Source organism: Bidens hawaiensis, unplaced genomic scaffold (genome assembly GCF_021521415.1).
Source record: "Bidens hawaiensis isolate Kalapana, Puna unplaced genomic scaffold, B.hawaiensis_p1.1 tig00007515_1, whole genome shotgun sequence".
Lineage (NCBI taxonomy): Eukaryota > Viridiplantae > Streptophyta > Magnoliopsida > Asterales > Asteraceae > Bidens > Bidens hawaiensis.
In genome coordinates this window covers 251,520-395,698 of record NW_027491526.1, presented here as the reverse complement: position 1 = coordinate 395,698, position 144,179 = coordinate 251,520, and the positions used below count along the sequence as shown (strand labels likewise).

The 144,179-nt window shown below is 37.0% G+C and overlaps 10 protein-coding genes and 6 pseudogenes across 14 annotated transcripts; 3 read left to right on the top strand and 13 right to left on the bottom strand.

Moving 5' to 3' along the window:
- Nucleotides 1–37,470: 37,470 nt before the first annotated feature.
- On the top strand, nucleotides 37,471–46,391 carry LOC143635429 (gibberellin 2-beta-dioxygenase 8-like; annotated as a pseudogene).
- Nucleotides 46,392–49,494: 3,103 nt separating this feature from the next.
- Nucleotides 49,495–51,862, top strand: LOC143635481 (putative pyruvate, phosphate dikinase regulatory protein, chloroplastic). The gene is made up of 3 exons (XM_077103304.1): nucleotides 49,495–49,932; nucleotides 50,933–51,572; nucleotides 51,671–51,862. The coding sequence occupies exons 1-3, from the start codon at nucleotides 49,495–49,497 to the stop codon at nucleotides 51,772–51,774; spliced, it is 1,182 nt and encodes a 393-aa protein (XP_076959419.1). The 3' UTR covers nucleotides 51,775–51,862.
- Nucleotides 51,863–51,986: 124 nt separating this feature from the next.
- On the bottom strand, nucleotides 51,987–54,737 carry LOC143635428 (putative UDP-3-O-acylglucosamine N-acyltransferase 2, mitochondrial). Its single transcript, XM_077103268.1, has 10 exons — nucleotides 54,480–54,737; nucleotides 53,485–53,692; nucleotides 53,295–53,371; nucleotides 53,100–53,149; nucleotides 52,947–53,011; nucleotides 52,806–52,857; nucleotides 52,650–52,720; nucleotides 52,468–52,534; nucleotides 52,284–52,355; nucleotides 51,987–52,203 (listed from the first exon to the last, which is right to left on the bottom strand). The coding sequence occupies exons 1-10, from the start codon at nucleotides 54,649–54,651 to the stop codon at nucleotides 52,147–52,149; spliced, it is 891 nt and encodes a 296-aa protein (XP_076959383.1). The 5' UTR covers nucleotides 54,652–54,737; the 3' UTR covers nucleotides 51,987–52,146.
- Nucleotides 54,738–61,751: 7,014 nt separating this feature from the next.
- On the bottom strand, nucleotides 61,752–62,546 carry LOC143635453 (cysteine-rich repeat secretory protein 1-like). Its single transcript, XM_077103285.1, has one exon. The coding sequence runs from the start codon at nucleotides 62,544–62,546 to the stop codon at nucleotides 61,752–61,754; it is 795 nt and encodes a 264-aa protein (XP_076959400.1).
- Nucleotides 62,547–66,384: 3,838 nt separating this feature from the next.
- On the bottom strand, nucleotides 66,385–67,188 carry LOC143635452 (cysteine-rich repeat secretory protein 1-like). The gene is made up of 2 exons (XM_077103283.1): nucleotides 67,090–67,188; nucleotides 66,385–66,981 (listed from the first exon to the last, which is right to left on the bottom strand). The coding sequence occupies exons 1-2, from the start codon at nucleotides 67,186–67,188 to the stop codon at nucleotides 66,385–66,387; spliced, it is 696 nt and encodes a 231-aa protein (XP_076959398.1).
- Nucleotides 67,189–68,060: 872 nt separating this feature from the next.
- On the bottom strand, nucleotides 68,061–73,194 carry LOC143635427 (cysteine-rich receptor-like protein kinase 15; annotated as a pseudogene). The gene is made up of 7 exons (XR_013154055.1): nucleotides 72,390–73,194; nucleotides 70,149–70,385; nucleotides 69,601–69,710; nucleotides 69,241–69,451; nucleotides 68,924–69,161; nucleotides 68,627–68,777; nucleotides 68,061–68,512 (listed from the first exon to the last, which is right to left on the bottom strand). The product of XR_013154055.1 is annotated as a cysteine-rich receptor-like protein kinase 15 (transcript).
- Nucleotides 73,195–74,946: 1,752 nt separating this feature from the next.
- On the bottom strand, nucleotides 74,947–79,001 carry LOC143635426 (cysteine-rich receptor-like protein kinase 19). Its single transcript, XM_077103267.1, has 7 exons — nucleotides 78,137–79,001; nucleotides 76,990–77,193; nucleotides 76,711–76,838; nucleotides 76,060–76,270; nucleotides 75,742–75,979; nucleotides 75,358–75,508; nucleotides 74,947–75,252 (listed from the first exon to the last, which is right to left on the bottom strand). Exons 1-7 carry the CDS (start codon nucleotides 78,948–78,950, stop codon nucleotides 74,947–74,949), a joined length of 2,052 nt encoding a protein of 683 aa, XP_076959382.1. The 5' UTR covers nucleotides 78,951–79,001.
- A 2,404-nt stretch (nucleotides 79,002–81,405) lies between these two features.
- LOC143635451 (cysteine-rich receptor-like protein kinase 15) lies at nucleotides 81,406–84,775 on the bottom strand (annotated as a pseudogene).
- Nucleotides 84,776–89,610: 4,835 nt separating this feature from the next.
- Nucleotides 89,611–92,968, top strand: LOC143635469 (cysteine-rich receptor-like protein kinase 25). Its single transcript, XM_077103294.1, has 7 exons — nucleotides 89,611–90,444; nucleotides 91,239–91,382; nucleotides 91,480–91,604; nucleotides 91,714–91,924; nucleotides 92,012–92,249; nucleotides 92,410–92,557; nucleotides 92,657–92,968. Exons 1-7 carry the CDS (start codon nucleotides 89,640–89,642, stop codon nucleotides 92,966–92,968), a joined length of 1,983 nt encoding a protein of 660 aa, XP_076959409.1. The 5' UTR covers nucleotides 89,611–89,639.
- A 1,469-nt stretch (nucleotides 92,969–94,437) lies between these two features.
- Nucleotides 94,438–97,687, bottom strand: LOC143635450 (cysteine-rich receptor-like protein kinase 10; annotated as a pseudogene). Its single transcript, XR_013154057.1, has 6 exons — nucleotides 96,996–97,687; nucleotides 95,905–96,100; nucleotides 95,609–95,819; nucleotides 95,290–95,526; nucleotides 94,870–95,020; nucleotides 94,438–94,781 (listed from the first exon to the last, which is right to left on the bottom strand). The product of XR_013154057.1 is annotated as a cysteine-rich receptor-like protein kinase 10 (transcript).
- Nucleotides 97,688–103,373: 5,686 nt separating this feature from the next.
- On the bottom strand, nucleotides 103,374–106,561 carry LOC143635448 (putative cysteine-rich receptor-like protein kinase 20). The gene is made up of 7 exons (XM_077103282.1): nucleotides 105,814–106,561; nucleotides 105,581–105,706; nucleotides 105,219–105,403; nucleotides 104,931–105,141; nucleotides 104,536–104,773; nucleotides 104,042–104,192; nucleotides 103,374–103,938 (listed from the first exon to the last, which is right to left on the bottom strand). The coding sequence occupies exons 1-7, from the start codon at nucleotides 106,559–106,561 to the stop codon at nucleotides 103,633–103,635; spliced, it is 1,965 nt and encodes a 654-aa protein (XP_076959397.1). The 3' UTR covers nucleotides 103,374–103,632.
- A 352-nt stretch (nucleotides 106,562–106,913) lies between these two features.
- LOC143635447 (cysteine-rich receptor-like protein kinase 10) lies at nucleotides 106,914–115,239 on the bottom strand (annotated as a pseudogene). Its single transcript, XR_013154056.1, has 9 exons — nucleotides 114,308–115,239; nucleotides 114,157–114,226; nucleotides 109,595–110,240; nucleotides 109,076–109,186; nucleotides 108,824–109,002; nucleotides 108,515–108,725; nucleotides 108,186–108,423; nucleotides 107,839–107,989; nucleotides 106,914–107,744 (listed from the first exon to the last, which is right to left on the bottom strand). The product of XR_013154056.1 is annotated as a cysteine-rich receptor-like protein kinase 10 (transcript).
- A 1,530-nt stretch (nucleotides 115,240–116,769) lies between these two features.
- On the bottom strand, nucleotides 116,770–122,265 carry LOC143635446 (transcription factor ILR3-like). The gene is made up of 6 exons (XM_077103281.1): nucleotides 122,158–122,265; nucleotides 122,050–122,060; nucleotides 121,040–121,093; nucleotides 120,899–120,970; nucleotides 120,628–120,799; nucleotides 116,770–117,340 (listed from the first exon to the last, which is right to left on the bottom strand). The coding sequence occupies exons 1-6, from the start codon at nucleotides 122,263–122,265 to the stop codon at nucleotides 117,062–117,064; spliced, it is 696 nt and encodes a 231-aa protein (XP_076959396.1). The 3' UTR covers nucleotides 116,770–117,061.
- Nucleotides 122,266–124,686: 2,421 nt separating this feature from the next.
- On the bottom strand, nucleotides 124,687–127,796 carry LOC143635475 (transcription factor ILR3-like). The gene is made up of 5 exons (XM_077103300.1): nucleotides 127,186–127,796; nucleotides 125,650–125,703; nucleotides 125,502–125,573; nucleotides 125,230–125,392; nucleotides 124,687–125,018 (listed from the first exon to the last, which is right to left on the bottom strand). Exons 1-5 carry the CDS (start codon nucleotides 127,332–127,334, stop codon nucleotides 124,740–124,742), a joined length of 717 nt encoding a protein of 238 aa, XP_076959415.1. The 5' UTR covers nucleotides 127,335–127,796; the 3' UTR covers nucleotides 124,687–124,739.
- A 1,016-nt stretch (nucleotides 127,797–128,812) lies between these two features.
- On the bottom strand, nucleotides 128,813–131,510 carry LOC143635479 (thioredoxin-like protein CXXS1). Its single transcript, XM_077103303.1, has 3 exons — nucleotides 131,369–131,510; nucleotides 130,143–130,265; nucleotides 128,813–129,095 (listed from the first exon to the last, which is right to left on the bottom strand). The coding sequence occupies exons 1-3, from the start codon at nucleotides 131,468–131,470 to the stop codon at nucleotides 128,943–128,945; spliced, it is 378 nt and encodes a 125-aa protein (XP_076959418.1). The 5' UTR covers nucleotides 131,471–131,510; the 3' UTR covers nucleotides 128,813–128,942.
- A 1,245-nt stretch (nucleotides 131,511–132,755) lies between these two features.
- Nucleotides 132,756–138,493, bottom strand: LOC143635468 (kinesin-like protein KIN-14C; annotated as a pseudogene). Its single transcript, XR_013154062.1, has 16 exons — nucleotides 138,209–138,493; nucleotides 136,641–136,892; nucleotides 136,425–136,569; nucleotides 136,236–136,345; nucleotides 136,028–136,147; nucleotides 135,748–135,951; nucleotides 135,102–135,311; nucleotides 134,943–135,017; nucleotides 134,709–134,855; nucleotides 134,495–134,630; nucleotides 134,307–134,416; nucleotides 133,730–134,097; nucleotides 133,500–133,581; nucleotides 133,315–133,419; nucleotides 133,136–133,240; nucleotides 132,756–132,946 (listed from the first exon to the last, which is right to left on the bottom strand). The product of XR_013154062.1 is annotated as a kinesin-like protein KIN-14C (transcript).
- Nucleotides 138,494–144,179: the final 5,686 nt, after the last annotated feature.

Genomic DNA, 144,179 nt, shown 5'->3' with positions numbered 1-144,179 from the left:
GCTAGTTACTATTCCAGCGCCGAATTCCTGCCAACCCGATTTTCCGGCGAGCCTATTCCGGTCGCCGTATACCCACATCAACCACCACCGGTCCTTCTTCAACCACCACAAGCACCACCGCAGCTCCTTCGAGCGCCGGTGCTGTCAAAATCCCTCACCCAACCTTTTCCGGCGGTCTGGTTCTTTTTCCGGCGAACACGTTTTTCCGGCGAACCTTTTTTGGTGACCTGGTGCTGCTGTTGTGTTGTTGCGGTGTTGCTGTCTGCTGTCCTAGCTACCATCTACTGCTGTACTATCTCCTGTCCACCGCTGTCCAACCACATAAGCCGCCGGAATCCGCCATCACCGCCGCTAGCCGCCGCCGTTGCCGGATTTGCTTGGTTTTTGTTGATTGTGTCATCTAGCTCATCTCTTTATCCCTTGGTGTCTTCCCGGTTTCGATAACCGAGGTATATCGACAAACTAATCTATGGTTGTTTATTATTGTTTAAATCGTACTCGTATATAGTTGTAATCGGATCCGGGTTTTGGGTTTTGGGTTTTCGGTTATGGTTCGTGTTAATCGTTTATTTATCTGTTGCGTTTCTTGTTCGTTTATGTGTATATATGTTAATATTGATTAAATATATATGAAACGAACCTTTTATATAAAACGGGTTAAAAATATATTGACCGTATTCGTTCCGAACCACCGTTGAAACCCAACAGTGACAACTCAGCAGTGGTGTCCATCATGCCCCAATCAAAACTTGTTGAATGGTTCTTTTGTAGTAGTAGTAGTGTATACCATCATGCCCCAATCAAAACTTGTTGAATGCTAATCTCATATATATGTAAAGTTTCTTATTTAGTTTATTAGGAGGTGAGCATTGATTAATCAATAAATAAATTCTAGTAAATGGGTGTCTTTTAATTAGAACGGTGTACACAATGAAGATGACTCAATTTTAGATCACTAAAATATATATAATCAAATGAAACATCTTTATAAATCAAACACTCGAGTATTTTACATTCGTGAAACTTCAAAATAAATAAATATTTTATTTAAAACAAAGCCTTCCGTCAAAATAAACCCGCAAACTCTAATATATTAACAAAACACATACACATTGTTGGTCACACGCCTAGGCGCCATGGAGCCGGGTGTGACATGGGCTCCCTTTGTGCCTTTTGGACCCTGTTAGTGCCTTTTGGGATATGTTTGTGTCTTTTGGGCTTCTTTTGTGTCTTTCAAGTACCTTTGTGTCTTTTGAGCTTTATTTATGCATTTTGGGCTCCCTTTGAGCCTTTTAAGTTTTTTTATGCCTTTTAAGCTCTACTTGTGCCTTTGGACTTTGTTTGTGCCTTTTGGACTCTGTTTGTGCCTTTTAAGCTTGGGTTATGCCATTTAAGCTTTGTTTGTGCATTTAAACTCCGTTTATGCCTTTGGGGCTACGTTTATGCCTAACTTTGTATCTTTTAAGCTTCGTTTGTGCCTTTTGTGCACCGTTTGTGCCTTTTAAGCTCGTTTGTGCCTTTAGGATCCCTTTGTGACTTTTAGACTCTGTTTGTGCCCTTCGGGCTCCGTAAGTGTCTTTTGGGTTCCGTTAGTGTCTTTTGTGTTCATTCAAATGCAGCAGGTTTATAATGTCAAATTTCATGCCAATGAATAAAAAAGAACATTATAAAGCTTAATTAGTCGTTCTTGGTAATGCTCAAAAAGTTGGGATCGATTATAGCGAAACATTCTCGTTGTTGCAAAATTGACCATGATTCGAAGCTTAATGGCTAGTATAGTCAAATTGAGTTGGCTATTATACTAATTCGACCAATGACTTTTTACACGGTGATGTTGATGAGGATGTCAACACGACCCCTCCCCTTGCTATGAGTTTTGTTAATCCAACTCAATTTTAGAATTGTCCTATTAGGGGCACCCCACACCCCCTATACGTATCGTATAGCCCTATATGAGTCATATTGGTGGATATTTATTGTAAAAGGGGGCGGTGTTCCTAGAAAACCACCTTTAGAATTATAAATATCTTTTGGCTAAAAACATGCTTAGATAATGGTATTGCAGGCTTTTCAGTGCTCTTAATTAAAAGAGTTATATACAATGATTAGCATTTGATATATCTAATGAAAAATACAAGGCATTCGGTTAGTGTTGGATTCGAAGCCTGCTGGATAAAGGTGGACAACCAAACCTTAGGATTAGTTACGTGACTCTACCAACCGTCAGGACCAGTTGGTAAGAATTTATCATTTAATAGTTAAAAGAATTCAATGTCCTCTTCACACAATAGAAAAAGGCTTATATACCATATGTTTTGAAGCATACTCTAATTCTACCGGTAGATCAGTAATATTACCGGCTTTTCTCCCAATTCTTTCCATATATCCCGTGTCACCTGTCCTCTGCCTATCCCGATCTTCTCCTCCACTTCTTCCCTGGCTGGTTGTTGCACCATCACCTCTCCAACCGATAAGAACCTAGTGGAGACTAGCACCACCAGTCCCATCAAAGAGCACAAAGTAGAAACTAGCAGCACTTCCTTATCCACTTATAAAACATGGGTCTCAAATAGTGTGAGAACCACGTGGGTGTCACAAGATATCACATGGCCTCTTATTGTTTGGCCTTTGATGGACACGTGCGGTTATGGCCCAGTTGTCCAAGTATGTTGGAGCAATCACATGCACTGTCTTTGATTAATTTTTGTCAAACTTATGAGACGTGGATGCTTTGGTTGCTAGCCATATGGAATTTTGTGACCTTCGAAAATAAAAGGTTATACCAAAATGTTATTTGTGGGTCAAACATAAATTAATAGTTATACGAACATGTGAAACTCACGTGGGTGTCACATGAGATTCAATGGCATAGCTGTAGGTTTAGGTCTATATCATGACACGTCAGCAGTGGTGTCCAGGTATGTTGGACACTTGGATCAATGCACATGCAACTTTTGAGTAGTCCAAATATAGATGACGTGGATTATTGCACGTGAGTTCTATAATGGATTTGTATGGATATTTTGATAAACGTATGTGTTTTGTAATATTAATCTCCTTTGTATCTCAGTTTTAGGCGAGGAAAAATCTTTATGGCCATTAGATATTTATCAGGTGTGGATATCATTTCACTTCCACTTTATAGTGTAACGTCAACGCCATATAATACCCCGTTTCATTCCACTATTTTTATAATACTATAGAAATTATCACTATTTCATAAATTTTTCATTTCCCTTCATTTTCAAATAAAATAATAATATTGATATAACAAAAATTAAAAGTAAACTAAAAATCAAGTTATATTCATTGAAAAATAACAGAACTAAAAGTTATTTAATTTAAAACCTAAAATAAAAGTATAAGTAAACATATTTGTCGGCGAGTAACATTTGTATGTCCTTTACAACGCACCAAAACGAAAAGTGAGAAAAACTTGTTCCCTCAATGCTTGAGTATTTCTCTTGTGCTTTTGTCATAATGCCCATTGGAATGGCGGAACTTGAACCCAAAAAGGCGGCTTGAACCCCAATAGATAAACAACATTTCCAAACGGGTTTTGTGAGTTGTTTGGATTCATTATAGGTAATTTGTTTGAAAAATGGTTTGAGTTGAGAGATAATTTTAAACTTTTTAAAGATAAAAATGAGAAAACATGTGTTTGATTTATTAAAATAGTTTGAAATGTCCCGTTGGGCTAAAGATCATTATGAATAAAGAATAGTTTTTTTTGGAAATTGTAAATCTCAACGGTGATGTTAGCGGCACTTTCTCCACAATATTGACACTGCCCAACAGCCCCATTATGAAGGGGGTGGTGCACACCACCGATGCAATTGCCACATGTACAAAGCCAGCGGCAAATCAAGGAACACATGACCTAACCGTCTTAGAAATAAAATAAATCAATAGTTCGATTTTTGTTATCATCATTTTGATATTTGGCACATATATCCGAACTCAAATTTTATTTTGAAATCTTAGTACTTTATGTAACATGCAATATCTATATAAACATTATACATTTTTACAAAATTGCCATGGTCTATACAAACATTATTCGTATTTACAAAACAACCACTTTAATGTCTGTCTAAAGGGTGGTTTGACAATATCTACACCAATAAGTGCTGAGTCAGTAAGAGGTCCGAATGCATAGTTAAGAGACTCTGAGCAAGTGAGTGTTGAGTCAGTATTGAGTACAGCGATGTGGTGGTGGAGGAGGCGGTGGTGGGTTGAGGATGCGGCGTGCGAGTGACAGTTATGAAAACATGTGAATGGACAAAGGGGTAAAATTTTCATTCAACGTATGTCATTTTGAAACTTAATCGGTAATATGTTTGCTGACCTATTTAAATGTGTTTTTTCTATTGTACCAAATACACTTAATGCTAATTCATAGGTAGCCTCTTAATTAAATATTTAAGAGGCTACCAAACAACCTCAAAGCTTATACTATGGTAAATTGGATTTTCTTCTACAAACATGAATCCGAGCAGTGTTTTTATATATCATGATTGATAAAAGAAATATTTAATAAAGGGAAAATCATCAAAATAGACATGCAATCACAATTGTTTGCTTAAATAACTGTTGAGTTTAAAGTGACATGTGGAGGAGTTGGATTATCGACGTGCGCGCTGTGAAGGATCCGAATTATAGATGCGTGGGCTGTGAAAGAGCTAAATTATTGGTGGACTTTGAGTGCAGTGGCGTAGTCAGAAATTTTTTCCTACGGGTTTGAAAATTTTTAGGGACAGAAGACCGATTGTTTATCACTTAGATTTGGGTTTTCTACGGGTTCGATGTTGAAATTTCTACGGGTTCGATGTCAAAATACACTAATATATAACACTAAAACAAAATTTTGTACGGGTTCGGCCGAACCCATTCCCCTAAAGCTAGCTACGCCCCTGTTGGAGTGTGGTTATGAAGGAGCCGGATTGCATAGACTTTTACATTTGTTAAAGTGAAATATGGAGGAGTCGCATTATCGGTGGGTTGTGAAGGAGCCAAATAAGAATGTAGATCAATCATCAATAAGTATTGCCTAGAGAGCACACTTACATTCATTGCCATGTTGAATTAAGGGTGAGCAAGCTATGAAGAAACTTAGCTATTGAAGTGTGGGTTGTGAAGGAGCCATCCCTATTTATTTATCCCCTCTGATTGGTTGATTCGGATTGCTTATTGTAACAAATGTGAAAGTTTCTATTTGTGCCAAAACTGTGATCAACATGTATATTTTGATGATTTTCTATTCAATAAATCATACAAAGTTCTCTATAAAATTTTCATTGAATTAATAGATAAAGTACAAATTGTTATTTCATAATTATCGTTCTCAGTTACTATACATATACTATTTTTCAAACTCAAGATTTTACTAATACGTTTCAAGATATCACGATTTTTCCTCATTTGAAAGGGTTACATTAAATCATCTATGAATTGATTAAGATAAGCATTCGTTATACGTTTATGATGAGAGAATCATGACTTCACACACACTAGATATCTCCCATTAGAAGTATTGTACATTGTTTCTCCTATACCGACAAGAATACTTCAATCATGATAATATTAACAATATTGTATCTAGTTTTGTGTATGCAAATTCAACACGATACACGCTTTGTTATCACACAAATGGCCAACTTATGGACCATACATAACCCTAAGGGCTTTTCACCATTGCCGACACAAACAACAAATATCTCAGTTGTAATAGTCTAAATGTTGTCTAGTTTTGTTTTGTGTATATGAATTCATTACGATTCTCTCTTACCCAATCACATAATATTCAACTCTAGGGACCCATAATCATAACCATATTTTAACATTGTCACAACTCTCCCATAATCATAAACATATTTTAACATTGTCACAATTTCTCATTTACTAAATTTGATATAATATTTGAATAAAACTTTATAGTGCCTCAAAAAAATGTCAACATTAAAGCGTATATATAGCTGAAATTTGGAAACTATAAAGTTTTATGGTCAATATATGGATGATTCATTGATTGAACGTGAATCCAATCGTGAATGTTTCCTTTTTTCTTTTTGGTCGATACATTCATAGATACATGTATATGTGTGTATGTATGTATATCATTTCCCGTACAAAGTGTAAAATGTGTCTAAAGTGCACGAATGACCTAGGGTATGGCAATTATTTTAAGCCACGTTATATGTGTCTATTAAATTAACTACAAGTAATATTTAGATGTATCCTTGTAGTGGTTTTTAGCCAACATTTCGTTTAGGCATGCAACTTACACGTACCATGTAAATGGTTTAAACACAACATTGTAATGTTTGATCCGTTGCTGTAATGTAAGATCAGACAACTATTCTAAATAGTTTAAGTGCATCATTATAATAGTATAATATAAGAGTACAATGTATACTATTTTATAAAACAATGTACATATAGATTACTATACTCAAATTAAATAGCACAACATTTTAAATATTATAGTATATTGCTTTTTAAAAAATAATGATTTAGTACACATTTATTATAGATATATCTAGTAATAATAAATGATAATGGTCATATTGGATTACATTGACTTTATTGTTTTTCTTGATCGAGAAACCTTGCCTGCCTCAAACTTAGAAAGAGTCAACAAATTAACATGAATGTTTGACTTACATGCATGGCATGCATGTTGATTACCTTATACTTTTAAGTTAAGGTTTCTCTTACAGCAGGTACTTGAAAAAATGCATTGCTATTCGAAAGTTTCGAAGATTTTTTATTTTTGGTTTTTTGTTTTGTTTTATGGAGATTGACTGATTGAGTGTGCATAGGAAAAATGTTATATATGGGTCATGCATATACCAACAAATGTTATATATGGGTCATGCATATACCAACAAGAGTACAAATAATATAATTGTACAAACCCGTGCAAAGCACGTGGGTTCGAAGAGACAGTTGTAATTCGGCCTATCAATCCATCTCTCAGAATTAATTAAATAAAATGTTGTAGGGTTCTGTTGGGTTTCAACGGTGGTTCGAGACAAAACGGATAAACTATTTCAACCCGTTTTATATATAATATTTCGTTTCGATAGTTATTAATCAAGTTAATAAGAAACCGAACTCAAAAACGCAGCGGATATAACAAGTTAAAAACGAACCAAAAACCGAAACCCGAACCCGGATCCGATTACAAACGATACGAGTACGAGTAAACGATAATAAACAACCATAGGGGGTTTGTCAATATACCTCGGTTACGAGAACCGGGAAGACACCGAGAGTAAACGAGAAACGCTAGAGATCGAACACAATCAACACCCAACTGTTCCGGTAGGCGAACGGCGGCGACGGCGGTTGACAGCGGCGGTGGACGGCGGCTGTGCAACAGGCGGCGGCGGCGGACGGCGGAGGACAGCCGAGACAGCGGCAGACGGTAGCTAGGACGGTCAAGGCAGCAACACCTCAACAATAACAGCAGCAGCAAGGTCACCGGACTGGTTCACCGGAGTTGCAGGTTCGCCGGAACTGCAACTTCGCCGGAAAACCGTGTAACGTGTTTTGATAGCACCGGAGCTAGGTAGGAGCTGCGATGTAGCTTGTGGTGACTGAAGGAAGCTTGGTGGTGGCTGTGAGATGTGTACGGCAGCCGGAATTAGCTCGCCGGAAAACCGGGTTAGCCGGAATTCGGCGTCAGAATCCGGTGGCGGCTGGATTAGAGTATATGATAGGTTAGGGTTTTTAAAAGTTACCATAAATAGATAAATCCTTATGTATTTATAGTGAATGTATTTAGGGTTTAACTATTAAACCAATTTGGGCTTAAGCTCAATTAACCAAATAATGCCTTTTAACCAATACCCAATCCACCCAATATATTGTGTCGGGCCTAATTATAACATAAGTAGGCCCATCTCTCGTTACCCCCGGTGAAACTCTCCGGGTCACGTTCGGGTCGGTCACGTTGACTTGACCCGAAACGTCCATAAAATCCAACAGTCTCCCACTTGGAAGTATTTGGGTCAAGTATCACAACGCTGACAGCTAGAGGCATTCTAGCTACACATAGTTGTCCCCAACCGAATATGACATTTTTAAATCCATAACCAAAGTATCTTGGAATACCTTATTGCAAGATAATGAACTTATAGTAATCGTTGTCATCTATCCTTTTGTATAAGACATTAATTGAACAATGAGACATGGATCAAATCAATCTCATATAGTGTTCAATTATTGTAATTCTCGATATATAGTCAAAGTGGTCCAATCAAACACACAGTTAGTTTGGGCGAGGCCTCACACTTTACCAGTTTGAATCAACGAGGGCGCCAATATGTCTAACTGTTACATTTAAATGTAAGAGTATAGAATCTCATCTTGACTACATACAACTCCCACTGAACTCCAGAACATTCCCAACCAATGCCTTTATTGCTGGCAGTTACGCAACAGCGGTTGACATGATCAAAGAATATCCCTCGGTAAACGAAAGTTCTAATATGTATCTCAGGTCTAAGGATACTAAATGAGCATACTATTATCAAAACATCTTATGATCAAGATCCATGAAGATGATTTGATGCGAGTTACATCCAACGTCATTCATGATGAGGTCTGTGAGTTTGGAAGTCAACTGCTTGAGTCCAAAGTCAGAATAGTCTTAATTCAGAATCGCTCCCATGAGTCTGACCGACTACGGAGAGTTTAGAATATAATATTCATGGATTAAACGTATTAAAAGGAACACAGTTGTATCATTCAACGTTTGCATTAAATCAAAGGTGAACTGTAAAGTACAACTGTTTGAATGTTCATACATCCAAATACTAAATCAAAATAAATCACTAGCAAATCTAAGCCTGATAGCATTTCTATGCTTGTCCCGAGTCATCGGCTTAGTGAACGGGTCAGCTAGATTTTGATCTGTGTCTACTTTGCTTATTATGATGTCACCTCGTTCTAGTATTTCTCGTATATATTGGAACTAAAAATGTGCTTAGCCATGTGATGATAATTGGCTCTCTGGCTTAAGCAATAGCACCTGTGTTATCACATATTACGTCGATCATTTTCCTAAAGTAGGAACCAGATCGAGGTTGGCTATGAATTTCTTCATCCAAGCAGATTATGAGCGAGAAACATCTCGGTCATTCTGGAAGTTAGCCTCATTGTAACACCTTACAATGAGCTCCTCTTCCACTCCTCCAAACACGCTTACGAGACATCAAGTCTAGTGCATAATAAAGCATGCATGACAGAGCCAATCGCTGAAGCATATGGAATTGCTTGCATGTGCTTTGTCTCAATGCCCATTGCCGGAGATTGCGATTTGCTAAGACGGTTCTTTTAGCAATGAAACAGCTCTTATCTTGGAGTTGTCCATTGAGAACTGTGTCATGACTTTGCTTATGTATGTACTATGACTTAGCCCTAGAAGTCACTTAGATCTATCTCGGTAGATCTTCTATTCCCATAATATATGTGGCTTCTCCAAGATCTTTCATTGCAAAACAAGGTTCCAACCAGTGCTTAACTCCCTTAAGCATAGGAATGTTGTTTCCAATGATCAGTATATCATCCACATACAAGATGAGGAATGATACAATGCTCCCACTAGCCTTTATGTAAAAAAAGGCTCATCTTCATTGTTGATAAAACCAAACTCTTTGATTTTCTCATCAAGTGAAGATTTCAGCTTCTAGATGCTTGCTTAAAATTCACTTGCTCCCTATTGCCCGACCTTCGGGGGGTAGCTCAATCAATTTCTAGACTTGATTTTTAAGAATAGATTGCATCTCGGCGTTCATGGCATCTCGCCGTTTCTCGGATTCCGGATCCAAGGTTGCAGATATGTACTTAGTAGCTTCGTCGCCAAACTCGGCTACTAATAAGACTTACGGACCATCCAGATGCTATAGGTATCTAGGATTGGGTACGAGAGTCTTAGTACTTCTGCGAACGCTCGTATTCATGTCTGATGTATCAGCAACAACAACTTGTTGATCAGACACTCCAACGTCCTTAGCAGATGTTTGTGGTTCTTGAATTTCTTCAAGATCGACAATGTAATCTCCAGTTCCTCGATTGAAAAATTCTTTCTCGAGGAAGTGGTCTTTCCTTTTGATAGAAATCATATTTGTATCAGGATGAAAGAAGTAATAACCGCTTTGGTTGTAGTATTTGACGAATGCGGGAGGCGGTCATAAGGGTGAAACTCCAAAGGGAGTGAGGCAAGTTAGTTCTACACATCATCGATCAAACCATGTTTAGCAGAGTTTGATTCCTCCTCTCGCTCACGCCATTATGTTGGGGTGTGCCAGGTGGAGTAAGCTGTGAAACAATTCCACACTCTTTTAGATGATTGATGAACTCTGAGCTGAGGTAGTTTCCACCTCGATCTGATCGAAGTATCTTAATGGTTTTACCAAGTTGGTTTTCCATTTCGTTTTGAAACTCTTTGAACATTTCAAAAGTTTCATGCTTGTGTTTCATAAGATACACATAAGCATATCAACTATAATCGTCGATAAAACAAACGAAGTATTTTTCATGGTTTCTAGACACGGTTCTGAAAGGTCCACATACATCAGTGTGTATGAGTCCTAACAGATCTCTTGCTCATTCGCTTTTATGAGTGAAGGAGTCTTTGGCGAGTTTGCCAACTAAGCAAGATTTATAATCGTCAAAAGAGTCCGGTCTTGTGGATTCAAGAATCCCTTTGGATTGGAGTCTTTAACTCTTGCCTTGCTTATGTGGCCAAGTCGGCAATGCCATAGAAATGTATCATTGATGCCAGATCTGATACGTTTTGAAAGATTATATATACGTTATTATTAGTTTGAACATCAATCTTATATATATCATTTCGAGGTTTAGCCTCAAAATAAAAGATATCATTTAAGTAAGCAGAAATAGCCATGCCATTAAAACATGTACTTAAAACTTGTTCAAACAGTAAAGAAACTGAAACGATGTTGCTGGTCCAACCAGGAGCATACAAATAATTATTCAAATGAAAAACTAGGCTAGATGGACAAGTAAAATAAAATACTCCAGTTGCCAGAACTGGTACTCTCTTCTCATCTCCAACGATGAGTTCCATGCTGCCTTTATTCAGTTTCCTCCACTTCTCAGGCTCCTGCAAGACATTAACGATGTGGTAACCACATCCGGTATCAAATACCCATGTGTTGCTAGAGACAGTGAAGAGTTCAATAACGTATATGAAATACCTCCAGAAGAGCCTTCACCATTGGCTCTCTTCTTCTTGATCTCAGAAAGGTACTCGGGACATTTTCGCATCCAGTGTCCCATCTGGTTGCATCGGTGGCACTGGCGCTCCTCACGGGGCGGTGATGGCATCTTTGGAACCCCTTTTTAGCATTGGTGGCACGAGGGGCAGCAATGGTAACATTCTTCTTGCCTTTACCCTTATAACCCCGTTTCTTGGGATTAGGCTTCTTGACACCAGCAGATCGAATGGTCAGAACTTGATTGGTCCTTGAAGGAATGTTCATCTCAGCCGTCTTGAGCATGTTATGAAGCTCCGGCACTGTCTTCACCCAACCATTCATGTTGAAATTCATTACGAACTGGTCGTATGAGTTGGGGAGAGAGTTGAGAATGAATCCGATGCCATTTCATCGGGCATGGGATAATCAAGTTTCTTGAGTTGATTGATGTTCCCCTTCATCTTAAGAACATGAGCACTGACGGGAGACCCCTCTGTCATCTTGCAACTGATGAGTTGTTTCATGGTGTCGAAACGTTCTTGACGGGCTTGTTTCTGGAACATGCCCTTGAGTTGCTCAAGCATCTCATAGGCACCAAAGTCTTCCAAGCCTTTAGCAAGCTCAGAAGTCATGGTGGCTAGCATAATACAGGAGACCTCAGCCGAGTCATCCTCATGCTTGTCAAGAATCTTTCGTGCAGCGGCTGTGTTGTTTTCATGCTCGTTTGTGTGACACCCGGTAAATTTCTCAATCCTATAAACTAAGTAATCAACCTAATAATTAGGTGATTGTAAATATCGAGCGCGCCATGTTAGTCAGCGCGTGCATTTGTTATGTGCGCCCTGCGCGAGCGCGCCATGTTAGTCAGCGCGTGCATTTGTTATGTGCGCCCTGCGCGAGCGCGCCATGTTAAGAACCAGCGTGAGCATATGTTATATGTGCCATGCGCGAATGTTTTGGCTTTATGTTTTCATGTACCTTAACGTTATGATGTCTAATGGGTTGACCGTCACGCATAATGCTAAGGCGGGTGCACCCTAAATCGTTTATGCGCGTGCGGAAGGGAACTAACCTCCCCGCATGGCGGGAACATTGAGAGCTAGTTTGTCTGAAGCTCCAAGATGGAATTGACTTCAACATAACTGATCACTATGTTGAAATACCAAGACCACCTGGAGAATCTACAAATGAAACTCAATGTCCCTGACTGCGAGAAGGTCACGCACCTACCCGCAGCAAAGAAATGTCCTTCACGCAGAAAGCTATGCGCACAAAGTAATACGCGCAGAACACTTAGTCTATTCTCCAGTTGTAAGGAGATTACTCCCGCCCAAAAAGAAACGGTAGCGTGTTTCAGAGATTTTCCACTTTTTACTGTACACTGACAAAGTACCTGAAAAAGCACACTGTAACATGAAAAGTCAACTGTCAGCCACCCTACTCCCACCAACCACAGACCTGCATGTCCTGACCAAATCAAAATCAAAATCTTTTATCCACTACTCCACTTTTAAATAAATAATAATAATTTCCATACTTTATCATCATTACCCCTAGATATGAAAAGATTACAATCCCCTGGAGCAAGGGATTGTGTTCCCTTGAGTTTGCCTATAAATATGTAACCTAAATTATCATCACCAAAACACACTTCAAACTTCTCTCTTAAGAACTGCAACTTGCACTAATCATCTCCCAAGCATCCGTTGTTTTCGTTTCCGATCCTGTTACCAGGTAAGCCTAGAATATAACCTTGAGATCTGCTTTCCAACCCTTATATTCTCCTAATTCTTGATCTTAATATATATACTTGTTATTTAATCGTATTCTAGACCTTCGATTCCGAGGCCAACACCAAGAAAACCCGAATCTCGATTAATCCCTTAACAAGAACCACAGGTGAGTCTCACAGCCCCTATTCTCGCTGTTTTCACTGTTTTTAAACTGTTTTCGGGGCGAGGGACACGTACTAAAATAATGTTTTATCATGGTATACTTACAAGCTATGCAAGCGATTATGTGTTTAAATTATATTTCATGATGAGCAATGCGAACGGTTATCTAAGGTTTTCGATGTGTGTGCGCTAGAACTCGAGTAAGTGATCACTTTACCATTGGAACTCTAAGGGTAGGGACTGCTGGTTTGATCCACCCACTCGTAGGGGTCGCACCTCTTTGCATGGACGAGTGCCTAGTATGGTCATGGGGCAGTACTATGGGTTTGAGCCCGCTCGTAGGGGTCGCGCCTCTTTGCATGGACGAGCGCCTTGTTTTCCGGCACAACGTCCGCGCGTAACCCGCGGGACGGAATTATTGATTAGCTCGTAGTGGCAGCGCCACTTTGCATGGACGAGCACATTTTCCTGAAACGTTCGCGCGTAACCCGCGGGACGGTAATACTTATTTTAGCTCGTAGTGGCAGCGCCACTTTGCATAGACGAGCACAGTTCCCAGAAATGTTCGCGCGTAACCCGCGGAACGATTTTATCAGAATATGTTGATAGAACCATGTTTTACCAAGCATGTGTTTTAATGATGCTATCAGAATTATGTTTCAGAATGATTTGTATCAAGATTATGATGCAATACGATTTATCAAGTTACTAAAACTTGTGAACTCACTCAGTTTATACTGATTCAAATGTTTTTACGTGTCTTTCAGGAGATAATTAGGTAGCGCATGGAGTCACACTTAGAGCACCTCACGCTGAACATCTAAAACTAGCTTTTTGGAAGATTTTAGTTCTATCCCTTCGATGCGCGTGGTTGTTCCCGCCGCGCAAGGGGATATGGCATGGAAATCTTCAACAGTTTTTATACTTGGATGTTTTTATGTAATTTTTAAACAATGTAATGTATTTGTATTAAACATTTCATGCGCAATGAAAATCTTTGAATGTTTGCAATGGCCCGTGCTTAATTATCAATCCCCACTCGCGCGCGCCCGGCTGTTTCCGCCGCTCAGGGCCGGGTGTGACAGTTTGGAACAGGTCCATTGAGAACATACAGGCGCTTTGCCATGGTTAGAACAAGTCTTAAGTTGCGGTGCCATTCAATGAAGTTGGTACCGTTCAGTTTATCATTCTCAAGGATAGTCTTAAGGGCGAAAGGAGAGATTTCGTTTGACGACATCTGATTAATTAAGCAAAAGTAAGTTTAATTAGTATTTTCGATGTTGTAGTCCTATTATTAATGACCCAATAACATTAATTAATTAGAAGTATGAGAATCTGGCTTCCAGTTATTAAAGGCAGCTTTAGCACACAACATTAATAAGTGGTTAGGCAGACCGACAACGATTGTCAATTTTGAATAGAGCACAACTCTCAGTTATGAGGCCTATAGAGACAACGATTGTCTGTATCGATACGTTTAGCTTCATCTTTGCCCACTTTAAGTCTCCAGACAGCTGTAGCACGTAACAGGAGAGTAAAGTAATAGTTGTCCTAGTACAGTGACGTGTGAAAGGGCCGGATGTGTCAACAAAACGCTTTCACCTTGATGGGATAGGCTAGAAAATAAGTGCGGTGCTGTAGCTCCAAACACTCGAAATTTCGCAGTACGCCTCAAGTGTGACTTGTAGTAGGATTGGCATAAACTATTGGTTTTAAATTGGGATTAATTTTAAAATTACCAAATAGAGTAAAAGTCAAATTTTACTGTATTTATTATCGGGACGAATAGATGAACCCTTTCATCTCTCAGGACACTTAGTTTTAAATAACCTATTTAAAAACTAAGTTTGTCGCGATATGACTAACCAATTTTAAGTTAACAGAAATCTATTAAGTTATTAGATTTGGAAATCAAAACGCTTTTAATTTGCAAAACATAATTGGTTAATAAAATGTTTATTTTCAAATTTATTTGGTATTAGGTCGGTGATATTATAATCCTATTATAATCAATCCAAGCAACCACAAATATCAAATAACAATAATATGTAAATCCTTATGGCCAAAAGGTGATCGGTCTCGCTAGAGCCAATTAGAGAGACCGATCGGGTCAAGGGGTTCACAACACAAACAACCACAAGGATGGACTTCTCCGTGCATCCCGTCGTCTTGTCCGAACTCCCACTAACTCCAAAAAGGTCCTCGAGCTCGTCCTCGGTTATCTTCGCGTTTTCTTAATTACAAATTTATAAACTAACAATAATATGTCCTATTATAAATTTGAACCATTTTTATGGCCAAAAGAAAACCGAAAATTAAATAATAACCTTTTTACAACTTTTGAACCAACCATATGGCCAAAACAAGCTCAAACACCAAACACAACCAAACAAACACATAGGTCGGGGCCGGATTTACATATTCACAATAAATAAAATTTTGGGTCGTTTTGACTTGGTCAAATAAAATAAACAAAACTTTGACCAACTCAAAATCACCCGAAAATAATTCTAGATCTATAAACTTTAAACGATTTAAAGTTTAAGATGTAGATCCGGTTTTAAACGAACCGGTATCGACTCGTACGTTGTAACCTCGGCTCTGATACCACTGTTGGGTTTCAACGGTGGTTCGAGACAAAACGGATAAACTATTTCAACCCGTTTTATATATAATATTTCGTTTCGATAGTTATTAATCAAGTTAATAAGAAACCGAACTCAAAAACGCAGCGGATATAACAAGTTAAAAACGAACAAAAAACCGAAACCCGAACCCGGATCCGATTACAAACGATACGAGTACGAGTAAACGATAATAAACAACCATAGAGGGTTTGTCAATATACCTCGGTTACGAGAACCGGGAAGACACCGAGAGTAAACGAGAAACGCTAGAGATCGAACACAATCAACACCCAACTGTTCCGGTAGGCGAACGACGGCGACGACGTTTGACAGCGGCGGCTGTGCAACAGGCGGCGGCGGCGGACGGCGGCTGTGCAACAGGCGGCGGCGGCGGACGGCGGAGGACAGCCGAGACAGCGGCAGACGGTAGCTAGGACGGTCAAGGCAGCAACACCTCAACAATAACAGCAGCAGCAAGGTCACCGGACTGGTTCACCGGAGTTGCAGGTTCGCCGGAACTGCAACTTCGCCGGAAAACCGTGTAACGTGTTTTGATAGCACCGGAGCTAGGTAGGAGCTGCGATGTAGCTTGTGGTGACTGAAGGAAGCTTGGTGGTGGCTGTGAGATGTGTACGGCAGCCGGAATTAGCTCGCCGGAAAACCGGGTTAGCCGGAATTCGGCGTCAGAATCCGGTGGCGGCTGGATTAGAGTATATGATAGGTTAGGGTTTTTAAAAGTTACCATAAATAGATAAATCCTTATGTATTTATAGTGAATGTATTTAGGGTTTAACTATTAAACCAATTTGGGCTTAAGCTCAATTAACCAAATAATGCCTTTTAACCAATACCCAATCCACCCAATATATTGTGTCGGGCCTAATTATAACATAAGTAGGCCCATCTCTCGTTACCCCCGGTGAAACTCTCCGGGTCACGTTCGGGTCGGTCACGTTGACTTGACCCGAAACGTCCATAAAATCCAACAGGTTCAACACCAAAGCGCGCCAATTCGAAGTTAATTTGGTCACAAAAGAAAAACATTTTTGTTGCAATTTCGCTCCCATAAAACATTCTGATCACAAAACATTCAGCTCACAGTTTCAATTTTCAAACACAAGGTCCATGTGTTATTTTGGTCGTAAAATATTCAAGTTGTGATGTTGGTCACTAATCTTAAGATAAAAATTTTGGTCGCTAAAGTCAGTTGTGAAAGAAACTCTATGAATTAATTAGCTAGAACGTACAGCCACAGACTTATTTGAGACAATTTTATGACTAGTTGCAAAAAACACCAGGGCTCAAGTCTTAATAACTAATATAGCCAAATTGAGTTGGCCTTATACTAATTCGATGTCAGTAACGCCTTTTTACACGTTGATTCTGTTATAGATCGATGTGTACATGACCCCTCCCCTTGGTGTAAGTTTTGGTAATACAACTCAAGTTTTAAAATTGCCAAAATCTTTATATATATGGCTTAAAGCATGCCTTAGGACAATGGTATGACAAACTTGTGATGCTCTTAAATCCAAGGATTATATTCATTCTCCAAATGATTACTCTTTGTTTTCTAAAACCATGGGTGTTTCTATAGTTCATGTTGTTGTCTATATTGATGATATACTTGTTGTCGGGAATAATGAGGAAGAGATGATCTCTTTAAAGTCATTTTTGATACTCCTTTCAAATTTAAGATATTAGTTCCCTCAATTAATTTTATTGGCATTGAAGTTTTTAGCTAGGGATTCTAATGGCATCATAATTACAAGAGGAAAGAGTTTAAAAGGAATTAGCATATGATATTTCTAATGAAAAATATAAGGCGTTTGGTTAGTACCGTTGGATCCAAAACTTGCAGCCGTTGAATATGGATTAATAGAAACAACTTGGGATGAAAAAGGACATCTAAGGATTAGTATCGTGACCCTACCAACTGTTGGGACCGGTCGATAAAATAATAATAATTATTTATTAGTTGAGAGAATTCAATGCCCTCCTCGCACAAGAGTGAAGACTTATATATGATCATTTATTGCATTACACTGATGGTATCCACGTGCCCCGTATTAACCTATTTAAAATGATATGTTCTTCCGGATAAAGGTATTTGATCTCTGATGATAACCGCCATCAGAAGACTTTCCAGTTGTCACGATCTTAAGCGTCTAATGCTTAAGAAGGCTGTTTGCCTTAATTGTTTGAAAAGTTTGAATTAAAATTTAAAGTCATTTATCTAATTACATTTAGTCAAAGGGTCTTTGTTAATATGTAACAGTACTGTTAGGTAGTTATTGTAGTTACGCTTGTAACACCATTAGCTGGTTGGTTAAACAGCCACCATGTAATTATATAACCACTAAGTAGCTAGTTATACAGTTGCTAGGTAGTTAAATAACCACTATTTTTGTTGTGTATAAATAGGGATGTCGATGTAAATAGAAAGAGTGTGTTTCTGATTCGATTCATACAAATTCATGCTTAGGATTAATGCCTCATTCTTCTTCTTCTTCTTCTTCTTCTTCTTCTTCTTCTTCTTCTTCTTCTTCTTCTTCTTCTTCTTCTTCTTCTTCTTCTTCTTCTTCTTCTTCTTCTTCATTGAATTTTGTTACAACGAAAATGATCAGCTAGGACTTATAAAGACACCTCGTATCGGTTCCATGTTTCAAAGCATACCTTCTACTGGTAATATCGGGTACTGGCTTATTTCCTAATTCTTCACTTCTTCGCCCGGGTATGGATTATAATGGCCCGAACCCTAATCTCCCGAACCATCACCTCTCAACAACCGATAAGAACCTAGTGGAGACTAGCTCTACCAGTCCTACCGCCAGTCCCATCGAAGAGAACAGAACAAAGCAGAAACTAGCGACACTTCCTTATCAATTTATAAAATATGGGTCTCAAAGTGAAAACCACGTGGGTGTCACAAGAAATCAAATGGCTTCTTATTGCTTGGCCCTTGATGAACACGTGCGGTTATGGCCCAATTGTCCAAGTATGTTGGAGCAATCACATGCACTTTCTTTGACTAATATTTGTCAAACTTATGATGATACGTGAATGCTTTAGTTGCTAGCCACCTGAATTTTGTGACCTTAGAAAATAAAATATTATACCAAAATGTTATTTGTGGGTCACACATATCCTTATAGAAGTATTAAAAATAAATAAATAGTTGTACACACATGTGAAAATCACGTGGTGTCATGTGAAATTCAATGGCACGTCAGCAGCAGTGGTAGCCAAGTATGTTAGACACTTGGATCAATGCACATGCTTGCTATTTGACACAAAATTTTGAGTAATCCAAATATAGATGACGTGATTTTTACACGTTTATACAATATATATCTAATAGTATAGAATTTGTAGGGACATGCTGATAGTGTGTTTCGTAATATTAATCTTCTTTGTATCTCAGTTTTAGTTGACAAAAATCTTTATGATCATTAGAAATCTAATAAACTGGTAGTTCGATTTTTGTTATCATCATTTGGATAAGTGTGTTTCATCCAAACTCAAGTTATATTTCTAAATCTTAGAACTTTACGTAATTTGCCAATGCCGGCCATATCTATACAAAATTACAAACATTATACATGTTTACAAAAGTGTCATTATTAATACGAATGTAATTCATATTTACAAATTGCTACTTTAATGTCCAAGGAGTTGTTTGACAATCTCTACGTTAGTAAATGCTGAGCTAGTAAGAGGTTAGAATGGTTAAAAGACTCTAAACAAGTAAGTGCTAAGTACACCTATTTGGTGGTGGTGGAGGTGATGGTGCGTTGAGGAGGTGGTGAGCGAATTATGGGTGAGTAGGCTATGAAGGAACCTGGTTATTGAAGTGTGAGTTGTGAAGGAGCCATCCTTACTTATTTTTCTCCTCTGATTGGTTGATTGGATTGCTTATTGGAACAAATGTAAAAGTCAATGTGTACGTAATAACTGTGATCAACATCTATATTTTGATGATTCTCCATTCAATAAATCATACAAAGTTCTCTATAAAAATTCCATTGAAATTAGTAGATAAAGTACAAATTGTTATTACATAATTATCATTCTCAGTTACTATACATACACTATTTTTCAAAATCGATCAAGATTTTACAAATACGTTTCAAGATATCACGATTTTTCCTCATTTGAAGGGATTACATTAAATCATTCATGAATTGATTAAAATAAGCATTCGCTATACGTTTATGATGAGAGAATCATGACTTCACACACACTAAATATATACCATTAAAAATATTGTACATTGTTTCTCCTATACCAACAAGAATACTTCAATCATTATAACATTAACAATATATCTAGTTTTGTGTATGCAAATTCAACACGATACACGCTTTGTTATCACATAAATGGCCAACTTATGGACCATACATAACCCTAAGGGCTTTCCACCATTATCGACACCGACAACAAATATCTCAATTGTAATAGTCTAAATGTTTTCTAGCTTTGTTTTGTGTATATGAATTCAACACAATTCTTTCTTACACAATCACATAATTTTCATCTACATGGACCCATAATCATAAACATATTATAACATTGGCACAATTTCCCATATACTAAATTTGATATAATATTTGAATAAAAATTTTATTGTGTCAAAAACAATTGTCGATACAGTTGAATTAGAATACTATAAAATTAGATGGTCAACATATGTATGATTCATTGATTAAATGTGAATCTAATCGTGAATGTTTCTATTTTTGCCGATACAAACATACATACATACATACACACATACATGTGTGTGTTTGTATGTATGTGTGTATATATATGTGTGTGTGTTTTTGTATGTATGTCATTTCCGATAAAAAATATGTAATGTGTCTAAAGTGGACGAATGACCTAGAATACTACATTTATTTTTGGCCACATTATACATGTCTATTAAATTACAAGTAATCTTTAGATGTACAGATGTAGTGGTTTTTAGATACCATTTTGGTGGTGATCATCTTTAGGATTTAATTAGGTCCATTTAGTCAACGAAAATATTCAATAATAATTTTTTGTTCATAAATATCCAGTTCTTCAGTAGGTTATTGCATGCTTCAAAATCCATTTTTCAATACTTAATGCTGCTTAGGCTTCATGTATTATAGTGAGTTCACACAATCATTACTACTCCAAACCCTCATATGTGATTCTAGACAAAAAAAAACTCACATTTCATATTGCCTACATGGAGGAACACGTATATGGTGATATGTGTTTTCTCATAAATGACAAAACCACAAGTTACAAACAGCCGTTTCCCTAGGTAAGCAAGCATCTTGTTTTCTCACAAGAAGACCTAAACATGTGGCAGTTACAAAATCAAATAATTTTCAAATTTTGTTTTGTTTGATTATGTTTTAAGAAAAAACCCGACTTGTATTAACTTACTATTATGGTATTTGATATCAAATAAACTGGATTCTTAAATAAACATAATTAACATATATCTGTCTAATTCGCTTTAGTTACTTCATAGAGGAGGTGCATAGTTATTTTTGAGTTAATAATTTGTGCTTTCTTACTAACTCAATTTTGAAACTCGTTCTTTGTAACTTTTTTTTTTCACATTCAGTTAATTCTTTATATCTTAAACTAGTAAATTTAACTCGTGTGTTGTTTGTGGAAATGTGCCAATGTGTAATCAAACATAAAACCATATTTATCCTGAAATAGTCGGGGCATTTCTTAACGGGATGACAATAATAAATTAATAATAATAATAATATGTGATTGACTTATAGTAATAGTAATGACATGACAACACATCGACAATGACAATTAACATTAACTATAGTAATAGTATTAACAATATTGCCGAACATATTTAGTAAAAATACGTTATATGGTAAATTCACTAGAATGTCGAAATCGTAAATTAGTAAATTCACAAACCGAATAGTACCATTACGATTATGACTAACCAGTTCAATAAGGGTAGTGCAAGTAATTGACTAGTTAATAATGACTTCGAGTTAAGTTTTATCTAGCATTTATTTGTAATAGTCTAACAACAATGCATACAAAATTTATGTAGATACGAATGTCAATTTCTATGCCTGATTACATGACAGTGATAGTACATTCATTGATGCCAATTACTAAAATGATGGTCATCTAATTTTATGATTTTCACTAGCTAATGAACTTGCTGTACTTGTAGAGTTGTAGGAACCCTAGAAATTTAAACAAGAAGATACATGCATAATGACATGAAAACGTAAATTGAAACAAGAATAACATCAAATTCAAAATGAAAATTAGTTCTAAAAATAAGATGATTTAGGCATTAGGCAATTCACTTTGGCCACTTATCTTTTGATCTCCACCATAACCGTTCTTAAAATACCACTTTTTTTTCCATTAATTATTCTGGTCCTTTAAGTTAATTGGTATTGCATTAAGTTTCACACTCTCTTGCAATACCAACTTTCGTTGTCCCTCCAATATTTTTCACACATTGTACTATTAGCTTGATTCTTGGATTCGATTCTATCACATTACCTGACGGGTTTTTCCTTGTTACAACTAAGCTAGTTTCGAGATTACTGTTATTTGGAACAACATTCCCTGGTTTCGGATGGGAATTATGACCAACTATCATGGTAATTCTTTCATCTACACTTGATGCATGCGCCCTATCGAACTCAGCCCATGGGGATTCATTTAGATCACCTAATTTTTGCATGAACCTCATAACTCCAACATCAAAGTTGTTGCTTTGTTGATCTTCATCTGTTTCTACTCAATCATGACAACCCATACCATGAGATGGAGATGCCTCTTCGTGCACTTCATCCAACAAGGTTACTCTCTTATTTAGTTCGGTTACGGTCAGATCTAAACCATATGTATTATATACTTCAACCATGATTTCCTCATAATCTAGCTTCAGATTCGCGACTTGTCCACCAACATGAGCCTACATCAAACCATCCATCATACAAGTTCGATTTAATTCGGTGACGGCTAACTTTTTTTTTCTCTAAACTCATCATATTAGCCTCCACATTCCACAATTCTTCTTCTCTAACACAACGTTATTACCCCTGGCAATCGGCAGTCTTTGGCCATATACCTTGTTCGTCCACGATTGTGGCACCTATATGGAAATCTATTCAGTTGGTACGTTGATTCTTTTTCTCATTTCATTTCGTTCAATGAATATTCTTTATATTTGTAATCCAAACCCTTTCAGTTATGTTCCTTCTTCCTGGGTCAATCTCACTTCTCCCCATACTTACCCTTGTCTTTCTTATCGATACCAAGGCTAATTGTTTTTCCAAGGCTTCTTGTCCAGCAAAGACATTCTCGAAGTCGGTTATACTCGGTTAGGTCGCCCACCCCTGGGATAAGCGGTAACGAAGCCATGCTACTCCGACCTTAGATTGTGGATGAGTATCCACTTTATACGAGCATCGCTAACTCGGGATTGTGGATCGAGTTCTCTGATTTTCACGACATAAGTTATTGACTTCACGAAAATAATGTGAAATTGGAAGATCTCATTAGGAAATTATCATTAACTCACATTCGATTGGACATTCTTCTTCTTGAATAAGGTCTCTTACATATACCACACTTGCTTTGGGGTACTCAAGTTCTTAACTATGATCAAGAGCATCATCATCAACATCTTAAACTATCATTTCCCTATAACATTGTTAATTATATCGTTTGTGGATTGTCTTCTCTCGGCACCTTATGTTACATGCCAAAGATCTTGACCTTGAGGATACTTAACACAAGTTGACCACCTTTTGTAATTTCATTGATTTAGTATCTTGAATCCTCGTACCACTTGAAGTTTTGCCATTGTTTCGGTTCGGGATATAACTTCTAATATTTGATTGGACTTCTTCATGCGATCGATTTTCTTCCTATAATCGGAATTCTACAACGATCGTTAATTTTATTGCAATCGAACTTGAGCACATGTGATATAGTTTTTTGCTGCAATGAAAACTTTAACACCTTAATTTGGAACCTCAACTGTGATCGGAAACACCCAAACATAATGGGAAACAATTATGAACACACGAGCCTTGATCATTAGATTCTGATACCACTTGTTGAGCTTATTCGATCAAGTGAATCAAGTAATCGAACACAATGTTGAATAAACCTTACGTGACTCTTTTTGATTAATCAAATAAAAATCTGAATGCGTAACAATACTTAATTATGAAAAAAATAAACCTAAGCCTAATTTATTTATAGGCAACTAGCTAGAAATGAACAAGAAAATTTAAATTAGCTAGAAACAAGAATAACATCTAATTCAATATAAAAACTAGTTCTATAATTAAGATAACTTAGACTCCATGAAGTAATTCACCTCGCCTCTAATCGTTGGATCTAATTTAACATTTATTTTTAAGATGTGTATAGACAGTATAGTTAATCCTTATCTAGTTAATGATGACCAACTTGATGAGTAAAGAAGTTGATAGATGTTTAAGACTTGGTGTAGTATACATAATAATCATTTAGTTTTTAATTTTGAAATGAAACGCGAATAATTAACAAGATCAATTCTGATGGTATGATTGGTTATAAAACCGTTGGACCATACGGACACGTGAAAGATATATGATGTGAATATATAATAGAAAATAGAAGGATGATGAAACTTGTAGCAACCTTAACCAAGCAAATGGGTGTTAATGAATTAGTTTCGCTATGTAGGCATACTTGGATCAATATTGCTCACTAAGTCACCTATACCCCACCTATAAATGCCAATCCCCATAGTCTCCGTATGGGGAGAAATTATATACGCTTAAAATGGTAAATTGAAGGAACCGTGTAATGTATAGGCCCTCCGTAACGGGGCGATAACATGCCCATTTTAGGGCGATAAATCCTTGCCCCCCCCCCTCACCCCCAGAAAGGGGAGAAATGTGTGTGGGTGGGTGGGGTGGGGTGGGGGGTGAATTCTTGTCGTCCTGCTTCACTTTTGTTTATTATTATAATTGTTTGTGTGTGATATATATATATATATATATATATGTGTGTGTGTGTGTGTGTGTGTGTGTTGAGCTACAACAATACTACACTCTTAAAATAAAAACTCACTCTTTGCTGATTGGGCGCCTCATGACGCGAAACGCCCCATTTTATAGCATCTCCACTACACATAGCCTTATATAAAATTCTTACAATACACACGTTTTTTTTACACTTTTTTATAAAACAAAAGCACACATATACTTATATGTTAAACCACCTAGCAATTGTTTGCGATATCTATCTATCTAGATGTCTACCAAAAATCCTACGTATCTAGTTATGCCCCCCCCCCCCCCCCCACCAACAACACCCACATGCGTGTGTGTTCAAAGCTTTTAACTTACGGATTGATCGGGCGGCTAGGGTTTTATCGTATAGGTCGATGACGCCGCTAACGTTCATCATGATCCGAGTGACTTAAAACCCGATTATGGATTTTATGGATTGATCGACGGCTAGGGTTTTATTGTACGAAAGGCATTAGCGGTGACATATCACCACTAATGCCCTAACCTTTCATAGGAGCGTTTTCCTCCTCTCCACGACTTCAGTCCACATTTCTTTAACATTTTAGATTCTCTCTCTCCCCCTCTATTTTCCTTGACGCCGAACACCACATCACCACCACCGAACACAACTAGCGGCGACGCTTTGGCAATAGCGATGGTCCTTTAGCGGCGACACGTCTCCGCTATACTTATATATAGCGGCGACAATTTGGCTGTTTAAAGGGCAACCAATTTTAATTAGTGTGACTAATTTTAGTAAGTAATAGCTTAAAGTCAATTACAACTGTAAAAAGTAAAACGGATAATATAATATTATTTAAAAGCTAGCCATTGTTATATATAGCTTTATACTTTTCTAGATGCTTACGTGGAAGCGAACCCATGACTTTTAATACCGGGAACATGAGTTTATATATGCTGCCACCATTCATAATCTTAACCAACTTGTAGTTTATGATGAAATTCAGAGAAACGTGTTCTCCTTCAAAACACAAACTTTTAATCCTTCCCATCTTTTCGTGTTTCAAATCATCGATGAAGAAACACTAATTGACCCCGGGCAGATTACGGATAATCTGGGGGTTAAATAGATGTTTCCCACGAGGGGTTATGTCCGGCAAAGATGGTTCTTCTGGTGACCTGCAAAACAGACACCGTGAGCTCGTCACTTAGAAGGGGGGGGGGGTACCTCCTTGTGACCACCCTCCGGCGTGAGAATCAGACTAGATTGCTCTTGAATATAAACGTATATTAAGAGATTGCTAGAAAAGATAAGATATGATAAGGTAATGTAATGTAATGTAATGTGTCCATACCATTTCAAGGTGTTGGAGTATTTATAGCCGAAGGTAGGTTTCCAAGCAGGTACAGCCGGCTGAATAGTATTCCTGTTCTGCCAACTGTGGGCTACGCACGTGCCATGCTAGTGGTTGGTGGGTAGGCAGCGGCTGATAGTGACCAGGCCGGCTGTGTACTATTCCTGTTCCACCAACTGCAGGCTATGCACGTCCTCCGACAGGTTGGTGAGTAGGCAGCGGCTGATAGTGACATACAGTACAAGAGCGTGCTGCTCGTCATACTGTTGTCAGTGAGCTGTCGTATCTTTGGTCAGATCTTTTGTCCATACCTCGTCAGGTACAGTACAAAAGATCCTCCAGTATCGTACGGACAGGCTCATTTGTGCGGGAGTGTTCCCGGCTTTGTGCGGGAGTGTTCCCGGCTTGCTCACTCCTTCTTCAGGTGACATTACTGAATTATTTAAGAGTTAAGTGCCTTGTGCGTGTAGCCTTGCTGCGCGGGTAGCCTTCCCTGATGGCTAGTATCCGTTTCTGCGGGAACAGGCGGAGTACGTCGACCATTGGGAGGCTTTTCCTGCGGGAACAGCTTGCGTACTGCGCGTAAGGACGTCACGTCTCTGAGCATGGTGGGTCCTGCGGATCCAGTTGGTTTCTGCGCAGACGTCTCTTCAAGGCGAGTCTTGCGAGTTTAGCCTTTGCGCAGACGTCCCTGTTGAAGGTGAGTCTTGCGGGTTCAACTGCGCAGACGTCCCTCTTTGAGGTGAGTCTTGCGGGTCCAACTGGGCTCTGCTGGGACCTACCTTTTCAAGTCCCCCCAGTCCAATGTTCTTCTCATGAATTGTTAATAAGTGAGGTGAACTTTTGGACTTAAGCAAAGGGTTTTGAAAAGGGTTTAGTTTTAAGGTTTTCCATGGGGATTCTTCCCGCGGAAGTCCTAATGTCACGTGCAAAAATTCCTGACTTTTCTGCTTGATCTTTGGGTATGATGCGGGTAGGTCTGTAACCTCCTCGCAAGTCAGGAGCGTTGAGTTCCACTTGTGTAGATTCTCCATGAGGTTTTGGTAGTTTTGAACATTGTGATCAATTATGTTAAAACAACCAATTCCATCTTGGAGCTTCAAACAATCTAGTTCTCGACGTTCCCGCTATGCGGGGATGTTATTCTCGTTTCCGCAAGCATGGCCCAGAAGATCCTTCTTGGTTTCAATTCCCTGCGGAGTGCTAGGTATGTGAAGGGTTTCGCCTTGACACTGTACCCGCACTCGTCTTATAGTTACTTTACTTCCAAGGTATTCCTGGCTTCAATTCCCCGCGGGTGCTAAGTATGTGAAGGGTTTTGCCTTGACACTGTACCCGCACCCGTCTTATAGTTACTTGGTTGCCGAGGTATTCTTGGCTTCAATTCCCTGCAGGTGCTAAGTATGTGAAGGGTTTTGCCTTAACACTGTACTAGCACCTGTCTTATAGTTACTTGGTTGCCAAGGTAAGGGGTATAGTCCCGCTTACTTTTGAATCTTTTTGAATTTTTTGAAATTCGAAGAGTTGGTGAAAGGATAAGAACAGTCCAAACTGTTGAAACGTCGTCCGACGATTTCTTCTGGCAGTGTCAGGACGTGCAGGAAGTTATGGCGACGTGACAGTATATGGTCATTCCAGACGCTTTTTCAGGCGCGTGGGCGCGAGTTTTCGGGCGCGTGGCCGCGAAGTTTACGGCACGCGTCCTGTCAACAGCTGTTGCCAGCTTGCTTTTTCCACGTGTCATAGTTTCATTGCACCAGTGTTTTCCTCTCTCTTCCGCATTAAATTCATCGCATTCATTGCGATGAGTATATAAAGGGAGAAGAGGTTGCATCTCAACTCACAGTTTCACCTCTCTTCTTCTTCTAAACGATTTCCGGCGAATACTCTTATCTTTTCTGTCGAGCATTCTCCTGAAATCGTTCTTCTTTACATCCAAAACATGTCTTCTGTTCATGACCTTGAGGCTACCGCCGAGGAGTCTGACGTGTATGCCGAGAATCCGTCGTCTACTTCTGATAAGGACGATAAGAGTACTGCTGGTGAGTGCAAGTGTGCTCTTACCGTCGATCTGTACCAGTACATTGTTAGGAAGTTCATGCTCGAGCCTTTCGAGCCTGAGTTTCCAAAGCCTCATCATACGGTGTACGATGCCCCCAAGGGCAAGATAGGGGTCTATGCCGCCTTCTTCGTGTATGGGAATCTCAGGTTCCCATTGACGAAGTTTGTTTACCGTGTTCTGGAGAGACACGGTGTACATCTGACGGAGGTACACCCAATGGCGATCGCCAAGATTCGCCATTTTGAATGGGTGTGCCTCATTCTGGGTGTGGAGCCCCATGTTGACCGCCTGATGACCTTCTATTCCTGGAGGTGCATCTAGGGGTGGTATACCTTGGTCAATCGGATCAAGGGTTTGAAGATCTGCGCTACCGAGCGCAGTCTTCGATCTTGGAAGCGGGAGTTCTTCTATATCTCCGCTCGCGTCGTCCCCTAGCGATGACGTTCAAGAACGGGAGAGCTCTCCCGAACCTTCACGCCTCCAACTACCAGGAGGCGGAATGGTTCTCCAAGGTTTCCCGGATCCAGTCTCCGGTTTACCGCTTTGCGGAGTCCGGGATGGTGATGCTCGGGATGAGCCGGGTGTGGAAGGAGGCGTCACAGATTCCCATCGTCCTCGAATACGGTTTGAACTCTGTCCCTTATGGTATGCTTCATATTATCCGTTAATTTAGGGTTTTTGTTCTAACCGTTTTTCCTTTTTGTTTTCAGAGGGAAACGACTTGCAGTCTCTCCTGCAGCCGCGGGAGAGTGATGCACCTGCTCGGATGGGTACTCGTACTCTAGATGAGAACGAGTTGCCCATCCTTGAGCAAACGGCGGATCGGTTCGTGGAGGTCTACCCGCCGGGCCTCCCGATTCTAAGCGCCACGCGGCCAGGTAAGGAGTTGTTTAACCCTCGACCTGTCAATGCTCAAACCTCTGCTGGAATTCCTCTAATCTTGTCATCTTCTGATGAGGAATCCGCAGATGGTCCATTCTTGTGAGGAAGAAGAAGGCTGCTGGCGGGAAGGGGAAGGCGAAGGTTGCCTCCATTGCCGATCCGGTGAATCGGTCTGACTCAGAGACCGAAAGCGAGGAGGTGGCGGGGAACCCTGGTGGTGTTGAAATCACTGCTCCGGAGGTTGAGACGGCTGTCACCTCCGGGCAGCCCAGTACAGCGACGGTGACCGGCGTAAAGAGGCCGGTTCCATCGGGTTCGTCCCCGCCTGTTCGTACCTTCAAGCTCAAGAGGACTCGTAAGTACAAACTTCCTTTCCTTTAACTTCATATCTTTCCGCCATTATACTTATATATTTTGTCTTCGTGTAGGCGTGGATGCTACCGCATTCCAGGGTGGAGCGGGGAGGAGCACTTCTGGACCCATGACGGTAGGTTTGGTCAACCTACCCGAGGCGATGACCCAGGCGGTTGCGCCTGCTTCACGTGTTGGTTCAGTTGCTCACTAGGTTGAGGCAACTATTCCAACTGTGACGTCGTCTCCGCCGGCTGTCAGTGCCATATTCACTGATTCCTTCACTGAGCCGGCGGTGAGTTTTTCTGCGGGCTCTTCCGCAGCGGCGACCACGGTTGTGAGTTCACCTCCGGTGAGTTCACCTCTGTTGGTTCCTACAACGGCGGCTTCAACCGCGCCTCCGGCACCGGCGACCACCTCGCCCCCGGCCGGTTCAGCAGGTATGTTTAGGGTTGGGGCGTCTAGCCAATCTCTGCCTCCTTCCCATCTGCCTGACCTCTTGGATGGATATCCGTTAGGTTCGGGTGATGGGTTTGGCGGCTACAGGCCTGTCGTCGACCCTACAGGTGCGTAGGGTTATTTTGGCCTGTTGTTTTTTTTTTTATACCATCTTTTCCTAACTGCTTTTTGTTTTTGCAGTGTCGGATTCGAATGAGGTGTTTGTTCCGCGGTGGAACATCCGCCGGGGAACCACCCTTCGGACTGCTGTGGACTGCGTCGAGTGGGCGCGCCACGCCGCCCCCAGTGGTGCACTGGGAGAAGCTATGTCAAGCTACCAGGAGGGTAGGCTGACAAACGAGCTTCGAATTCTCCTTGCCCGGATGCAGCCGCGCGTCGAGCTGCTTTGTCGTGAAAACGACAAGTTAAAAGCAGCTCGTATCCAAGAAGTAGCTCAGGCGCGGGCTGTCCGGGAGGAGAACAGGAGGCTCTCCGCCGTTGCTGCGGAGAAGGAGAAGGCCTTCAAGGCCCTTGAGGTTGAAGTTCAGGCCCGTCTCGAGGCCCGTTCCAAGGCTGCCCAAGCTGTTAACGAACAGCTTTGGTTAGCTAAGGAAACCGCTCGGAACGCAACTGAGAGGGCCACCAGGGCTGAAGCTGTTGCTGAGCCTCTACGCACCGAGAATGAGGAGCTCAAAGCCAAATTAGAGAGGCTCCAGCAGGCTCATGACGCCTTGGCCATGGAAGATGCCAAGAAGCTTCAAGAAATCTTGGACCAGAGGGGTATGCTTGACCATACTGAGCGTAAGCTAAAGGGCGTTGAAGATGCTGCTGCTAAGGAAGTGTTGCTTGCCAACCTTAACAAAAGTGAAGCCGAACGCGCCCGTAACCAAGCTCAAGCTGCCCTCCAGGAGGCTCTGGTTACCAAGGAATGGCTTCTACGAGAAGCGTTGTCGCAGGTAAGCTTAGCTTCATAATGTCTTCACGCTTTTCTTTATACTTAGAAAATGTTTTGATACTTGTATTTTTGTTTTGTAGGTTGTGCATCGGGTCTTCACGGACACATCATATGACGATGCCATGAGCGCAGCCCTCAACGCTTCTCATGAGGATGGGGAAAAGGCTGGCTTCCTGCTTGGTCTAGGGTTCGTTGAGAAGGGCATCCCGCCTTCCAACTTCCCTTTATATGATGTGGATACTGAAGCTGCTTATGACCAAGCAGTGAACCAGTATGCTGCCTTCCCGCATCCAGTGGTGGAGAAGGTGAACGAAGTTGCTGCTGCTGATGATGGGTTAACCATTCTCAAGACCTTCCTTGAACCGCCACAGCCAACTGATGGTGCGGGTACAAGTGGGTTTGGAGGGAGTGGTCCTGAAGCTTGAACCTTTAGATCCCTTCCCACTGTTAAGATAGGTTTATGTTTTTGTATAGATTTACACTCTTGTAGGCGGGTAGATACCCGGCCATTCTTGTAATACTTGAATTTTAATGGAATGTAAATCTTTTGTGCGGGTAGGACCGTCACTCTTGCTTTATAAACGTTATACGACTTGCTTATGCATATTATAGTTTAATTTGGCACTTGTTTTGCCGCATAAACAATATATGATTCGCTTGTGCATACTTTAGTTTAACTTAGCAATTTCTTAAGTACTTTGAATAAGTTAACCTATCAACGTGGCAGATAAAAGGTTAAAGTTTTGCTTCCTCTTTCGTGATTGTGCGGGTAAGACCGTCACTTGCACTTAGTAGGATGACTAAACTTTACCTATATCTGACCTGCGTGGAGGTTTTCCTCATTTTTTCCTTGAAGATATTTTCTAAGTGTTCTGAATAAGTTAACCGTTCGACGCGCGGTTGTCAATAGGTTAAAGTTCAGTTTCCTCTATCATGATTTGTGCGGTTAGGCCCGGCACTTTCATTTAGTGGGATGACCGAACTTCACCTATGACTAACCTGCGTGAAGGTTTGCCGTTTTTTGTGTTTATGAGGGTTTTGCTGCCTTCCACACGCAACGATTTCTTCACACTTATTTATGCGGTGAAAACCGGCATCAGTGTTTTGAATAAATTAACCGTTCGATGCGCGGTTGTCAATAGGTTAGTTCGATGTCCTCTATCATGATCTGTGCGGTTAGGACCGGCACTTTCATTTAGTAGGATGATCAAACTTTACCTATGACTGACCTGCGTGAAGGTTTGCCGTTTTTTGTGTTTATGCGGGTTTTGCCGCCTTCCACACGCAACGACTTGTTTTCCCACTTATGTATGCGGTGAAGACCGGTATATCAGTGTGGAAAGTTCATTAAGTATAAATGTAAGACCATCAGCGTCAATGTGATAAGGAGAATCATTTCCATTAGAAGTGGCTCTGGGCCTTTTCTTTTACAAGTTTGGAATTGATCTACATGCAGACGGTGTAATTGAGCTCCCTTCCATGTTCTTGGGAGTGTCATCGAGCCTTTCGAGCCGATATGCACTTGGTTCGGAATCTCGTTGTTTACGCAGTATGTAGTCTCCGACATTGAAGCTGCAGTTTTATTCGTGTTTTCCCCAACTGGGGTTCTACACGCATTAGCCTGCTCAGCGTTCATTACGCCACGAGGTGCGTGAGCGTCCCATTTCTGACAAATGCTTCGACGATGTCCTTCAAGTCTACGCATTCCTCGGTGTTGTGGCCTCTTGTCCTGTGGAAGTCACAGAATTTGCTCTGATCAGCGTTGTGACGCTCTCGGATTATTGGAGCATTTGGCCATGGGAGTCTCTCGGTGTCGAATATCTCGGTGACGCTTTTGGTGAGTGGCGTCCATCTGGAGTTCCGGTTTGACGACGGCATGTTATCCTTTCCGCCTAACCGAGAGTGCGAGCCGGATGAGGTGTCAAAGTTTACCCTTGACTGCCAAATGCCTAGCTTCCTCTTTTTGTTTAGTCGGGCGGTAAGGACATTGTTTTCTCTTGTTTTCTGGGTGTAGAGGTTTGTGCTCTGGGGAAGATCTCTACCCAGTTGCTTTTCCGTTTCCGCGAAGCGTTTAGCTGCTGTCATGATGGCATCCCATGTGGATGGCATGCCATCTTTACCCGTTAAGGTGCGGATGAGCTCTGTGTCTTTTGTGCCCTGGATGAAAGCAGCGCGAACAAGATCTTCGCTAATATTACCCAGACTTAGCTTCTTTGAGTTGAAGCGAGTGATGAAGTCTAGCAAAGATTCATCTTCCTCTCGAATGCAATTGAGGATTGTCCATTGCTCTTCGGTATACTTTCTTTGTTGGCTGAAGTGTTGGCTAAACTTCTGTTGGAAGTCTTCCCAATCGTAGATGTGGTGGACCGGTAGACGGTCGAACCACGCTCTGGCTGCTCCAACCAACGTCATCTGGAACATATAACACCATGTGGGTTCCGTCCAGTTGCTGACGGTTGCCCCCGCTATGAATCTGTTCAAATGATCGTCTGGGTCGGATATACCATCATAGGTGCCGATGTTGGACATATGTTTGGCACTTTTCGGGGCGATTGCTTCCGCAATGTCCCTTGCAAATTTGGACGTTCCCGCATTTGCAGCAGTTGGTCTGAAGGTTTTGGAGAAGTCACGCGGGTTTCCCGCCGCATTCCTTGGTTTATAGGTTTCTCCGAAATGCCTTCTCGGTTGGAAGTCCGTTTCCTTACGCTTCCCTTTTGCCCTGTGGCGAGGGTTCACGTCGGTGTCGGATTCCTCCCGATCATCGTCCGAGTACTCGTACTCACTGCTCGTGTTGAGCTGCTGTCGAGTGCTTCCGAATTCGTCAGCCTGTTGGAGTAACGTTAACCATCTTTCCAGAAGTTTTGAAAAAAAAAAAACTGAAAAAGATTCAAGTTCTAGCTTTTGTCCCACGGATGGCGCCAATGAAGAAACACTAATTGACCCCGGGCAGATTACGGATAATCTGGGGGTTAAATAGATGTTTCCCACGAGGGGTTATGTCCGGCAAAGATGGTTCTTCTGGTGACCTGCAAAACAGACACCGTGAGCTCGTCACTTAGAAGGGGGGGGTACCTCCTTGTGACCACCCTCCGGCGTGAGAATCAGACTAGATTGCTCTTGAATATAAGTGTATATTAAGAGATTGCTAGAAAAGATAAGATGTGATAAGGTAATGTAATGTAATGTAATGTAATGTGTCCATACCATTTCAAGGTGTTGGAGTATTTATAGCCGAATGTAGGTTTCCAAGCAGGTACAGCAGCCTGAATAGTATTCCTGTTCTGCCAATTGTGGGCTACGCACGTGCCATGCTGGTGGTTGGTGGGTAGGCAGTGGCTGGTAGTGACCAGGCCGGCTGTGTACTATTCCTGTTCCACCAACTGCAGGCTATGCACGTCCTCCGACAGGTTGGTGAGTAGGCAGCGGCTGATAGTGACATACAGTACAAGAGCGTGCTGCTCGTCATACTGTTGTCAGTGAGCTGTCGTATCTTTGGTCAGATCTTTTGTCCATACCTCGTCAGGTACAGTACAAAAGATCCTCCAGTATCGTACGGACTGGCTCATTTGTGCGGGAGTGTTCCCGGCTTTGTGCGGAAGTGTTCCCGGCTTGCTCACTCCTTCTTCAGGTGACATTACTGAATTATTTAAGAGTTAAGTGCCTTGTGCGTGTAGCCTTGCTGCGCGGGTAGCCTTCCCTGATGGCTAGTATCCGTTTCTGCGGGAACAGGCGGAGTACGTCGACCATTGGGAGGCTTTTCCTACGGGAACAGCTTGCGTACTGCGCGTAAGGACGTCACGTCTCTGAGCATGGTGGGTCCTGCGGATCCAGTTGGTTTCTGCGCAGACGTCTCTTCAAGGCGAGTCTTGCGAGTTTAGCCTTTGCGCAGACGTCCCTGTTGAAGGTGAGTCTTGCGGGTTCAACTGCGCAGACGTCCCTCTTTGAGGTGAGTCTTGCGGGTCCAACTGGGCTCTGCTGGGACTACCTCTTCAATCGAGTACAATAATGTCCGGTCATTTATTGGCCTTGGTTAGTTTTCAAAACCATATATATATAAACCTCACATACCCTTCTAAAAACACTTCACTCTTTACCTTATAATTCTCTATAAATTTTTTTTGACAATTCATACATAGTTTGAAGATTTGAATAAGGTACGATGCTTTGTTCAAAATATTTGTTGCTAAGTTTTTGTATACATTATGTTAAGGGTATAGTTATTTGCTAGTTAAATCTTCTACGGTTTCAGCATTGCTTTATTTTTATTTTTGCAATTTAATATCTAAAAGCGAAGTTATTTCGTTTAAGTCGCATTACACGTTGACACATTCTATCAATGAATAAACTTGGACGAGTTAAAACTCTTAAAACGCCTAAGTCATTGTATGTGAAGTTCAATAATGATTTCTACAGCCAATGTACCACCGGGATGTCCCTTTCGAGACATATATGCCACTGCTAGTTTTTTTTAACCGGAGTCTTAGTTCGATGTTTAGTCATACTCATATCCATAGTTATATATATGAAATTTTATAGTTAATACTAAAAAATACAAAAATATGTAAGGATCATAAATATATGATATTAATTACAAGTGGGATCGAGATATTTCTTGTGCAAGTGGGATTGAAATGTTGTGTAGATAAAACTAAAGATGTCAAAGCCAAACTTTTTCAATTTTGGTCCTACTTATATTCAATTGAATTAATAGGCTTGTCTTAAAATGTTGAAAGCGGTTGAAGTACATAGTCCTTAATTTTGAAGGCAATGAATGATCAAAATCACCTTTTTGAATTAATTGATTCTTTATATATTAGTTATATGTATGAAATTACAGCGAAAAAAATTGGGCCCTTGGATCTAAGAACCCTAAATTAACAATATCCTTTCTAATGATATTTAAATTAACAAGCTCAATAGCCAACCCAAGAAAACAGTCAAAGATCTATCCTTTTTTTAGGCTAAACTTTGTAATCTATGACTTAAAACTCTACCAGGAGCTAGCTAGAAATTAGATAACAAAAAAAAGTAAGTTTATATAATACTAATTGCCTGTTGATTTCTATATACTAACTACTTTATAAGTTTATGAAACACAATCAAAATCTGAAATTAAACTACTTGGTTTCCACAAAGTGAACACAACTAAGCCATGCCACTGAGATGACTTGTGAATATTGCCTTGGTGAATGAAATGGGAATGACAAGGACCTTCTTGACTTTGCCTCGACCCATGACCTAGGTATTATAAAATCATAGTATAAAATCAAGAAATATAAGGGAAGATAACTTAAACATATATACGATTCCGTGGGGTTGTTTGAAGGGTGAAAAGTTTATACATTGTAAAGAGATGAGGAACTCTTGGCACGCACTTGGACTACGTGGGGATGCAAACCAGATGTGGGAGGCTATAGACTAACGTTACACAAGCGACAAAGGAGACTCCTAGGATAACAACGGGAAAGGTAAGTGGGCACAAGAGGTCACGGTGGTTGATCGAAGATGTGCAAGACAACGTAATGGAAAACAAGAGGGAGCTATTGAGATGCAATGACGAGGAGGGGAAAGTGAGATTAAAGAAGCATTAAAGAAGCGTTATAAAGCGATTAAACGGGAATCAGAGAACACAGCCAGTGAGGGGTTCAATTGTTCGGAAGAGGAAGAAGTTTAGTGACTAACAATTGAACCTCTCTACAAGAACAAAATAGACACCCAGTTTTCTGGTAACTACAGAAAGATTAAACTCCTAAGTTAAAGTATAATTTTTTTAAAATGGTTATCGAGAGAAAAACTAGACTAGAAACATAAGCTTTGGTAAAGCAGTTTGGATTTACGCTATGCTGGTTTACTGCTGGTTTACTGCTGAGATGATAGACATAATAAAGAGAATAGTGTTCATCGATCTTAAAAAGAGTACGATTGCGTGCCTCATCAAGTGATCTAGGATGATCTTGAGATATGAGGGATCTTGGAGCTATATCGAGATATTTAGGGATATGAATGGCAATGTTAAGATATGCATTAAGACTGTTTTATTTTGCAATAGTCTTGAATGAATTGTCAAAATTTGATTTAGGAGGACAAACTACTGTGAGTGCTTTTTATACATAATATTGTTTTGGTAGGTGTGATCAAGACCTTAATGAGAGGATAGAAGAGTGGTGAGCAGCCATAGAGCGAAAAGGCTTATGCATTTACTGTAATTTCGATAGTAGTTTTGTATCACGCCTTGAACATGAGGCACATAACACTCAACTATCGAGACACTGGCCGATTGATGTCTGCACCCTTGTCTTTCGGCTATTAACGTCACCCCATGATGTATGATTAACCTTCCACTGGTCACCTTTTGACTATACATTTTACAAATACACGCACACAAGTTGTACGAGTTTAACCACCCACCCGCCGAGTGGGTATCCACGGGTCACCATTCTTATTTTCGTCCGTTAGAGTCTCTATACATGGTGTTACATCATGATCCTTAAGAAAGTAGTTCTAAGATATTAACATCATTTTTTTAGATGTTATATGATAAAATCACAACCATTTAAAGACATTTCATTTATTAATATCAAAAAAGCAATATGTGGTTCTCTTTTCTTGAACTAGGGTTTATATGAACTTAATCATAAGATAAAATTATCCAACAAATTCTTTTTTGTTTTTGCAGCTAACAAAAATGGAATCATCTGACCCACCGTTTCGATCATTCTACAAGAAACTCTTCGATAATCACTTGATCAATGGACCATCATCAAAATGCAATGAAAATGAAGTACTTAATGAAGCCAAAGAGTGTGAGTTTGAGCTCCCATTGATCGATCTAAGCCGCTTGAATGGCTTTGAAAGCGAAGATTGCAAACGAGAGATAGCGGAAGCTGCACAAGAATGGGGTTTCTTCCAGGTTGTTAATCACGGGGTATCATCGGATGTTTTGGAGAAGATGAGGTGTGAACAAGTGAAAGCATTCAAAAAACCGTTTTAAGGAGAAAGTTAATGGTCTCCGTGAGTTTGATATTCTAGCGCGTCATTACCGGTGGGGGACGCCATCGGCAACTTGCCTCAGACAGCTTGCTTGGTCGGAAGTTTTTCATGTGCCATTGACTGAGATCTCAACCATGGGTGGTGTCACAAGTTTTAGGTAAACTCTATGGATTCATTGGTGAAATACAAATACATATATACGTACACACATATATAGGTTATTACGAGGGTCGGCCCCACCTTTTTGGAGACCTAAAACAAAACGAGAATTCGAGGTCTTTTTCCGAATCTATTGTGTCTAGGCAAAACTAACCACGAATATATTTGACTTTTCAAATAACTTAAGGGTTATTTTCATCATTTAGTATTTCTTTTCGTCTAAATTGGAGGCCTTATCCAAGTATAGACCTAAAGCGCTAGCTTGTTTTTACTCCCCTTAGAGACGGCCCAGGTCATTACAAATATATTTTGTTTAAAAAACGTAAAAAACAATGAAAATATGACACATGTACACGTGTTAGTTTTACAGACTAAGGTATTTGCATACATTTATGAGCGCAAATTTCGATCCACATAAGACCACCATATAAGATGGACTGGCTGCAATGTGTTTTAATCTAAATACCTTTTCAGAACTGTACACCTAATCGCAATGTATAGTTTCATTATCCTGCCATATATGGGTCACTACTAGAAAATGAGGCTGTTTTCTACGACATATTTCGTAGGAAATGTGTTGGAAAACTCACCTTCTAACAATTTTCTACAAAAAGATTATGTTGAAAAAACACATGCTTAAAAATTATTTTCAACCGTTTTCAACAACTTTTCTTACAAAATTACTACAAAATCATGATGCAAAATTCCTACAAAAACGTTTGCTACAACATTCCAACAAGATATTAACAAAAAAAATATAGTTTTAACAAAAAGAAATCAAATATTCAATAAAAATGCCAAAAAAAATCTAATAAATATAATTTTTATTGGATTTTGTTGTAAAGTAAGCAACAATTTTCCAACGAAAAGTCGTGTTGTCACTATGTTGTTTCAGTATTGTAGCAAAATTAATGCTAGGTTTTTTTTGTTGAAAAGTCGTTTGGAATCTTTTGGACTTACATGTCGTAAGAAATTTGTAAGAACTTTTTGTAGGAAAATGTATAGTTTTTTAGTAGTGTGTGGGTGAAGAGGTCTTTTATAAAAGTTAAATTAGTGTAAAAAAAGTACATCTAAAATATGAAATTATATTTTGTTAGTGATATTCATATATTTTAATACGTTTATTTCTTTCAAACAAATATTTAGTTACTTGTAACTGTATTGCCTAACCGGTTAAGATCTTTTTTAGTCTAACTTATGTTTTTTTTAGCAAAGATATATATAAATTTTATTAATCAAAATAACAGTTTGTGATAAATCCAGTTGAACTATTTATTTTATGACGTGTCTACTTACTTTATTTTAAAATTTTTAACAGGTTATCTTTAGATTTCGAAATTTAATTTAAAACAAATGATTAGTTAAATTTATAACTTTGTACTTAAGTGTTTGGGACACGCTAACATGATTTTAAACTAATAATTATGATTAGTATTGATTTCAAAAGAATGTTAGATGGATAACTCAGTCCGTTCTAATCATAAGTATTTTGATGTGACAAAGTTATAATTTAGTTTAACGACATAATTATGATAATGTGTACTCCAACTTATTCAAGATGAAAGTTGCTTCCACTGGCTTAGGAACCTTTATAGTTGATATCATCAAACAATTAAAATCAATAATAATTAATTTTTTCTGTTTCAAAACAAAATTGTATCAAAACAAAATCAAATTTATTTGTAATTAACTCTTTGACTAGATTAGTAGGTGCTACAAGAATAACTTTTTCCGTCGTCACAAGACATGTCTTCAAAACAAAGTTCAAAAATCAAAAAGTCACTCTATCTAGACAACATGTCTTGGAGAAAACCGGAGGTATAGCGACGAGTTCATGGTGTCGAGATAGGGTTAATTCTATCATAAACATGTTGACGTCATAAGAACTTCATTCTCATGACGTATAGAGTGAATAGCAAATAATGCAGAATTAAGTTGATCGATTGAGACATTTGCCCAATGGCGTAGTGTTGTACATGTTACAGCAAAGCTCATGCTGGCACCACAGACTAAAAATGTTTCTATTGGTCAAAATAATAATAATAATAATAATAATAATGATAAAGTTTACGGCTCTCTTAGGCTGAGGGGTGTGGGGCGCTAACCTGGGCGCGTGAGCCCCTCCGCTCGCGCCCCCAGGCGCTAACCCCACACCACCGGGGCGCGAACCTGGGCGCGAACGGGGCGCGAGCGCGAGCCCTCAGGCAGGCGTGAGTGTGGTCGCGGGAGAAGAGAGAGGAAAAGCTGGTGGGCCCGCCCAAAAGAGCCGTTGAGCTCCGTTTCTTTTTTAAAAAAACCTTTAAAAACTCCTATATAATACCCCAAAATCAACCCATTTCAACCATATCAAAACACAACTTCAATCTCCAAACTCATATATAATATCCCAAACTCCTATATAATACCCAAAAATGTCTGGAAATTGGTACCCAAACCTAGATTCAGGTTATAGTTACGACGATTTATGGTCGTCACCAGACCAATCGATGTTTTATTCGGGGCCGCAAGAAACATCCGGCTTTCAACCATCCAACATACAACCGTCTTCTAACTTTGTTGTTCCAGAGACACAAGAATCACACGGTGATGCTTCGGGAGCAAGAAGACGCGTCCACCGGAAAAAACAACTTGCAACGGACGGGCCGGGACCGGCTTCGACTCCGAGGACGAAACGGAAAACCACTCCGTGGTCATCGGATGAGAAGGAAGCCTTGTGTCGGGCTTGGATAGTCATTTCTGAGGATCGGCGTTGCGGTAATTTTTTTAACGTTTTTAAAAATGATTTTTAATAAAAAGGTTAAATAAAAAAGTTAACTGGAAATCTAATTTAATTATTCATTTTGCAGCCGACTACCAAAAAAGCAAGGTTTTTTGGACAAAGGTTAGGGAGACGTTCTATACGCTCGTTGGGAGTACAGAGCGAAACGCCGATATGATTTCGGGTCGGTGGTCCGAAATCAGAAAATTTGTCGGCTTGGTTACTAATCTTTTCAACAGGAACGCCGGTCGTATGAGACCAAGTGGCAGTGATGATTTGGCGGTTTACAATTTCACTGTCGAAGAGTGGAGGCAGGAGTGTTTGCGGAGGTATGGGACGGTGAAGACGTGGGACGATTTAAAGTTGTGGGAGAGGTTGAAAAGGTGTTCCAAGTGGGTTGAGCTTGTGGCGCCGGACCATGATGCGGAAGTAGGGCCGAAACGGACTAAAACTAGTTCGTCTGGAGCGTATAGCACTTCCGCCGGGTCGGATTGCCGCGTTGGATTCGACCTAAACATTGCGGGGGAGGAAACGTCTTCACCGCCGAGGAGGCGGCCATTGGGACGGGACGCCAAGGGGAAAAAACCGGCTGAGGGGGGAGCCGTAAACATCGTCGATCTTGTTGAATCCCTCAATAAATTCAACAAAACCATGGAGGTGGTCTCTAATGACAAAAAGGAAAAAAGTCGAATGAGAGATTTGGACTTCCTTACAAGAGACTTCAGTAACCTAAATCCGGTCGATCAAATGTTGATGGAAAAGCAAAAGGAACGTATCCGAAAGAGGTTGATCGAAGAAGACCAAGCCGAAGAATAAGAATAATGTTTATTTTAGTACTTTAATTTTTATTTTATTTTTAGATATTAATGTGTTTTTTTTAATGTGTGTTTTTTTTAATAATTTATGAGTTTTTTTAATAATACGTTTTTTGAATATATTTATAAAAAAATAAAAAAAAAATCTGCTGGAGCCCCTGCTGGAGCCCCTCCACACCAGGGCCAGGGGCTCCAGCGGGGGCTCCAACACCCCCCTTATCCAGTTTCTCTCTCTGCCACACGTCACAATATTATTGGCTGGAGCCCCCACTCGCGCCCCCGTTAGAGCCCCCCACACTGAGGGGTGTGGGGGGCTCTAACGGGGGCGCGAGTGGGGGCTCCAGCCAATAATATTGTGACGTGTGGCAGAGAGAGAAACTGGATAAGGGGGGTGTTGGAGCCCCTGGCCCTGGTGTGGAAGGGCTCCAGCGGATTTTTTTTTTATTTTTTTATAAATGTATTCAAAAAACGTATTATTAAAAAAACTCATAAATTATTTAAAAAAACACACATTTTTTTTAAAATTCAAATTACAAAAAAAACATACTAAAAATTAAACAAACAATAATACTTAATAATAACACTAATCTAATACAAGATCATCGGGTCGCCTCGCCCACAAATGTTCAACCAACTCATGTCGAAGATCCCCGTGTATCTCACGGCTCTTGATATTTGCTATGTTATGAAGTTTTTGTTGATCACTGATTGTGAACGGTTGTGGCGGAATGTCACCTTGGTAGTTTTGGCAGATAGCTTTGCCCTCGTCTTCTAACGTCATGTTGTGTAGGATCAGACACGTGTAGACGACGTCCGTTATCCTCTCCCGAGTCCAATAACGTATCGGGTTCGCCAGAACATAATATTGTTTTTTTATAGCTCCAAAAGCTCTTTCAATATCTTTTCTAGCAGACTCTTGCTTCTTCGTAAAATACTTCCGTTTGTCGGCGATTGGATCTGTAAAAGCTTGAACTAACAAAGCCCATTCGTTGTAAATACCATCGACCAGATAGTACCCGTACTTGAAGAGTTCTCCATTTGCAACAAAAGATTGAGGTGGTTCAACCCCGTCGATAAGGTCGTTGATCAAATTTGACTGATCGATAACATTTAGGTCGTTATTTGACCCAGCAACACCAAAAAAAGCATGCCAAAACCAAAGATCCTGTGACACCGCCGCCTCAAGTATAAGGGTCGGCCCTTCATGATCACCACGGTGGAACTGACCTCGCCAGGCCGTTGGACACATAGCCCATCCAACATGCGTACAATCGATGCTACCTAGCATCCCAGGAAAACCTTGTTTTTCTGCGTGCACCTCATATATGCGTTGGATGTCATACATTGTAGGTTTACGCAGATATCTCCGAGCGTAAGTCGATATGACTCCTACGTATAATATATATTACAAAATGTAATAAATATTTAATAAAAAGTAAAATTAATGTTTTTTACCTTGGCAGAAAAAATGAAGGGATTCACGTGCAACCCTTTTCGACATCTGTAAATACTCATCCAAAGCGTCCGACGAGATGCCGTACGCTAATTGACGGATAGCAGCCGTGCATTTTTGAAGAGGGGTAAAACCGGGGAGACCCCTAGCATCCTCCCTTTGTTGAAAAAAGGGATACCGCGCCTCTAAATCACTTGCTATACGCATGAACAATTGTTTGCTCATTCGGAAACGAGTTCGAAAATCCGACTCCTCATATACCGGTTGAGGGCTAAAATAATGCCTAAACAAAGTATCGTTAGCACCCGATCGATCACGATCACGAGGTGGTGCTCTAACCCTCGGGAGTCGAGGTTGATGGGCTTGATTTTGCAAGAGATCGACCACGGTTGCGGTCAAAACTCCCCCTACATGAAGAAGCAAATCATCCTCTTCGGAGGAGTCGGAATCAGACGAGTACGACGACATTATTTAAAAAAAAAAAATTGGGAAGATGGGTTGATTTTGGGTTTTATTTTGAAGTTGTGGTGATTGATATGGGTGAAATGGGGTATTTTATAGATGAAATGGGGTATTATATAGGAGTTCGGGATATTATATAAGGGTTTTAAGGTTTTTTTTTAAAAAAATATTGAGCTCCAACGGCTCTTTCTCTCGAGCTCAACGGCTCTTTCTCTCTCTTCTCCCGCGACCACACTCACGCCTGCCTGGATTTCCGCGCTCGCGCCCCGCTCGCGCCCCGGTGGTGTGGGGTTAGCGCCCCGAGGCGCGAGCGGAGGGGCTCTCGCGCCCAGGATTGCGCCCCACACCCCTCAGCCTTATATGTGCTTTATAGAAAACTTAAAATAAAAAAAAAACTAAAAAAGTTAACACTACTAGGACAATAGATGTTTTTCTACAATAAAATTTGTTTGAAAATCCAATTTCTAACAATTTTTTAACAAAAAAGTCACGTTAAAAAAACACATGCTTGAAAATCATTTTCAACCATTTTCCAACAAATTTTCTTACAAAATTGCTACAAAAACATGTGGTTGTAAACTTTCTACAACTTTCCTTCAAAAACTATTTTTACTTAACATAATGTTTATTTGATAATATTGTAGTAAAGTCGGGCCTTATTTTTTTGTTGGAAATACTTGTCGTAGAAAATTTGTAGGAATTTTTATGAGAAAATGAATTGTTTTCTAGTAGTGTATCCTTTATAAACTTTAGTAGTAAAATGTAACAGTTTTTAGACAAAACAAAAACCAAAGACTTAATTTCTTAAATAATGTCCTAATGCTGTATTTGGTTTTCTCTACTTATTCAGCACGACGATGAAACAATATGCGAAGATCGTTTCCAACCTAGCAGAGAAACTAGCGGAGATTTTGGCCGAAAGGCTAGGACAAAAAACTGGGTTTTTCAAAGAGAAATGTGTACCTAGCATGTGCTACATTCGCATGAGCCGATATCCATTATGCCCGGATTCTCCTAAGGTGTTCGGGTTAATGCCTCATACCGATAGTGATTTCCTCACCATACTGCATCAAGATCATGTAGGAGGATTACAGTTGCTAAGAAATGGTGAATGGATCGCGGTTAATCCTAAACAAGGAACCTTACTAGTTATGATTGGGGATCTTTTTCAGGTATGTAGTTATTTTATACTCTAATATTGTGTCTTTGTGCTATTATAAATTTATAATCACTTAGGAAGAGTTAATAATTTACTAGGTTATAATATAATCAAGAAATTCTAATTTTAAGTCTGGAATTTTGGTATTTTCTAGTAAACTACAAGAGTGACGTCATCGAAAAACAATCAACGTCTCACCTACTTATGTGATTTTTTTAGGGTTTTCAAAAAAAAAAGTGTCATTATATATATGTACACCTGATTAGAAAGCTCAATAATTGTTTGAGAGACCAAGAGAATAATATGGCAGTAAACCCTTGTGTTAACCCACCAGCTAATGCTTTATAGCACGTTCAAATCTATCTAGATGAAATTTTGCATTGGATTATCAAAAGTACAATAATAGACTAATACCAAACGTTACTATGTGGTAGGGGTGAGATTTTTCTCCGAATATCAGTATCGAAACGATACATAAATACGATGTGGTATTCAGTACCCGCTTTTCACTAATTCGGTATTAGGTATTTTTGGTATCGGTAACGGGCCTCAACTCTATCTTTGAGGTGAGTTCAAATCACGCAAGCAGGCGCACGCATAGGTAGTTATTAGGAGTAACTCAGGAGTCGTTTAAAAGAATAAGAGTGATTAATAAGGATTGGTTTGTACGGAATGTATTGGTTAGTACCGGTACCGATACCTAATACCAAGAAAAACTCTACAATGCATCAGTTAGTACCAAGCATTGAAATATTGAAAAACTCTACATTTATCAATTGTCAAAAATGACTTCATACTTTTAACCTAAGGAATTTTGTCACACCCTAAAACCGGAATTTTTAACCTAAGGACTTTTGTGGCATTTACACATTGCAAAAAGCGGAATTTTTGAAACCCACAAATCATATATATCATCAAACTAAAAGTTGTACATACAAATATAATATTTTTAATGAGTTTTATGGAGATTTATCGTTGTACGTGCCCTTAACCAGACCCATATATGGTCATATTGTCAGCCGACTTATATGAAAATTTTTACCTATGAAATTTTGACTCTCACTCCCTTCCGACCCGTGTGAAATTTTTTTATGGGTCGATCACTGGTTGCATGCTTTAAGAGTCATTCTTGGCATGTGCGTATTCCAACCCAAAAACTCGTTATAAAGAGTGCATAGACCTCATCTTAATCACTGCCAATAAATTCTCACACACCCGAGGCTCGTTTAATTGTACCCAAACTAACCCATCGACCCAATAGTAATATCGCATTAAACCAAAGTTGTCTCATGTGATCAACTCATCTAAGGGTTACTTCTCCTAACTTACTTGCTATTTCGGTCAGACTATGCATGCGAATCATACCTGAATTATTTGGAACTTTTACCATGAATACTAATTCGTGTCTCGTAAGCGATGTGTCGACAATAGTGATCACATCTTAAATAGTTGCTAATTTCTTGGCCTTTTAAAAGGAAGATGTCCTGGTTCAAATTTTATTTTATGTGAACCAGAATCTTGATAAGCATAGTTGTGTTTAATTGATTTTATATGTATGCAGGCATGGAGTAACGATGTTTATAAGAGCGTAGAGCATCGAGTGGTTGCTAATAAGCACTTTGAAAGATATTCTATTGCGTATTTCTTGTGTCCATCTTATGAAACAGTGATAGAAAGCTGTGGTGGTTGTTCAACATATAGAGGTTTAGTTTTGGAGAGTTTAGAGAACAAGTTCAAGAAGATGTCAAAAGATTTGGTCACAAAGTAGGCCTACCTAGGTTCATTCTATGAACAAGATAGATCCATAACTTTCACAATAATATGCTATATATAAAAAGTTGCAATTATGTAGATGTAAAGAACATGAAATTACTATATAAAGTAGAAAATTGAGGGGAAGATAACGTGATGTATAATCAACTCTTAATTGCTTAATCCAAATTGATTGTGCATTATTTGAATTCTAATATTCAGTATCAGTTGTCTTTATTTATCGCGTTAGTTACTTGTATCTACCGAAGTTATTTCAGGTTAGTCATCACATTCATTTTGCCCTATCATCCCTTCCCAAGCCATGTAAAATATATGGGAGGTGATTTTGCTCCAGGAAAATCTTCGAAATACGCATCTAGACCTTTGAAAACTCCAAGATAGGCGTAAAATTAAACATTTGAAAACTATGCACATCCGATGAGAAAGTAACACATACCCCCCCTTTAGGCTCCAAAGGCAACACTTCAGCCTTATGCTTAATTAGTCCCAAGTATAATGACTTGGCACCACCATAAAGTAATGTGTAACGCAATTGCTACACAGGAGACTAAACACAATGATAAGGCCAAAACGATGCCATATGCGCTTGGGCTAATTAGATGAGTTGTAAGTCTCTGACTAAGTTCCTCCCTAGTAGACTCAAGCCCCAACCAACCAACGAGTGGAGCCACAACCCAAGCCGGCTCGCTCGAATAAGATAGTGCCTAATCAGGCTACTTCGGTTGAAAAGGTGCAAAATTCTTTAGGCTAGGTGGGGCGTTGTTAATAGTGTTTAGGCTGAAAAGATGCTAGCTTAAGACTGGTTCAGAATAGTGCCTATTTCTTAGCATGTAAGCAGCTTTGGTGCCATACTAGTTTTTCTCCAAAGGAGCCTAATCTTTTAGAGTGTAGGATACAAATCAAAGTACCGACTATAAACCGTCGGATAATGTTTGACAAGTTTTTTATTGGTACATTGATCTATTATTGGATACGAATTTTATATACTTAATGTGGACTATTATGTGTATATGTCATCATTATCCTACTCAGTAAATCCCATCAATAGCAAAATTTTGATAGGGTCTGAGGAGGGTAAGATGTAGACAACCTTATCTCTACCTCATAGGAATAGAGAGGCTGCTTCCGGTGAGACCCCCGACTCAATAGTAGTTTTGCATCAAGCCTTAGAAGGCACATAACACTCAACCATCGGCACACCGGCCGATTGGTGCATGCACCCTTGTCTTTCGGCTATCAACGCCACCACATGATGCCTGATTAACTTTCCGACATTTTTAACGTTATTTTCACGAGATTAATAAAATAACGTCAAAATTAGTACAATTTCACTTTTGCCCACCCGAGGTTCACACATATATACATTATATGCGCGCACCGCAAGCAGGTATGCCACCACATTATGTGTATATGTGTGCACGCATATTACTGTGATCCTGTAAAACATGATGCAGTTCATGATGGCAGCAGGTACGCCCCATTGTTTTCTTTGACATGTTGATATTGGACGCTCACGACAAGTTGACAGAGGCGACAAAGTGGAATGAGGGTCGGGTGTTTGGACTTATGGAATCGGACTTTGAGGTCATTCGTACATTAAATCTGACATGGATTAGAGAGGTAGATTAAAATCTTATGATCAACCTTGGTATGTATATGTATCTATGTGTTTGTATATGTATGTATTTACATGTATATGCATCTGAATATGTATGTGTATGTGTATATGTATATGTGTAAGTATGTGTTTGTATGTAAATAAAGCAAACAATTCATCAAATCATATGACATATAAGTCAATAAAGCATTAAAATCAACTTTGAAAAGAAGAACACCTTAGACCCCATCATTTTACAAGGGTTTAGCCCTTGGGGACACAATAAGTGCACATTGAGCTTGACTAAGGGCGTAACTGGATAGTTAATACCATCTGTTGTGGTGGATGCGAAATGTGCTAAGAAAAAAAATCATGCCACATAAGCAGTGGAGTGTTTCACCTCACACAGCTACTAACTGTGTCATGGTCATGTGAATTGTGATGTGTGAGTATTTTTTTTTTAAAGAAAAAGAAGTATAATGTGTGGATGAAATTGCTTTATTGAAGCTACAAACAACTCCACATTAAGAAGTGTTGAATAATAGACGTACATCATGATATCACAATCAGATTAAACATTTAAGGGTACACTCATTGCTTAGTCGAATTAAACCAGCAGATGAAGAACCAATTTTAAATGTTGATCAAGAAAATCAAACAGAACCGTACCTCATATGACCTAATTCCGTTTTATTGTATTGACCGTTATCAAAAATCAAAACTGTATCAAACAATTATGTGTTTTCCAGATCAGTTAACAATCCCAGGTTCATTATTAACCTGTTGGATCAAGTACCAAGCCCACTTATCTTAGACCAGGATTTAAAGAAAATGAGAGCCCAACTATTCATAAGTCCACACCTTTAAGTGAACTAAAAGAAAACAAACCCAATTAATTAAGAAATATAGCCCACGAAGAGATATACCCCAACCGACAAAACATGAAATAAAATATTATTATTAAACAAGCTAGCATCCCCGCATCTTCTAACAGATTAATAACATAATATTTATTAGATTATCAAGTTAATCCAATAACACCAAAATCATATCGATAACACTAAAACTACCAACAAAAATCGCAACTAAAGTGCAAAAATCAGGTTTTTAAAATATCGGTTCCGGGTATGGAACATGGTTCGGATATGACCGGGTATTGGAACATTGCGTATTGGCCAAACCCGGGTCAGGTTCAGATCCAAGTATTGTCTTTAAACCTTGTTCCGGTTATTGGAAAACCTAGTTCTGGTTTTTGGGTATTTGTCAGATATTTGAAAAACCCGGTTTCTGTTATTGAAAAAACCTTGTTCCATGTATGCAACATTTCTGGTTTTCAGGTATAACTGGATACAAATCAGGTACAAATTTTGTCAATTTGATACTAAAATGCATACATTACCCGTATTCTACGAGTAGAATTGAGTACGGGTTCAAGTAATAAAAACCCGGAACCTTAACATCTAAAATCAAATAAAACTATTTTACAAAATAGTGGATAAATCAATACACCACCAAACAGAAACCATGATATCTTCTTCACACTTCTTCAGCTTATCCAAACGCACACCGCCTACAGCCGGACCCACACCCGACCCAAACCCGAACCAAACCACACATCAACCCGAGCGTCGCAAGCTCAATAATAAAGGCAGCTCACAACTAATCCGATGGTCACGTGCTCGCGCAATCAGATCAGGCGTGAAACTGGACCGGCCGGTTCAACGAACACCGTTAGAAGCTGGTGATCGACCGGTGGTGCAAGTACCGGTAGCGGACGGTGAGTCGTCGTCGGAAGAGGAAGACGGTTGTGTAGTGGAGATGGAGGATGGAGCGAAGCATATATATATGGTGTCGGATGGGACCGGATGGACGGCGGAGCATGCGGTGAATGCGGCGTTAGGGCAGTTTGATTATTGTTTGGTGGACCGTGGTTGTCCAGTTAACACTCACTTGTTTTCAGGGGTAAATTATTATATTCACGTCAATTGGTGCTATACATGACACGATAACTAATTGCGTTAGTTATTTTAAACACGAACACGTACCTGTTTAGAAACAGTTGATTATATTACGCGCCTTCCAACTCGGCCTATATTACGCGGCAACTTTAATTATCTATATTCAAACAGTTGATTATGTAATTGTCAACACACGATTACTAGTGGTACTAGACAAACACGAACCCGTTTAGAAACTGGTTATACGAAACGACCTTTTGATGACGCAATACATATCACCAATGTTGTAAATCTCAGCGATCAGTCGCCTACTCGGCACCCTTCTGATGCGATTTTCTCCAACTCGGCCTATATTACTTGGACTCGGATCTAGGCAGTCACCTCTGACCTCCTCGGCGTTTACTTGGAGCTCGTTGGCTAAAACTATTTTTAAGTATAATATGTATTTTTTGAAATAATTTTGTATTTGAAAATGTATCATTTTGATTTATACTGGTATTCACGTATTTTATTATAAAAATTAGTAAAATTATGATATTTGATATATATATAATTTTTTAATAATTTAGCATGTTCGAGTACTTCTTGCCTAGGCCAAGTACTCTGTCGAACGACCTGCATCGCGTAGCGACTTCTACAGCGATGCATACCACATGTGTAGTGTAACAAAAGCTGGCAGAAGTTTATAAAATTCTTAGTTTTTACACCTATATTATTTAAAAGTAATAATGTAAAGGGTTGAGGTGCAAGGTAATATGGCATATATTTTATTTATGTAAAACTAACAAATATAAGCAGGTTTAAATAGGCCATTAACAGGTTAATCTGTTTGGACATGAATTTAATCGTGATTTAAACGTGTCGACATGTTTAACACACTAAACCTGTTAAGCTCAAGCTAAAACTTGTTTGACCGTGTCTTTTCTTGTCATCTTAACTTCAATCTCGGTTTCTTGTTTATTAAAAGTTCAAAACTGTTAAGCTTAATTTCTTTTTTATATCAGATTAATGATGTTGAACGGTTGATGGAGATAATAAAGCAAGCAGCTAGAGAAGGAGCAATGCTGATATACACACTAGCAGATGAAAACATGGCTGCATCAGCCCGACACGCCTGCAAAAGATGGGGTGTTCCATCGACCGATTTACTTAGCCCGATCACAGACGCAATCTCGTCACATTTAGGGGTTTCACCATCTGGACTGCCCCGAGGCGCTCCAGGCAGAAAATTCCCACTGACCGAAGATTACTTCAAACGAATCGATGCAATCGAGTTCACCATCAAGCAGGACGATGGAGCTTTACCCGAGAACTTAAACAGGGCGGATATTGTTCTTGCAGGTGTTTCACGAACCGGAAAGACTCCGTTGTCTATTTATTTAGCGCAAAAAGGGTTTAAAGTCGCAAATGTGCCTATTGTTATGGGAGTTGCATTGCCAAAAACTTTATTCAAGATTGACCAAGAGAAGATATTTGCTTTGACTATAAATCCGGTTGTTCTGCATACTATAAGAAGAGCAAGAGCAAAAACCTTAGGATTAACCGAACTCGTAAGAACTAATTATGCAGAGATGGATCATGTGAGGGAGGAGCTTGATTTTGCTTCCAAGATTTTTGCACAGAATCCGACTTGGCCAGTAATCGGTTAGTTCTCTGTATCTATCAACTAATAAAGTTCAAATATTTTGAAATTGGGTTTAACTTTTAATGTTAATGTATTATTCTGTTCATGATGATTACAGAAGTGACTGGGAAGGCAATAGAAGAAACTGCGGTTACTGTATTGAGACTCTTCCAAGACCGAAAAACCAGGTGCTCGATGCCACGAATCTCAAAACGCTACTAGAAATGTTAAGGTATGGCTTATTAGTCTAAAACAGTTTTCTAGTTAACGGGGATGAATCGTCTGTTTGGTTATACCTATATAAAAATGTTTATAGGTTCTTGTTTATACACTTCTTACTTTGTTCTGTTTGGATCGACATGATGAGCGGGAATGTTTTGTTAAGAATGTTCTGTGCATACTTGAACGAACGAACGTTTAATATATGAATGGAAACTTGCTTATTTTAGATGTAAACAGCCACTAGTGTTACAAGTTACAACATAAAACCAACCTTGCCCATTTGTTGATTTAGCTAAGTGAACTCAAAATCATAAAATGTCAAATGCAAGCCCCCTAGGTTTCTAAATGATCTGGTTCAGTTGATTCAGTCCGTTATTTCAATGTTTGGCAACGACTAGCAACTTGTCTTCGCCATTCACGAATTGGGGCCTGTTTGGAATTTTAGTGGAGAAATTAGCTTAAACGTATGATAAATATAAAACTTTTAACATTATGATGAATATCCTTACAGCAGGGAAGCCACCATAGTCACCAGGCTTAGTAATATCCTTGGTCACACAGCTAGCAGCTGCTAGACGCACCTGCAGTTCAAGCATCGTCTTTTAGCAACTTTATTGATATTGATCACATGATATGCAGCCAGAACATGAATCTTCTCATGCTAACATGATGGTCCTACAACTCAATACGTACCTTCGACACAATAGTAACATGATCTCGAACTCCAACCCTTCCGCCTAAAGTTACATAATCACCCATCCTAAACAGGAAGCCAATGTCACAACACAAAGGTTATTCCGAAACTTTATGTGGAATGGCTATGAAGACTAAAAAAACGAAAGAAACAAAACTAAAAGAAATAAAACATTACATACGTTACAGAACCTGCGATGCCAACTTGCCCACATAATATACAACATTTCCCAATCACTACATTGTGGCCTATCTGGAAATTAAAGTTGAAGAACAAATGTTTGGTGATGGTTAACCAACAATTTAATAAAACTCGATAGTCGATACTCGATACGTACCTGAACTAAATTATCTATCTTTGAATGATCACCTACGATAGTGTCCCTCCAACTGCAGAAATAGTGGTAAATATCACTTCTCTTAACTTCTCTAATTATGATCTTCAACAGCTTCACAGAAAGAAATGAATATAAGCTCACCTGCCCCTGTCAATGCATGAATTTGCACCAATCTCAACATAATTCCCAATATGAGCTTTCAGGGCCTACAGGTTAAAGGAAAAAATTCAAGATAACATACAATTAATGTCTTATAATGATAGTTTTATGAAAAAACAATTACAAATTACTAACTTGAGGCTTCTTCACCATGGTCCCATCCTTATCCACATAAAAGCCAAAACCTGAAAACAATAATAAACCAATAATAAAACTTAAATTTCAAATCAATAATAAACCATTATTTTGCTGTTTTAATACTTCTACTTCTACATTTCAACTTCTGCATAAATATCTAAAGTTCATGACTTTATTCAAATTGAACTTTACCATCTTGCCCAACGCAGACCCCATGATGGATGACACATGAATCACCAATTGTGCAATTTGCAAGTGCAACATTATACCTGATGATATGCAGGAGTGTTACAAAAGTGTTACAAAAGTGTACATCTTTTGATTCAATTCTATATTCAAACTAATGAAAAATAACTGGTTTAAGAGGGGAAAATGAGCATACCCTATCTTTGTCGAATGGCCAATCGTCACGTTGGGGCCAACAACAGCTCCTGATCCTACATGAACATTTCCACCTACAAATGACCCTGAATGTACAACTGCACCAAAATCTATTAACGCGGTTGGATCAATGCTCGCTGACTTATGAAACATCCCTCCGCCTTTGTGCCATTTCAAAAATTCATTATGTCCCGTTTTATCAACATCTTCTAATCTTGGATTATTAGCATGTCCAACAATGCAAGCATGAGTTAGTTCACTATCAAATTTGAGATTTAAGAAGCTTTTTATATGAGATAGAAATTGGAGGAAGACATCACAACTTTCAAGGGTGTGTTAACAACCATTGTGGCCATTTACATCTTAAGTAAAAATCCCGTACACTTTATGCGTTGTCCAAAACTTCATGTCTTAAGAAAATAGAACGTCTCAAACCATGAGCAGTTGTTTAAGTAAAAAGTGAAAAAGTGATTGACACATCACTGCAACGTAAGCATTGGGTTCTTGTTCTCACTAACCTTTTTTTTTCACTTTTAAGTGTAATGGTTTAACTAATAAATTATATTAATGAAATAAATTTAAATTAAAAGAAAAAACATTAAATTAAAAGAAAAAAAAGTTAAAATAAAAACCAAGTGTGTATGTGATTGGTGAAATACAGGTGGACCCCATGCTCAAGCGCCCTCACACCCATTAACAGGGTAGCGCCCAAAAGGGCTCGTTCCCCATTTTGGTTTCGTGAGATTAAAATGGGGAGGTGGCTTGAGGCGCTACCCCACAACGTATAGTCTCATTTTATCGAACAACTTATACGCATATATACTAGAGCCACCAGAACATATAAAGCTATGATTTTGACAAACTGCAAGCTATGATAAAAACTACTTATTTTTCAATGAGGCATTTCATCAAACACCTGGAGTGCAAAGATACACTGGTCAAGATAAACCATACAATAACAAACCAAATCATATATAATTATTGGGTTTTTCTCACCGGATGCTGTGTGGCCGGTAATGTGGTCGGAGAAAGTAGAGAACTCACGGCAGCTAGTAAAACTTGAGATTGATTTCTCCGGTGATAAAAAATGCGAATTTAAAATAAATGATTTCCCAGTAATGGGGTTGAAGATGATATTACCCAATCGCTTGATGTTGTTAATTGCCATTAACAAGATGATATTGATTGCAACTCAAAGCTTGTAAATATTATCTCACAAAATGGACTAATGGAGTGAAGTTTATTGGTTTAAATTTTAAAATAATAGTAACCGTCACATTTTGGTCGTTAACTAATCAAGTAGCCGCTGACAGTCACACCTTTTAATATGTTTGTTTCCAACGATCCACAACTAACGAAAGTGTCGCCCAGTTAGTCTCCAACTGCCGAAGAAACGTTTTTTGTCGGAAAATCATTTTTCGTCGAAAAACTCAACCTAAACACCACCATTGATCACCACCACCGTCATCGACCGACAACCACCACAAGAGCACCACCACCGCTGACCACCACTATCGGAACACCACCACTGACGGTTTCCACCTGAAAAGGGGATTTTCCGCCTTGAAAATGTTTTCTAGCGATAACCACCTAAGGTTCCGACGACCTCAATAATCGGGGTTTTTGCAAAAAAAAAAGTTCATAAATGTCTGATCTAAGGTTTCAAAGAAATTTGGAACGAAAATGTTAAGTTTTCCGAAAAAAAAAAAGAAAGTTCCAGCCGAGAACGACAGAAGATTACGGAGTTACGCTTCCATTAGTCGTGGTCGATGGAAGCAAACTAGTTAAAAGGTTGGACTGTCACCAGTCTTTCGTTAGTTGGGACTGACAACGACTAAAAGGTGATATAAATAAGGTATATAATATTTTGAGTAAACTTCCGTTTTCGTTCGTTCAAAAATCAACCACGATTCAACTTTCAAACTTGACACTCTCAGTCACCACAACTACGAAATTGTCCAACTTCGGTGATACTTTAAGGTTGACTTAGACTCTATTTAATCTTGATTGATGACTTTAAGGCAGCGTTTGATATACATAAATGAAATTACTCATTGTGAAGAAATGAATAATATTATAAAAGCGCGTTGGTTGATTAAAGAAATACGATGGTCAATATGCCTTTTGTATTAGTCAATAGTCGCTTTTAATGCCATGACTTCGTTGATTCGATTGATGATATAAACTAAACTTTAATGATTTATCTTATTTACATAATTTAGTTAAGTAACAACCGCTTAACTGTTAAATAAGTTTTAAGTATGAAGAAACATGAAATGAATCTGACCTGATCCATGACGATGTTCCCCGGTCTTCGAGATGAACGAACCACGACTCGATCTTCTTCTCCGATAGCTTGAGATCTAACCAAATCTCGGATCGTCTTCTACGGGATGATGTAACCAAATCTCGCTCTCCTCCGCTCAGATCTGCAATGGTTTTTGGGGGTGTGGAGGTGACTGCTAAGAAATCTCGAGGATCTCTTGTTTACAGACACAAAAATGGTTATGGTGGTGGCTCTTATTGAGAACAATCTTTAATAAGGAGGTGGAGACCTCCTTATATAGAGAGCCTCATGGCCACCATCATGGTACCCTAATGGGCCTAGCCCAGTTAGGGTTACCTCCACAAAACCCCCTCAGCCCAATAATATTGTATTAGTCCATATAATAAAATAAGCCAAACATAATAAATTAAGGTCGTAAGCCGGGTTTAGTACCATACCCCTACAAGCCCCCCAAGTCCAGTGTTGCTCCTAGGCGTGCAAGCGTTTAGGTGGAGCGCTGGACTTCATAAGGTGTGTTAGGATATGAGGCGGTTTTTTCCCCTTTCTTCGGTCTTGTCTTTATTGTCTTTGAGTTTTGAGAGGTTTTCTCCATGATGGTGACATGTTGTGATCCTTATGATAATAATGGTGCACTGGCATGAATAAGATATAGCACGCATCATAACAATAGTGGCGCGGGGCGAGCTATAAAATAATGAAGCATGCTCGAGTTGCGGCTTATGAGCTATAATATTGGGCCTCTTCTACGCAGGATGACTATCCCGGCTTGTCTTCAAAATAATAATGTCATAGGTGCTTGTGCGACTCGTAGCCGAACCTGCAAAAAACATATCAACTAAAAGTGGATGTATTACAAGGTTCACATCCTCGGGCAAATTATGAGGTGTGCCCAACCTACGTTGGCGCGTGGCCGTTTGGGATATTATTAGGCTCCCGACCTTTATGTTTGGCGCGTGGCCATGTGGGATATTATTAGGCTCCCGACCTTTATGTTTGGCGCGTGGCCGTTTGGGATATTATTAGGCTCCCGACCTTTATGTTTGGCGCGTGGCCGTTTGGGATATTATTAGGCTCCCGACCTTTATGTTTGGCGCGTGGCCGTTTGGGATATTATTAGGCTCCCGACCTTTATGTTTGGCGCGTGGCCGTTTGGGATATTATTAGGCTCCCGACCTTTATGTTTGGCGCGTGGCCATGTGGGATATTATTAGGCTCCCGACCTTTATGTTTGGCGCGTGGCCATGTGGGATATTATTAGGCTCCCGACCTTTATGTTTGGCGCGTGGCCGTTTGGGATATTATTAGGCTCCCGACCTTTATGTTTGGCGCGTGGCCATGTGGGATATTATTAGGCTCCCGACCTTTAAGTGTGGCGCGTAGCCGTAGGTTTTGCATTAATATAAGCACTAAATAATTCTTTATGCCATTTCATGCAAATCTTTTATACTCATACTTTTCGTTTTGTTTTATTTTGATTGTTAAACCAAAATCAATATAGGCAAAAAGTTTGAGGTTTTGTAAAAACTTGTGAAGTAATTCACTTATTTGAGGAATTTGTAACCAAGCATGTGCTATTATTAGCGTTCCGGGGCTTGGACGCAAGGATTCCATGCATCTGACGCGAGACTTTTTTTTTTTTGTGGAAACGACACCATCTGATCGAGGAAGGCTTCCATAATTTACTTCCATCTTGTTACAAAGATGAAGGGGTGGAGTGTAAATAAATCAAACCCTTGCTTTGATAACTTATTCCTCAAAAAAAAAAAAATGAGCATGAAATTTAGAGGGTCGTTTATGAAACTTGAAAATTAATTCTTCTTCACCAACTTCAAGCCATCCATATGAAATAATATAAATACAGCTGTAGCCAGTCTTGCCTTTGAAAGGTTGAAACAGAGCATGGCGAACACAACAGAAGGATGTCCGATGGTGATCGGGGTTGTTCAGCTATGGCGCGGATGTAGACTGCAGGAGCTGGTGTTAACCCAGCGTGCGTCAGAGACCCGAGGTTGTCGGCGTGGACCCGCCAGAGCACAAATGAAGCTCGCGGTAGTTGGTGCTGACCTGCCCGCGCTGATTAGTTTTGGATCGCCAGCATAAGCGACCAACGGTGTTCATAAGAAACCCGCGGCGTGCACGTGACCGGCGACGGTAGTGCTTACACTTGACCCTCGGTAATTTGTGTTGGCTCGCTGAAGGGCATTGATACACTATTAAAGGAAGCTTGCAAGTTGGCGAAACTATAACTCACCAGAATGTCGGATCGCGGTTATGACCCACGGGTGGCATTGCCAGCCCGAAGGAATTGATACGCGGATCGCGGTTATGACCCGCAGGTGGCATTTCCAGCCCGTAGGTGTTGATAGGCGGATCGCGGTTGTGACCTGGGTGACATTGCGAACTCGCTGGTGTTAATACGTGGCGGCACGCGGCATGGCGGCGAAGTGTTGACGCGCGGCTGCGCGCATGATGTATGAAGGCGTAGTGCACTATCAGCAGCGGCGCGCAAGCATGTCGGTGGAGTGCAACATGTGCATGGCGCGCATGCATGGCGGCAGATTGTTCATCTGCAGAAGCGCACGCATGGCGGCGTAGAGTTGATCAGCGGGACACGCATGCATGCACGGTGACGCGATGATCCTTAGCTCGCATGCATGGTGACGTATTGTTGAAACCCATCGGCGCACATGAACGGTGGTTGGGTGCTTACCTGCGGAACTTGCAGGTGACCCGCCTTGGTCAGAGTTTGTTATGTCGGAGCACGGCGCCCATGAATGGTGTCGTCTTCCAAGCTCATATTGTACTATTTTTGACCCGCATGGGGTCGTCTTCCAACCCGCATGGGGTTTTGATCTGCGGTGCGCATGCATGGCGGCGGAGCGGTTACTCGCGGGCGCGCATGCATTGAGGCGGAGTCTTCTGCGTAAAACCGAAGGCATGGGGTCGTCTTCCGACCCACATGGTGGTTTCCGTGGGCGCGCATGCATGGCGACGGAGTGATGACTCGCGGGCGCGCATGCATCACGGCGGAGCATGGATATTTCCGCGGTGGCGGAGTTTTTCCGAGACTGTTAAACTTTAGTTGCTCCGGTGGTGATGGAGGAGCACCGATATGCGTGTGTGGGTGACCTCCAGCTGTTTGGAATTTATTCTAAGGAACACACATGTGACCCGCGGTAAGTGACCCTTAGCGTTCATAAAGACCCGCGACGTTTATAAGAGACCCGTGTTAAGTGACCCTCGGCAGTGTGCATGCATGGAAGCGGAAACTTGATCTCCGGTGACGTGCATGCATGGCGGCGGAGTCTTGATCCTCGGCCGTGCGCATGCATGGCGGCGGAGAGAGGACCCGCCGGCGCGCATGCATGGTGGCACGCAGGTGTTGACCCGCGGGTGGTATTGCCAACCCGCAGGTGTTGATACGTGGCGGCACGCAGCATGGTTACGACCCGCGGGTGGCATTGCCAACCCGCAGGTGTTGATACGCGGATCTCGGTTATGACCCGCGGCTGACGGTGACGTACAAGCGGTTCTATCCTTCGCATGTGTATAAACTTTTTCGGTCATAGCGGACTTTGTGGATCTGACAAGCGGGAGGCGCGGTTCCTCGGCGGAGGTGGTGTGCATGCATGGCGGTGGAATGATGATCCTCGGCAGTACGCATGCATGGAAGCAGAGACTTGATCTCTGGTGGCGTGCATGCATGGCAATAGAGTCTTGACCCTCGGCACTGCGCATGCATGGCGTCGGGGTGTTCCTCCGATGCGGCGCATGCATGGCCGGGAGAGTTCGTCCGCAGCGCACTTGTATGGCGTCAGAGTGTTCCTCCGATGCGGCTTTCTCCAAGGCGGCGCATGCATGGCGAGGAGTGTTCCTTCGATGCGGCGCATGCATGGCCGGGAGAGTTCGTCCGTAGCGCACTTGTATGGCGTCGGAGTGTTCCTCCGATGCGGCTTCCTCCAAGGCGGCGCATGCATGGCGAAGAGTGTTCCTCCGATGCGGCGCATGCATGGAAGCAAAAAGGTGATCCGTGGGCGTACATGCATGGCGGCTAGTTGTTTCGTAGGGCGCCTGTTCATGGCGGCGGAATGCATCATCCAAGGCGGCGCGCATGCATGATGGCGGGTCGTTGATCCGCGGGGTCGCGCATGCAAGGCATCGGAGCATTCCGCCGTTGTTGGTTTCATGTGTACGACTTAGGGAAAGTTCTCCGGAGTCACGATGCAGAAAAAGTATGAAGGGTTCAGAGGTTGTCCCCTTAATAGGATACAAAGCATAGGCATGTTGTACTATGTGTTATGCGAGTTGTACCCTTCCTTTTAAAATATCTTCATACTGATGGTGACACCTCTTTTCTAGCTCCGAGAATATTTACCACTCAAAGTTCAGTGGGTTTTTTCAAAAATGTAGATCTGAAACGTGATTATTGCTCAAACAAACTCGCGTATGAAGAAATCTGAATCAGATCTGGTCTCCATTACACAAAAAACTCAGATCTATAACCCAGATCTGTAATTCTCGATTTGTAATCGTGTAAAAACAGATCTGAAGCTTGGAGTAGAGAAGATCTAAAACCATCATAGATCCGGAGGCTTGACCGTCCGAATCAGGTAGTTTTAATATATATTTTTTTTTTATACTTCAAGATCTGGATTTTTCTAGAGAGGAAAAAATCCTAGATCTGGAATATTTCATGGATAGATCTGAGAACCGAGACGAAAATCAAGACGTGGTTCGTTGCCGGTCCCACGGATGGCGCCAATGAAGAAACATGAAATGAATCTGACCTGATCCATGACGATGTTCCCCGGTCTTCGAGATGAACGAACCACGACTCGATCTTCTTCTCCGGTAGCTTGAGATCTAACCAAATCTCGGATCGTCTTCTACGGGATGATGTAACCAAATCTCGCTCTCCTCCGCTCAGATCTGCAATGGTTTTTGGGGGTGTGGAGGTGACTGCTAAGAAATCTCGAGGATCTCTTGTTTACAGACACAAAAATGGTTATGGTGGTGGCTCTTATTGAGAACAACCTTTAATAAGGAGGTGGAGACCTCCTTATATAGGGAGCCTCATGGCCACCATCATGGTACCCTAATGGGCCTAGCCCAGTTAGGGTTACCTCCACAAAACCCCCTCAGCCCAATAATATTGTATTAGTCCATATAATAAAATAAGCCAAACATAATAAATTAAGGTCGTAAGCCGGGTTTAGTACCATACCCCTACAAAGTACAACTACGGAACTTTTAAGTAGCACCATGACTCCATGAGTTTATCCAATGTGGAGGCTCGATTTTTTGGGTCGTGTTGCTTTTGAAATCACCACCTCTGCATACGTGCATGTCTTCTTATCATCTGGTTTAGCTGTGACGGGATTAACACATTAACGTAAAAGGTAACTTGTTTAAAAATTTGAGTTTTATACGCTTTTAATTGCTAATTGTTGTTGTGTTTTATGTTAGTAATGAATCAGAAACTCATCACTATAAGGCATTTTTGGGTGAAATATATTTTCTTGTTTCTTATTTCCCCTATAAAAGAATTACAAACTATTTTAATACACAAACGAAGCCTATAACAAATAACAAACAATAAAAGAATAACAATTATTCGAATTCGATAGTATAATCTCCAATAACATAAATTGCATGTTTGGTACAAATACTTGTGATGAATACTACTACCTAAATATATATTTAGGCATGTTAACCACATTGTTTGTTCAAATAGTTCAAACTTCAAAACACATTGTTTGTTCGATCTATATTTCGTATTACTCTCATATGCGGACGACATAGCGTCGCTATAGGTGGCCTATCTCGAGGATATGATGCCGTCGCTATAGGGTTGTAGTATCTAACTACTTTTCAATATGGACATTAACTCCATTAATTTAACATGAATGGGTAAGAAAAAAGACATATCTTTGATTCTTTAACTCATAACCACATTGTAACCTCAAATCCAAACATCACCTCTAGCTACAAGACTCAGGATCAAACGTTATAGGAACATCGAAAATATTTATATGCATATACCATATATAGCAATTGGTGGAAAAAGTTCTTCCATGAAAGAGTGGTTTGCTAGTACAACAATTGCGGATCTCAGTACTCGCCTTCGATAAACATTTAATACAAACCGCCTTCGTTATATCAGGAGTGCACTGCACAGCCACGTGCAATTTGAATTCTTCCCCGTCATAATTAACCGATCCATTCGCATATTTCTGATTAGCATCACCTCCCGCGGCTTGCTCCTTTAACTTACTTCCAAAACTATCCATGGTCTTCTCTAAAGCAATCGCGCTGACTTTATATACGAACGGGAAACTGTACCAAGCCCAATCATCAAGCACTGACAATATTTTACGACCAGTAGAGTAACGCACCATGACATTAAAATAAAAGTAGATGTCCCACGCTACGCCTTCGTTTTGTTTAGGGCAACTCTTTAGAAGATAATTAAACGTGTCTTTGACACCACATTCGCAACGTGCCTTTCCGATGGCGGGGGCACAAAGGAAGGTCATGCTAACTTGCTCTTCGGGTTTGTCACCGGCTTGGACATGGAGAAAACCATGGTAACTTGAATTCTTAATTAACGCCACGAGTTTATTAAATGCGGAATCTCTGTTCTTTCGAATGGTGTCGCTTTTGAAATCACCACCTCTGCATACGTGCCTGTCTTTCTTCGGTGACGTAGCTACGACGAGATTAACATCATTGATGATTGCTTGAAGAGTGAAAAAAAATAAAATTGTTGATTTCATTTTAATTTGTGTAGTGTAGTTTGTGATTATTTGTATAAGACAATATTTATATATGTAAATTGTAACCTAGTGTAAAATAAAATGTGCTATAAATCAGAGTTTGAGTTTGATGCAATTCTAACTTATTGTGTTTAAAACGTAACAAATGGTTTGTTATCTTAATAGAAACTGTACAAAACTATTTACCTTTTTATTACAACCAAGACAAATTATTGTAAATAAAGCAAAATGTGTCATATAATAGTGTTAGATGTAATATACATTTAATGATAAACCTTTCTAGACTTCTACTATATGTAAGATTACACCTTACTAAAATAAATTGTTCTGCTTTATTTTAGTTGTTCTATAAAAAAATCTCGTTGGTAATATTTTAGTTCATGGTTACAAAAGTTGTTAGCGTAGTGGTGGAGCCAAAATGTTTTTTCTATGGGTTCGGTATTTTTCAATGCTCGATTTTTTCAGGGGTCAAAGTTTCCGGGTGGATGGGTCGGGCTGGGCATTTTGTCAAATATATAAAACGCAATATCAATCTCAAAATAAAAATACGTCATTGTTTTCGGTCCCGAACTGGCGAAGAAGGAGACAATAGTCTGGACCTAGTCAATAGAAAATAAATTGATTAGTCGTTTTGGGCCTTTTTTAATTGAGTTGGGATTATTAACTTATTCTATTAATAATTTTGTGCTTTTTTATAATCTATATATCATATATGGGTTATTATGGGTCACTAATCTTTATAGTTTTTTAAAACCTTTTTATATTTTATAAAAAAATATTCATTACTAAAAAAAATTTAACTAAATTTTTCATAATTAATGAGTTTGAATATTTTTTTTAAATGATATTGGGTCCGCTCATCGAAACAGAATGAGTTTGTTCGTTAAATCGCACCTATATATATATATATATATATATATATAACCGAAAATTGACCCGAACTCGGTATGATGTATGTGGCTCCGCCACTGGTTAGACGCTTGTAGAACAACTGTGAGTTGTGTGTACTTGGCCTTGTCGGGAATTACTCGGGAATTAGTCGCCATGTCCTCAGCCTTGGTGGGATGTACTCAGGAATTAATCTTCGAGTATTAGGCCCCTAGACCGGGTTTTACTCTTTACAACATGATGTTAATAATGAATCAGTAACTCACCACTATAAATCATTTTTGGGAGAAATATATTTTCTTGTTTCCCCTTCTATAACAAGTTACAAACAATAACAGAATAACAAATATTCAAATTCGATGGGTTAGTATCCAATAATATAAACTGCACGTTTGGTACAAAAACCCGTGACTGATATACTACCTAAATATAGGCATGTTAACCACATTGTTTGCTCAAATGTGCATTAACTTTTATATGTTTAAATAGATAGTTCAAAATAACCAACCAAAGGACAAATACGCATGGACGGCTCCTTCAAATGGCACATGCCAATAATACAGTTCCATAACTCACTTGAACAAATGTAAAGGTTAATGCCAATCTGGCTCCTCCACAACCAACGCTCCAATAATCCAGTTCCAATCTGGCTCATTTAAATTAGTAAAATATAGTAATAATAACTAAATAAAACATAGAATAATATAGAAAGCTATAATATCACACGTCTTCCAATATCAAATGAGATGCATAAAATTAATAGAATAAGTAAACAATGTAAACGCCCCCTAAAATATATAGGTAAACTAAGTTTCTAAAACATAGTTGTTAAAGCAAAACATTCCCTTCTAACAAGGGTCCTTAGCACTAATCATACGTCTCTAAGAAATCCGATCATCAATCATATCCTCAAAGAGGTGCAAGTCTAGCAAATTGTGCGTAATCGATCATCTCACCCCAAGTCAACTTAGGCCGGCCTCTACCCATCTTCCCCTTTATAGTGAGAGTGTCTACTGATCTAATAGGAGCCGTCGACCATCTTCTCTTCACGTGTCCAAACATCTCAATCTCGCCTCCCTCATCTTATGTTGACAAGGCCATTTGTCTGTTTCAATGATTATCCTTTATAGAGAATGTTTTATATAGGATATAAGCTTATGTTGATCGACAAGACTTTAAAGCTTAATATATTAGTTTCTTAACATGTGAGATATACATATACATGATTTTAATGCTCATAGTGAGTATCACAATTAGTTGCTTTGCTTAATGACTTAACATTAGGGTTGTTCAAAAAGCTCGCGGCTCGAAGCTCGGGCTCGTGAAAAAACCTTAATTTGAAACAACCTGAGTTGAGTTGACTCATTTTTTGTAACTAAGCCAAAATCGACCATGGCTCGGCTTGTTGGCTCGATCTTAGGCTCGTTTAACTTCAAAATCAAGCTCAAGCCTAGCTGAGTTGTCTCGTTTAATTTCGAGCTCGAGCTCAAAATCACCATGTCTCGACTCGGGCTCGACTTGTGAACAACCCTACTTAACATTTTGACGTTGAATCAAGAAATTTTGGCTAAAAATTAGCGTTTATTTTTCTAAACAAGATATTTGCAGGCGTATTCCTATTGTATCAATTAGTTTCCGATTTAAATGAATCAAATGTATGATTTACATCATCATTTTACCACCAATTTGAGTAGTTGGGGAAGAAATTCTTGCTAGGGTTTAATTGAGTGCAAAACATACAATATGAACTTTGATCGTTGACTTTGACCTTCATCATTGACTTTACGTACCCAAATAGTTTCAAATCTAGATTTAGGACTTCAATATAGATTTGTTATAAAATAAAGATTATGTATAGGTTTAGATACTTTGATCTATGTTTCATATGATTCACATATGCGTACGGCATAATGTTGCTCTAGGGGGTCTATCTCGACGATATGTTGTCGTCGCTATAGGGTCGTAGTATCTAACGACTTTTCTTGTTGTGTATGGACATTAACTCCAACATCAAGTTTAACAAAAACACATAAACTTTGATTCTTTAACTCATAACCAGGGGTGGCTCGTGAGACAGTGAAAACAAGGTATGGCTTTAGGCCCACATTTAATTAAGGTCTCCAAGTAAAAAAAAACATTATATATAGATATATTATAATTGATAAAGTAAACTCAAAGTAATGTATTGGTGTGGTGGTTAGCTTGGTTGTTACTAAAGTATAGGTTATTAGTTCAAAACTTGTAATTAGCAAAAAGTTTTCCTTAACAATTTTCATGAAAAGACCACAAAATCTTGTTTCGATTTAGGTCTCCACGCCACATTGTAACCTTATATCCAAACATCAAATCTAATTACAATGCTCATCATTAAACCTTTCAGGAGCATTGAAAAAACTTACATGCACATACCATACATAACAATACTCCTTCATTAAGTCAGGAGTACACTACATAGCCACGAACAAAGCGTTTTCATCCACGTCATACTTTACAGTTCCATTCGCATATTTCTGAAGAGCATCACCTCCCGCGGCTTGCTCTTTTAACTTACTTGTCAAACTATCCATGGTCTTCTCTAACGCAATTGCATTGACATTATTTGGTACGTGAAGCTATACCATGCCCAATCATCAAGCACTGATCACGACTAGTAGAATTACGCACCATGATAGTAAAAAACACGTTGATGTCCCGCACTACACCTTCATTATGTTCAGGGCAACTCGATAGAAGATACTGAACCATTTTTATTGAAACCACACTCACATTGTGCCTTTTCAATAAACAATATGATAATGTGATGTAAAATCTCAATATAAAGCAAATGCATATTACAAATTTGATCGTGTGATGCTAAAAGGCACATAAATAGTAAAAGATAGACATAATAATTTGATTTTTCAATTCGATCATAGCCACATTATTGTACCCTCAAATCCAAACATTAACTTTAACTACATAGCTCTTTATCAAACTTTTTAGGAACATCATCGTAAAATTTTATATGCTGGTACCATGCGTAACAGTTGGTAGATGTAGCTATTCCTCCAAATAAGAGTTTTTCAGTACAACAGCTACGGATTTCAATACTCGCCTTGGACAAACATTTAACGCAATCCTCCTTCGATATATCAGGAGTACACTGCACAGCCACATACAACGCGTGTTCTTCCCCGTCATAATTTTCAGTTCCTGTCACAAATCTCTTTAGAGCATCACCTCCTTCAGCTGCTTGCACCTTTAACTTACTTGTTAAACTATCCATTGTCTTAGCTAGGTCAACGGCTTTTACAAAAGTTGTGTCTAGGTCACGATACCAAGCCCAATCATCGAGCACTGATAACGTTTTGCGGCTTGTAGAGTAACGCACTATACAAGTATGAAACGAGTAGAAGTCCCACGCTACAGCCTCATTTTGTTTTGGGCATTTCTTCTTAAGATACTTGACCGTGTTCCTTAAACAACACTCACAAATTCCCTTTGAGACGGGGTTGCAAAAATAGCTAGCGCTAATTTTCTCATCAAGTTTGTCGCCCACTTCGGTATGCTGAAAAACATAGTTGCTAGAATTATTAAGTAATGTGAAGAGTTTGTCCAATGCGGTATCTCAGTTTTTTTGAATGGTGTCGCTTTTGAAATCACCACCTCTGCATACATGCCTGTCTTCCAAGAATGACTGAGCTATGGTGAGATTAACACCATTGGTGATTGCTTGAATGATGAACAATATTAAAATTATGGATTTGCTTTCCATTTTTGTGAAGTAATATGTGATAATTTGTCTTCTTATAAACCAATACTTATAGGTGTAAAAGGTAACTTGTTTTAATCGTTGATTGTTTATTGTAAAAAAAACGTGTTGTGCATTATAGACGTTTGAGTTTGATGCAATTCTAATGTATGTTAGGTTTAAAATGCATGTTTGGTATAAAAGTATTACAAATTCTCAAGTTCGATAAACTTTTCTTGCTTTTTCTTTCCTTGACGTTTCATGCTTCGCTAATGTTTTGTTTTCCCATAAATAGCTTTTTCTATAGACGAACAATTTTGAATTATCATTTTTGTTTAAAACGACGACTTTCTTGTATTAGAATTATCATATCTAGAAAGAGTTGAGATCAATTCTTACTATACAGCCCATGAATCATATCATTTCTTGAGATAAAAAGGATGCCAAAGGACTTAGTCATTTATATATTCTCCATTTTGGCTCGTTCTTCACCGGTATCACACCGTACTCGTTCTTCTCTAGTATCGCACCGCACTCGTTCTTCACCGGTATCACACCGTAACACTCCGAATCACTCGGGTAACTCCACACCTATCGCAAGTGATTTAAACTTTCACTCAATCAGACTTGTTCCGATTGATTATTTTTCCTTTGATTGACTCGCACAACCCAATTGTTTTGACCTTTCGCAAATCTACTCCAATCGTATGTGCTCTGATACCAATTGTTGGAATAATTGGATCAAGAAACACGATATTTTGTGGGACCTCGTCACGATACTTTCTATATTATTAAGAATGAAAACTATTAATTACAATTAAACAGAATACTAACTTAACTTAAACTGAAATTAGTCAATGATTAAAAACTTTATTGATTAATTGGTTACACAGTAATACAATAAATGAGAAAGAAAACAATTGTCAATAAATCAAACTGTGTGTCTCTCCATACCGACTATATACATCTACATAACTAGCACATAATGGCTATAAAACACACCAAGAGAATCGTTATTTATAATAAATGTATATCGTTACCGTGGATATATCCCAGTGATTGACGATTCATCTTTTGAGCTAAAATCATCAGACTTAATAGTGGAAAAATATGATGAGTGTGATCTTTTAGAAAAATAATGTGGAGGTTTGTTTGGTGATGAAAGAGGGATGGAGTAATTGTTGAGCATGTTAAAAATAAAAGCCATAGAAGGTCTTGCATCCACATCTTCTTGCACACATAGCAACGCAATGTTGATGCATCTCATCACTTCATCTTTACAACAAGTTTCAACCATTGTTTGATCTACAAGGTCCATTTTTGTTCCATCATTCCAATTTCTCCAAGCCTTCAAGGGAGATAATCAAACATATCAATATATTTACTATATAATACAGTAAGAAAGCAGTTGATGATGTTTTGCATCAAGACATGGAACTACTATAAGATCAGCTGTACTTACAAAATGCGGAAGATCATCCATATCATCTTGATGTAAAAAGCTTGAACTTTTCTTCCCAGTGATGATCTCAAGAACGACGACTCCAAAAGCGAACACATCTGACTTTACAGAAAAATGTCCATGAACTGCATACTCAGGTGACATGTAACCGCTGCACGCATTCACATTATAATAAAATTACTTGCACTAAATTAGACCTTTAATGACAGAATCAAGAACATACATCCTAAAAATATAATTGAGCAGACTAGAACGTGTGCTAGTTAACTTGGGGGGGGGGGGTTGTTAAAAACTTACTAGGTTCCTACAATTCGGTTCGTGTTGCCTTGAGTTTGATCCGCTCCAACGATCCTTGCTAGACCAAAATCAGAGATCTTAGCATTCATATCCCCATCTAACAGGATATTGCTTGCTTTTAGATCACGATGGATGATTCTTAGCCGTGAATCTTGATGTAAATAAAGCATTCCTTTAGTAATCCCTTCTATGATTCTATATCGTGTTGGCCAATCTAAGTGCTCATGCTTGTTTGGGTCTACACTTGAAAAACCACACTAGATTCAGTAACATAATTCATGCACATAATTGAATGTTGTGTATTGACATATACATACCAAAGAGAAAGTAATCGAGACTTTTGTTAGATACGTATTCATAAATTAGTAATGTTTCTTCATCTTCAAGGCAAAACCCTAAAAGCCTCACTAGATTTCGATGTTGAAGCTTTGCCATCAAGATGACTTCGTTTACAAACTCCCGTGAACCTTGTCCGGATGATTTTGATAGTCTCTTAACAGCCATTTCTGTCCCATTGGAAAGAACACCCTGCAGAAGTAATTAATATTGGTTAACTAGGACCTTGCATAAATAAGATAAACTGTAGTTTACTTATGGATATATTATACATATCAGTTTCTAATTAATTACACGCTAATATAATTACGCAAAATGAACAAGAATGATCAGCTTCATACCTTATAAACAGGACCAAACCCTCCTTCACCAATCTTGTTTTCAATAAAGAAATTCTTTGTGGCTGCTACAATGGTCTCCAGATCAAACTGTAATGATCCTCCTGTACCCAGTCCCATTTCCATTTCCATTTCCATTTCAACTGCACAAGAAGAACGTCATTCTTAAGCAACATTTATGCACTTACATGTGTTGGGTTTGTGGAGTCTTGGGCTGACCCTATATCTATTATTATTATCCTTTTAATTTTCTTGTTTCTCTAAGCTAGGAACCTTAATGTCTCTCCATGTAATGTCTTCTTGTATTTGTAATTCCTCATTAGGCTAGTGTAGCGAGAGAAAAAAACAATAATAAATTCCTAGTTGCATCCCGTAGAGTTTGGTCACCTCAATCGAACCATGTAAAATCCTTATGTCTCGTGCTCATTTACTTTTCTACAATTTGATTTTGTGTGTCTTTCAGTTTTTGCTTAACCGAGATCCTAACACCTAGTATTCGTTTCGCTTTGTATTATGATAAAATTAGTCGCAGGTACCACAAATACAAAAATTTTCAATTATTTCCAACACTTAATTATCTTTCATAGCTGACCCACTTTGTGCAAAATGATCACAACTGTCACTGATCATCTTAAGAGACGAAGGAGTCTGATCTTGAGTAGCTCTTTTCTTTAGCCTTGACTTGATAACTACATGCCATAAGCCTATGCTGATCAACACTAGCCCGATTGAAACACTTGCCACAAAAATGATCACTTTAATTGTATTTGATGATTTTTGTTTTCCGCCTGCATACAAGAACAACATTACTTGTCAACAAACTAGCGTACCTTGCTTACAAACGTTTACTGGCACACTACAACATATAATATCTTATATGCGATGAATCTAGTCACATGCCCACAGGTAGAAATTTTCGTCACAAAAAGGGTTGTCGCCATGGGTGGCCTATAGACGACATGCCATCGCTATTGAGTCATCCCAATAGATCCTTTTTTCCTGATTGAAAATAAAGTTTCGAACAAAATAACTTAACTATACAGTAACGACTGTCGTCGCTATATGGTTGGCCCAATAGACTTTTCCAAAATAAAAATAGGCAATCCCCAAATGGTGCGTCATTTTTTCACCAAACCTATTCTATAGCAACGTGATGCCTGCATTGATTCACTTTTGATCCAGGCATGAAGCTGAATGAATACACACTCAATATTTTTAGATATTTAATGCAACAATGTTTTACAGGTTAATACTATTAATTTCAAAACAAAAAAGATGGCATTTTATGGTTTCGAATGTGTTTTTCAGTTTTGTTAAAGTTAAGAGATTAGGAGGTTAAAAGTATGGTTTCGAATATTTAACTATATTGTTTTAATTCATAAAACCATATACCCAATCCAAGCACTAGCTTTGGGCAACCCAAAACACAAGGCTCCATTTTTGCAAAGAATATTAGATGTTATATTAATATTAGGTCAAGTAAATAAATAAATAATCAATGTTTTTGGGTTATGCATTGCATGTTTCAATATTTTTATTTAATAAGTTTTATTTAAATATATTTTTAGACATAGTTTAATTTAAAAAAAATAAAAAATAAAACATATAAAATTTAACTCCACTAACTATAAACTCATTTTATTTCATTATTACGGGTCCTTAGTCCAGATAAAGAAAAAGAGTTTATATCAAATAATTATAAAAGAGTATGAACATTTTAGTTAGCTTTAACTTTTAACCTTCAAAAACATTGAATCAATTATAAAACTTTTATATAACTAACAACTTTACTCAATATATAAATCTTTGGCTTTAACATATTCAAAGTCTTCACAAGATTAAATAATAGTCAAATGCATAAATATAATTAAATAAACAAACCATCATGTGAGTATTTATGACTAGCTTTTATCTTCATCTTTCAACTATTTTTTTCAATTTTTTTACATTCAATGTTAAGTGATGTGACTTATTCGTGGATGACTCAGCAAGTAGTTGACCGAGAAAATGGGTTAGCAAGTGGTACTTGGAATATGGAGATATGGAAGGAAAACGTGGACCCAGTAACATTTAGTTGGTTATTTTGTTTTTATATTAATAGATGATAGCAGCTTTATTTTGTAAAATCATTTTCATTCAGTTTGCATTTTATTTTCCTTATAAGCATTTGAAGTTTGAAATAAACCCAGAAAATTGCTCCAAATTTGTTTCCGTTTCTTTGTTGATCTTATATTCTGATATCCAACATTCAATACTTTGACTATCCATTAGCGATCTTTAATATCATAAATAAGTTTCAATAAAAAATAATCATGTTTATTTATCTATACAGATTTGAGTTTAGTTAAAAGATGTTTCCAGTACATCTTAAACTAAATAAACATAAATTATTTACTATATCACTAGGAGCATCACAATGTTATCATATTATATTACAAACACCCTTCAAAAACACTCATTCGTTTGGCTATACTGTAAAATTTCTATCCCTCTTTAAAATAATATAAAATCTATATACATATGTACATATACACACATGTTTGTCAGAAAGCATGTGAGGTGAGTGGGGGGAACCACCTTGAGGTCCATTGCAGATTTGGAATCGTTTGGGTTTGGTATTGTAGATGCTCTATAATTAATAAATACAAATTAATTTTACTTGATCCATTTTCACCCTACTCATTTTTATCCTGGATCCGTCACTGATAAACGAGTTAACAATTTCTTGATATCTTTAATAAAATCGAAAGATGCGAAACCAAAGTTGTTGATCAATTAACCGTAAACCGTACCTGGAATACCCGGAGACGACGTTGGAGACATCGAACCAGCCGGTAGTGAGATTGCCGGAGGATCATTATAAAACGACACATTCGAATACCGAAGTTGACAACTCCTAAAGAAAACAGCCACACTAATATCCCCATCACAGCAATCCTGAGCTTCCTTAAACACAACCGACAAACACGAAATGCACTCAGAAGAAGTCATATCGGGTGAACATTGCATCATTGCGTAAATCTTTGACGAATCCTGTCCGAAAACAACATCTCCCGTCGCAAACTTACGTAGCGAGTTTCCACTAGCAGCTTCCTCACGCAACCTAGTAGTTAAACTTCTTAATGCGGCCCCAAAAGCATCAACATTCGATGTGTTCACATGACTCAATAATTTGGCATCGGGGCGGTTATAATAAGTTGAGGTATCATAAGTACGATTCGAATAGAGTAACGAACAATTCGAGTTCCATATTATGGCTTCTATCATGTTAGAACAGTTTTGTTGAAGCTGGACAACTGACTTACCAATACAATCTTTACATGCATCCAAACCTATGTCACCGCGGCACAAAGCTGCCGCAGTGACATTGTTTTTGGATTCTCCTACGGAGGTTTTATTGAACCCGTAGTGAGTTGTAACCACGGTGGAGACCGAGGCAAGGGCGGTTTGGATATTAGTATTGTAGATGGAATCTGTTGTGGTTTTTGGGCACCGGAAAATAGGGAAGTTGTTTGTTTGGGCAGTGGTGAAATAAAGAATTTGAAATAGAATTATTGTAACTATAAGATGAGTTTGGGTTAAGAAACATGAATCCATTGTTGAATGAAGAGGAAAGCCTAACCTTAATGAGCATGAAACATTTGAATTTGATCTCTCTCTCTAGCCAGGGTGTGTTCATAATCATACCCATTTTCTTTGTTCATATGTGCTTTTGGTTCCTTTACATATTATATGTTATAATGTCCAATTTATCAGCTTGATGATAAAATAATATACATAAAAGAATCTTAAGTTTAATAAGTTGAAAATGTGACTTTTATGTGTACAATTGTCAATTTGATTTCTTTCCGCCCTCAATTTAATATACAACACACAAAACATGTTGTTTTTACTTATTATTATTATTATTATTATTATTATTATTCTTTTTAGTCTGTTATTACCAACTCTTTTTAAGTCTTATATAAAATCATATCATTTCATATATATCTTAAAAATACAATGAAACCAAATGTCCATTTATTTTCTTATTAAGAACATATATAAATAATAATAGTAATAAACAAGTGTAATTGGTCTTTTGATTCAATAATATGAGGTTATGGTTAATGTTTAAGATCTTAAGGTCTCATAATAAAAACCCAGTTCAATGGGGTTTCCCACAATGGTGGTTTTTTTCCTTAATGATGTTCTTGTGTGATAAGACTTGAGCGTCAAAATTAGTATGAACATTTAACATCTTGTTTCAGATAAACTCACTAATATATTAGAGATAGTTCTAAACGTGGTTCATAAAAAAGAAAAAAAAAAGTAATAAATAAGTCATATGTTAAAGAGTCCCACCTTGGTTAAAGTGGCAAGGCATAGGCTTCTGTCTTTCCCTGCTTTCTTTTTATTATTTTACACATATCCATATACATATACCAGCTGTAAGAATTGTATTTAATTATACACATACTTGTTTTATAAGTACATATTGAGACGCATGCAATCTGCCAAACAACAAGCATTATTTTAGACTATAGTTGTACAACTCCTGTTAAGTTGATTACAATCATGTTCTACACTTATTATGAAAATAATATTCCCACGAGCATTTTCCAACAAACGTATATTATCGGTAGTTGGTCGCTAGACGTTATTACCGACGCTTTTACGACAGAATTTTTGTCGGAAGTTTGGTTGTTTGTGAAAGTTAATTTTGAATTGAAAGTTAACATCACAAATTAGAATAATGAACTGGCAAAGAGGCAAAGAGTTGCCACATCCACATATGTAGGTAACCACTGTGTCATAAGGCGGGGCGCTGATTATTCAAACCAGACTTAAAAAACCTAAGGGATCGATCCAAGTTCGAATAAAGAATTTGAATTCGAGCCGAGCTTTCTGATAATCAGTTATGGTGAATGGCCTTCTTCAACAAACTCTTTATTGAATCCATTCTTCAATCTTGATTGATCGGTTGAAGTTACTTTAATTCGTTCGAACACCAAAAAACAAATAAAAACAGATCTAAGAATACTAACTTAAATTTAACTGTAATTATCAATTAAAAACTGTATTACTTAATCTTCCTTATTACACAATAATACAATAAACAAGAAAAACAATCATCGCTAAAATCGAACTGCATGTCTCTCCATATCGATTATATACATATGTTTAACAAACCAACATAATCGTTAGTAACAACATAGCACCATCAACTACACTCGTCAGTAACAACTTTCAACTTAGCAGTAATACTAATTAAGCTTACATTTCCATTAATTAAATAATAAACATGAATCTTGCCCGTTGGCTTTATGCTAACTTTAACACTATTTAAAAACTTAACCATGTATATTGTTATCGTGGATGAACCCCAGTGATCGAAGATTCTTCTTTTGAGTTAAAAAAATCAGACTTAATAGTGGAAAAATATGTTGAGTTTTTTTTAATATAATGTGGAGGTTTTTTTGGTGATGAGAGAGGGATAGAGTAATTGTTGAGCTTGTTTAAAATAGAAGACATAGAAGGTCTATCATCCAAATCTTCTTGCACACATAGCAACGCAATGTTAATGCATCTCATCACTTCATCTTTACTACAAGTTTCAACCATTGTTTGATCTACAAGTTCCATTTTTGTTCCATCATTCCAATTTCTCCAAGCCTTCAAGGGAGATAATCAAACATATCAATATATATTACTATATAATAATATAGTAAGATTTTATGTATTAAGACATGGAATTAGTGTAAGATCAATTCTACTTACAAAATGCGGAAGATCGTCAAGATCATCTTGATGTAAAAAGCTTGTACTTTTCTTCCCGGTGATGATCTCAAGAACAACAACTCCGAAAGCAAACACGTCCGACTTTACAGAAAAATGTCCATGCACTGCATACTCAGGTGACATGTAACCACTGCACGCGTTTACATTATAATATAATTACTTGCACTAAATTTGACCTTGAAAGGTAGTGGATTAAGGATTTTAAAATCTTGAATAGACAGCCTAATAACTGGATTTAAGAGAATAAATTGTATATGCAGTTTTCTTATTAAATTGTATAACTTGTGCAAATTAAGTCTGTCAAACCATTTAAGTTCGAAATAAGAACGCATTGGTTGGAGAAACCAGGTGTTGAAAACTTACTATGTTCCTACAATTCGATTGGTGTTGCCTTGAGTTTGATCCGCTCCAACAATCCTTGCTAGACCAAAATCGGAGATCTTAGCATTCATATCCCCATCTAACAGGACGTTGCTAGCTTTTAGATCACGATGGATGATTCTTAGCCGTGAATCTTGATGTAAATAAAGCATTCCTTTAGTAATCCCTTCTATGATTCTGTATCGTGTTGGCCAATCTAAGTGCTCATGCATGTTTGGGTCTACACTTGAATAACCACATTAGTTTTAGACACATAATTAACGCATATGATCTAAATATTGTGTATTGACGTAGATGTACCAAAGAGAAAGTAATCGAGACTTTTGTTGGATACATATTCATAAATGAGTAATTTTTCATCTTCTTCAAGGCAATACCCTAGAAGCCTCACAAGATTTCGATGTTGAAGCTTTGCCATCAAGATGACTTCGTTTACAAACTCTCGTGAACCTTGTCCAGATGATTTTGATAGTCTCTTTACAGCCACTTCCGTCCCGTTGGAAAGAACACCCTGCGAAAAGTTATTATTGGTTTATTAAGGCTTTGCATAAATAAGATAAACTCTACTTATTGATATATTATATACACATAGCAATTGCTAATCATACACTAATAACTAATGACTCCGATCTTGAAATCATCTATGATTAAACAAGTTCGACTTGGACACCATATTCACAATCACAATACACAATTTTATGATAACAAGAGCAAATCAACCATATCCCCTTTAAACGGGATTGTTGGCCTACAACCATGTGAACCAGGCCTTCGGACCTTCAAACTAAACCTAACAAATATACAAAACATAAACAATTGTATTGTTAACGTACTAAACCGACCTAACAACTAAATAAACGAAACACGAGAACCATACTAATGAATTACGAGTCACAATATCTAATATTAATGAGTAAGATGATGCACAAGAATTTATGATTAACTTCATACCTTATAAACAGGACCAAATCCTCCTTGACCAATCTTGTTTTCAATAAAGAAATTCTTTGTGGCTCCTATAATGGTGCCTAGATCAAATTTTAATGATCCTCCTGTACCCAGTTCCATTTGCATTTCGACTACACAAGAAAACGATTCTTTAGCAACATTCATGAACTCACCAAGTATTCGTTTGCATTTTATTATGATGCAAATAGTCAAGTACCACATATTGATACAAAAGTTTTCAATTATTTCCTACCTAGGTATCTTTTACTTTTAGTATCATACCTGATCCAGCTTGTGTAAAATGATCACATTCACTAATCATCATAAGAGACGAATTAGAAGAATTCTGATTATAAGTGTTTCTTTTCTGTAGCCTTGATTTGATAACCAGACACCATAAGCCCATGCTGATCAACACTATCCCAATTGAAACACTTGCAACAATAACAATCACTTTAATTATTTCTGACTTGTTTCGTTTTCCGCCTGCATGCATTAACATTACTTGTCAAGAAATGTATGTTCATGCTCATAGTCAATCGGATAATATTGTATGACAAAAGGTTACTGCTGGAGAATTTCACAACTAACAACTTAGATTATCTAAATAAATCAATGTGATAAGAAGAGATGAGAGCTTCTTATGTGATTTAGTAGTGAAAATTGAACCAGAGAGTGCGGCCAAAAGTACCACATGGAATATCTGGGATTAGAGTTTGGAAACAATTAAAAGTTGTTATCGATTTATAATCCGAACTTAATTAAATGGTCAAAATGTGTGCTAATGATTTTAGTGTAATTAAGGATTAACTCGTTGATCAAGTTAATTGTAATACGAATCTAAATAAGTCGGGTGCGGGGTGCACACTTATTTGATCTTATTATAATTTATAATCCTATTGGTACTTAGGGGCGAAGTCCCTAAGTCATGGAGGTTCCAAGGGGGCAACGCCCCCTTGGCGGGGGACCGGGGGCAGCGCCCCTGGTTGCGGGTTGCAAGAGGCGGCGCCAACAAATAGTTTTGATCTGAAAGTGTTTCACGACTCTCAGATTTTCCTAAGATATACGATTGAATAAATCCCCAACAATGTGCGACCCCAACCAGGGGCGCTGCCTCTGCCTATTGGGCCTGCAGGGGTTATCGGCCCCGTGGACCCTGCTACAAGGGGCGTTCCCCTCAAGAACCCTGTTTGTTTGTGGATTCGTGTGTCTAACATCATAATAAACCTAATCTCGCATCTCCTAAATTGCTTAATGTATATTATGATTTTCATTGGTCGACAAGTCAATCCAATTACACTAAAATATTTCTAACAATTTCTAACGAGATTAAATGGGAAGTTTTATAGGGTGTACTTCAATCAGCTATCTATCTTATATTGAACTGATATTTAGGCCATCAAGTTGTAGAAATTAATCATATAAAAACCATGAGTACCAGGAATAGACTGAGATGATATTGGAGACATCGAATTAGCTGGTAGCGTGATTGCCGGAGGATCATTATAGAATGACACATTCGAATACCGAAGCTGACAACCCCTAAAGAAAACAGCCACATCAACGTCGCCATCACAGCATTTCTGAGAGTCCCTAAACAAAAGTGACAAGCAGCTATTGCAATCAGTAGAAGATATAGCCGGAGAACATTGCGTCATAGCGTAAACCTTCTCCGACGAGCTGACAACGTCATTACCTGTCGCAAATTTCCTTAGCGAGTTTCCACTGGCGGCTTTCACAATTAACCTAGTATGAATTAAACTTCTCAATACCAGGCCAAACTTGACAGCGTCCGTTGCGGTTACATGTGTCGACGAATTGGCATTTGGCTCATCATAATTTGCTGCTGGCGCATTAATACGATTGGAATAGAGTAAGGAACAGTTTTCGTTCCAAACAATGGCTTCGATCGTGTTACTACAGTTTTGTTGAAGCTGGACAACGGATTTACTAATACAATTTTTGCATGTTTCAATGCCTACATCACCGCGGCAGATGGCTACCGCCATGACTCTATTTTGTCCCTCTCCGACATAGGTTTTGTTGTACCCGTAGTGAGTTGTAACTGCGGTGGAGACTAAGGCGAGGGCGGTTTGGATATTAGTTTGGTTGATGGTGTTTGTTGTGGTTTTTCCGCACCGGAAAATAGGGAAATTGTGTGTTTGGGCAGTGGTGAAACAAAGAATTTGAAATAGAATTATTATAACTATAAGATGAGTTTGGGTTAAGAAACATGAATCCATTGTAGAATGAAAAGCTGAAAGTTTAATCTTAAGGCTATGTGTTGTGGAAAACTGTCCTAAGCACCGGGTGGCAGCCTGGAAGGGGGTTAAGTGGCGAGGAGGGCGTTAGCACAGTAGCGCCTGAAGGGGCGAAGGGGATTGCGTGGTGTTAATCGGTAACACTTAGTCTAATGATCGACCATGAAGCATATGGATTTGATCTTTCTCTTGCCAGGGTGTATGGTGTGCTCATACCCATTTTCTTTTTATTATTGTCCATATTCATATTTGATTTTGTTTCATTATACATATTATTATATATGAGATTATGGCTAATTATTTATCTGTTATCAGCGTGATTGTATTGGTATAATAATCCACATAAAGGGGATCTTAAGGATAAAAGGTGGAGTAGATAAGAATTTTTTATGTGTAAATTAATTGTACATCGTCAGACACACCGAGTTTTGTAGTATTATTTGTTTCTTTCCACTCAACCCTCCCTTGAAACACGTTTTTACTTTATTATTATTATTATTATTATTATTATTATTATTATTATTATTATTATGTGTGGGCCTTCGGGTGGGAACTGATTTTGACATTATTTTACTAATTTTGTGAAAATAACGTTAAAAGTGGCAGAAGGTTAATCAAGCATCATGTGGTGGCGTTGATGACCAAAAGACAAAGGTACATGCACGAATTAGCCGGTGTCCGAATGTTTGAGTGTTATGTGCGTTATGTCCAAGGCTTGTTGCAAAACTACTATCGAGTCGGGGGTCTCATCGGAAGCAGCATCTCTATTCCTAAGGGGTAGAGATAAGACTGTCTACATCTTACCCTACTCAGACTCTACCATAGCTTTATTATTAGTGGGATTTACTGAGTACAATTATTATTATTATTATTATTATTATTATTATTATTATTATTATTATTATTATTATTATTACCTGCTCTATTTTTAAGTTATATATATACAACCATATCCAACTTTTATAACTTGGACTTAACATCATCTTACACAAATCTAAAGTATAATTAAACAAATGTCCCTTTCCTGTCCACTAAAGATAAAACCAAGGGTCCATTTATTTTCCTATTAAAACCATAAACAAACACAAAAAAGTTTAAATTAAACGTCTCTTCATGACTACAGCACATTTCAGCTCCATAATACATTATTAATAGTAATAAACAAGTAATTAAATAATGTATTAAAGAGTCCTACCTTGGATAAAGTGGCAAGGCACAAGCTTGTCTTTAATCCCCTGCTTAATTTCTTTTTATTATCTTACACATATCCATATACATATACTTATGATTTTAAATGCAAATAAATATACCTGTTGTAAGAATTGTTTCTATGCGTTATTTTAATGATTTTAAATGCATATACTAAGACACATGGAAGATTGGAATCTGCCTAACAGCTAGATGTAATTCTAGACTATGTTTTACAACTCATGTTACGTTGATTACATGTTTGCTCTACATATATTAGAAAAATAATTTCCCCGCCAGTGTTTTTCCGACAAACGTAATTTGTCAAAAACTGGTCACTATGTTGTTTCCGACTCGGAAGTTTAGCTTTGTTCTTCTTTTTTTATAATGAACTAGCAAAGAGTTGTCACGTCCACATATGTAAGTAACATTGTGTCATAACTAGGGGCGCTGATTATTTGAACCGAACTCAAAAGACCTGAATTAATCATTGATTTCCCAGTAAGCCTACCGTTAACTAACCCCAAACCCTTAAGTGTTTATTTCTTATCCGGGCCGAACAGTAACCACTTTAATTCCAATGGGCCACATGATCATCCACTTTGGACTCACATTAGTACTAATTGTTAGCATAATATTGATTTTATCCGAAGTTTAGAATTATATTAAGTTTATCCTAAGTTTAGTATTTGATTTGTATTATTAGTAGATACCATAAGTTGTGTTGGTTATCCTTGTAACACCCTCAACCATTGTGTCGGTGGAAACACCGCTTCATTTACTATAAATAGGGGTTATCCCTTCATTTGTAACAACGATCATTCAATAATGAAGCAAGTTTCTCTCTAAATTCTTGATCAGTTCTAGTGAATAAATAGCAAGTTTTGTGATCCTAATCCTATACTAATGCGCTATACGTTCCACATCATAAACCTTAAAAATGTTTTGTTGTCTCCGGCTTAACAAAAAACCTTCTATATATTACTCAACTTGCGGTATTAACCATCATGTTGTTACTGTCTTCTCATACTCTAGTTTGTTCACTAAGATCATGATAAGTCGGAAGCTTCACCACATGTTTCCCAAACCGCGTCAGCTTTACTCTTTTTTCGCTACCACATCTACGTCTCAGGATTTGTGGCCCTCTTGTTTTGGTCACCCATCCGATTATTTCTTTTCACCTCTTTCAATCATTGTAATTCATCCGGTAACACAAAATTAACTGTATTAACTTTCTATTTGTATATTGTTATCGTGGATATATCCCAGCGATCGACGATTCATCTTTTGAGAAAAAATCATCAGACTTCATAGTGGAAAAATATTTTGAGTTTTTTTTAATATAATGTGGTGGTTTCTTTGGTGATGAGAGTGGGATGGAGTAATTGTTGAACATGTTTAAAATAGAAGCCATAGAAGGTCTGTCATCCAAATCTTCTTGCACACATAGCAACCCAATGTTGATGCATCTCATCACTTCATCTTTACAACAAGTTTCAACCATTGTTTGATCTACAAGCTCCATTATTGTTCCATCATTCCAATTTCTCCAAGCCTTCAACAGAGATAATTAAATATATCAATATGTTTACTATAGAATATTGTAAGCAGTTGGCAATGTTGTGTATCAAGACTTGAAATTACTGAAAGATCAGTATTACTTACAAAATGCGGAAGATCTTCAAGATCGTCTTTATGTAAAAAGCTTGAACTTTTCTTCCCAGTGATGATCTCAAGAACAACGACGCCGAAAGTGAACACGTCTGATTTTACCGAAAAATGTCCATGGACTGCTTACTCAGGTGACATGTAACCGCTGCACGCATTTACATTATAATATAATTACTTGCATAAAATTTGATCTTTAAGGGTTGTGGATTCAGGTTTTTAAAATCTTGAATAGACAGCCTAATAACTTAATTTAAGTGAATAAATTATATACGAAGTTTTCTTCTTAACTTGTGCAATTTGTGCAAATTATGTATGTCAGACAAATTTTGCTCGAACTAAACAACGTTGGTTGGAAAATGGGGGTGTAGAAAACTTACTATGTTCCTACAATTCGATTGGTGTTGCCTTGAGTTTGATCCACTCCAACAATCCTTGCTAGACCAAAATCAGAAATCTTAGCATTCATATCAGAGTCTAACAAGATATTGCTAGCTTTAAGATCACGATGGATGATTCTTAACCGTGAATCTTGATGCAAATAAAGCATTCCTTTTGTAATCCCTTCTATGATACTATATCGTTTTGGCCAATCTAAGTGCTCATGCATGTTTGGGTCTACACTTGAAAAACCACACCAGATTCAGTAACAACTTAACCCTTATTATGATTTGAGTGTTTTGTATTGACATATATATACCGAAGAGAAAGTAATCGAGACTTTTGTTGGATACGTATTCATAAATGAGTAACTTTTCATCGTCTTCAACACAAAACCCTAAAAGCCTCACAAGATTTCGATGTTGAAGCTTTGCCATCAAGATGACTTCGTTTACAAACTCTCGTGAACCTTGTCCTGATGATTTTGATAGTCTCTTTATCGCCACTTCCGTCCCGGTGGAAAGAACACCCTTCAAAAGAAATTAATATTTCGTTAATTAAGGCTTTGAATAAAGAAGATAAAGTTGGATATATTATGCATAGCTATTGCTAATCACACACTCCTATTTAAATAAAATGAGTAACGTAATGCATAAGAATGATCATCTTCATACCTTATAAACAGGACCAAACCCTCCTTCGCCAATCTTGTTTTCAATAAAGAAATTCTGTGTGGCTCCTATAATGGTGCCCATATCAAATTTTAATGATCCTCCTGTACCCAGTTCCATTTGCATTTCAACTGCACGAGAAGGCGATTCTTTAGCAACATTTATGAACTAACCAAGTATACATTTTACTTTTAGTATCATACCTGACCCATTTTGTGTAAAATGATCACAACTATCACTGATCATCATAAGAGTCGAATTAGTAGAACTCTGATGATAAGCGTCTCTATTCTTTAGCCTTGATTTGATAACTAGACACCATAAGCCTACGCTGATCAACACCAGCCCTATCGAAACACTTGCAACAATAATGATCACTTTCATTATTTTTGAAGGCTTTTGTCTTCCACCTGCGTGCATAAAAAACATTACTTGTCAACAAATGAATGTTCGTGCTGGTAATCAAGTATTTATGATCAATTTATTAAATGGGGTTTGGTTTTAACTAATATCATCAAGAATTGAATGTAGGTTTTGATAATTCACAAGTATGCTTATTGATAAATTCGTAGAACACGTAGAGATATTTTATTTTGTTAGAAATTGTATATTACAATTGATTGAGTTTCAGCCTATTTATATCAATCGAACAAAGGTGTAAGTGCCTTAATGGCAACACTTCGGTGTATTATGGTGGTAATTATCAATACTTGGGTTAATACGATTTTATTACTACTTACATATTAACACCCTAACTTCTAGTAATTAAATACTTGGCTAAAGTCTTGATTAATCCCAACATTGGATACAATAAACACTTTTAAATGGGAAGTTTTATAGGGCTGTAGTTCAATCAGCTATCTTATATTGAACTAATATCAGGGCCATCAAGTAGACTCAACTCTCATGAGCAAAAACTAGGGGAAGTTGTTGAATTATAACATACACCGTACCTGGAATAGCCGGAGTTGATGCCGTAGACGTCGAATTAGCTGGTAGTGTGATGGCCGGAGGATCGTTATAGAACGACACATTCGAATAACGAAGTTGACAACCCCTAAAGAAAACAGCGACATCAATGTATCCGTCGCAGCATTCCTGAGCTTCCTTAAACAAAATGGACAAGCAGCTCGTGCAATCAGTAGAAGACATAGCCGGCGAACATTGCATCATAGCATATATCTTCTCAGACCCGATCACAACGTCATCTCCTGGCGCAAATTTACGTAGTGTGTTTCCACTAGCGGCTTTCTCCGTTAACCTAGTAAGAAGTGAATATATATCATTCATAGGGTTTACATCGAAATCAAAATGGAAGACAAACAGGCAACAAGATGCGCTGCTAGCTTTTTTTTAATAGCAAAACTAAGTAAAAGTTAAATTCATTCATAGATAGCTTGTGGCTAAATTACCTAGTCATTAAACTTCTCAATATCACACCAAAGTTGACAGCGTCCGATGTGGTTACATGGGTCGACGAATTGGCATTTGGCTGATCGAAACTTGTTGTTGTCGCATTAGTACGACTGGAATAGAGTAAGGAACACTTTTCGTTCCAAACTACGGCTTCTATCATGTTATTACAGTTTTGTTGAATCTGGACAACGGTTTTAGTAATACAATTTTTGCATGTTTCCAATCCTACGTCACCGCGGCAGATGGCTACTGCTGTGATCTTGTTTGTCCCTCTCCGACGTATGTTTTGTTGTACCCGTAGTAAGTTGTAACCGCGGTAGAGACTAAGGCTAGGGCGGTTTTGATGTTTGTTTGGTAGATGGTGTTTGTTGTGGTTTTCTCACACAGGATAATAGGGAAATTGTGTGTTTGGGCAGTGGTGATATAAAGAAATTGAAAGAGAATTATTATAAGAAGAGGTTGGGTTATCAAATTGGATTTCATTGTGGAATGAAGAGGAAAAACTAAATTTCAGGCAATGTGTTGTGGAGAACCGTCCAAGGGGCGATAACTAATAAAGCGCCAAGTGGCAGGCCGAAGGGGCGTTAAGCGGTGATGGATGGCGTTAGCACAGTAACGCCTGAGAGGATGGAGGGCCGCTAGGCGTTAATTGGCAACACTCGGTCTAATGATCGACCATGAAGCATATGGATTTGATCTGTCTTATCTCTAGCCAGGGTGTGTTCATATATCATACCCATTTTCTTTTTGTTGTCCATATTCATTTGTGCTTTTGCTTCATTTACATATTATATGTTATTATGTCCAATTATTTATAGAATGATGGTATAATAATCTACCTAAATGGAATCTTTAAGGATAAAAGCTAGAGTAAATAAGACTTTTTTAAAATGGTCAATTGTCAGACATACCACTGAGTTTTGAAGTGTTATTTATTTCTTTCCACTCAATTTAATATACATCCATCAGCCCTCCCTTGAAACACGTTTTTACTTTATTATTATTATTATTACCTGCTCTATTTAAGTCTTATATACAATCATATCATATCTACATAACTTGGACTAAACATCATCTTTTATGTTCATATCATATTTTCCTCGCGTCTGAAGCCGTGGAGTTACTTAGCCGAGTTAAACAAGTCATACATAGTAATGTTATGACTCCAATATCAGCGAATGTAGTTTTTAAAAAATTATGTTTTGCAATTCAAAATAAGATAGCGGCACAGCTTGTTAACCGTTTGTCTTCTGTTTCGATGCAATCACTAGTTCACTGCCTTGTTTATTTTAATGTATATAATTTATCTAAAGTATAATTAAACAAAGTGTCCCTTTCTTGTCCACGTGAAGATTAAACCAAGGGTCCATTTAATTTCCTATTAAAACCATAAACAAACAGAAAAAAAGTAGAAATAAAACATTTCTTCATGGCTATATAAGCCTATAACACATTTCAGCTCCATAATACACTATTAACAAACAAGTAATAAATCATATATTAAAGAGTATAGTCCCACCTTGATTACAGTGGCTGCTTACTTTTTTATTATCATACACATATCGATATAAATATACCAGCTGTAAGAATTGTTTGTATGCATTATTTTAAATGCATATATTGAGACGCATGGAATCTGCCTGACTAGATGTATTATTTAAAACTCTGTTGTACAACTCCTGTTACTTTGATTACATGTTTGCTCTACATTAATTAAAAAATTAATTTTCCCACCGGCTTTCTTCCGGCAAACGTAATTTATCGGAAATTAGTCGCTAGACGTTGTTTCCGACGCTTTTCAGACAAAAGTTTTGTCGGAAGTTTGTTTTTTTTAAATGAACTGGCTGGTTGTCGCGTCTACATATATAGCCGAGGGATCCAAATTCGAACCAGACTCTAAAAACCCGAGGGATCCAAATTCGAATAAAGGATTTGAATCGGGCTTTCGAATATTCGACTATGGTGAATGGCCCAACAAATAAGCTTGGGTTTGCATCCCCAGTAGGCTCGTAGCCTCCGTTAAGGCCCAACCTCCAAGTCATACTATTAACTCATTAATTAACCCCCAAAGGCCCCCAGCCCTTCGATATCTCTATGGACTCCCCAGCACATAAGGCCAACATGTAGTGAACATGCGGTGAAATGTAAGCGAGGCGAGTCAAGCCGAGCTCAAGCACAAACTTAAATGAGGCAACTCGGCTCAGCTCAAACTCGAAGTTAAACGAGCCTAGCAGTAAGCCAACGAGCCGAGTTGCCTCGTTTAAGTTGTTTTAGCTGATTTTATTCGAGCCTTTATCGAGCGAGCTACGAGCCACGAGCTTTTTGAACAACACTAGGTGACGCATCTGACTTATTAGGATATATAAACATCATACAAATTGGTCCATCAACTAGTTCTCTCCATTGTTAGTTTCATGGGACTGGGATATTCGAAAGGTTGATGTCAATAATCATGTGCCTAACACTGTATATATCACAACCTCACGCACGTCTTTATTAACCCGATGCATGTTCATCATGGTTGCTTGCTGCAGGGCCGGCTCCGAAAAGACGAAAAATTTTTTGGGCCAAAGGCGAAATCTTTTTTGGGCCTTAAGTAATTGAGTTTAAACAATTTAATTTTAAATTGACTTACTTGATTATGATTTGATCAGTTGTTTAAAAAACTTTTGTATAAAAATAAGTTTAAAATTGTCTCAAATAAGACTAAAACCCACAATCTTTTGATTAGATGTCATACCCTTTTACCACTAGACCAAATTAGTAGTTATGTAGTTATGCTCAAACATTGATTTTACATATTTTTTTTTTGATAAAAATACATATAATTTTTCTTTTAAAATTTTTTTTCGGGCCTAGCGGGGTATCGGGCCCGTGGCCGTCGACTACCCTGCCATGCCTCAAAGACGGCCCTGGCTTGCTGAAGAAAGCCATTTTTTTGTCTTAAGCATGCTCTTTGAGCTTGGTTCACCGAGATCTAATGCCAAGATTACCTTTAAATTTGCTCCGTTCTTTGACACCTCATTATTTGTGTATTATAGAGATTCAAAAAATACTTGCTTTATTTTTCTTTATGTGCAAATGGGTCCCTATAAGAAAAGAACAATTCGTGACTAGACAAGAGAAACCCTTTTTTTCTTGTTTACCCTATAATGTGAGTATACATGTAACAATTTATATAAATACTAATCATATGACCTATGTGTATAAATTAACAAATTGTAAATAATCATTAATCGACAACTTAAATCAAAACAATAATTTGTAAACTAATTACATTCAATCACCGTGTTCGATACGGTTTGGTTAGTTACCAAAAGTCTACTCATTATCTTCCACAAGGACCGCCCATCCAGTAATATTGCACCGTGTTCGATACGGTTTGGTTAGTTACCAAAAGTCTACTCATTATCTTCCACAAGGACCGCCCATCCAGTAATATTGAGTCAAGCACGCGTACTTGGTTTCCTAGTCAAGAATTAGTGGTTACTTCTCTTTCCCAATCCAAATTTATTGATAAACTAATGTTTTGCCGGGTCGTAAGGTCGGTAAAACCCAGACGTCGGTCTCAAGTGTTAAGATAGTAAGTCGACGCAAATTATATAATAAAATAAAAAAATTATAAAAAATGAGGTGACCGATGGGGTGGCATCGATAGGTAAAACTCGAGCAGTAATAAAACCCGAGCGTTGTCGATATTGGCGGTGAGTCTATGCAAATTCGGTTGGTTCCCGTCATGTACGTTATGATAACATAACTAAAACAAAATCAAAATTCGGTTAGTTTTCATAACGTTCGTTACGCTATTGGAACTAAAAAAAGTGTTGTGAGTCTATGCGAATTCGCTCGATTTGCATCACATTCGTGATGGTATATACCAATACTAAGATAAAAACAAAAAAAATAAATAAAACAAAAACAAAATTGGAATTCGGTCGGTTTTTGTTATATTAATTACGAACCGTAACTAATAACAAAATGTGTTGCACCAATACGGTGCCGCCAAGTGATAATATGGAGTCCTTGTGACACCAAAACTCTTATTTATATATATTAGATAATATTACACTATCATAAAAGTTTAATTTATATGTGAACACTTAAATTTGCTGGTATTATCTAGCCAGACTTATAAATGTAACCAAATTATATATGCATAGTCATAAAGCCAGGAACCTTTTTTTATAGTGTGTGTATATATATGTTATAAATACAAACATCAATATATATATATATATATAGAGAGAGAGAGAGAGAGGAAAGCTATAATAGAAAGACAAACTTTTGTGAGAAGTGTAGGAAGCCATATGAATTTGACACGTGGCAATAACACACTGAACTATACAGGGGTATTTTTGTACAAGCGACCATGAAAAAAGACGAGACCTTGACACCTTGTTTGTCGAGAAGACGAAGGGGAAATCCTGGTTTGGTAAACCATCAAATCAAAAGTTTGATTGAAATCGTCAATCAAATTGGAATGAACCGAAGGCTCCAGAAAAAAAGGGACTGTCGAGTGAAGGGGAAGGTTCATGTACATTTTGATCTTAACATGAGTACGTAGAAAATAATGCCAATTTATTTAGAAATGTGAACGTAACAAACAATACCAACTACAATAACAATCTACATAAACAATGACTTATAATAACAAAGAAAAGAACTTAAAAACTACAACAAAAGAGTCAAAATCAAGAACAAAATAATAACAGCATATACCAGCAAATAGTTATAACAGAAAAAGAAAACATCTAATAATAACAACAAAATATAAATAAGCAAATACTTATAACGTCTCATAATCGAAAATTGGCAAATACGAACAAAAAATAGCAGCAAACACCTATATAAATAAACCTAATCATAACAACAAATTGGTTCTCACCGTTTTCATGTTAAGAATAAAATGTATTTGATCCTGAAGTGTCGAGTGAAAGCAAAGAAAAATACCTAAATAAACGTTGTCTCATTAAGTGCTATAATTGTGAAGAATTGCGACACATGGCCAAGGATTGTAAATCCGAACTGAAAGACGAGGAAATGTAACCAAGGTCGAAGAAGGACGAAACGTACGAGGCCTAAGCGCAAGAAGTACGTTAGATTAGTTATACTATATTTGTTTAACAAATCAAAGACCATCAATGATTATGCATTTGTGCTAAATTTTCCACAAAGACTTAAAAGACTCTTTCAAGAAAGCCTTTGTCTTCAAATAGTGTCATTAACTCACTATAACGTGTCCTTGACTCGTTAATTGTTAGTCAATCGTGACTTGGTTAATTTCCTTTATATAAGGTTCATGAGGAATCACTACACTCACCACAATCACCACTACCATTATTGAATCATGTCAACAGTAACATGGAAACCATTTTTGTTACTCTCACTTATATTCATATATTTGATAAACTTTTCCATAATATTAGCCCAAACTGATCCATACGTAGATAAACTATGTGATAATTCCTATCTCAATTACACTACAAACAGTAGTTTCCGAACAAATCTCGATCAAGCACTCCGCATTCTTCCCACAACCAACTCCGGGTATGGTTTCTTTAACACGTCTTCAGGCCGAACCCCCGATACAGCCTATGCTATCGCCCTTTGCCGGGGTGACACCAACACGAGTTTATGTGTTGATTGTTTGAATAATGCTACGGCGAGATTGAGGCAGGATTGTCCCAATCAGAAAGATGCAGCTATGTATTATGATAATTGTATGGTGAAGTATTCGGATAATATTATTTTGGGGAAAACTGCTGCAAAAAATATTATACCGCATGCGAGTCTGCTTAACGCTTCGGACCCTGCTGGGTTTAATCAGGATTTGCGGAAGCTGTTGGCAAACCTGACAGCTGAAGCGGCTGGTGGTGGTCTGCTCAAGTACGCTACCGGCACAATGGCACGATCATCTGATCCCCCAGCGACGTATGCGCTTGTGCAGTGTACTCCAGATCTAACGAACCAACAGTGTACTGAATGCTTGGGTGATGCGGTTAGTCAACTCGCGAAATATTTTGGGAGTACTGGGATGAGGGTGCTTCTCCCTTTGTGCAATTTAAGGTTTGAAAGTTTTCGGTTTTATAACGATGTGGTGGTTCGTCCTCCATCTCCACCTCCACCTCCACCTCCGTCTCCATCTGCGCCTGGTACGCAATATTTTCATTTTAAATAATAATCTATACGTACTAAGCCTTGCAAAACGGGTGGATCATATCAGGTCATAAAGAGTTCAGGATAGGACTTTAGTCATCAACTAATTATCATATCCTAGTAAGAGCATCAAAATGATAAATTTGCATTCAACATCATCATCATGCATAAAAATACATTGTTAAAGACTTAAAGACCATATACTGATTTATGGAGTAGGCCAAATGTCATGTTATAGGTTCCATGTGTGTGCATATATGTGAAACAAAATGTGACGCCACATAGGCATCATGTGTGGAGTAGATGGGACGGTATCACATTTCACACTTAAAATATGTATCATGACGTGGTGAAATGTAAAATGTAGTGGTGGGGTGGTAGATAAATGACTAGTTTATATTACCAATTAATAATTAAAAAGTATAAAAATGAAACAACTTCGCCTCATGCCAATGGGGATCCTAACAGTTGCGCCGTGCCCGGTGTGTGGCAATGTTCTGCACCAGATAGCCTACGTGGTGCGGCTTAGTGTCCACCCCATCAATTCACAACACATGGCCTTAATACAATAAAACATTTTATAAAAATTTCATTATAATTATTTTATTAGTAAAAATAAGAAAATATACTTTTGGCCTAGATTAGGTAAACGCTATATATATCGACCCCTTTAAGTTTTTTTTGTTAAAATCTCTCAAGAGTCAAAAAAACAATTTGTATTAGTTACCAGTGTAAGTGGACCATTTAAATTTTACACAAAGTCATCTAACAATTTGTGTGACCGTGACAGTGGTGCGTGCAAGAAATAATAAAAACCTAACTCGAATAGTAACATCTACCGTAATGACGATTGCTGCATGTGTGATAATTGTCGTATCTCTTTGCAACTTCGCAATATTAAGGAAGAAGAAACTGCTTGAAAAAAGTTTAGAAGGTACGTAGGCTTTTAATTTCTGTTAACATTAATCTAAAACATCTCTAGCTAGTTTCCTACAAATTTATATCGTCATCCACCCCTCCCTTTCCCCTAGGTAAAACTATGGACATTAGCATTCTGGAATTTTTGGAGTACAGTTTGGATAGAGTATTGGAGGCAACAAATGATTTTAGTGAAGACAATAAGATCGGACAAGGTGGATTTGGATCGGTTTACAAGGTAAGAAAAATTAATTTTTATAAATGACCCTACAGTTAGGGTTCGATTTCAACACGTAATAGGATAAACAAATGGAGCCTGATTTTACATCGATGAACGCTAATATAAGGGGGAACTCGAAGATGGAAAGCTAATAGCTGTGAAGAGGTTGTCAAGGGATTCTGGACAAGGTGAACAACAATTCAAAAACGAGGTTATGTTGGTCGCAAAGCTTCACCATCGAAATTTAGTTGGGTTGCTTGGTTTCTGCGTAGAAGAAAAGGAAAGACTCCTCATATACGATTTTTTGTCAAATTCAAGTCTGGATAAGTTTATATTCGGTAATGATGTTCTTCTAAACCCACAAATGAATTTAGTAGTTAACGATGTCTTTTTCCTATGTGTATTTTTAGCGTGTAAATTTGCAGATCCTGTTAAGAGAGAACTTCTTGATTGGGATACAAGATACAACATAATAGTAGGTGTTGCTCGAGGACTACTTTACCTTCATGAAGATTCACGTTTAAGAGTCATCCATCGTGATCTCAAAGCTAGTAATGTATTATTAGATGAAAAAATGAACGCCAAGATCACAGATTTTGGAATAGCAAGATTGTTTAACACTGATCAAACACAAGGCAATACAAGGATGGTTGTCGGAACCTAGTAAGTATACAATGCTTGACCCTAGATTTTTTTAATTACTTTCATACACTAGTGACAATTTTTGTCACAAACTCATTAAATGCAAGGTTGTGGGTTATCGTCTTATCATACTCTTACTTGTCACCATGTTCTAACTTTTATTCACTCAATGCAATTACAGTGGTTATATGGCACCTGAATATGTTATGCATGGCCGATTCTCTGTGAAACTAGATGTCTTTAGCTTTGGTGTGTTAATGATAGAAGTTATTACAGGTCGAAAGAACCAAAGTTTCCAACATGAGAATGGAGTCGACCTTCTCACCCATGTAAGTGCCAATTTCATTTCAAAATTGAAGCCAAAACATTGATATTTTTTTCTTTTGCAATTTAGCATGACACCATAAAAATAAATTTATTTCTTCTAGGTTTGGAGAAATTGGCAAGTTGGAACACCATCAAACATAATAGATCCCATACTTTTGAGAGGATCAAGTCCATTATACGAAATCATTAGAAGCATTCACATATCGCTATTATGTGTCCAAAAAAATGTTGCCGGCAGACCAATCATGTCTCAAGTTGTTTTGATGCTTGGTAGTTCCTCCCTCACTCTCCAAGTACCATTAGAGCCTGGGTTTTTCATCCACGACAGTGTTGATCAACAGGGTAGTATAACATCTAAATCACCAAACGTATCTATAAATGATCTTTCAAATACTAATATGGCTCCCCGATGATTGTTCGCATTGCACGGACTACAGTGCAGATACACTAGAATAACAAGATTCATTTGTTTAATTGGTTTCGTGTCATCTTGTTTATGTAATAAAAATTGTAAATCGTTTTTACTTCAACATGTACACAACATATGGCTATATACTGCACGCTATATATTACACCTTGCTGCCTTGAAATAAACAAAATGTGCTACTCTCTCCGTCCCATTATAAGTGTCATAGTTTGACTTTTCAAGTCTGTCTTTTGCAACCTTGACCGTAAATATTTTTTTCCGTGTCATATAATAATTGATGAAAATTATATCAATGTAAAATACATTTAAAACTCAATTCATTCATATATTTTACATCAAGTATTATATAACACAAACAAAAATATTATCGGTCAAAGTTAAACAAGAAAAACTTGAAAAATCAAACTAGAACACTTATAATTATAATGAGACCAATGGAGTATTTGTTGGAAAAGAGAAAAAAAATCTATCATATAAAATAAATTAAACATAATTATTAAATTGCAAGTGGGTTAAAAGTTACACAGTAGAGAGCCACATGTAAATATAAAACCTAAAACACTCTTTTTGATTGGAAAATACTGTTATGTTTGAATACTTAAAATAAGGTTGCTCAAAACTTTCAAGATACGTGACTTAAAATTTGCAAAATGACATATTAAACATAAAATTAGACAACAAAATCAACAAGTGAAATAGTGATAGTTATATTAGAGATGAGTAAACGGGTACTGGTCCAAATTTGTAACGTCAGTACTAACTCGATACTAAATTTTAGAGTTTTAAGTATGAGTTTTAAGTCAGGTCTTCATATCTATTTATTTGGGGCATTCATATCTTTGTGTTTAAATTTATTAAATAATTAATAATAAAAAAACAAAGAATCCAAATAATTGAAACATATATTTTATGTTTAGTGAAATTTTAAGGGCTAAGAGAAATAACCCATAAATTTGGTGAATCGTAAAATTAAAAAATGTACATATCTGGATGGTTTGTGACGATACGCAAAACCTCAACACTGATAACATTCATGCCTATTGTTTGATAGTATTCGTTTTCCGCAGTTGTCATGATTTATGCTTCATTTCATATCGTGTAGCCATTTGTAAGAATGTTGTTTTAAATACCTAATGGTAGCGCCTCATAACTTTCCATATGAGAGGTTAGAGTTACGAGTCTCATTCGTGAGAAATTGTCACGCACGAACTAAGGGTTTTACCATGTGATGCGATATAGACAAGAATCTTCAAAATCAAAATCACGGATTAAGGAATTAGAAACTTTTTTATGTAGATATGCACCCGAGACACGCATCACATGAAGGTATTTTTTTTTCAAAACTATTTTTAAGGGGTTGTTGCCAGTCGCCACTACCAAATAATTTTGATATTTAGTATCATGAACAACCAAAAATTAATAATCGGGCAATATGTTTACATTACAACACGAATTATGATGCTCTTGTGACGACTTTTAAATAGCTACATGGAAGCCGTAGTAGAAGTTGTTATAGGGCGATTAGAACTAAGGTCACTAGTTGTCTTAGTAATTTGTTCTGAAACGAATGCAAATCTAGCAAATGACAATGGCGGTTCAGATGGTGCAGGAAGATTAGTGGACCATTGGCCTTCGAGCATGAAAACAACTGTTGACATGGTTGGGCGGTCTTGAGGATCTTCTTGGACACATAATAATGCGATATTTATCCATCTAAGAGCGTCGTCAATTGCAAAAGTCTGATCCAGTCGATGATCTATCAGTTGGTCTCCTTTGTTTTCGTTCCATAAGCTCCACGCCTTTAATAATCAAATGTGTTTAAAATTGAAAAGCTCTATAGTCTATACACACAATATATGCCCTATGATTTAAAGAAAATTTTCTTACCGTTGATAAGAGGTTTTGGGGTTGATCTTGGTAAAAGAAGCTATTACTTCGTTGTCCAGAAACGATCTCTAGCAACAAGACACCAAAACTGTAGACGTCTGATTTTGTGGAGAAGAGTCCTTCCATTGCATACTCCGGTGCCATGTATCCGCTACCACAATCAGATTCATCATCAGAAGTTGTAAATGATTTCAAGAAGGAAATGTATGTTGTGAAAAAACAAAACATACCGTGTTAATTTACAAAAACCAACCGTGAATTCAGATCACAAAACATAAGATCAACGTCCCTAACTACTAATTGTTATATCTCACTTTCTAAGTAAATGTAATAAGAAAACCAGTTTAAAAGTTATGTGGTAAAACTCATTTTCATGATACATGGTGACTATGTTAGAAGTAGGAAAACTTGTGAACTTACTAAGTTCCAACAATTCTATTGGTAGCAGCTTCCATTTGATTGCCTCCAAAAATTCTAGCTGTGCCAAAATCTGAAATTTTCGCGTTCATCTCATCATCTAAAAGAATGTTACTCGCCTTCATGTCCCGATGAATAATTTTTAGGCGTGAGTCTTCGTGTAGGTATCGAAGTCCCTTTGCGTTCCAATCACAATGTTGGAACGCTTAGCCCAGTCTAGTTCTTTGCACTTGTTAGCATCTGTTACAATAAAAATTTAGTCTACTCATTCAAGATCACTAAAGCTAAACGTACATAACGGTTTTTTGAGACAAATACAAACCAAAGAGGAAGGTGTTGAGACTGTTGTTAGCCATAAACTCATAGATGAGAAGTCGTTCGGACCCTTTTACACAATAACCCAAAAGCCGAACTAAATTCTTGTGTTGAAGCTTTATAATTAAGTTTACTTCGTTCTTAAACTCTACAAGACCTTGTCCGGAGGTCCTAGATAGCCGTTTTACAGCTATTTCTTTTCCGTCTTCTAGTTTACCCTGCAAAAACATTTCAAAAGTTCTACAAATTAAAGTTGTTTCAATTGAAAAGCATCTTATAAAAATTCTGAAAATTGTTTGTTACTTTGTAAACGGGACCAAAACCACCTTCTCCAAGCTTATTTTCCTGTGAAAAATTGTTGGTAGCAATCTGTATGGTACTTAGATTGTAGGAATTCATCTCTCCAGTGTCGGCATCTTCCCTTTCACGCTCGTTACTTTCTTCATGTGAGCCTTCACTAAACTCCACTTGAACCTCTGGTAACAAGAGACCTATCCAAATTTAACATTTACCAAAAGATTAATTTTCTTAACAATAGCATATTGAGTGCACATATCATTTCTGATTGTTGATGCTATCCAAAGAAACTTTTTAGAAACGAATAATGTTCAAAAAATGTGATTACATATTTACACAAAAGGGTTGCCACTATTGACAAGGGCGACTTTTATTTTTAGTTTTCGTTAACATGTAATTTAGTGTTTTTGTTAATGACATCAAATATTTTTGTCTAGTTTAAATACACAGTTTTTGTGTCTACAATTTTTTTATAGCATTTCATTATAAATTTTAGAAAAATACCGAGTTGTATAAATTTCTAGTTTGTAACAAGCAATACTCTCTACTCCAAAACTAGAGTTAGGATTTGTCCATATCCCTTTTAGAGCTACCAATATCTCAACTATAAATGCCTAAATAGCTATACTTCTTGGTAAGTTTTTATATTTTTTTTCTCATAATAGTAAATAAAAATACTACAACTTTGTTTTTAATAAAACTTATATAAAAATTAAAAACAAAAAATACTAATTTTTCAAGGTAATAATTTTTGTGAAAAAAAAAATAAGTATGAGAGAAAACTCTGAGTTGACCTCTTGTGTTCTTCCTTTTCTCCCGTACTCGAAAAGTAACGAAAACTACAACGATGATCACCGCTACCCCTGCTAAGATCGGTCCAACGATAACTCCGATGTTGGTACTACCTGAAAACACGACGGTCTAGTAAACTTAAACAACACCAGTCATCAAAAGAAAAACCAAAATTATTAAAAAAACGTCTTTAGCCTAGTGGTATCAAAAAGTTAGAGCAGATAAAGCAACACTTTCCAGAAGACGTCGGAGGCGGTGTTGGGGCCGGAAACCATGTCGAATTGAAAAAGGTATAATTCTCATACCGAACAACACAACTAGGCCTGAAAACTCTTGCTCCCATGCTACTACTCAACCGGCGAGTCAACCTAACCGCTCCTTCCAAGCAATCACGACAATCCATAGCCGATAGTTCAGGAGTACACTGCATCATCCCATAGACTGTCCAAAATCCTAATGGCGTTACGTTTCCTGAAGCGTATTTCCTTAACTGTCCACCACGTTCAGCCTCCGGTAGCAACGCACTCAGCAAATCCACCACCGTCTGATTCCATCGAGCATACATGGAATCAGAAACATTTCGAGTGTTTATCGCAAACAAACCTGCTGACCGGGTATTTATTGAACCCATAGATCGGTTCGAGTACCTTAAGAAACATTCTTCATACCATCCAGCAGCCTCTATTTGAACCTGACACTCTTGTCGTAGCCGACGTGTAGCGTCGTCTACACATCTTTGGCAGCTTTCAGGCTCAACATCTCCAAGGCAAAGGGCAGCCGCGTTAGCTTGTCCAGAGGTAGAATTGTAAAACCCGAACCCGTTATTTGTTCTGGTTAACATGTAAAGTACATCATCCAGGTTTCTTCTGTAATCAGAACTCTGTGTGTAATTGCCGGATACACCGCAGTAGCGTCCCCCGAACCAGAACTGGTCTTGACTGGTGACAACATTGAGTAGGAAGATTAAGATCAAAACAAAACAGATGAGCAAATCCATTTATGTTAACTATATATGTACTAAATGAAATAATAATAATAATAATAATAATAATAATACACGATTTGATCAAGTTATATATTAAACGAACCAAGTGAAATCCCAGAGCTGTCAATTCGATCGATAAGATGAATGATAATTGCTTGGACAGAAAAGATCAACCAGTTTCCATAAGACTTTTCGTTGATAGATGAAATGAAAGTTACCATCAGTAAATCGTTAATATAATTTATATTTTGATGTGTTTTTTTTTTAATTTGCAAGATTTTTACCGTCGGATAAGTCTATCCTAAATGTAACACTCTTTAAATAGTAAAGTTTGATTGTGATGGTGATGTGATGAAAATGGATTGATATGCTAGTTGTTCTAGTAGAAGTGATGGCATGGCGGCTTTTGGTGGCGGATGTAAACAGTTTTGAAAATCCACCAAAAGAAAATTCAAAGCTTCTCTAATCAACGTGATGGAAGACTAAATTTATGGATCCTACCTACCTTCGATCCACTTGCAAATTTAAAGCTTGTTTAAAGAATCAGCATGTGTTTCTCCCATTTGCTTTTAATACATTTGGTTTTCTGGCCCTGAAGACTGACTGAATATTTTGAGTAGGGTCTCGTGCATGGTAATTTTTTGGCTCCCCCCAAAACTTCGTTTTAGTAGGATTGGTTTTGCTATTCAAAACGGGGTTGCAGCGCAACTTGTTGTCTATTTGTCTGCCACTTTATTATAATCGTTTTATGTTTAACAAGAAACATATTATTGTATGATCAAAAAGAAACTTTCTAAAAACGTCATTGTAACACTTATTTTTTTAGAAGTATTTATAAACTATTGATTGAATGATGAAAAGGCATATTTTCATTAACGATTACAATGGCTTAAATAAGCCAAATTACAACAACCTTAATCAATGACTAGGAGAGTCTTGAGGCAAAGTATATGGTGGTCAAGAACTGCCACAAATCCTATCCATAAATATACATAATATAATAAGGAAAGTACTAAATTACATGGATATTATTTTACAACACTATTCTCTTTAATATGCCCCGCAAGATGAAGGAGCCATCGGATGCTCCAATCTTGGATCTTAGACGAAGAAACGGTCCACGACTTAGAGGTTTTGTAAGAACATTGGCTAGTTGATCTTCAGAGTGGATGTGTTGTACACGTAATGAACCATTCGCGATTTTTTCGCGAACAAAATGATAGTCTAGAGCCACATGTTTCATACGTGAATGGTAGACCGGATTTGCACACAAATATGTAGCTCCCGCATTGTCACAAAAGAGTGTGGGTGATTTTGGCATAGAGAAACCAAGTTCCAACAGTAAGTTTTGAACCCATGAAAGTTCAGCCGCACTATTTGCTAATGCCTTGTACTCGGCTTCGGTGGAGGAACGAGAGACGGATTTTGACGCGATGAACGCCATGAGAGGATGTTTGACCCAAGATAGATGATGTAGGCAGTAGAGGATCGCCCCCCATCAGTAATACCACCCCAATCGGAATCGGTGAAGGCCTGAAGATCAAGCCGAGAGCCACGGTTGAGAAACAATCCGTGATGTATTGTACCCTTAAGGTACCGGAGGACACGTTTTAATGCTTGCCAATGAAGTTCGGTAGGTGCATGCATATATTGTGAGAGCCTGTTGACCGCGAAGGATACGTCGGGTCGTGTAAAAGCAAGGTATTGGAGAGAACCAACAAGTTGGCGGTATGGTGTAGGATCAATTTTTGACGATCCATCAACAAGGGCTAGGTTCTAGGTAGAGCTGAGTAGCGTAGCAACAGATTTTGCACCATCCATGCGGAACTTGGTTAGTAAATTCTGAATATTTGCATGTTGAGATAGAAAGAGGCCATTAACAGTGGGAATGACTTCTATCCCAAGAAAGTGATGCAACATACCAAGGTCTTTAATGGAGAACTTGTCGGATAATGTGCGGATGACCTGTTGGACAAAAGAATGTGTGTTGCCGGTGATGACAATGTCATCAACATATACTAGAAAATAGCAAATTACGCCCTCATGATTGTGAATAAACAAGGATGGATCAGCCAAAGATTTTTTAAAACCAAGATGTAAAAGGAACTTAGTGAGTTCTAAATACCAAGCACGAGGTGCTTGTTTGAGACCATAAAGCGATTTTTGAAGACAACAAATGTGGTTGGGAAAATCCGGGTGAACGTATCCCGGTGGTTGGGACATGTACACATCTTCATTCAAGGTACCATGTAAGAAGGCATTATTAATGTCAAGTTGTCGGGGAGGCCAATTTTGGGATAAAGCAATGGTAAGAACCGTACGAATGGTGACGGGTTTAGTGACCGGACTAAAAGTCTCAAAGTAGTCTTTACCATATTCTTGGAGGAATCCCTTGGCAACAAGACGAGCTTTTTATTTGTCAATAGATCCATCCGGACGTCGTTTTATCCGAAACACCCACTTGCATCCAATGGGTTTGTGATGCAATGGAGGGATGAGTTCCCATGTGGCGTTTTTAAGAAGAGCATTGAATTCACTATCCATAGCTTTACGCCATTCGGGATCTTTCAAGGCTTGGGTATGGGTGGTAGGTTCCATAGATGATGGAATCGGATGAAGTGTGGTGGTGTTGACAAATTTCGAATTGAAATATTTTGGGTTCGGTTTCCGTTGACGAGGATGATGTGAAGGAATGGTGTTGGAGTTATTTGGTGAGGGAGGAACATATGAGGGAGTGGTTGTTGAGTGTGTCGTGAGGGGAGAGGATGGAGTGGATTGGTGAGGTGAGGGTTGAGGGGAAAGAGGAGTGGCAGTGGGCTCAAGTTGGGAAGTGGCGATGGGTTGAGAGCTAGTAAATTGAGATGAAGGGCTGGATGGAGTGGAGATGGGATTAATGGGGCTGATGGGCTCAGGTTCGGGCCCAAAAGGGTGAGGTTGGATAGGAGGACGAGAATGAGGCTTTTGTGGTAGGGAAGGAGTAGTATGGCAGTGAGTTTTGGGAGTGGGTGTAGAAGGAGGAATTCCTAAAAATGTTTCAACAGTAGGAATATGAGAAGGGGAGCATTGTTGAGTATGAAATGGAAAGAGGGTCTCCACAAACTCAACATGACGGGAATGATATAGGCGACGGGTTGTAGGAGCATAACATTTGTAGGCCGATTTAGAAGGTGAGTAACCCAAAAAGATGCATTGTTCGGAGCGGGGATGAAGTTTGGATTTGGCATATGGGCGAAGCCACGGGTAGCATAAGCATCCGAATGGTTTGAGTTTGGTGTAGGTTGGATTTTTTGTGAAAAAGAAGGGTATAAGGAGTTTTGAAATCTAGGATGGGTGTGGGTAAACGATTGATTAAGTAAACGGCGGTTTGGAACGCATGTGTCCAAAAAGTAAGAGGGAGTCGTGCATGGTGAAGTAGAGATAATCCGGTCTCTACAATGTGCCGGTGACGACGTTCGGCAACACCATTATGTTCTGGAGTATGAGGTAGGGTAGTAAAATGAGAGATTCCTTGGGATTAGAGATAAGTGGTTAACCCAATATATTCACCACCATTGTCGGTAAAAAGTGAGATTAAGGGTGTTTGAAAAAACTTTTCAACAAGCACTTAGAATTGTGGAAACAATTTGGACACATCAGATTTATGCTTCATTGGGTATAGCCAAATATACTTAGTGTGAAAATCGACAAAGATCACGTAATAAGTGAAACCATCAACGGATTTTTCCACCGGTCCCAAACATCCGAATAGATTAATTGTAATGGTTTAGTGGTGGTAAACGAATTCATGCCAAACGAAGTTTTATGACTTTTATTAATTGAACATGAATTACAATGAAAATTGAGAAAGTTGAAATTTAAACCTAAGCATTTAGCTATTTTCTTGAAAATCTGAATAGACGGGTGCCCAAGTTTGTGGTGCCAATCAAGAGGCGATGTGGTGGACACCACATTTATTTGAGGCGACGATGGAAGATTGGCATAGTAGACATCAAGGTAGTTCTCTCCCCGCATTAGACGTGCCCCCTGCGAAGATCCTTGACAAAGAAATGGGTGGGGAAAAATTCCACCGAAACATGGTTAGTTTTACATAACTTAGCAACAGATATGAGTTTGTTTTTGAAATGAGGAACACATAAGACATCCTTTAAGGAAAGAGAACCATTTGACATAGGAAGAAAAGATTGACCAATGTGAGTTATGATTAGAGTATTACCATTGCCAAGGACAATTTTATCGGGTCCTCCATATTCGGATATGGAGTGGAAAGACGCACGATCTAGATCGACATGATTAGAGGCCCCGGTGTCGAACATGTACGATGAGGTCGCGACATTAGCGGTAGGTGAGGTCTTGTTTTGGGTCATGGAACTTTCTGTTTGAACTTGATTTTCGCGAAGAAACTTAGCAAGCTTCATACACTCTTTTGCTTCATGACCTGAAAAATGGCAAAACTGGCAATAAACATTAGTGCGAGTCTCGCGAGTACCACTATTAGAACTGTTGGACCAATGAGACCGAGAGGTTTTGTTGTGGAAGTTTCCTTGATTATTACGATGATCGGGTGTAGATCTGAAATTGGAACGGGCTTGACGGTGAGTGTAGTTGGCAGTAGTGATGGTAGGCTGTTGTGGAACAACCATGTGATTGAGTTCTCGTTCATAATCTACCAGCTTCTCGAACAGTTCCGGGAAGATAATTTTTTAGTGGAGTAGGCGGAGTGAGGTTGCCATGTTTTTAAATTCATCACCCAGTTGACATAAAATGTGGACCATTAGATCCTCATCCTTGACAGGTTCTTTCACCAAAGCGAGTTCATCGGCAATCGATTTCATGTCACGTAGATACTCGGTGACATTGCGGCTTCCTTTCGGGTTCGAAGCAAGTTTGGATTTTAAGGAAATAACTCGGGATCGATATGTATTTGCATAGCTCGTAAGGAGCAGTTCCCAAGCCTGTTGGGAGGTTTCAGCAGAAGCGTCTGAATGGTCGGTGAGCAGCTGCCAAGCAGGGCGGCCAGGATGGCCTGATCTTGACGGTACCAGGTATGAAAATCAGGGTTGGGCTTGGTTCGTTCTGTATCAAGAAACTTTGCCGGAACCGGTACGTCTCCGGTAAGAAAGTGAACCAAATCTAGGCCGATGAGAGTGGAATAGACATGTTTACGCCAAACTGAGAAGTTATCGTTTGTGAGAGTAACATCGAAGTGGGTAGAGGCAGTGATTTGAACAACTGTGGATGGAGCCATGGTAATTGGAAGAAAAAAAATTGGAAGACAAGGATCGCCGATTACTCTTTTGAGTGTTTAGGCTTTGATACCATATAAACTATTGATTGAATGATGAAAAAGCATATTTTCATTAGCGATTACAGTTGCTTAAATAAGCCAAATTACAACAACCTTAATCAATGACTAGGAGAGTCTTGAGGCGAAGTATACGATGGTCAAGAACTGCCACAAATCCTATCCATAAATATACATAATATAATAAGGAAAGTACTAAATTACATGGATATTATTTTACAACATTATTCTCTTTAATAGTATTCACACCCGCTAGTCTGACCCGCGATCTCACCAAAAGCAGCCACGCAATTAACGCATCCGCTAGTACTACAAGCGGATCCCATCCCTTTTCGTCACATCACCACAACCGTCTGGGTCATTCTCACCGCCACATCCACTATTCAAACTAAGTGGATCGCCCATTTTCAAAATACTAAAACACAAGTGGGGCATATGAAGTTTGAATTATGTCTCCAATAAGGCCCACATTAATACATGAGTTGAACTGGAATATTCACATAATTGTGAAACTGAAGTTTGGTGATATATTTATCAAGTTCAAGAAAATATTGAACTCGTGTAATTGGTTCGATGAACCTGCCATAAGCACAACTACTAATTACAAGCAAGAAGCAACATGTGAACTTGCTAGATAATATGAAGGTCGTGTGGCTCAATCACTCGTTGTCGTAGTTTCTTTGAAGACAGCCACAAATCTAGCATATGACAATGGGGCTTCAAAGCCGGACACAAATCTAGCAAATGACATTGGGGGTTCCGATGGTATGGGAAGTTGTGTGGACCAGTGGCTTTCCAGCATAAAAACAACGGTTGACATGGCTGGGCGATCTTGTGGGTCTTCCTGAACGCATAATAACGCGATATTGATCCATCTAAGAGCTTCGTCAATAGCAACATTTTGAACTAGTGAACGATCTATTAATTGTTCTCCTTTGTTTTCTTTCCATAAGCGCCATGCCTACAATAATTGGATACATTAAAGATTGTTCGTATTTCTAAATATATACCCTAATATAACCAAAGATTCTATCGAATATATATAGTGAAAGTAAATTGCTTACTGTGGAGAGGAAGTTTTGAGGCTCATCGTCTAAACAGAATCTGTTGTTTCGTTGTCCAGAAACGACTTCTAACAATACCACGCCAAAACTATTAACATCTGATTTTGTTGAGAATAATCCCTCCATTGCATATTCGGGTGCCATGTATCCACTGTGGCAATATGGTACATTATCAGTAACAAAAAGGATATAGGCCGTTCCGAAAGAAAAAATATATATATTAAAACATTGCAGATTATCGGAGGTGGTTATTAGTTTGGGAGTGATTATATATAACTATTTATTGAATTTTAAAAGTAGATGTACCAATTCATATTGAAATGTTTGATTGAAAAAAGTGTGTTTGCTTGTCTATTCTAGAATGAATTAATTGTTTTTAATAAGTAAAGGTTGTAAAAGTAATCAATTCCAAACACCTTTAAGATCTAATTCATATAAAATAATAAAAAATAAAAAACTAAAATATGAAGCATTAAAATGGATTAGTAGATTACTAAGTTCCAATGATTCTATTGGTGTTAGCTTCCATTTGATTGCACCCGAAAATTCTAGCAGTGCCAAAATCTGATATTTTTGAGTTCATCTCACTGTCCAAAAGAATGTTGCTCGCTTTCATATCCCTATGAACTATTTTGAGGCGCGAGTCTTCATGTAAGTATCGGAGTCCCTTAGCGATTCCACTTATGATGTTCGAGCGCTTAGCCCAGTCAAGTTCCTTGCACTTTTTAAGATCTGTTACATTAAAATGTTAAAGAGAGAACTTTAAAAAAATAATCTATTGATTAACTTAATTGTACAAAATCCCTATTAAGAAATGGGGTTTCCGTGACAAGAAGTTTGTCGTAAAAGGAAGTTCTAGATCTCTTGTGATGAGAGAATAGAGACGAACCAAACAAGAAGGTTTCAAGACTATTGTTAGCCATAAACTCGTAAATCAAAATTCGTTCGTTTCCTTTTATGCAATAACCCAAAAGCCGAACTAGATTCTTGTGTTGCAATTTTATTATCAGCTGTACTTCTGTCTTGAACTCTTTTAGACCTTGCCTAGAGTTGCTAGATAGCCGTTTCACGGCTATTCGTTTTCCATCTAGAAGTTGACCCTATAAAAAGGAATTCAAAAGGCTGAAGTGAAAAGATGATTAATTAAGGATTTTAAAACTACTTGTTTGATAATTACTTTGTAGACGGGACCAAAACCACCTTCTCCAAGCTTATTTTCGACAGAAAAGTTATTGGTGGCAACTTGTATGGTCCTTAAATCGAAGAAATTTATATCTCCGGTGTCGTCATCTTCCCTATCATTGTCATTACTATCGGATGAATCGTTGTTTAATTTTGTATGTTTCTTGGGTAGCAATTGACCTATATCAAATTAAATCATTTTTCACAAAGAACATTATCATTTTCGGGATACTTGAATCCATGGTTATTGTATAAACATAACTAGTTTAGCGGTATACTTAATGTGTAGTAAAAACTTTCCAACATCAACAGCTTTTTATAAGAAGTACAAGCGAGCTCGATCAGTTATGTTATTACCTTGATACTTTTGTTTTTTATGTTGTCGTCGATAAATAAAGATCACTACTGCAATCACCATAACAGATGCTGAAATTGGACCAACGATCATGAGTACTCTTATGCTACTTCTGTTTGTAATTCGTCCTGTAAACGTGACAGTTAAGTGTCCAAATTAAAATATACGATCGATAACAATATGGTTTGATCAGAAAGAGTTTAAGAATTAATTAAAAGTAGTATAAACCACTCGCCTGGTGGAACCGGATACCATGTCGAATTGACACAACTATAATTCTCGTATCGCAGAATACAACTAGGATTGTAAACTCCTACTCCCAAACTTCTGTCCAATAATCGACTAAATGCAGTAACTCTAGCCAAACAATCGTCGCATTCAGTCGTAGACAAATCAGGTGTACACTGCATGTATGCATATATAGTCCACAATATTCCTGGTACAGTCATATTGCCTGAAGCATATTTACGGAGCGGCCCACCATTTGCTGCTTCTAGACGCAGTGCGTCAAGCAACGTCACCACTGTCTGGTTCCATTGATCATAGCTAGAATTTTCAATACGATACGGATTGTAGCCGTAGGCAGGATCAGCATCATATGATAGGTAATTCAATGACCTGTTTGAGTACTTTAGAAAACAAAAGTCATACCATCCTGCAGCCTCGGTTGTATTACCGCAATGGTTTATTAACTTGCGACTGGCATCGTCTACACATCTTTTGCAGCTTTCAGGTTCAATGTCTCCGCGGCATAGGGCAGCTGCATTAGCTTGTCCAGACGTCGAATGGTAAAACCCAAAACCGTTATTTGTTCCAGTGATGGTGTAGAATACGTTTTCAAGGTCTTGATTGTAAGGAGAGTTAAGTTCGTAAGTACCAGTGTCACCGCAGTACGGTCCCCAGAAATTACTTTCCGCTGTTGCGATATTACATATGCATAATAAGATTAATAAAAGAAACAAGAACCAGATGTGTAAATTCATTTCTATTGATCCTTGATTCATAACTGATGTGAAGAATAAAAATTAGTGACAACTTCGTCGTCTAGGATATGTGCTCTCATTTCTTGTTGATCTAATTATATATAATCATTAATTAGCATAATAAAACAAGGACATAAAACAATAAGCATTGTAACTAGTGTAACAATTAGAAAAACTATTACATTTTTTGTTTGATAATGAAATGCGAATACAAAATATTATAGAGACAATATACACAATATACGCCCTATGATTTAAAGACAGATTTCTTACGGTTGATAAGAGGTTTTGGGGCTGATCTTGGTGAAATAAACGATTATTTCGTTGTCCAGAAACGATTTCTAGCAACAAAACACCAAAACTGTAGACGTCTGATTTTGTGGAGAATAGTCCTTCCATTGCATACTTTGGTGCCATGTATCCACTATCATTATCAAGATTCATCATAGGTTGTAAATATTTTCTAGAACGAAATGTATGTTGTGAAAATTTATGCTTGATTCAGATTAGCTCATTTTAAGAGATTTAGCCTTATATAGTTGGTCGATATAAGAGTGTGCTAACTTTTTAGAAAAGCTAAGTACAATTTCCTCCGATCGCTAAAGAATAAGTTCAACTCGAGTTTGTAGGAGGTATTGCGTGATGGATAATAAATGTAGATAGTTGTAATAAAAATCAGCAATCAAAGACCAAGACAAAGAGCAAGAGCTACTAATGTATACACAATCAAAATTTCAGCAACCAAAACTTTGTTTTATCAAATAATTTAAATATTTAATACAATGAACAACCAAAAAGTCAGAATAAGTCAATCGGCAATATATGCACTAAAGAAACGAAATACGTTCTTATGTTCACAATCTCCAACTAGCTACCTAGAAGCCGTAGTAGAACGTGTTACGGAGGGATTTGCACTTAGGTCGCTAGTTGTCTTAGTTTGTTCAGAAACAGATTCAAATCTAGCAAATGACAATGGTGGTTCCGATGGTGGAGGAAGTTTAGCGGACCATTGACCTTCTGGCATGAAAACAACCGTTGACATAGTTGGGCGGTCTTGGGGATCTTCTTGGACACATAATAACGCGATATTGATCCATCTTAGAGCTTCGTCAATTGCAAAAGTCTGGATTAGACGGTTATCTATCAGTTGTTCTCCTTTGTTGTCATTCCATAAGCGCCACGCCTTTAATAATCAAATACGTTCAAGTTTATAAAAGTCACTATACTCAACATATGTCGTAGGATTTATAGGAAAGAAGAATAGACGGATTTCTTACCGTTGAGAGGAGGTTTTGAGGTTGATCTTGGTAAAGGAAACGATTATTTCGTTGTCCGGAAACTATCTCTAACAACAAGACACCAAAACTGTATACGTCTGATTTTATCGAAAATAGTCCTTCCATTGCATACTCGGGTGCCATGTATCCACTTCACAATAAAGATTAATCATTAGTAAGTATTTTCAAAATTGAAAGTATGTTGTAACTTGTAATAATAAGAAATATATCACATGAATAATCAAATATTGTTCTATATATATACACACCTTTGATACTGTCATATTGACCCTTTGGTTTTAATGATTACTTAGTAAGTTAAAAATTAGTATAATTTGAGAACTTACTAAGTTCCAACAATTCTATTGGTAGCAGCTTCCATTTGATTGCCTCCAAAAATTCTAGCAGTGCCGAAATCCGAAATCTTTGCATTCATTTCGTTATCCAATAGAATGTTACTCGCCTTCATGTCCCGATGAACAATTTTAAGACGTGAGTCTTCGTGGAGGTAACGAAGTCCCTTTGCGATTCCAATCACAATATTGGAACGCTTAGCCCAGTCTAGTTCTTTACACTTGTTAGCATCTGTTACGAAAAAAACTTAGTTGGTTCACTCATCAAAGATTACCTAAGCTAAGGCTAAACATACATAATTAATTTTTTAGACAAAACTAACCAAAGAGGAAGGTGTTGAGACTATTATTAGCCATAAACTCATAGATGAGAAGTCGTTCGGACCCTTTTACACAATAACCCAAAAGCCGAACTAAATTCTTGTGTTGAAGCTTTATAATTAAGTTTACTTCGGTCTTAAACTCTACAAGACCTTGCCCGGAGTTCTTAGATAACCGTTTCACAGCTATTTCTTTTCCATCTTGTAGTATACCCTATAAAATAGTTCAAAAAGTAAATACTATAAGTTATAATTATTTGATGTAAAATTGATAGGCATATATTTTTGATAACTATAAAAATTGTTTGTTACTTTGTAAACGGGACCAAAACCGCCTTCTCCGAGCTTATTTTCCTGTGAAAAATTGTTGGTAGCAATCTGTATGGTACTTAGATTGTAGGAATTCATCTCTCCCGTGTCGTCATCTTCCCTTTCACGCTCGTTACTTGAACCGTCACTAAGCTCCACTTGAACCTCCGGTAACAAGGGACCTATCCAAATTTAACATGTACTAAATGTTCAATTTTCTTAAAAACAGCATCTTATAGGAAACTCTAAGTTTACCTGTTTGATTCTTCCTTTTCTTCCGTCGTCGGAGAGTAAGGAAAACTACAACAATGATCACCGCTACCGCTCCTAAGATCGGGCCAACGATGACTCCAATGTTGGTCTTACCTGCAAACATGACGGTTTAGTAATCTAACACAATAATAAAGTTAACAGATCCAATCATCAAAAGCAGTGTTGTCTTCAAGATTTTGAGTGCCCCAATCGAATACTAAAAAATGAGCCCTTAAATATAAATTAATCTCAGAGATCCACAAATATTATCAATTACTAATACAGTTAAGACAACATAGTGTAGCCAGAGTGAGGGCAACCGGCTTTCTAAATTAGAGAGTGCATTGGCCTAACACACAAGAAAGTCGACGTTCTAAAAGAAAAAAAAAAGATTACATTACATTCGGATTTTAATTAAATGGATGTTGAGGGATAAATAAAATAATTATTATAATTAAACAATCATTATTTAATTAAAATGATTGTGCCGGCCCCGATTAAAAGAAGCTAAAAAACACTTGCCTAAAGATGTCGAAGGTGGAGACGATGGAGGCGTCGGAAGTGGAGACAATGGAGGGGACGGAGATGGTGTTGGGGCCGGAAGCCAAGTCGGACCGAAAAACGAATAATTCTCATACTGAAGAACACAACTAGGCCTGAAAACTCTTCCACCCACTCTTCTAATCAAGGGGCTAATCATGTCAAAGGCTACGCTTAAGCAATCGCGGCAATCCATCGCAGATATATCCGGTGTACACTGCATAATTGCATACACGGTCCAAAACCCGGGTGGCGTTAAGTTTCCAGAAGCATACTTCCGGAGCTGCCCGCCACCCTCAGCCACGGGTAACAACTCGCTCAACAAATCCCGCACCGTCTGATTCCATGTCGCAAACGTGGAATCAGACGCATTTCGAGTGTTTGTAATGTACAAACCAAACTGATTATCTATCGAACCCATAGACCGGTTCGAGTACCTTAAGAAACATGATTCATACCATCCAGCAGCCTCTATTTGAACTGGACAATCTTGTTTTAGCCGACGTGTAGCGTCGTCTACACATCTACGGCAGTCTTCGGGTTCTACATCTCCACGGCACTGGGCAGCCGCGCTGGCTTGTCCAGACGTGGAGTTGTAGAACCCGAACCCGTTATTTATTGTGGTTAACTCGAATAGTACATCATCCAGGTTTCTTCGGTAGTGTAGTTACCGGACCTGCCGCCGCCCCAGAATTCGTCTTGGCTGGTGGCAAGATTGAATATGCATATTAAGATTAGAACAAAATAGATGAGGATGTCCATTTGGGTTAATAGTGTACCAAGTGATTGATTTATGGTTTGATACTTTGAATAAGTTATATATTATTATAGGAATTAAATGACTTAGTCAATGGAGTTGGTCAAACTGTTGAAAATGAAAAAGTTAACTAGACCTCATCAAGTCAATACAGATACATTTTGTTTTAGTTTATAGATATAAAAAACTAGTAGCTAGGATGGTATGAAGAATGTATATAAAACATGAAATCATTATTAGAAATAGCATAAGAACTAATCAAAATAAAGTTGTAAGTTATTGTGCGGATTCTTCACGGTGTCGGTATATAGTAACGACACAAGTAAGTTCATGATAGCAGAAAATACTTTATTTCGAATACAACTATGTTTTTATAAAAGTTATATAAGAACATTGAGAAAAAAAATAACCACGACCACATATCTAGTTATTTTATAAGCTAACGAACACAAGTTAATAAAGAAAAATAAAATTATTAAAAAGTTAAATAGGGTAAATAAAATGATAAATAAAAGGGGTAAAATCAATGCAAAACAAAGGGGTATCACTATACTACCGTCCCCTTCTCTGCTTGCTTTTACTGGCGAATTACTGACAAAGTAAAAAATTCATTCCTTAAAAACGAGGAAATCCGAAAATTTCCACCACATGTGTCCGTCGATAAGTGCTGGTTTAACCCTATAGTAATCAGTGGTTAAAGTTATTAAGTGGCATTGTATTTACATTATCACTTTTTTTACCTTTTTTTATTTTTTTGATAGGTTGGCCCCTTATCAAAGTTACCGCAAAAAATATGAAAGTAAAAAAAAAAATGAAATTTTTAATAATATAGCTCATACGTTTACCCATTGTTCATAGTTAACCCGGAACATTATTTTGATTTACAAAATAAAATCCAGATGGGAAATTCGTTCGTGTTGATTATTGACTAAGCGATTAAGGGTTTTATTAAGGTTAAAGATGGTCTTAATCGTATGAATAAGTCTTAATTTGGAATCGGTCGAAGTTATGAAAAAGAAGAAAACAAAAACAAAGTAATGATTTAGGTAGACCCTGGTTACAATAAGATAACATTTCTTATAATAAAGTTTTATGCGTATTATTTTGACTAATTAGTTTCCTTAAATTTGTTTGTTTAGGTCATCAGATGTTGGAAATAAAGAAAGTTTGGTACAAATGCTAACTACCTACTTGTTTCTTAAGATAAAGTCATAAAACAGTTATTTTTATTTGTATTTGGAAAATTGTTATAACGTATGTTTTTTTATCTAGAACGATGAACATTAGCTAAACCCCTAAAAAGCTCTCAGAGTCTTAGGTAGGTTTGATATCATGGGACATAATCCACCTAGTGGCGCTTCACGCAAACACAAGAATATGACGCGTGAGTGAGATTTGTACGGTGATGACAAGCATATCGTATGTTATTAATTAAAGAGAAGTCTAATGGATCACCACCCCACACGAATCATTTTTATATTTTAATAACAGATTTTTATCGTGTATTGATACATACATGTGGTAAGTATAAGAAATCACACCTTAGTTTTCACACTAGATTGGTAACACGGTTGGTCTCTAAATTGGATGTTTGTCTACTTTTGACGGGACTCGTTACATCCATGTAAGGATTTATTAGTCATGTTGGGTTATATTTTCTAAATCATTGGGCCTATTTTACTCTACATCATCATTTGTTAGCTAAAGTCCGAAGATTATCCCTACCATTTGATTTGGTTTAATTCAATGTTCAATCATAACTTTTGTAATTTATCTTTTATAACCAAACAATATGTGTAATACTAACCAAATTCTTCTCGACGATATGATATCCTACTTACACCATCTATCTAAGTTAATATGATTTTGCATGATTTAATGATGGCCATCAATGCACGAGACGTGTTCATTCGGATTCATGTGCCTGATATGATTTTCGAGTTTAACTTGTTTTCAACATATAAATTATTTTAGTTTGTGTTGGGTGTCCATTTTCATTGTGTCTTTAAAAGTAAAGGCCCATGATTTCCTATCATTGAAATTTAGCTTATCAAATAGGCCATCTCACCATCATTTGATTTTAGCTTATTAAAGCTTGAATGGATCGTAACTAGAGTTAATAGGCCCATTTTTTTACTCGTCTCGGGCCCTCAAATTTTTGGGATTCTCAAAGACGGACCATGACTCCTCTATTAAAGAAAAAACTTTTAACAAATCAAATAAATTCAAAACAACACCTCAAAGTATTTGACTTGACTTTACACTAATATATACAGTAGAAACTCGATAAATTAATACTCGATTATTTAATAAACTCTTTAAGATAATATTTTTTGCCGGTCCCGACTCGGGGATAGGGTGCTAAACTAATAATTCGCTAAAATTATAAGATAAAACATTTTTGATAATTTCTTTAGACCCCATATAAAATATAAATTAATAATTCCTTATATATAGCATATTACATGAATGATTAATGAAGGTTTCTTGAAAAATGACTCAATTGTCTTTTGTTTTATGTTGAAATCAATTTCCCCTTGAATCTCGTCTCTAATTTTCCTTAGCATGGTAAGAACTTCTGGTGTTGTTTTCTCATAGCTCAACAAGAAATTGTTCAATGTGATTGCCGCTTTAATAGCTTCGTTTCGCAAAGGGGGCTCCATTGTAGAACTTCCATCATCTTCTTCATCGATATCATCTTTATTAATTCCAATAACGCTTTCAATAATTTCTTCATCAGTCAACAACTGTGCAACTACATTTTCTTCTGGGTGAGTCAGAACATCTTCGACATCCATTGCATTGCGATAACCCAACTCTTTGATCAAATTCTGAAGTTCTTGAGTGCTTTCACCACCGTCATCTGAGTTCTCAAAAGTCATGTTATATGTTGATCGAAGTTTACAATGACGAAAGCAGTTCGCAATTGTATTTGCACGAACATCTATAGTCCATGCTGAAATTGCAAGATTCATTGCATCTAATACATTTATTTTTGCTGGATTTGGAACCCCTAATTCATAACCCTCCAAAAGACTTCTATAAAATCGACGGAGATAATGCATCTTAAAAGCTCGTATGATCCCCGCGTCACAAGGTTGAATTTTTGAAGTTGTGTTTGGTGGCAAAAAAAAATAATTCAACATTTCGTAATCCTTCAATAATTTTTGAATGAGCAGGGAATTATCCACAATCAAGAGAATTTTTCTTCCAACCATTTTTTTATCAAGTTGGCGAACATATTCTTCAAATGTGTCATCAAGTTGGCGAACATATTCTTCCAACCATTTTTTTATCAAGTTGTGTGTATGATTTGTTTGTATTAACCTATTTTTATTTTCTATTTATATAGAAAATATTTTTAATGTCCATAAAGTGATACATTGAACACAAAAAACATAATAAGGTGGGAGATTGAAGGTTTCTTTCAAATTGGGTCGTTCATTTGATATACATGCATTGTATACAATAATTAAGTGGAAACTTGAAAGGTGTTTGTAAACTAAGTATTTCACTATAAATTAATAAAATATTAATTAATATATAAATTAATAATTATTAATTTATTGATTAATTAATAACTCTTTTAATTAATAAATTTTAGTGGTTCTAAGTATATTATTTTATAAAGTTTCTACTGTATGTCCATACATCATCCAACATTAATAACATGTAACAACCAACCAAATACAAACAAAAATAATGTGTCCAATTCTTTACAAACAAAACATAACATAGATAGTCAATTCAAACATGGTTCAAACACTAAAAACTTAACTCATGGAACCCAATATAACACAACAATTGCCACAAGAGCCAAGATCATGTCACCTTTTTATACCATCTTTTTCCACATCCTACATCACATGAATTAATACAAATCATTATCATTATAAGTTATATACAAATTTATATTTAGGTAACATAAACAGATTTACCTGACGCGTTCGGGGATGGAATATTCGGCCTTGAATCGTTGTCATAAAACTCAAAATCATCATACCACATGCCACAACTCACTCCAAGCATCTCCCATCCCATTCGATTCAACACATATGTTTGATACGTCGTTAAAAGCTCCCCCAAACACTTTACACAATCCGACTCGCTTAAATCTTGACTACACTGCCCCAACCCATACCTCTCTCTATTGTTCCCAACATCAATAACATCCGTCGCATACATCTGTGGTGCTTTAGAAACATTTGTTACTAATGTTTCCATCATCGAGAATCCTCTTGTGAACTCATCAACATCATCAAGTCCATGGTTCCCATAACTTGACGAGGACGAGCTATTCCAAAGTTCACCAAAGAAAATATTATTCGAGAACCTTACATTGCACAAACTAGACCATATTACCAAACGTGTGCTTTCGGGACATTCTTTGAAAGATGTGCTAATGGAATCGTTTAAACAGTTCGAGCACATGATGGGAGAAAATCGTCTGCTCGACACCACCCCAGACCATAAACTCGGTCTGAACCATTCCCTACACTAGTATTGAAGAACCCGCCTTGAAGAGGTGCATTCACGACTAAGGAGTCTAAAAGGGTTTTGAGGTTTGTTTTGTAGACGGTGGTCACATATGGGTTCAGAGCATCTAAACATTCGGGACCCAAATGAGTAGCACCATTTACGTGACAAACCCCTAATAGAATAAGTAACATTACACATAACATTAACTTGTCCATTTTTGAATTGATCATGTACTGTGTTACTGTTTGGTCTATTTAAATTTGACTTTTGGGTTTTTAAAATGTAAAGGTTACGTGTTAAAACTCAATTGTTAAAGTCAACCTAGTTTTGGATTTGGTCAAATGACAAGGTCAAGACCCAAGAGCCAGATATACTTTATAAAAAGTCAACGGATTATATGAATTATAAAAACATGTAAGGAAATGTGGGATTCTTTATGTTAAAAGCCAAACAGAATAACTCAATCCAAAAGACTAGTCTGATATGTGAGGGAATCCATTTGGCTTATAAATCCCACATCAGTTGCCTATACAACCGATGTGGGACAAGTCTCATACCCTGCAATGGTTTCAGTCCGTAACAATGCACCCTCCTTAAGGGCCAACGTCCTCGTTGGTCACGGCCACGTTGGTCATGGCTGGCTCACTCCAGGCCACCACTCCGAGTCCTCGTTGGTCACGGCCACGTTGGTCACGGCTGGCTCACTCCAGGCCACCACTCCGAGTCCTCGTTGGTTACGGCCACGTTGGTCACGGCTGGCTTCCTCCAGGCCACCACTCCGTGGGCCACCACTCCGAGGTTGGCTCTGATACCATTGTTACGGACTGAAACCATTGCAGGGTATGGGACTTGTCCCACATCGGTTGTATGAGCAACGGATGTGGGGTTTATAAGCCAAATGGGTTCCCTCACCTATCAGACTAGTCTTTTGGGTTGAGTTCTTCTGTTTGGCTTGTAACATTGGTATCAGAGCCAATCTCGGAGTGGTGGCCCACGGAGTGGTGGCCTGGAGGAAGCCAACCGTGACCAACGTGGCCGTGACCAACGAGGACATTGGCCCTTAAGGAGGGTGCATTGTTACGGACTGAAACCATTGCAGGGTATGGGACTTGTCCCACATCGGTTGTATGGACAACTGATGTGGGGTTTATAAGCCAAATGGGTTCCCTCACCTATAAGACTAGTCTTTTAGGTTGAGTTTTTCTGTTTGGCTTGTAACACTTTAACTAATAAGTAGCAGTAAAAACATTATAAAAATAAGTAGCAAAAAAAACAAGAAGCAACCAAGATTATCCAAGTACAGACCAAATAGATATCAAAATACCAAGATTGTACAATAACATGTTTTTTATTATTTTATACACATTTTTAATCACTTATTTTTCTTTGTTTAATAATAGTGAGCTTTCCCATGTGTTATGATGACAAGAATTCATTGTGTAAGAAAATTTGGTATATGCTTAAAACATAAAATATTTATCTTGTTTTACTAAAACTTGGTTGACCATCTACGTTGATAATGCTTAACCAAGTTTTAAGTAAATCTAGGTACTCCGTTTAAGGACTCTACAAGTTATTACACACAACTTTTTTTGACTATAATATATGCTTTCATGAAGCTACTTATTTAATTTTCGACTATTATAACATTGATAAAACACTTTTATGTTTTGTACATATATTGAATCCTCTCGTGAAGCAAATTATTGTCATAACGCACGGGAATATCCCATTAACGGGCTACCTAGATTTACTTAAAACTTGGTTGAGAACACGAGATGTATTTTTACATTTGATCGGTTCATACTTATCAACTCTTAGTTAGAAGCTATATAACTTCAATATACACTTATGTTAAAGATGATAAAGTTTAATTGATAACATGACTTCAAACATACCATGGGATCATGAAACCAATATAACAAACCACCTCAAAACATTTCAGACTTCACTTCACACCAACAATATAATGATAGAATAAGTTATAAACACAAAATTCCAGTTAATGACACTACATTACCACAATGTGTTGACTACTTGAGCTAAAGTCAAACCCATTGTGCCAAACATCCAGCAAGGTCAAAATCTGGATACATTTCAAGTTTTTAACCAACAAGTCAAATTACACTAAACTGATCATGACCATATTCATCAGTAGCTCATATCATTAGGCAAAAGTATGTTTAATGTTCACATAAATTAAAAGATTTGTTCTATGCAAGCGGCGACCGAAGAACATGATCCTTTGAGGTATCGACCGCAGCCGGGGAAGCAAACTGCCACATGGGCACTCCTTGGAATCCCATGTACCGCATATACTTGTTGCCGCCAACAGGTGTGGGCCCAGGAACTGGGACTGGCATTACAGGATGCACTGGTGGGTAATAGGCAGCTGGAGGAGGGTGGCAGCAGGCGGCTTTCAGTTGTTGCTCGAGTCTCTCTTTCTCTGACTTCAACTTCTGTTTCTCATCTCTCAGCTCGTTCTTCTCAACCTGACATAATAAAGTACAACTTTTGTGTTCAAACACACCACAATTCAAATAAGAATTGAAATAGACCAGGTTGTAAAAAGACTTGACTTACCGGCACAGGTCACAATTTGTAACAATATATTGATAAAGTTATCAACTTTATGCAGAAAACTTAGGGTTTGTTTGTTTGACCTCTTAATGGGTCTGAATGGTCCAAAGTCTGACCGAATCAGATTTCAGATTGTTTGTTTAATTAAAAATTGACATCTGAATGGTTCCATATTGCTCTTTCCGAATGAGATCTAAAATAACGCTGAATGGGATTCAAACGTAATTGCCCTTCTCCTTCTTCTCTTCTGGCAACCAAGAAGCACCATCCTCCCTTGATTTCAGCCCGATTCCAAGCACAAGCATGTATGTTTTGTTGGAAAATTTGTTACGTGTGCATTAGTTGGTTGTTATGACACAACAAATGCACACTAATAGACATTGATGAATGAGATATCGATGTGTGATTGTGTGTATTTGAAAGAAAATACTATAGTGGTGTATCCCACATCGGTGGGATGGAGAACTTGTGCCTTGTTTTTCCTCTATAAATAGAGAGGTAAACTAAGTTGCAACACACACCAAACCTTACACACAACACAAGCATTGTTGCAAGGTTTTTCCAACTTCTTCTTCTTCTACATTTCTGGTTTCTTTTATTCGAACATTTTTCAGGTTTACGGTTAACTCTGGTAGTACTACTGCTCCGGCTGTTGTACCTTGGGAAACAACGAGTTCTCTTGGGAGACTCGAAATATTGTTTTAAGGGCCTCGTGTTCAACACGATCCTCAGCCAAACCTTTTACATTTTTTTTTTGTATTGTATTTGGTTTATTTTTTTGATTCTGTATTGTATTTCAGATTCTTGTATTGTATTGTATTAGTAATAAAACTGTTTGTTAATTTTCTGTTTATTTACTCAATTCACGAATTCGGTTCCTACATGTTTTTCGTTTCCCTACTTGATTACATCTCTTGTGTTTCCCTACACTCATCGATTCTTGTCTCACGACGTCTAGGGTTCAAGCGGCTAGGACTAAAAGCTAGGATTTGTGGTTCAAACGGCTAATTGATGTTCAATTTGGTTGAATCTTGCTTTTGTTTTTATTTTTTTTTAACTTTGTAGGTGTTGTCAACCAATTAAAGGCTGATATGGGAAGACTGAAGGACGAAATTGATGCTCAATTGGTTAGTATCTTATATAGTAAGCAATTACAAGTAGCAATTGTGTGGAATTAAGTAATTAACTCGCCGAGGTAAATCTTTTGCACTGTATTGGCACATATATGCTATTTTCTTCTAATAATTTTTGTTTAAATCTTGTAGCTGTAAGTAGGGGTGTTTACGGTCCGGTTTAGCCGGTTTTTAGGTCAAACCGTTAATAACGGTTTTAGATAATTAGAAACCGAAACCGAACTGTTGATATGTAAAACCGAACCGTTACCAACGGTTTGGTTCCGGTTTGGTTTCACGGTTTGAGCTTTTGTAGTAGACCCCTTTATAGCAATGACTAGAATCTAATATAATCGAGTGTTTATTTGTTCCTTGGTATAAGTTAATTCGACCCTTAAATTTGGTATTAATTTGCTTCAGTTTTTATCACATAAGTGTAAAACTTCATTTTTACAAATACATATATATATTGCTGAAAAAATAAAACTCCATGTTTGATGCAAATCTGTAACATGTAACATATACAGAAAATGAGAAGAACTTTATGCTGTGAAACTAAGAACTAAAATCATTTAAATAACGTTGTCCAAATGAATTAAGCATAATATACACACACACACACAAAACATTCAAAAATTATGAATAGCACAATCTTATGGTCCGGTTCAGTTTTATACATCCGGTTTCCGGTGTAAACCGCAAACCAAACCATTCACCATGGTTGTAAAATTTTGAAACTGGCCAACCGATAGCTAAAAGGAAAAACCGACCGCAAAACCGAACCATGATGAGTACAGACTAGTCCAGAATGTAGTGCAGATGATGAACATGCCAAGTAGTTAGATTATAAGGTTATTGGATTAGAAGAGAAAGTATGGGTAATAGGTAATTCTAAGGTTATTGGTTTGAACCCGCTTTAGTATGTTTAAGCATATCATATAACATTGCTTATGGACATCCCAACATAACTTTGGATCAGATTCAGGAGGCTGCCAAAATAGCAGATGTGCTGTGCACACGTTCATAAGCTATCTAGAAGAAGGATATAACATTAAGGTATGCATGCATAATTTTATTTTGTCCTTAAATGATCATTTTTAAGGATGACAATGGGTCGGGCTGGGACGGTTTATGTATTCCCAACCCCAGACCCGATTATTATATGTTGTCCCAAACCCGACCCAAAACCCATCGGGTTTCGGGTATCCATCGGGTTTGACAAATGACCATTATGTTATCTTTTGCTTCTATTGTCTTAGAACATTAAACTATACGTATGTTTATATTTGCTAAAAGATAGATTGAATTATTAACTAATTTACTTCACAAGTTTGTTTACCTGATGCTTTCAGTTTACATTCAATGCTCCTCAAGAACAACCATCATTAACTATAACCAATGAATAAAAGTGGATGCTAATGTAATGTTTCATATACATGTAATTGTTATTCAAGACTTGGACTTTTGGAAAATTGATGTTGCAATCGACAAAAAAGGTGTAGACAAGGTAGACAAGGTGTGGAGGCCACAATTGGAGGATTGAACGCCAACCTGATGCATCCCAAGAAAGTAGAAGAAAGTAGACATCAAGTTTATTTCCTCATATACTTTAGCAAGGCGTAATTGATTACAAGAAAGTGACACAGATTATGATTCTTTTAATAAACTTTATATTATTGTGTTTATTCAATAAACTTTGTTATGATAAAGTCGCTGACAAACATGTAATACAAAATCGACACGCTTCATGGTTTAACATGTTGCGGCGAAACACGTGCGGGTCACCATATTGGTCAACATAAATTGTTGGTTTGCTAATTTGCAACATAGATTACTTGTTCAAACCATATGTTTGTTAATAGTTTAGAAGGGTAAAATAGTCATTCTGCACAGTTATTCAGATGTCCAACCAAACAACACTTAATCATTCAGCACTTATTCGTTCAGATACTCTTAACCATTCAGACCTCTTAATGGTTCAGCACTTAATGATTCAGCATCTGCCAAACAGCCCCTAACTAATTATAGAATCTTTGAGGTTAAAAGTAATATATACTTGACAGAAAAAGTCAAAATTAAATTTCTACCTTCAATTCATTGATTTTCACTAGCAAATCTTGTGAAGAATCTTTAAGCTTTTCAGCTTCATTTCTCAACTGAGTGACCATTCGAATAGCATCTGCCAATATAACGCTCTTATCCGTCTTGGTTGATCTTCCCGGGTCCAATATTTCATCCAATTGTTGAAACCTTTGACAAAACAATAATCAAAAGAGAAAGTTACTTCTTCCCATAAAAAGAGTACAAGTTCACATGCATGTGGTGTATAAGTAAGGTAAACATAAAACTATAGCTTGCCTGTCGTTCAATTTGTCTCTTCGTTTCTTCTCTCGACATGCTTTAGACTCGGAGCATGATCCAGGATTTTCCCTACAACAAAAGTTAATAAGCATGTGTGTCCTGAAAGAATAAACTGCAAATAATTTTAAAAAGCAATACCTCTTTCTAGAATCCTCCACCTTGGTAGCATTATATGAATCTTCAAATCCTTTACTGAAAAAGTAAAAGAAAACACACAAGATTATCTTGATGAAACTAAATAAAAACTACTCTAGTAAGTGGTAACTAAATAAAACTACTCTTGTAACTGTTTTCTCAAATGTAAATATTTCAAGCATAAATAATCAAAACACTAAAATCCGAATATCCGATTATGGTCACTCTGCAAGTCATGATAATCACCATAGTCACATTCAAACACCAAGTGACCAAACATAGCGGGTTTGCATAAAACTGAAAAAACCTAACCTAGAACTGAAACGAAACAAAAACCAACGGTTTGGTTTTATGTTTTCGTAAAAACCGAACTTTCGGTTTCGGTTTTGCGTGTAACGAAAAAACGAACCGAGTTATAGACTTTTATTTTTCATTTCAAGTTTTTGGTAATTTATTATGGTTTAATACACAGTTCAAAACAAATATTTTAGCCCAAATGTTATACTAAATTACCAATCAACTATTTATTAGCAAAGAATATATAAGCATAAGCATATATAAACATAAGCATAAGCATAAAAATATATAAGCATAAGCATAAGCATATATAAACATAAGCATAAGAATATATAAGCATAAGCATATATAAACATAAGCATAAGCATAAAAATATATAAGCATAAGCATATATAAACATAAGCATAAGCATATATAATCATAAGCATAAGCATAAGAATATATAAGGATAACTATATATGAACATAAGCATAAGCATATATAATCATAAGCATAAGAATATATGAGCATAAGCATATATAAACATAAGCATAAGCATATATAAGCATAAGCATAAGAATATATAAGCATAAGCATATATAAACATAAGCATAAACATATATAAACATAAGCATAAGTATAAGAATGTATAAGCATAAGCATATATAAACATAAGCATAAGCATAAGAATATATAAGCATAAGCATATATAAACATAAGCATAAGCATAAGAATACAATCTAAGACTCTGTGAACACAATATTTAATTATTCAATTACACTGAATATGTAGTATCAAGAATTGCACACGCAGACCATGACTCACAATAAAAAAAGGTTACTTACATTATCCCATGATGAGATGAGGAGATTGTTGGAAACTGGAGCAAAGCGAATTCTGGAAATAGCATCTTGAATTGGACTTTCTTCAAACTTTAAACAATGTGTGTTCATCTTTGTAAACTAGCAAATCTTGAAGTCGTTGAGCCTAAAGGTTTAAATAAACAGTTAAGGTGTGTCATTTGTGATCTAAATGTATATATGATGCCACAAGTGTGGCGTGTTATGTGTTGTGATAAGTAATGCTGCATAATTAATAAAAAAAACTGAACTTCAAAGTTCAAACTCATCTCCCAAAAACAACCAAATTCACACAAACAGCAAAGTATAAAGAACCACTTCAACAATATTAGTTCAAATCGGTACTGATTTTCACATCTTATGGTTCAAACTTCAAAGTATTTCAATGTTAACGCATTCTTCAAACTACTTCAGTTAAGTAAACAATGTGCATCCGTCTTCGTAAGCTGGTACGTGTTGAGGCTTTTAAGTCCTAAGCTACATAAAAATCTGGATAATAGCTAAATTTCTTACCAATTTATGCAATCGTGTAACGTTTTGTCATCATATTACGCAACACTGTGCTTACTATATGCCAGTTGTAATCTACTTGATGATATCTAATGCTTTGATCAATAAGAAACTGAAATCCAAATTCATCTCACAATAACAACAAAAACACTTACAAACACCAAAGCACACGGAACAAGTTCAACAATGTTTTTTCAGATTCTATCGTTTCCAAGTACTTCAACATTATTACTATCACACCTTCTAACTACTTCAGTGAATTAAACATACATTATATACGGTGGGCAAATAAACCGGTTAACCAAACCGAACTGGTTTGAAACCACTTGTGTAGAAACCGGTTCGGAATCAATTGAAACCGTAGGTTCGGAACCAGTTTGTAATTTTCTCCACAAAAACCGGTTAACCGAACAGAAACCGGTCAAATCCGAACTGTAACCGAACTATGATTAACTATACTAACTAACTAACTATTCTCCTAATTAACTAACTAACTAATAGTAAAAGATTCATGTCATCAACAGAATCCACGTCAGCATCAATCAGGTAGAATAAATACTAACAGTTACTGGCTTAATCGATGAAAATAGCAGAGTTAGGGTTTCGACTAGTGTATTTCATTTTAATTTTCTAATTAAATTAAAAAAAATGAGAAGTTATGAAGGATTTTGAAGATATGAGAGAGTATTACACTGACCTAGGGTTTGTTGATAAAAGTAACAGTAGATCGGTCGGATGAATCTAATAGTAATTGAATTAGGTGATTGAGAAGGTTCGTGACGTCGTGGACGGCGGTGCTGCCGGTGGTAGGTCGGTTGCGGACGGCGGTTGGATGACGGAGATGCTGAAAGTTTTGAAAAATGAAAGCGTTTCCCGCTACTTGTGTGTCGATAAGTTTTTCTATATTTATTTAAGAAATATTTATATAGGATAAATGACTGATTTAACTCGCGTGTATGGCGTGTGATTGGGTTTAACAGAAAGATCTAACGTCTGTTAGTTGAAATAATGACGATATATGTTATAAATTAGAAACGTAAAGGATGTTTATTGTTATTTATTTGGTTTAAGGACGGAAAGTGAGTTTTTATTTACATATGTAAAAGACGAAAAGTGAAATTTACTTTTTTATAAAACATGAAGGGTAAAATATGTAAACAAATGTTGTTTAGATAAGACATCTCCAACCAGCCCCTCGATTTTGTCGGTGCATCGTTGACTACTTAACTCGCTTGGTTGGATGTTACCCGTACCTGATTAAGCCACTCGACACGATGAGCACCCCTAGTCTGTAGAGGTCTTTGGAGAAGTGAGTGTAACATAGTTATAGGGTCATGCTAAGACCATTCAATGTCAACAATAGCGGAAGTAAAAAAATTCATCCAGATATTCAGAGACGAATCTGGTGAACACTTTCATGAAGCTACTTATTTAATTTTCGACTATTATAATTTATAACACAGATAAAACACTATTTTATGTTTTGTACATATATATGAATTCTCTCGTGAAGCATATTATCATCATAACGCACGAGAATATCCCATTAACAGACTACCTAGATTTACTTAAAACTTGGTTGAGAACACGAGACGTATTTTTACATTTGATCGGTTCATGCCTATCAACTCTTTGTTAGCACCTACATGGTATAGGATGATTCAAACCCTTAAATAGATAACCTCAATATACACTTATGTTAAAGATGATAAAGTTTAATTGATAACATGACTTCAAACATACCATGGGATCATGAAACCAATAAAAAAAAAACACCTCAAAACATTTCAGAATTCAGTTCACGCCAACAATATAATGATAGAATAAGTTATAAACACAAAATTCCAGTTAATGACACTACATTACCACAATGTGTTGGCTACTTGAGCTAAAGTCAAACCCATTGTGCCAAACATCCAGCAAGGTCAAAATCTGGATACATTTCAAGTTTTTAACCAACAAGTCAAATTACACTAAACTGATCATGATATCCATCAGTAGCTCATATCATTAGGTAAAAGTATGTTTAATGTTCACATAAATTAAAAAGATTTGTTCTATGCAAGCGGCGACCGAAGAACATGATCCTTTGAGGTATCGACCGCAGCCGGGGAAGCAAACTGCCACATAGGCACTCCTTGGAATCCCATGTACGGCATGAACTTGTTGCCGCCGACGGGTGTGGGCCCAGGAACCGGGACTGGCATCACAGGATGCACTGGCGGGTAATAGGCTGCTGGAGGCGGGTGGCAGCAGGCAGCTTTCAGTTGTTGCTCGAGTCTCTCTTTCTCTGACTTCAACTTCTGTTTCTCATCTCTCAGCTCATTCTTCTCAACCTGGCATAGTGAAGTACAACTTTTGTGGTCAAACACACCACAATTCAAATCAGAATTGAAATAGACCAAGTTGTAAAAAGACTTAAGACTTACCGGCACAAGTCACAATTTGTAACAAAGATTGATAAAGTTACAAAACAATTATAAAAGCTTTTGAGATTAAAAGTAATGTACATTTGACAAAAAAAAAATGTCAAAATTGCATTTTTACCTTCAATTCATTGATTTTCACTAGCAAATCTTGTGAAGAATCCTTAAGCTTTTCAGCTTCATTTCTCAACTGAGTGACCATTCGAATAGCATCTGCCAATATAATGCTCTTGTCCGTCTTGGTTGATCTTCCTGGGTCCAATATTTCATTCAATTCTTGAAACCTTTGACAATGAAATCATCAAAATAGAAAAGTTACTTCTTCCCATAAAAAGAGTACAAGTTCACATGCATGTGGTGTATAAGTAAGGTAAACATAAAACTATAGCTTGCCTGTCGTTCAATTTGTCTCTTCGTTTCTTCTCTCGACATGCTTTAGACTCGGAGCATGATCCAGGATTTGCCCTACAGCAAAAGTTAATAAGCATGGATGTACTGAAAGAATAAAAACTGAAAATAATTTATTTATTTTTTTAAATACCTCTTTCGAGAATCCTCCTCCTTGGTAGCATTATATGAATCTTCAAACCCTTTACTGAAAGAGTAAAAGAAAACACACAAGGTTATCATGATGAAACTAAATAAAACTACTCTAGTAAGTGGTAACTAAATAAAACTACTCTTGTAACTGTTTTTCTCAAATGTAAATATTTCAAGCATAAATAATCAAAACACTAAAATCCGAATATCCGATTATGGTCACTCTGCAAGTCATGATAATCACCCTAGTCGCATTCAAACACCAAGTGACCAAACCTAGCGGGTTTGCATGAAACTGAAAAAACCTAACCTAGAACTGAACCGAAACAAAAACCAACGGTTTGGTTTTATGTTTTCGTAAAAACCAAACTTTCGGTTCGGTTTCGGTTTTGCGTGTAACGAAAACCGAACCGATCTTATAAACTTTTATTTTTCATTTCAAGTTTTTGGTAATTTATTATGGTTTAATACACAGTTTAACACAAATACTTTAGCCCAAATTTTATACTAAATTACCAATCAACTATTTATTAGCAAAGAAAAAGATTTAGGCCCAAATTCATCATATTTGGCCAATTTCTTTTCCGGCCCAAAAGTTTCAAGCCTAGATGAAAAAACCGAAACTGAACAGTTTTGAAAAACTCAAATACTGACATTTCGGGTTTTGTTTCGATTTAACTGAAAACTGAACCGACACGTTCCATGCATCAAAACATATAATAAGCTTAACTATTCATTCCTGGAACCTCAACTATGGTTATCAATTTTAAAGAGTTTAACTAATCAAATTGACTCATAAAATCCAAACTTGTAACTTTATTTTGGCATGATGACAGCAAATTCTCTTTAAATAAAAAGTTTTATACAACTGTTTGTATCACAATATTATTTATTAAATTCATGAACACAAAATTAATTATTAGATTCATGAACACAAACCCAACATTAAAACACAATATGTTTAAAAAATTAATCATCAAATTCATGAACACAACCCCAAAATTTCAAAATTAAAATAAAATATGGTTACAAAATTAATTATTAAATTCATGAACACAAATTTAATGGGGAAAGTTAACGTATAGATTAAATTAACGTGCTAATTGTGCGAATCAAGTAGTGTAATTATATATACAAAAAATAGTGTAATTATGTAATTACATCGTAGTGTAATTACACTACACTATAATTACACTATATTGTATATATAATTACACTACTTGATTCGCACAGTTGGCACGTTAATTTAATTTGTACGTTAACTCTCCCATTAAATTTGTGTTCATGAATCTAATAAATACACTAGACTATAAGTCTATAACTACACTATGTTGTATATATAATTACACTACTTGATTCGCACACACACAGTTAGCGCGTTAATTTAATTTGTATTATTAGATTCATGAACACAACCCTAAAATGAAAATACATTATATTATATTAAGGCATCAAAATTATATAAAATCAATCAACAAAACATAAACATATATATTAACAAGTAAACTAATTGCATGATAAAATTGACTAAATTGACCTGGAATTAGTTGAACCGGGAAACGGATTAGCGGACCACTGAAACTCCGGTTCAAGCGACGGAAGCTCGCCTCCAGGAACCGAGAACTGGTCGATTAAGCTGAAATCGAAGAAGCAATTGGAAGCATCGGTGTTGGAATCATCCGCCATTGGAATCAATTGCCGGAATTTGAATTAAATACTCCGGCGTGAAATTGAAGTAGTAAGGGCATGAAATTGAATTGAGATATGAGAATTGTAATGAATGAAGAGATTTTATTATTATTATTATTCGGTGGGAATGAGAATTTGGGATTTTAGGGTTTGAAATTAATAATAAGAGATTAGGATTTGGTTACTGGGTGGCGGGTGTTGTTCTTAGCTTTACACGTCGCAATTAACTATTATTATATGGCATAATAGACCCCTTTACTACCTTTTTTTTAAGAATGAACCGTCTGTTTGTTTTTTAACACCGAATTTCTTTTAACTTTTGTCGTCTATGTGACTTGAACTCAATACCTTCCAAACACTTCCAACTTAAGGTGTTTAATTATTTTGACTTAACCAATGGACCATCAACTCATCGGTCGAACCTTGTTAATCAATAGATATATGGATGTCACGTCCCACAAGCAAGCCTCCCAATACTCATGATTATGTTATCGTTTTTTAAGAAAATCATTGGATATATTATACAATACGAGGGTGCTCGGTCCGTTCTCGGTTTGGGGCGTCGGCTTCATTGGGTTGCTTGACAACACCTACACAATAGTTTCGAACCTCGGCTTGTAAGTATGAGGTGTCAGGCGTCGCTTTCATTTGGGTAGAGAAGCAAACCAAAGGAGAATATTAGGTGGCATGCGGATTTGTTTGGTTTTTGACGCATGTAGCCCCAATACACTACTAACTATGAGATTTGTGAAACTGGTTTTCTATTATAAGTCTATGTGGTAATTTTTTAACTTTTTTGTTATTTTATTATTATAATTAATATTGATGTATATTTTGTTTTTCTATTATAACTTCAAAATATATCTTTTATAAAATTTCGAGTAAAGCGTTACAGTTACAACGTGGTTATTATCCTGTGTTTCAATGTAAGTCTCGTTAAGAACCAAGTCACATGTGATAACGTGCAACTCATCTAAAGATATATAAACATGTCACTAAAGACCTTTTTAGTTGTTTTATATCATTTTTAAGTAGGTTTTTTTATCGTTACAACTTAATTATTCTTTTTTATGACATTGTTATACGTTTTGGTCTAAGTTTCATATTTCACGTTTTAATATGCCACGGGTGTGTGAGTTAATGCTCCGCAATGTGCATCCGTGATTCAACATTTGACGTCTGTTTTTGTATGGTCCTATACTGTGACCTTGTTTCACTAACAAGCTTGTCTATTATTAGAAACCACATTCAAACCTCCCAAAATTCATACTTTTGTTAGCATTTTTTAAGGAAATCATGACATATTTGTGTAATATTAGAACATGATGTTATAAAAAATGTCACATGGGTTGTTTTGAATGGAAACAATATTATTATAATTATCACAAAATATGTAAGGATATCTTTTACCTTTTAAAAACTTATATTATTTGAGTTGACAATATGCTTTATGTACCACTCACAAAAAGATCAAATTGGGTGAACAAAAACCGATCTCACATATAAAGTTTTGTATAAACAAGAATCACAAAAGGGTCCACAAACCAAGTTGATTGGGTTAGGAATGTACAAGAAAAGAAGCACAAGGTACAAGTTGGAGTAGCACTAGACAACAAATTGGCTGTTGGATTGAAGAAGGGTCTCAATCCTTTTCTTGCTCTCTTCTGGATTTGCTCCCACAAGTCTCCCAAGTACAACACCTTCTTTTATTAATAAGAATGTTGGCATTGCCTTCACCTCATATTTGCTTGCTATTTCCTACAAATGTTTATAAATGTTATATTTCATGCTATTACTAGCAAATGTTTATTAATTCTAAATTTCAAGATGAGAGTAAATTGCATTAATATATACATGGTATGGCTAAATAGACACCACTGACACATTATGCAACATTATTCAGACACCATTGACATATTATTCAGACATCACTGGCGTGTCATATAAAGTGCATAAATAGTCATATGGGTCGTACGGATACCAAATCATACGACCCATGTAGCATGTTTGACTAACGTAGAAACGACTGCCGAGACCACCGACAAAAGTAAATATGACATGTCGTCCGTATACTATGGTCCATATAATGCTGTGTATTTTTTGGGTTGTGTTTGTATAGCATCACACTATTATATATTTATATATATTAGACAATAAAAAAACTAACTTTATATGTATAAAGTTATATGGTCCATATGATGTGTATTTTTTGGGCTGTGTTTGTATAGCATCACACTATTATATATATTAGACTATAAACAAAATTAACTTTATAAACATACTAAAATTTTAAATCTTGCTATTGTATGTAATTAACCTTTTACAACTTCTAAATTGGGTGTGTGGCGATCTCACGAACGACAGTGACGTGGCAACCTATATACGGTTGCCACGCCAACAAAAAAATATATCAGTTACATGATGAAGTGGTCACTAGATGCATATGCAATAAGCAATAATTAAAAAAGTTTGTTCCTTTAGAATGTAAGCTTTAGAGTCTAAAACAAGTAATAGCAATTGGTGCACATCTAAACACATCACCAAAAAGAACATATTCCCATCAATTTCACATGAAAATATAGAGTTATCACTAAAAAAGATATTTTCTAGAGTTTTGAGAATCAAAATAAAGTACAAAAATACACATCAACTATTTATTTGTATTCCCTATCAATTTCCCATAAAGAAATGGACTTTTGAAAAAAAAAAAGAACCACCGCTTTCGTAACGCATGTTTATGCGCTACAACTATTAAATTATGGTGTAAACGCGCTAACAATAACGTATGCAAGCTGGAAGATTTACCTTAAAATCATCAACGTCAACGGTCAGAAAGATTATCTCATTGAAAACTAAAGCAAGTTCTTCTATAAAAGGGTTCATGGCAATAGAGGGGATGCACCATGATGCAGTAAAATGTGCCACAATCTATAAAATATAAACATAAATAGATTAAATATCATTATACATCATATAATATAAACACCAAATTGATTTGCATATTATGAATTTGTCACTTAGAAGTGACAAAAAGACACCAAAAGACTTGACCTTTTTTTACAGGTGATTACTTTCTCATAATGGAATTTGAGATTTGGAATCAGAATTCAAATCAGACAATAAGAATCAAAATTCCAAAAATACCCTTTACAGTTTATAACTTTATATAACAACCAACAAAAAACTAATAACAGTTTATTGAAATGACAAGCATAAATGATAACAGTTTCTGCACTAAATAAAGATCAGATAGAATAAATTCATAAAAAGTTTAAATTTTTAATGCTTAATTGAATAAATTCTTAGGTATTCCACTTCCAACTACAAAAAACTCTAAAAAGGATTGAAGGAAAAAATTATGGTTTTTTTTTAATATGATAAATATGAATATTCTAATAACAGTTTTTGCAATAAAATAAAGATCAGATAGAATAAATTCATAAAAAGTTCAAATTTTTAGTGTTTAATTGAATAAATTCTTAGGTATTCCACTTCCAACTACATAAACACCTAAAAGAGATTGAAGAGAGATTGAAGAAATAATTAAAGCTTTTTTTAAAGATGATAAATAGCATATACTAATAACAGTTTCTGCAATAAAATAAGATTAGATAGATAAATTCATACAAAGTTCAATTTTTTAAGACTTAATTGATTAAATACTTATGTATTCCACTTCCAACTATACAAAACTCTAAAAAGGATTGAAGAAAAATTTTATGGCTTTTTTTAATATGATAAATATGCATATACTAAAAACAGTTTATGCAATAAAATAAGATCATAGAATAAGTATATAAAAAGTTTCAAATTTTTAGTGTTTAGTTGAATAAATTTTTAGGTATTCCACTTCCAACTACACAAACACCTAAACAAGATTGAAGAAAAAATTAAGGTTTTTTTCAAGATGATAAATATGCATATACTAAATACAGTTTCTGCAACAAAATACCAAATCAAAAATTTTTTAAAAAGTTCATATTTTTAGGATATAATTCAATAAACTCTAACTAACTGATGCAAATACTTACAGGGGTACCATCAGATATTGATTGTTGAAGATATGAATCCCATGTTTCAGTTGAATTAATCTTGGCAACTCTTGGATTTGGGATTTCTTGATCAGCATCCATTTTTCCTTCTTTTGCAAAGATTTGTTTACTGATAACTTATGAAATTATTATATGTTTATAATAACAATAAAAATATTGTTTTGGATAAACATAAATTGGGACCCATTTTATAAAAATGTGTTCCAGCAAATTCTTCCCACAGGTATTCTGTATGATTTGTCATTTGCACTGATACATCTGATGAGATACAAACAAATTTAATAATTGATGATAAGTAACATAGATTAATAAATCATTAGAGTGTATGTCCTAATAGATATCAAAAGTCAAAAGTGACATTTTCAATATTTTTTTTTTAAATAAGATAACATAAAACTTGGTTTATATTCAAAAGTTCTTATAATATGTTTTAACTTACAAAAAGAAAAGAGTGTTTAGTGATATTTAATTTTCATCATTTTCATACCAAGTCTTGTAACCTTAAATTGATATCTTTTCATTCCTTTAACATCATCATCTTCATCATTTAAGTCTCATAACCTTATTTTAATATTTTATGATCCTCTCTTTTTGACAAGTAAATTTTATTCACATGTCAATCATGATTTCATATATGTTTAAATTATATTCATAAATAAATCATTATCGTTACAACTAATGCTGGAGTTAATTCCCCAACACATGTTATGGGTCGGGAAGGTGGGGTCGGTTCAAGCTAATTGATCAAACTCGATAATTAATTAAGTAGATGGAGATGAATTTTTATTTAATAGATAAATAGGAGTTTGCGCTCGTTTCTAACTGAGTCGAGTCTACGTGTAACCCCAAAGTATTCATATTAAAGTTAATGAGATAATTGATCAAACTTTGCGTTATTTTCTTGATAAATAAAGTGTGGCAAATCTTCTTCGTGTTTAATTCACATTCAAGTAATCGATTGCCAATTCACCTCCCATGAAAAAAGCCATAACCATGAATCATAACATACTTGTTTAACATATTATACAACCCATTAAACTTTTAACTTGTGCCACTTGTATAATGTTTATGCCCAAAATTCTATATTTATGATATAACAAAATAATTAGAAACCAGTAAAACAAGACTATATGAAAACATTCTGATATAATTCATATGCAAACAAATATCAATTATGAAAACATAACTGAATCATATATTAATAAATCTACTAAGTTACAACAAATCCAGAAACCAAAATCCCACACAATTACAAGTTAAATTCATCAAACATGTTTCCCCTGCACTCATTGAAAAACAAATATACTGTCATTGGGCATATGACAAACAACAATAAATCGCCCGTTTTTCGTTGATTCTGTCAAGACACTTGTGTATTTTTTATCCACAACTCAAACGAGAATCCAATGGTTTAATTGTCTGACGACGCGGTATTCCAATCTCGCATGAATTCACCCTTGCAGCAAACCGTAACGAGCACAAGGATTCGCCAACAGATGATGGGTCAGGTGACACGTTTACAAACATCAGTGTCTTTGAGTCGCCTCCCAAACATGGCTACATTTAAATAAAAAAGATAAATATAATATCATAATGTATTGTTTTAAACAATTAAATCTTATTTGGCACTGGTTTGGGGACGGGTTTGGGATGGACTTTACTAACCAAGTATTGGTTCGGGAATGCCAAAACCCGACCCATTATCATGCCTAGATATAAAGACTACAACGATAAGAAAGAGATTACCTGGAGAAGATACGTAAGTTTAGAGTTTCTAAAAGGAACATGGTCATCTTTTTTTGCCAACGCAAAAATAACATCACTCAATGAGGAAAGGCTCTTGTTAATTGCCTGAATATGCAAAAACAAAGTAAAAATAAGAATTACGTTTGTCTTTTTAACGCTAGCTATATTTACGATTGAACCTGAGTTTCCTTCAAACGTTCTCCAGTGGCCCCGCTTCTCGACAACCGTTCGCTACCAGCCAAATCGATTAAATTTAATACCCCTTGAACTTGTTGTTCGGTGCTCTGTCAAAACAAAAAAAAATGTGTCAAGACAGGTTAACTTAATATAATAGCTTTTAAGTAGTTGGATTTATAATAAATACCTCATTAACCCCTAAAATCCTTAATGTGAACACCAGGTGACTTCTTGAAGAGTGTTCATTCATGTCAGTTTTACCAACCGACCTGAAAGAAAAAACAACACAAGGTAATGTTAATAAACTTGTAATAATTCTAGAACAGTTGTAAAAAAAACAGTTTGTAACACAAAGAAAATTGACCCGTGTGAATATAATTGTTAAGCTTTTATATTTTTATATATGTAATCATATACCTGTTGTGTGCAGCCTGCTGAAGAAGAGTGGAAACATCCTTAATGCTAAAAACATCAGCAATAGTAAGATCAGACACAAATGTGTTGCCATCAGCATCGTGTCTGATTGCATATTGTTTCCCGGCCCCACCAACTTCCGTTCCACTAACCGGTCATGGTGCCAACAAGTCACGAATTGTTTCGTTGTATATTTCAAGCATTGAAGCCTGCATTTTGAACTTCCACCCTTGAGCAGCTAAGGCTTGACTAGTTTGGAACACTTGTTCCAAAGAACGAGGGATTAAACCCTTTTGCAAAGGTGCATCGGGACGGCCCATCATCGTGTAAGTTTTTCCGGAGCCCGTTTGTCCGTACGCAAATATGCACACCTGTCAAAGACAACATAGACATGTATTTTAGTTTATTTGATAATTTATAATTTCTTTCACATACTAGCCAATAATGAAAAAGTACGAACGTTTGAGAATCAAAACTCAAGAGAAAGAGGAACAATTTTGGTATTTGTGATAAAAGGTGGAAAATTACACATCAAATCAAGACAGTTTTGTATATTTAATTTGAAAAATTCAATGATAACCTTGTAGCCATCGAGTGCACTCTGCACTAACTGTGATATCTCCATGAAGACCTCTTGTTGAGTAGCATTATGGTCAAACACTTTGTCAAACGTGAAAGGATACTTTTGACCTACATAATTGAAACACCATATTATATTAATCCAATATTTACTTTCCAAGTCCCAAGTCAATTACATAAAACCCGTACCACTTTGATAAAGATCGATCCCTCGGCCAGCTAATTCAAGAGAACTAGGAAAAGAGACAGCGGCTTCTGCTGCAGAACCATCATCAGGCAACAAAGGTCGAACCCTACAAAACACTCTGATATTACCTTTAAGCTCCTGCCAAAAAAATAATGTAAACCATTAGCATGGAAAAACATGTTATTTACAATAACATTGTTAATAAACAAGGTGTACCAAAATGGTATTATGGAGCTTCTTCCTCAAATTCTCCCCTTCTAAAAGTTTAGTCTCCGCATCCCTTAAACGATCTTGTAGGTCTGATATAACTTGTTTTTGGTTCTCAAATTCAGTCCTTATTTCTGATGAGGTCATATCAGCCATCTAATTGAAATTTATAAATCAGCTCATGTTTTTAGATATAGTAACATAGTTAAAAGAATGAAAACAATAAAAACTGAAGCACGGTACCTTAAGTTTTTGGTTTGCTGCAGCCAGTTGATTTTGCAATGAAGATATATGTTCTCTTTGGGAAGAACATGTATCCTACAAAATGGGTTAAAAATGTTAAATTTTGAAACAACTTGCAAGATAAAATATAATGAATCCAAAAGAAAAGATGAAACAAACCTCCAAAGCAGCGGATTTTATAATCAAGTTATTAACCTCTTCAAAAGTGCGCCCGGCATTTTCTTTAGTTTTGTTAAGATCAGAAGTTAACTCCTGAACCTGTAATAACTGTCTATCGCGATCTTCTCTGACTTGTTGTAGTTCTGCTCTAAGGACATCAACTTCTCTCTTTGCAGCTTCTTTTTGTTTAACTGCTTCATCTCGGGATTCCTATTGCAACACAAGTTCACAAAAATTAAATTGCAACTAATTAAAATCGAACAAATGTGAAGTACTAAAGATGAAATCATAATTAAAAAATCACAGCAAATAATGGTGTCTTTTCAAATTATAGTTAAGATAAAAAGGTGCAGTTACTCAATAATATATAAAGACTAGAGAGTTTCAACTTTGAACATGAAACTTTTATAACTTGGAAAATTAGATTTCTCTAGCCATAAACAATATCAAGAAAAAATTATCTCCAATGCCAACAAACTTGATCATTATATGTCAACATATAATTTTTGCTAATTTGCTATTGTAGTCAACTAGTCATGAAGCAAAAGACATCAAAGTGGCATATAAATTATCAAAACAATACAAGTATTTTGATAACAAAAAATATATGATTTTAAAAGACAAATGTGGAAGGCAAAAAGCTTACTTTGGTGGAAGTAAACTCATTCTGTAACATTTTATAATGACCCTTCAAGGTGGTTTGATTATCAAGTATTGCAGCTTTCTCGTTTAATACTCGTTTGTTTGCATCGGTTTCTGCTTTAAGTTCATTTTGAAGTTTACTATTGTACTGTTGCAAGCTAGTATTGTACTCTTGCAACCTCTTATAATTGTCTTCTTGAGCTTTTAGCTGAAAACATTATGAAGAAAAAACTTATAACTAAATAGATCTAAAAAAGAAATAAAAATCGTTGACATTATAATACCTTCTCATTAGCATTCAATGCATTCTGCACAGCCCTTGCGAGTTCTTCCCTTAGAGAGTCTTGAGTCTTTTCTGAAGCCATCCTAGCTTCTTGTTCTCTCTTGTGAGAATCAAGGGCATCCTAAGAATGCATACAAAAACAGATATAATGTAACAAACAAAAAAAATTAATTGGATACTAAGGAGTTGGTATTGATTAAACAACTTACTTGTTTCTCAAATTCCTCCTTTGCCAAACTTTCTTTCAAAGAAGAAACCTTGGCTTCCAATTTTGAAATAATATCATTCAGTTCTTCTTCTTTACTTTTCACCGCAGCCTCTGTAAACATATACAGGTGATCAACAACTTAAAGCATATTAAAACAAGATTCCTTGGAATCTAGTAAAACAACACAAACCTGTTTCTACACATTTTCTTTCTGATGACGCAAGCGTCTCACGCAAGTTATCCTTCTCCTCGTTAAGGTCTTGTAAACCCTTTTGAAACCATTTTATACACACTTTCAACTTCTTTAAGTACTCTGTCATCCAATCTTGTTTACCCTGAAAATGACCGGCAAATTGTTAAAACACATGATGATAGCATAGACTCTTCAAACAATAATAGATTATACCTTTGAATCAAACTTTTTTCCTTTAAACCTCTCATTCAATAGTGCATCCACCTCTTCCTTTGTGAATTCAATAATTTCATTCTCTGGTGCTTCAGCTTCAGGAGGTGGTGCTACTGAAACCTCCTTGTGATTATTCATTGGGGTTAATGCTTGGCTGCCTCTACTTGATAACGTAGAGAACATAAGCCCACCCGTTTTTTCTACTATTTTCCTACGCTTATCTACAGGTGCATCGTCACCCACTCGGTTTTTCTGCAAATTTATAACAACCTCACATCAGTAACCATACAAAATCCTAAACATTGCATGTCAAATTATTTAAACACACAACTAAATAGTTTAGCCCTAGACTGAATTCTCCATAATATTCCATGATAAGTCGATAACATTCAAAACATTAACAGAACAAACCCCATTCAAATTTCCAATCACAAATAAGATTAGTAAACCATAATATGAAAGTAAACACGCAACACAAATTGACCGTAAAGCATAACCAAACCAAACAACAAAAACAATTTCACAAAACACTTAACCACAATCAGAAGTATGAATAAGCAATACATGAACTATAAATCCAAATATGACATGAACAGAATCATTATATACTGAAGGCATAGTGCGATTTTCAGTATCAACAAACAAAAGCACTTTTAACTATAGAAAATGACATCACACAGATATAATCAATATGCTTTTTTACGTTTTTTAGGAATTACGAATATTCATTTTGAAAGGTGAAAACAGACAAAATAACCACCAAGCAAAGAGTTAACTTTGTTCAAATATATTGTTAGTATACTCGAAAGACAAAGTTTACTTGGTAAAATAGAAAATGAACTCGAAAACACTTAGATAACAACATTTAAGCACATATGTATACTCGAAACAGTTCATCTCTAGACTAAATTCACATCAATAATATTTGTACAACCGAAGCAATTTCACTAAACACTTAACCACAGTCAAAACCATAAACAGGCAATACATGAGCTACAAATCTAAATAATACTTAATTAGAATCATTATATACTGAAGGCATAGTACGGTTTTCAGTATCAATAACAAAACCGCACTTAAACTATAAGAAATGACATTACACATATCCAACAGTTCATCTCTAGACTAAATTCACATCAATAATATTTGTACAGTATAATATAAAGGCAATACATGAGCTATAAACCTAAATAATACTTGATTAGAATCATTATATACTGACGGCATAGTACGGTTTTCAGTATCAACAAACAAAAGCGCACTTTAACTATGAAAAATGACATTACACGTGTCCAACAGTTTATCCGTAGACTGAATTCACATCGATATTAAACGATAACAATATGAAGGCAATACAAGAGCTATTAATCTAAATAACATACAATTAGAATCACTATAAACTTAATGAATATAACAGTTATTAATCTAAATAATATACAATTAGAAGGCAATACATGAGCTATTAATGTAAACAATATACAATTAGAATCACTATAAACTTAGTGAATAATTTAACAGTTTTTAAACAAATTGACAATACACACAATAATAAACGAAATTAAGCTTACGTTGTTTACTGGAGGCTTGTTTTGGTTGCGAGTGGCCATCGAATCGATGATGTATTACACCGATACGAGATCCGATTGAAGGTTTAATGAAGTGAAGTTGAGATTATGAAATGATTGAAATAGTTTTGGGGAAAAAATTGGAACGTTAGGGTTAGAGAGAGGCTCCAGATATGTTTCAAATTTTGAAATGTAGATCTAAGCGCTCTTCGAATATTATTATTGCCTTTTAAGTTGATTTTATTGGGCCGGGTCGGGTCTCATGCCACTGATTGAAGGCTTAGAGCAACATTATGGGCTCTATTTTTGTTGACTAGTTGACAGAGGTGCACAAATCCGGTTTTTCTAATATTTGGTTTCAGGGGGTTCAGGTATAACAAGTATTGGAAAATCGGGTATTGACAATGTACGGGTCGGGGTCGGGTCCGGGTATTGTATCTAAAAATCATACCCCATGCATCGGGTTCGAGTCGGGTATAGAACCGGGTCCGGGTATTTTATTGGCCGGGCCGTGTCTCATGCCACTTGTTGAAGGCTTAATGGGCCGGATGATGGACAGTATTTTTGTTGACTACTTGACACACTTGACCATAACAATATCCATGATATCTTGTAAACAAATTGGTGACCACACATATGGTTATATGCAATAGTACCAATGAAGCAAAAAAAATCTTGAATGATTATGTTAACATGCTTACTACAAGGGTAAGAGGTCATTGTTGCTTGTTGCAACTATGGGTTTGATTGGTTTACCGGGGTTCTCTCGAGTTGAGAGCCTTCGATACAATGGGTCGACTCGTCCTATAGTTTTTTGTTGGAAACACTCGTAGCATTGTGAGTCATGTCGGAATTGTTGTCAAAGCGCAAAGTGAGCACGATGAGCAAAAGATGGGCCGTCGGGTTGTGCTAAATCTTGTTGCTAGTATTATAGTTTTGGGTTCTACTCGAATGGTGCTTTTTGATAAAAAGACGGCTGATATGAGTACATCTCTTATGACTAATGGACTTGTTAAGTATACGGTGACTTCTGTTGATTCATCAAGTTATTATTTTTCTCTTTTTCCTATTTTATTTGTTATGTAAGTAGTCATGATTCAATTTCTCGTTTTCTTCTTATCTAGTCATAATCTGTATTTGATGTAACCTAGTACTTATTTGTAATTTACATTTTGTATAGTGATGAATGAAGGCAAAAAAAAATTATAAAAGCACATTTGGAACAATTTGATGCTTATTTTAAGTCCTTAATAGTGTGATTTTCTTTTGACCAACTAAAAATATGTTCTTAAAAGTGGTAATTTTGTAGGAGTAATATATGGTAATAGACCTTTTTATTGTTATATTTTGATTTTCCTTTTCTTATGATAAAAAAGAAATCACAAAGAGCAAAGTAAGTGTTTCAAAACTCAAGTGTGCTACACTGCTACTAAACTATTGTCTAACTTCTATAAATACAATTTTAATTAGAAACAGTTTTTGTTTACAAACAATTTAATATAAGAGGTATACGGTATGGTCGAGTCTACATGGGTATGTTCATGCAATCTAAAAGTCTTGTGTCCGAGTCATACATGTATGTTGTCTTTGGAAGGATGTTAGAGATATAAATTTATAAAATAGTGTTTGATTTCACAAGTTTAATTGTTCTTACTTTTATTTTGCTTTTAGTTGTGATAAGATGTACACTATAACTATGTGTATTAGGTTGATTGCTCAAAGCTTCAAACATAATCCTCTTGTTGGTTGCATAAAGCATAACCCTGGGATTGACTTGATGCTTTATTTAACTTGGATAGATTTGTGAATGACTGTAGATGAATAAAACTCATATAAAATGTGTTAATAACTTAGACCATGAGTAGTCATAACTCTCCACCCCCAGGCATTATGCGTCACGTGGCGCCCAGTCAGAGTTATGGTTTTATACAAAAATAGAGTATAGTCATAAAGCCTCCATAAAACCATAAATTTATTATTATTTTTTTTTTGCCTTCCGTGCGCGTTATGTACAAAACGCAAGAAAAAAAATAGCCAAAACGCCGGGAGGGGGGGTGTGCTTCCGGCGTTATAACCCAAAACGCCCATATAACTCAACGACTACGCTTGGTCTTAGGGTGGTTGAAATCCTGTGTCACAAGTAGACTAAAAAAAATGTTGTTATAAAAACATGTGTGATTAAAAAATCATGTAGTATCTTTCTATATTGTAATATCTCAATGTGTTAAACATATTTTACTTTTAATTATAAGGTAGTGTTTGACTAAAGTATATGCTGTAATAAATTGTGTTATAAGCATCAGTTAATTCAAAATGATCCAATGCTAATTACTAGTTAACTGAAATAGCTATTTTTACAAAAAGAAAACATTTGATGAATTGGTTGACTAAATTGGACAATAATGGTATTTGATGATCATTTATACTACCAAAAGTGTTGCCAAACATAATGCTTGATATGAAAGATGGTTAAAAGTTTCATTGTAGACTATCGTAAGTGTAGAAAACTAAAGGGTTAAGACAGGGCCTGCCAACCTTTTTGGAGGCCCAAAGCGAATTCATTGATAAAGGCCCTCTTTTCAAAAGAAAAAAAATATTACGACATATGAAACTATATAAGAATAAACCATTTTAAAATCTTAAAGAGTGTAAATATCAGCTGAGGGATGGAATGATGGATAGCACTATGTTCAACTTATTCCCACCTGTTTTGTTTTATCAACCCTACTGCATGCAACCATAAAGTTACAAATTCACGTATAATCAGAAGAGAGGTGGATGACTTTGATTTAATTAAATGTGAATTTAAAGTCGACGAAATTTAAGGGAATGGAAGCCTAACCACGTCTCTTCTTGTAAGAGCAATACAACTTGATGTCCGTCGTTCCATTTTACAATTTCTTCGGCCCAATAAAGAGTTTGAAAAAACAAAAATAAAACAAAATAAGTAGGAGAGATTCGAACTCTGACGAAGAAATACTAAAACTCAAACAATAAGCACGTTAACAACCGAGCCAATAAACAATTTCTATTTTTATACCAGTTACAAAATCAATAACATATGTTTCTGTGTAATATATATATATTTTTAAAAGCTTAAACGGGGGCCCCAAAATATTGGAGGCCCTAAGCTAGGGCTTAGGTTGATTACTAGTAAGGTCCGGCCCTGGGTTAAGGACATGTCTATATGTTGAGTTTATGACATTTTTTGTAATTTCTTGTTTCTTGTTTTTGTTGGTCCTCGGCCTTTGGTCCTATTTTTTTGGGTCGGGCTTGTTTATAATACATGCGTCGTTCAAAAAAAAAAATACAGAATGCATTGTATGGCCGGCCATACTCCCATATATGACATGACTATGTTGAGTTTCATGAAATTGTGTCCTCACTGTTTAAGAAATGCCACGAAATTGTATAAATGTATTATATAGTCGTATTGTTTTCCATAAATCTAATCTAATTTAACTATATTAATAAAAGAAAATAATAAGGATGATGTGACAATCTCATATTCATTCTTGGCTTAATCTCTCTTCTCATTCATATAAAATATCTATGGGTTATGGAGCAAAATCATATTGGCATATGGGTTATAATTTTCTTTCTAATTCTATAATCTCTCATCTCATTTATCATAACTTTCTATTTTTCATGTGTCAAAATAATTTTGGCAAATGGATTTTAATTTCAATTCTAATTCTCTAATTTCCCATCTTATTTATCCTACCTACTCATGGGTCATGAGGCAAAACAATTTTGAGGAATGGGTAATAATTTCCCTTCTAATTAATTTCTCATCTCATTCATCATATATACCACGGGTTATTGGTCAAAACAATTTTGCAAATGTTGTATGTAAAATAAATCGAATTTCTAAATTTGAGATTCTAAAATTCTTATTGTTTGTACTATATTATATGATTTTTCTTTAACCTTTAATTTTGTTCATTTCTTTCAAATAATTGATCTTTTTATTTTTATTATTTGACAAATCTCGTGTAATACACGGGTTCAAAAGCTAGTTAAACTAATAATGCAAAATTGCATCCATGATTATGTCATTACTTCTAATTTAATTTATAAAAATATGTTTTCATGATGGTGTCCATTTGGCTTGCAAGTGTGTGTATGGTGTATGTTTTCATATAAACATTCACTAATTTTATATTATTCGTTATTGGCTTTCTTTTACATTGTAGTTTTGAATATCAAATAAGAAGCTGATTATAAATGCAAATCCTTTTAAGGTCCCTAATTTCTGTAATCTTCAAAATATTTTGATTATTATTATTCAAAACACAATTCAAATTATGTTTATGTATGCTTATTGCATGTTCTATGACTATGTTTAATGTGCTTAAATGTTTATTTTATTGTTTGGTGGTTTGGCCTCGTCCTCATCTATTGTCATCTAGTATGATCATACATGTAACAAATATTTACATAGAGTTACACGAACTAGAGTATGTAAACCAAAGAATCTTAGTTAGCATAGGCTCAAAAAATCAAATAATAACACATAAATTCAACTTGCACAACTTATATAGAAGAATAGTAGAGATGTGTATAATATTTGCCAAATAAGTGTAAATATACACTATTTAATGGTCATTCATGAACTTGAATGTATTACGGATTCACCTATGAAAAGGATTCTAATCCGAGTGAATAACAAATATTAAACTGCTCAACATTCCACAACTTATCAAGGTCTACGTGGTTTAAATATTTTATTATGTGAAAAATACATGAAACTGATGGCTTGTTAACTGCCTCGCAAAAGTTATAAGATTTCAATGGAAATAGAAATAGAATTTCATTATTTGGTATGTTTGGTTGGATAGGTAAAGGAATTAAAATTGGGATTAATTCAAATCAATTCCTTCATGTAATGAATTCTATAATCCTCCATATTCTAAAGGGAAGTTTAAAAAACCGCAATAATATTGATAACTTATGAACTATAAATACCCTAACCGCTACTTTATGTTTGCTCATTCTCATCCACCGTTGTCATATCTTCATTGGTTGCTCTACCTAAGAGATCTCCTCCCCCATTCTTGTTGTAAGGCTGGCGGGAGTCGTCCTGACCAAGCTGCATTCCTTTCCTAGCCACGTGACCAAACTTCCCACTATCTCCTCCCCTTTCTCGATACTTTACTCACACAACATATGCTTCAACGACGAAGCCAACCCTCATTACACCTTTCCTTCCCATCAGCGACACGATGGAGCGTTGTTCACCGTAAAAAAAAATTACCACATCACCCTTTCCTTTCCCCATTTCCGATTCCATGTCCACCCCTCTAAAGATTTGATCTTTTGAGTTATCCTTCATCATTCTCCCCCATTGTTATCGCTAGAAAATATTAATTTCTCAATCTCAACTTTGGATGTTTTGTTTCGTCACGTATTAAGCTCAAAACTATATCAATCTCTACTCCAAATGTTTTTAAGCCACATTTTTTCCCAAGTCTACGAGTGACAAGATTTCAACCTTTACATTTTTCCAAATCTTTCATTTAATGAAATTCAATAATCCTCTAAATTTTAAAGGAAAGTTTAAATAATACGCAATAATATATATAACTTGTGAGCTCTAAATAATCTTAATTGCTACTTTAGGTTTTCTCGTTCTCAATTACCATTGTTGTGAGATCTTCATCATAGATCTCCTCCATTGTTGTTGCTATAAGGATGGCGGGAGTCGTCCCAACCAAGCAGCTCTCCATTCTTGGCCCTACCACCAAACTTTCATTATCCCCTCCCTTTCCTCCCCCCACCCCCACAAACCATCAGCTTCAACGATGAAGATGCATTCCACCTTCCATTTACATCCGTAACATGGCGAATCAATGTTCACAATTGGGAAAAGGGTACTACGTCACCCTTCCCCTTCCCGTTTATGATTCAATACCCACCCCTCTAAAAGTTTCATCCTTTGAATTCTCCATTGTGGTTGAAAGAAATTAAAAAA

Excerpts from the sequence above, each read along its gene's own strand:
- LOC143635481 (XM_077103304.1), top strand. The coding sequence starts at position 49,495 with ATGATATCTTCTTCACACTTCTTCAGCTTATCCAAACGCACACCGCCT. Across the intron at positions 49,933-50,932 it reads ACACTCACTTGTTTTCAGGG|ATTAATGATGTTGAACGGTT; the intron begins GTAAATTATTAT and ends TTTTTATATCAG. Across the intron at positions 51,573-51,670 it reads TCCGACTTGGCCAGTAATCG|AAGTGACTGGGAAGGCAATA; the intron begins GTTAGTTCTCTG and ends TGATGATTACAG.
- LOC143635428 (XM_077103268.1), bottom strand. The coding sequence starts at position 54,651 with ATGGCAATTAACAACATCAAGCGATTGGGTAATATCATCTTCAACCCC. Across the intron at positions 53,012-53,099 it reads CCATGGTGAAGAAGCCTCAA|GCCCTGAAAGCTCATATTGG; the intron begins GTTAGTAATTTG and ends TTTAACCTGTAG. Across the intron at positions 52,858-52,946 it reads TCATGCATTGACAGGGGCAG|TTGGAGGGACACTATCGTAG; the intron begins GTGAGCTTATAT and ends CTATTTCTGCAG.
- LOC143635453 (XM_077103285.1), bottom strand. The coding sequence starts at position 62,546 with ATGAAATCAACAATTTTATTTTTTTTCACTCTTCAAGCAATCATCAAT.
- LOC143635452 (XM_077103283.1), bottom strand. The coding sequence starts at position 67,188 with ATGGAAAGCAAATCCATAATTTTAATATTGTTCATCATTCAAGCAATC. Across the intron at positions 66,982-67,089 it reads CATTCTTGGAAGACAGGCAT|CATACCGAAGTGGGCGACAA; the intron begins GTATGCAGAGGT and ends TATGTTTTTCAG.
- LOC143635426 (XM_077103267.1), bottom strand. The coding sequence starts at position 78,950 with ATGGATTCATGTTTCTTAACCCAAACTCATCTTATAGTTATAATAATT. Across the intron at positions 77,194-78,136 it reads GTCTATTCCTGGTACTCATG|GCGGAAAACGAAACAAGTCA; the intron begins GTTTTTATATGA and ends TAATGCATGCAG. Across the intron at positions 75,509-75,741 it reads AATCGAATTGTAGGAACATA|TGGTTACATGTCACCTGAGT; the intron begins GTAAGTTTTCAA and ends AAACGCGTGCAG.
- LOC143635469 (XM_077103294.1), top strand. The coding sequence starts at position 89,640 with ATGTCAACAGTAACATGGAAACCATTTTTGTTACTCTCACTTATATTC. Across the intron at positions 92,250-92,409 it reads AGGATGGTTGTCGGAACCTA|TGGTTATATGGCACCTGAAT; the intron begins GTAAGTATACAA and ends ATGCAATTACAG. Across the intron at positions 92,558-92,656 it reads GAGTCGACCTTCTCACCCAT|GTTTGGAGAAATTGGCAAGT; the intron begins GTAAGTGCCAAT and ends TATTTCTTCTAG.
- LOC143635448 (XM_077103282.1), bottom strand. The coding sequence starts at position 106,561 with ATGAATTTACACATCTGGTTCTTGTTTCTTTTATTAATCTTATTATGC. Across the intron at positions 105,707-105,813 it reads ATGGTATCCGGTTCCACCAG|GACGAATTACAAACAGAAGT; the intron begins GCGAGTGGTTTA and ends TCACGTTTACAG. Across the intron at positions 104,774-104,930 it reads TCTTGAAACCTTCTTGTTTG|ATCTTAAAAAGTGCAAGGAA; the intron begins GTTCGTCTCTAT and ends TTAATGTAACAG.
- LOC143635446 (XM_077103281.1), bottom strand. The coding sequence starts at position 122,265 with ATGAACACACATTGTTTAAAGTTTGAAGAAAGTCCAATTCAAGATGCT. Across the intron at positions 120,971-121,039 it reads GTGGAGGATTCTAGAAAGAG|GGAAAATCCTGGATCATGCT; the intron begins GTATTGCTTTTT and ends CTTTTGTTGTAG. Across the intron at positions 120,800-120,898 it reads AGAGACAAATTGAACGACAG|TTGTCAAAGGTTTCAACAAT; the intron begins GCAAGCTATAGT and ends TTGATTATTGTT.
- LOC143635475 (XM_077103300.1), bottom strand. The coding sequence starts at position 127,334 with ATGGCGGATGATTCCAACACCGATGCTTCCAATTGCTTCTTCGATTTC. Across the intron at positions 125,574-125,649 it reads GAGGAGGATTCTCGAAAGAG|GGCAAATCCTGGATCATGCT; the intron begins GTATTTAAAAAA and ends CTTTTGCTGTAG. Across the intron at positions 125,393-125,501 it reads AGAGACAAATTGAACGACAG|GTTTCAAGAATTGAATGAAA; the intron begins GCAAGCTATAGT and ends TCATTGTCAAAG.
- LOC143635479 (XM_077103303.1), bottom strand. The coding sequence starts at position 131,470 with ATGGATGCTGATCAAGAAATCCCAAATCCAAGAGTTGCCAAGATTAAT. Across the intron at positions 130,266-131,368 it reads CAATATCTGATGGTACCCCT|ATTGTGGCACATTTTACTGC; the intron begins GTAAGTATTTGC and ends TATATTTTATAG. Across the intron at positions 129,096-130,142 it reads TTGACGTTGATGATTTTAAG|GAAATAGCAAGCAAATATGA; the intron begins GTAAATCTTCCA and ends AAACATTTGTAG.